The sequence below is a fragment of the Zalophus californianus genome, chromosome X, assembly GCF_009762305.2.
Source record: "Zalophus californianus isolate mZalCal1 chromosome X, mZalCal1.pri.v2, whole genome shotgun sequence".
Taxonomy (NCBI): domain Eukaryota; kingdom Metazoa; phylum Chordata; class Mammalia; order Carnivora; family Otariidae; genus Zalophus; species Zalophus californianus.
The window spans coordinates 63,796,444-63,935,020 of NC_045612.1; the positions used below are offsets into that span (position 1 = coordinate 63,796,444).

The 138,577-nt window shown below is 37.1% G+C and overlaps 1 protein-coding gene and 1 pseudogene across 1 annotated transcript; both read right to left on the minus strand.

Moving 5' to 3' along the window:
• Window positions 1-7,913: 7,913 nt before the first annotated feature.
• Window positions 7,914-109,951, minus strand: TENT5D (terminal nucleotidyltransferase 5D). Its single transcript, XM_027608588.2, has 5 exons — window positions 109,837-109,951; window positions 104,528-104,607; window positions 100,923-100,992; window positions 15,341-15,462; window positions 7,914-10,632 (listed from the first exon to the last, which is right to left on the minus strand). The coding sequence occupies exon 5, from the start codon at window positions 10,611-10,613 to the stop codon at window positions 9,441-9,443; it is 1,173 nt and encodes a 390-aa protein (XP_027464389.1). The 5' UTR covers window positions 10,614-10,632; window positions 15,341-15,462; window positions 100,923-100,992; window positions 104,528-104,607; window positions 109,837-109,951; the 3' UTR covers window positions 7,914-9,440.
• Window positions 24,018-24,146, minus strand: LOC113931692 (annotated as a pseudogene).
• Window positions 109,952-138,577: the final 28,626 nt, after the last annotated feature.

Below are 138,577 nucleotides of genomic sequence, written 5' to 3' on the forward strand. Positions count from 1 at the left end.
GCTTGCATTTATTATTTACCACCATTTGTTACTAAATTTAAAATTGACTCTTTTTATATAAGTGGACAGTATCTATGCTTTCTGGTCAAGTTGGCAGACACACAAAGTACCACTTATCCTTGCATATTAAAGGATTAAAAAACTGTTTTGTAGGGGTGCCTGTGTGGCTCAGTTGGTTGAGCATCTTGACTATTGATTCCAGCTCAGGTCATGATCTCAGGGTCGTGAGATAAAACCTCACATTGGACCCCATGATGGATGTGGAACCTGCTTAAGATTCTCTCCCTGTCCCCTGCCCCTCCCTCTCTAAAAACAAAAACAACAAAACTGTCTTGATTGTGTCAGTGGGTCAGTTTGTTTTTTCATTCATCTATTTTGGTTTAAGCTTTAGTAACCTGATAATTTACATTATGTAGAGAAAATATGCCATCTTTAGCATAACTGTATTTACTGATATACTGCTCTATATTTCACTTGAAATAATTAATTCTCCAGCCTAGAGTTGCTAGGCTATTGCTAAAACTGTAGAAACCTCAAGCAAACCATATGAAGTGGTGTTTTATTTCTCCAATCCCCTTTATCATAGTTCTTAATTCTTCCAATTAACACCATATCTTAATCTATTTTCCATCCACTCCCTAGAATGATCACTAAAGCCATTGCTTGAAAGTGTGGTCACCATACCTTAGTACATACACTATCTGGCTCTGCTAAATATATAGTAGTGTGTGTGTGTGTGTGTGTGTGTGTGTGTGTGTGCGCACATGGGCACATGCTGGGAGGGATTCAATACAATGTGAAACTATTTTGATTTATTTCCTAAATGATATTGCAATTTTATTTATTTCACCAATTATTTTTTATTTTTTTAAAATTTTATTGTGTTATGTTAGTCACCATACATTACATCATTAGTTTTTTGGTGTGGTGATCCACGACCAATTATGTTCTTATCTGATGTATTATAGGTACTGCTTATTTGAGAGGGAGGAAAATATAAATAAATTTTACCAATGTAAAATCAAATGAAGTTTGGGAAATGAATGAATGTTATCTTTTGGTTAATATATTATAAATGGCAAAAGTCAGTTATATAGAGCCATAGTATACTGTAGATCAGTACTTTCCCATTATCAATTGGGATTCTGTACAAATTCCAAAGTAAAGTTCCTTTCTTAAATGCATTTTTTTAAAACACACTGCCAACAATTTGGTTTGAAATAATGGAATTTACTTATTTTACAGTTGGCACATCACTGCACATTTCAGTGATTTTATTTCAAAACTCATTTACTCTAATAAAAGAATCTATACAGTGCTCTTTCCACAGACTGCACAAAAGCATGAGACAAAGCAAATGAAACAGGTATAAGAGCTATTAAATGAATGACGAAAGTACACTTATCATGGTATAATCCATTTAAAAAAAAAGTTTCCCCCAGAAAAACCCTGCACTGTTCATGTAACGTTAATTATTTGTTAACAGTAAAATACATTTTCCAACATAGTACATATATATCTCAGAACTATATAATGAGCAATAACTGATAAAAAAACTAATCTGATTTAACATATAGTCAACATTAAAGCAAAGATATGTGTTTCACTCAACTCTGGGTGTTTCATTCATCTCTTAACTACTCCATTAATACTCTTGAAATTTTCAATTACAGAGACACAATAAGTTCTTAAGAATGCTTTAAAATTTTTGTAGTAAAGGATCACAATTTGTGATGTAAACTATAAGGCTACAAAAGGCACCTAAAACATTTATAAAGCTGTATTTATATTCACTGCTTTCCCAAAACACTGAACTGTTTAATGATAAAATGTAGTTTTTAAAGTAGTGTAGAAAATCATACTAGCAATTTTACTGGGTACTGGGCAACTACATTTAGATGTTTTGACTTCATTTCCCATTCACTAACTATAATTCTTTTTACCGGCATTTTCTTTAATGCCAAACAATTTGATTTGAATTAACTGACATTTGAACGTATTGTGATAAGCACTGGGTGTTATATGCAACTAATGAATCATTGAACAGTACATCAAAAACTAATGATGTACTATATTGTGGCTAATTGACCATGATAAAAAAATAAATAAAAGTGAAAAAATGAAACATATTTGAGATAAATTCTTAAGAATTCCATTTGTTCTCTAAGCTTTGAAATTAGATCTTCTTCTAACTTTAAATTTATTCTTTATTGGATGAATGGTTTTACATCTAGTGTAATGGTATTGTGGGGATTTTCTTATATCCAATAATTATTTTCAGTCTGGTCTATATTGGGAAAATGCAGTTATTCAATGACTGGACCGTAAATAATTTAGAACCACTTTTCCTTATTCATTACTTAGTGACATGTTTCTAGCCTGAATTATCAGTATAAGTGCTTTGTTTTGCAGGTTGAAACATTCATTTAACATCCAAAATTTTGAGGAAATAACTTTCTATTTGCTCACGTTTTCAAACTAGGGAAAAGTTACTAACTGGTTTCACTCAATCTAAACAAGGAGTATGTGAGAAAAAACAATTAGCCACAAACTGTCAAAGAAAACTTTACTTTTCAACTAAATCTAGTAGCAGTATTTGGATATAAAGTAGGTATGTTTTCCAGATATATAAAGGATTTGTTTTAAAATGGCAGACTATTTTTTATTTTAAAAAGAGCAAGAAAGTTTGGTATTTCACCTACATTTTAACATTAGTCATTTATAAATTGAAAACTTAAAGAACTTAAAGACAAATTGGAAAAGATAACCATAAGATAATATGGATTGAGATCTGGAAAATTCAGATAATCCAATAGGTTGTTTCCAATATTTACTGAAAGACACTTAAGCTTTTTTTTTTTTTTTTAAAGATTTTATTTATCTATTCATGAGAGACAGACAGAGAGAGAGAGAGAGAGAGAGAGGCAGAGGGAGAAGCAGGCTCCCAAGGAGCAGGGAGCCCGATGTGGGACTCGATCCCAGGACCCTGGGATCATGACCTGAGCCGAAGGCAGATGCTTAACCATCTGAGCCACCCAGGTGCCCAAGACACTTAAGCTTTTTGAGTCAAAAGATAAATACTAAAACATTTCAATAATACAATACAGAACTATAATTAATAAAGGTGAATCATCTATTAATAGTTTATTTTAATATGACGTTAATTCTATAGGAATTTAAAAATTTTGTAAGTGTGTATAGTCCGACATATAATTTTATGTATTAAATCTAAGTTAGTGGGGGGCTTTTGTCTTTCTAAAATAAAGTTCAATTGGTTTGGCTTATAATTTTCATATATACTAATTGAAATTGAAATTGAACTTATCTAACTTTTAAAAAGTTCCAAGAATTATACAAGAGCACATAGCACTGCTTAAAATTATTTTGACTATTTCTTACTAAAAGAAAATTTAGTTTACAACTTACACCAGTATTAACTCTGAATGATACAGTAAGTCATGGAAGGGATTTCTTCACAATTAGTGGCCTAGAATTCTTAAGGAACTGAAAATGAATATTCAAAATCACAGCCTTTTAATTCAAGTATTATGTTTCCTAACTAAAAGAAATCTTGAAAAGTTGGAGATCCTAGAATTGGGTTCTCCACAATGCACACAGGAAAGCTTTATTCTCTAGAATGGGACCATCTATGATTACAATCCTGAGTCAATAATTTTGACATTTCCAGACTCTTCTCTCACTTGGAGCAGTTGGAGCAGTGTCATTTTGTCTTTTGGTAATATAAGCAGTAATAAATCACCCTTAGAATTCATTTTCCTGCATCTTATCACTGTGAGCACAAAGAGGCATCATTTTAGTAAGTGAGGAAAAAGTTGAAGAAAAACAGAAGGAATTAAAAACTTGTTCTTTCAGGAAAAAATGGATTATGTGACCCTTTTTAAATTGTCAGGATTTCAATTTATGTATCACTTCTACAGAGGCATTCTCCTGACTTAAGTAAATAGACACTGAATTTAATATAAATCTACTTAGAAAATATTACATTTCTAAAGCATATAACCTCCCTGGCATGGTTTCCATTTCAGGACATTAGGTATCTAGAAGAAGATGATGACTTTCACTTTAAAGATGTACTTAGGGGCGCCTGGGTGGCTCAGTCGTTAAGCGTCTGCCTTCGGCTCAGGTCATGATCCCAGGGTCCTGGGATCGAGCCCTGCATCAGGCCCCCTGCTCTGTGGGAAGTCTGCTTCTCCCTCTCCCACCCCCCCTGCTTGTGTTCCCTCTCTTGCTGTGTCTTTCTGTGTCAAAAAAATACAATCTTTAAAAAAAATGTACTTAGGTACTTTTAAAAGAAGTAGATTTTTTAACCTTAAAAACTCTTTTAATTTATATTTTTTACCTACTGACACTATCTGAAAGCATTTCACCTGATAATAAATCTGGAGGAGTTACAGTAAGACAATAGTTATTTGGAATTCACTGCCTGAGCAACAATTGCTTTTTGAAGGCATTTAATGCTAAGTGTCCCAAAGCTACCTTACAAAAGTCCCAAAAACCATAAAGAAAATAATTCTGTTCAAGGAGGCCACATGTATGCTTAAAGAAAATTGTTTCCAATCATCTTTATTCAAATATCAATTAATATATGTTTGGGTTGAATAATTTTATTGGGGGAGGTGAACATTTGTAAAAACTTTTAAAACAGACATTTTAAATGTAAATGATGATCAAATACCAGTTTTTATTAAAAAAACATTTTATAAGTGCCTACCAAAAATATACTGGAATTCCTTTTTTAACTGATTTTACAAGTTAAAGATATTACAATATCTTTATTATTTTTCCGTTTGGGATTTAAGCCACAGTTTAGATATAAAAGTTTTTATGTTATCTTTCTATAATAAAAATGAAATTTCTGAATATGTTTAAGCTCATATCACTCTTTACTGTCATTTTCATGGCGACCAATCTCCCCCACTGATTATCTCCAGGGCTTTACCAATGCTAAAACAAGAATTCAATCTGAGGATTCCGGGTTTCCTAGTTGAGCCAAAGGACCAAGTGTGACTCGGTCACACTTTACTTATACTGTAAAGTAGACTATTCACTAGAATTTTGGAGAACAGTTCAAATTCGACCACCTGTCTAGAATGTATAACAAGTACATTTTTATAAATCATCATGAAACCACTTGAATTGGATTTAATAGTGTTATTCAATCCACCACTTTTAATTTGGAATCATAAGAGAAGATTTTGCAAAGAAGGCCCTCTCAAGGCACTTCTCTCTTAGGACACTTATGCATTTACAGGGTTAATTTCTTGGCCCTGAAGCACTGAAAGATATAGGTATATGGTGCTCTTTTTCTAGGATAGGGATTTTGTTTTTCTGAAGGATCAAAAAAGTACATATACAAAAAACTTTTCAATAAATTATCTGTTACTCTTTCAAAGACTACATCTAAACAAAAAGGGGTTTCTGTTGTTTCAAACACTAATGTAAGTCATGTAGCACTACCTTTGACACAACAATTTTGTGAAAAATAACTTCACATTCCCCCATATTAAAGAAAAACAAAACAGAAAGTATAATGTGTTGAGCTTAAAGATCACCTGTTACAAGTTAAATTTGCTTACAGACACCATATACTCTAAATGGTATGTTTTCACTCAGACAAAATTCAAGGAAAACTTTCCTTAAGGAAGCACCTAAGAGAAATCCACCAACATCTTAAACAATTTGCTCCTTCTAATTATACATGCTGAAAAAATGTTCATAAAGGGGAGCAGTGGATCAGCAATACAATTTCCAATACTTATTACATAAATTTTACATTGTAACATATAGAATATGACCACAAAAAGAACAGAAGTGAAAACAAAACATCATTAACTGTATTTTCTTTTACAGTGGTAAAGCAAATTAATCCTAAAGCACTTTAAAATATTGGGTTTTAGGCTTTTTCAAGATGGTCCTCATAAGAATGCTTATCAAATTTCAAACTGTAGTCCCACAAACTTTCCAATCTTGTGTTGTTAATTTACAGAGTCAATACTTTTTTAAAAAACCTGTAAAAATGGAACTGCCATATGCATAGATCAATATAATTTTCATAAACATTACAAACTTTAAAACTTCAAATTTTTTCTCAGTTATAAATTTAACTCCCTATATTTTCAAAGTTGGATGAATACTTCCAGATAACAGATCCGCTGAATGAAAAGAGTTATAATCATATCTCAGGTATTTTGCATATTGATATCTGTATCAATGCCTAAAATTAAAATATGGCTAATTTAAAAATTTTAAAACTTTAATTTTAAAAACTTAAAAACTTTTAAAAACTTTTAATTTGCATGCATTTTAATAGAACATTTCTGAAATGATATTTAAAAAATGGAATTTGGGCATAGGATGTTTTCCCAATATTCTAGAGCTATTTCCCCAATATCACAACTGTTCTAGCTCTGATATTTTGTCTTTAATTTAGCTCCACCATCTCTCATTTAGAACAACTAGTTAGGGGCACCTAGGTGGCTCAGCTGGTTAAGTGTTTGCCTTTGGCTCAGGTCATGATCCCAGGATCCTGAGATTGAGCCCTGCACCAGGCTCTCTGCTTGGTGGAGAGCCTGATTCTCCCTCTCCCTCTGCCCCTCCCCCCTCTCCTGCACCTCTCTCTCACACTCGCTCACTCTCTCTCAAGTAAATAAAATCCTTAAAAAATTAAACAACTGGTTAAACTGTCTTCAACTTTCTTTGACAAATGACATCAGTCACTATCAGAAGAATATCTCTGAATTTATAAGTTACAAATACTCTAGAACTTTGATAATAATGTGAAGACATTTGTGAAATGTAAGAATATTTTGGTTTGACAAATATGTACCTATAACTGACACCAACTGTGTCACACTGATATGAATTCTAGAACTGTATAAAAAGATTCTTATTTGGTTTTGGTTAGGTTTCTGAGAAGACAATAAAACAATTCCCAAACTAAGACCCACTCTTGAATTTGTATAAACTAAAATAGGAAAAGACAACATCACTTCTCTCTTGTAATGAGATGACATATGCTCTAGAGTTGAATTTAACTAACATCTATTAACACATTTAGGCCAAGAAGCTAGCACTCATCTTTTATAGGAAAGCTTTTCCATTTATTACCCCTAATGAACAGAATGAGATAATACTGTCTTAAGACAACTAGCCTAATCCTGGAGAGATACTCAAATGCTAAAGATAAGTATTTTTCTGTTCGGTTGGAAGCAAAGGACAGCCTAGCTTAGTGGTGGTATCTACAGAAAGAAAACCATAAGAGATTAAGCTAAAGCTATAGCTATAGCTTTATCTTTAGTGATACCATTTCCATTCAACAGGTTTGGATTCTAGGCAATTCTGAGTTTTTCTACTATAATGAAAACACATACTTGAAATGTTAGGAGGAAGCTGGTAGCTTTCAGGCCATTCTTCCAGCAGGACTTAAAGCTTTATGAGAACACAACAGAGAATTTGCTTTTTAGGTAAAAAGGTGTTCAAATTCTCAATAGGACCAAAGGAACCTAAGGGAGCACATGAGGGATGTTTCCAAGCAGCTTCAGAATTCGGCCATTCAGCATAAAATGTTATGGAAATACTGAACTTTTACCCTTTACTCATAATTACTATAGTCCTTTTATTCCTAAATACTTCTCTTATATCTTTTGTAATTGTTTTTTGTACTGTTAATATAGCATATACTCCTTCAGTTTTATATGCAAGCACTCCCACTAACTGAAAACTAAAGATTGTATTTTACTAGAGAAAGATCAAGCATTTTTTAGCCAATATGTTCATTATGTTAATAGATTACTGAATTTTCTCTTTAATATGGTATTTATAAATTCTTTATTTGTCTCAAGCAAGGAGGTGGATCCGTATAATGTTTAAAAGCTTCAGAGTCATATGCTTGATAAATATGTGCATGTGTATATATACACATAAAATATTTTAAGTATAATTCTTTAAAAATACACTGATGGCCAGCGGTGTGGTGGTATAAAACATCTCAGAAATATTGGTTATTTGAAAATGTTATATTTTATGTACTTCTTGTGTTCAGTACTATAATATAGAGAAGAGAGATTAAGCACAGTTTATAAGTGACAAATTCTCAGAATATGCCTTTTGGGTCATGCTGTGATGAAAAAAGTCGTGATGGTCAATGAAAACTGAGATGGAAACAAAAAATCAGAAACAAGTTAAAATGATGACGTTTTCTGATGGTCTTATCTATATCCATTCAGGACAGTTCCCCTTCTGTCATCTCAGTTAATATTGGTCATGAATTATTTTCTTCATTATGGGAAGAAAATACTGTTTTAATTCCACTGGTAGATTTGCTAGTAGCATATCTGATGTAGTGAGTAAATATTCAGATACCTGATGAACATAAGCAATTGTCGGATAAGTCATAGTATTATGCAAAAACTCACATAGGGAGGCACTTGAGTGTCATGTTAGAAATTGATGTTTGGTAAGAGCAAAATGAAAAAAAAAAATGCTCCATTTAGCAATAATGAAAATATTTTCACTTACTAACACTGAATGTCTCCAGAAATAATTAAGATGTTAGACAGAATAGGTCATGAAAATGGTAAATACCATGTTTTTTTTGTTTGTTTGTTTTTGTTTTGCTATTTGCCATTTAAAGTCTCTAACAGATGATAGAAAATTTTCACATTCAGAGTTGGTCATTTTCATTCTTTTCAACTTATTTAGTGGGAAAAGTGAAGACACCTATAAAAGTGATTGCAGTATTGGTTTTACAGCTGAATGGTATTCTTCTTCAGATCAACAAATTAATTTATTTGATAGTTGACAAATTACTAATGTCCACTGTTTTTCAGAACCAAGTTTTTCAGTGTTCCTTCAAACCATAGTAGGATTTTTTTGTCTAATCCAATTTAACTGGAAAACAAAATAAGTGCTTGTAAAATCCAGAGTTTTAGTCTCTTCTGAATCTGTTGTCTTTGAAATTAGGTATTTTTGTTAAGTATTGAAAATTCATTGATGGCAACATTCACTAGAAAAAAATGAAGTGAATGAAACAAAGGAATTGATCAAATAAAAAATGGTGGCATTTGTCTTTACTGTACCTTTGGATCTTAATACATGAGTCTGTTCTTTTATATTTTAATCAAAGGTACAGGCATCTGTAATGTATTTTTCAGAACAAATTTGAAAGTCTTACTTAAGATTTGGTAAGATTTGAAAATCATTTTAAGTGGTCCACAACATTTGAAAGTTATTATAGCTAATCAATAACACTTGAAAATAACTTAAAGTGGCCAGTTCATAGATGAAATTGTATATAATTGATGGAAAATAGTTGGTAACTACAGAAAAATAAAAATAGATCTTAAATTTTATGGATTTTGGAAACTTGCTTTATGAGGTGTTTAATTAAAGCAAAGTTTCTGTTGTATGTGTGTTTGTTTTTAAACCATACCATTTGGTACATGAAAGTGCAGTGGGTGGTATGGCTGAAAGAAAATAGGTGGTGGTCCAGATGTTACATAGTAAGTAAGGTACCCTCCCTCAGGAGCAAAGTATGGAACAGGCTGATAAAAGCAAGTTACATTATCTGTATTGGGTAGTATATTCTGTTCTCCAAGTACTTTTAAAGCCATAAGGGTGATCATATTGAGTGTCTGCTTCCTTTCATGACCCATGAGGCAAACAGTGCTTTCATTCACAACTCCATGCAAGGTCATAAGGTAGTCATATTTGCTCTTTTCTTCACCTATGAAATGGTTATGGAGGTACGATTCAATCTTCCTTTGCTGTTCTGCTACATCAGGAAAATCAATGAAGAATCTAGAACACATATAACGTTCCAGTGTCTTGATTTCTGCTTCACAAGCTGGCTTAAAGTCACGAACCAGCAAGTTGCTGTACTTCAGAAGGCCACCACCTCTAATCTCTTCGGGTTTTCTAGTAGATATAAGCTTGTATTGCAAATGTGTCATTGCTTCTTGGAAGTCTCCATACATGCTTTCAGCTACCACAATAGGATAGGATTCTTTAGTTAGTTTAGCATTTTTGTCACTGTAGAATTCTAACATGGGATCCAAAACAATTTGAAAGGAATCAACACTAAATTCAAACTGTCGTCTGAGTGAATTCACAAATTTTAGCTCTACATTCTTTCCAGTATTGTTTGAAAGAGAAATGAGACTCCAACGATCATGCTTATTGCAAACTTTGACCATCTTTTGCACATAAGCCTCTTTCATGGTCTTTGGGGTGATCTTTTCCTTTTTTACACCTTTTGGCAAAAAGTCAAGTAGACAACCAAGAACTGCATCCTTAACAACCTGAAATTCCTGATCACTTGGTAGTTCAATGCCAAAAATAACATCTAGATCCTTATAGCTGATTCCACTGTGGCTTGCAAGTATATAACTTGCTGTGGAACCATTCAATCGGGTATCTTTAACAATAATTCCTTGCTCTATCAATTGATCTTTCACAACTTGAATGATATCTTTTGGTTTTACCTCCATTGTGGGGAAATTCCCCCTTCCGTGAACTGGAATTACTTCACCTAACACTTGATCCAGTGTTATAACTTGATCCCAACTGAGATTGCTAAATCTGATTTCTGACATTGTAAAGTCAGTAGATCAACTAGAAAGCAAGCAAAAGATTGAGAAGAAATGTTAGCATTGCAAAATCAGTGTTATACCTAAAGCATATGAAAAAGTTAAAAACAGACAACATAAACAAAATTAATGCTAGAAAGAAAATTGTCACTGTACCTAATTGTCTTTAAATTTATTTTTTAAGGCTTTTATTTAAATTCCAGTTAGCATACAATGTAATATTAGTTTCAGGTGTACAATATAGTGATTCAACACTTTCATACAACAGCCAGTGCTCATCACAGCAAGTGCACTCCTTAATCCCCATCACCTATTTTACCCATTCTCCCACCCACCTCCCGTCTGGTAACCATCAGTTTGTTCTCTATAGTTAAGTAAGTGAAATAAAAGCCACTATGTGTAAGTCAGAATTGTTAGATCCACTGGTGCATGGAAACAAACATTCTCAGGGAATTGTTAGAGCTGTAATTATTTTTTATATAAAATGGTGACCTTCTCAATCTTTCTTCATGTAAATACTATAATGATTATATTTGGTATATTTTTTTCATGAAATTACCATAGTATATCATTGACATCAATTGTCATGAATTTAAAGTGAGATCAAAGAGCATGTTTACGTATGTTAGACCCAGCTGACTGAAGGCATAATGTTTAGAAGCAATTATAGCATCTTTAATCCAAAAGCTTTAGGGCATATATATATAATTTATTTATTATTTATATTTTTTATTTGATCAATTCCTTTGTTTCATTCACTTTTTTTCTAGTGAATATTACCATCAATGAATTTTCAGTGAAACCATATGGTTTCATATATATTACTGCTCAAATTTTAAAGAATATTATTAATGTAGGGTATGAACTCCTTGAATTTGAGGATAAGGATGGCACTTAATTCATCACCTCTTCTATGTGCCCAGTAATCTTTTAAGAAATGTTGGTTGAAGAAAATAATAATTGGGAGAAAAACCATGAGAGACTCTTAACTATAGGAAATAAAATGAGGATGGCTGGAGGGGAGGTAGGTGGGGGGATGGAGTAATTGGGTGATGGTCATTAAGGTGGGAAAGTGATGTGATGAACACTGGGTGTTATACGAAACTGATAAATTATTGAACACTAAATCTGAAATTAATGATGTACTATAAGTTGGCTAATTGAATTTTTTAAAAAAAGAAATAAAATTTGGTTGAAGGAAATAATAATTGTCACTTTAAAGTGAAAAATAAATGAGACTACTCCATTTGTCTCCAAAATGAGAGCAAAGATATACAAAACCATAATAAGATTCCTGAGCTTTAAAGAATGTTTTCTGCAAATGTGCAATATGATATGCTCAGAAAATTTTACAGTTTGGGGGTGTTAAGAAATTAAAGTTATAAATGCTATAAATGCAATTGTTAAATATAATTCTATTATTATGTAATTAGGTACAATTACAGTTACTACATGGATCTTCAAATACTCTATTAAGCTGTCTAAGCAAATAAAACTAGGAAAATAAACGCTAGTTATGCATGTAGCTTTGGGTTTAGGCTTTCTTTCTTGAATTCCAGAAATAAAAAAATAAATGAAGTTTAATGCATATTTGTATAGACAGTATTCATATTTTGACTATGTAAGGAGCTATTAGAATAGAATCTCAATATTTAGAATTTTGTCTTATATTATTTCCCTAGAACTAGAGCAAATATCATCATCTTATTTGACATCTATAGAATCAACTTTTCTTTTCTCAATTTATTTGTTTGCTTGTTTATTCAATTTCAGTATAATTAACATACAGTGTTTTATTAGTTTCAGGTGTACAATAAGTGATTCAACTATTCTATACATTACTCAGTGCTCATCATAAGTGTACCCTTAATCCCCTTCACCTATTTCATCCATCCCCCCACCCACTTCCTCAGGTAACCACCAGTTTGTTCTCTATATTTTAGAGTCTGCTTTTTGTTTGTCTCGTTTTTTCTTTGTTTCTTAAATTTCACTGATGAATGAAATCATATGGTATTTGTCTTTCTTGGACTGACTTATTTTGAATTGACTTTGACAGTTCAAGCATTTTGCAAAAGGCCAATTAAGCAATGGCAAATCTATGTTAGTGGGAAATAAGACTAAACCTATTCTGTTTCTGTATATGAAATCTCCATATATATTAATAAAAGAGTACTTATTTTTATTATGGGATGAAATGGGCCACATAAGGCATTCTTTGTTGCATTTTAAGCCACATTAATTACTAATGTTCAGAGAGTTTTATTAGCAATGTCAATATCCAAATCAATCCTTAAAGATGAATGGACTGAATTGACTACACACCAGGCTATTGGATTTTGGTTATTCATCCATCAAGTGAAATGGTCTGTATATTGACTTTAGGACATTTGAAAAAATAAAATGTTATATGAAGAACAAAGTATGCAGTAAGAACTGGCATGCCTATTTCCTAATTTCTCTTCCTGGAATTATCACCGAATTGTTTTAAGCTAACAAAGTTTGTTATCCTCAAATTCTCAATCTGGAAAAATAATCTATAACACTCGCTAGTTTCATGTAAAGGCCTAAGCAAGATCAATCATTTACCTAATATTTTAGAAATATCAAATGTAAACTATACAACTTTAATTGATGTAGAAAACATTCCCAAATTCCTTTTTAATATGTAAATTTCTTTTGCAAGTGACAATTTTTCCTTTCCTTATGGCAGATTTCCATTGTCAGTATTAGTCAAAAGTCTAAAGTTCAATGGTCCAACCCCATTCCTACAATCCCCCTGCAAACCTGTACCTCTACCAATGATCTGAAAATAAAGATCGTTTACATTGGTATACTGACACCATACAGAAGTTTCTAGGATATTTATGTGCAAATAAAACCCTCCAAAGACATAAGTAAGTTAACTGTCAAAACGTAAGAATCCTTGATCAAAAAGGTGTCCTTTAAATCAAGAAATAGGAAGTCTTACTTTAGATCTTAAATCTGCTCATAGATATAAGAGGAGGAAGGGAAGGGTCAGAATTTTGTTTCCCAGACAGAATCATACTATCATCTTGCAAAGACAAGAGATTATCCAAATTTTAATTTCATTTTACACTAGAGAAGTGGTATAGGGAAATTGATCATCATTGAACAACTATTTAGTTGCTGCTTGATCCACCTATGTTAATGATACCCCAAATTTCTGGTTTTCAGAATTATCTAGAGAGCTTAAAAATACACATATATGATATTTTAGGCCTGGTATTTCTTGTTAAAAAAGAAACAGTGACACCAACTTGCTAAAGTGTGGGAAAACTGTGTCTTTGGTTGAGCAATATATTACTTAAATATCAAAATCAGTTTTAATAACTAGTTAATTTTTTACCCTTCTGTATCCACAGCTATATAAACTTATTTTTTTAAATCAAGACTATTTTGGGGGCACCTGGCTGGCTTAATCAGTAGAGCATCTCTGATCTCAGAGTTGTGAGTTCAAGCCCCATATTGGGCTTTGAGCCTACTTAAAAAAATAAATTAAAAAATAAATCAAGCCTATTTTTCTATTGAATTAACATTATTACCAAGTGAGGAATTTCAAGCTACATCTCACCAACCACCTCTACTGCTATATGTACATGAAATGCAAATTAGAATTTTTAAAAATAGCCTTAGAAAAAAGCATAATTATGAAAATAAATTTGTGATACACATAAACACATATAGACATACATGAGCATGCAAAATATTATGAAATATATGTCACAATGGAATAAATATAAATGATTTCTATTCATCTGGAATCTATCTACACCTCTACCAATGCTCACCTCTATTAACATGGATAATTAAGATCTGAGAGCAATGTTATGTTTCTCTGGCACATCCTCTATTTTCACATAATGCACAATATCAATATAATGTTGTAATTACAGATTTCACATATGACATTAAAATAATAAGACTTATCTTCATGTGTGCGTTATGGTTCAGCAGTTAGCTGTCATACTTCATATAGCAGAGTCAAATACTTATATATCAATAACAAAAACATTACAAAACTTGGAAAATTTAATTTGAATTGCTGAACCAAAGAGCATGGCTAAATATCAACTTTGGATGACTATCATATAAAAGGTGGGAAAACACCCAACAAAACCATTCACATTGTTTATGTTTGTCTTGGGTACAGTACAGTTCTTAGTTACTCAAAGTGTGTTTATTGAACATGGAATATAAAGCTATATTTTCACAGACTAAAAGCTCAAATTCAAGGCAGAAATCCTTCAATATTGTGTCACATAAACCCAAACGGAAGTACAAAATCTGAAATTCCTAATTATTCTTCTCCAAAAGTGGAAATCAACAGTAGTTCATTATTTTGCAGCATATAAAACTTATTCTGACTCTGACTTCTTCCAATTTACTCATCCTTAAAGCTATCACTTTTTCCATCTAGCTTAACCAATACTAGTATGCCCATAACGTATCCAACTACAGTAAACCCAAAAAGTGGTTTCCATTATTCAACTGGTTAAATTCACTGGAATACAAGGCAAGATGAGAGAGTTGGCAAGACTTCACAAAGAACTGCAAATAGATACTTGTATAGTAAAGTATAATTGTTCTCCCTATTACCACCCTATGGTCCTTCTGACTATAAGAAGAAAAGGAAAACTTAGTCACTGTTTTCATATTTGTATTAATACTAGAATAATATTTTCAACAAGAATGAAAAAAGGTTTAAGACTTACGATGGGAAGATTACTTTGAGAATGCAATACAGTTAAATTAATATGATGATTCAGTGGTTCCTTTAATGAAAGTAGTAATTTTCATTTTATCACTGAATAAAATAATGAATCAGTCAGGAAAACTGCAGGGAGAAAAATGCAACAATGAGTTCTTTTATAAATGTTATGCAGGTAATGTGGTGATCCCTGATGAGTGGTCCTAAAAATTATATACACACAGATATATATACACAAAGAGATAAAGAGACCTAAAGACTGACAGAAGAAATTATTTTAGCATACATTAGAATTACACGGAGGGCCTGTAAACACACAAATTCCTGGGTCCTGCCTTCAGAGTTTCTTATCCAGGTCAGAGGTGAGGCCTGAATATTTGCATTTCTACCAACTTTGCAGGTGATGTTGATGCTGTTGCTCAGGGAACCACACTTTAAGAATCACTAATCTATAGAAAACTGAGAAAGAAGAGTAAAGGAACAGTAGTCCCAACAGCAGTACTTAGTCCCTCATAATTTGGCTATTTCTATTTAAAGTAAAGCATTACTTTGAATAATCTAGATAATTCTAATCGAAGTAAATGTTCTTTTAGACTACAGGCTTTTTTTTTTTTTAACAGTTCAACATTATTTTCTCAAGTAAATATTTAAACTAATAGAAAGTGTTTATAAACTTTGTATTAGGATTCTAAAAACAAGTCTAATAGTACCACTATCATAAGTGATTGTACACAGAAGTAGATTCTTATGCTTTAGAAACTATCACTACATATATACATATATACTTACATATAGGTAAACAGATTTTGATTACAATGTATTTTACTAGTTCAATGAACTATTATGTATTATCTGTATATGTATATTACTGGAAAGAGGTATTGGATATTTTATCTGGTAAAATTTGGTTTCTAAAAGGGAATGCTAATGTCTGTGAGAAATGGTAAGAAATGACAATGCAGGGAGAAAAGATGGCGGAGGAGTAGGGGACCCTATTCCAACTGGTCCCCGGAATTGAGCTGGATATCTACCAGACTACTCTGAACACACATGAAATGAGCCTGAGAGGTAAGAAGATCTGGATTTCTACAAATAGAATATCAAAGAGGGTTGGTTTTGAGGTACAAAGCTGGGAGCTGTGATTCTGTGGGCAGATATCAGAGGATAAATGGCAGCGGGAGGGAGCCTGGCCGTGGGGATCCTACACCACCGGTGAGCGACAGCCTCATGCATTGGGGACAGGCACAGACTCGAAGACCAGTAGCGGCTGGGAAAGGACTTTAGGGCAGACCCCAGGATGGAAACCTGGAGCAGCAGGGCTGTGTGTGCGAACTAGAGGTGGCTGGCAGTTCTAGAAGCACAAAGGGCAGAGACGTGCCCCGACCTGGAGACGGGCTTGGGGGCGCTGCAGAGGGGCGCACAACCCAGGATGCTGCAGTTTATAGCAGCACAGACAGAAACGGAGACAGTGTGGCCTGGAGAGCTCAATGAAGAACAGACTGTGATCTCTCTGCTCTGAGGCAGAGGGTCAGAAACAGTCTCTTCGGGCGCCTGGGTGGCTCAGTTGGTTAAGCGACTGCCTTCGGCTCAGGTCATGATCCTGGAGTCCCTGGATCGAGTCCCGCAACGGGCTCCCTGCTCAGCAGGGAGTCTGCTTCTCCCTCTGACCCTCCCCCCATCTCATGTGCTTTCTCTCTCATTCTCTCTGTCTCTCAAATAAATAAATAAAATCTTAAAAAAAAAAAAAAAGAAACAGTCTCTTCTGCTCTGACTTATGGAAGAGATACGGAAAGCCGCCAGAGAACAAAAGCGCCAAAAACTAGTTCCCGCTCAGCCCATTCCCTGCCACAGGGGGGCAGGGCAACTCTGCCCAAACAGGGTTGCCTGAGTAACAGTGCGGCAGGCCCCTTCCCCAGAAGACAGGCTGGGAGAACAAGGGACCAGCAACCTTAAGGTCCCTAGAAAACAGGTGCGTGTTGCTTGAGTTCTGCTCAATAATTTGGACTCTGCACATTCCCTCAACCACCCATCAACAGAATGACTAGGCGGAGGAACCCCCAAAATAGGAAAGACTCAGAGATTATGGTTTATGCCACAGATTTACAAATGGATGCAGATGTTGGAGATAGAATTCAGGCTAGCAATTGTGAAGACAATAGCTAGAATAGAGAAACCAATTAATGGCAACATAGAATCTCTAGCTGAACTGGCAGAAATTAAAAATGCTATCAGTGAGATCCAATCTAATCTAGATAATCTGACAGCTAGGGTAAGTGAGGCAGAAGAATGAATCAGTGACCTGGAAGACAATTTAATAGATAAAAAGGGAAAAGAGGAGGCCAGGGAAAAACAACTCAGAATCCATGAAAATAGAATCAGAGAAATAAGTGACACCATGAAGTGTTCCAATGTCAGAATTACTGGAATCCCAGAGGGAGTGGAAAAAGAGAGAGAGGACTAGAAGATATATTTGAGCAAATTGTAGCTGAGAACTTCCCTAATCTGGGGAATGAAACATTCGTGTCCTAGAGGCAGAGAGCACCCCTCCCAAGAGCAAGTAAAACAGACCAACACACCAGCATGTAATAGTAAAACTCGCAAATCTTAGAACCAAGGAAACCATCTTAAGGGCAGTTAGGGGGAAGAGATTCCTTACATACAGAGGGAGGAACATCAGAATAATGTCAGACCTATCCACAGAGACCTGGCAAGCCAGAAAGACCTGGCAAGACATATTCAGGGTACTAAACGAGAGGAACATGCAGCCAAGAATACTTTATCTGGCAAGGCTGTCATTTAGAATGGAAGGAGAGATGCAGAGCTGCCAAGACTGGCAGAAACTGAAAGAATATATGACCACTACGCCGGCCCTGCAACAAATATTAAGTGGGGTTCTATAAAAGGAGAAAGACCCCAAGAGTGATACACAACATAAATTTACAGGGACAATCTAGAAAAACAAGGTTTTCCCAGGCAACATGATGACAATTAATTAATATATTTCAATAATCACTCTCAACATGAACAGCCTAGATGCTCCCATAAAGTGGCACAGGGTTGCAGATTGGATAAAAAGACAGGACCCATCAATATGCTGTCTACAATAGACTCATTTTGAACCTAAAGATACATCCAGACTGAATGTGAAGGGATGGAGATCCATCTTCCATGCCAGCGAACCTCAAAAGAAACCTGGGGTAGCAATTCTTATATCAGACAAATTAGATTTTAAACTAAAGACTGTAGTTAGAGACACAGAAGGACACTATATCATTCTTAAAGGGTCTATCCAACAAGAAGATCTAACAGTTGTAAATATCTATGTGCCCAACATGGGAGCAGCCATCTATATAAGCCAACTGTTAAGCAAAATAGTCATATTGATAACAACATGTTAGTGGTAGGAGACCTCAATACTCCACTCTCAGCAATGGACAGATCATCTAAGCAGAAAATCAACAAGGAAACAAGAGCTTTGAATGATACACTGGACCAGAGGGACCTCATAGATATTTACAGAACATTCCACCCTAAAACAACAGAATACTCATTCTTCTCGAGTTCACATGGAACTCTCTCCAGAATAGAGCACATACTGGGTCACAAATCAGGTCTCAACCGATACCAAAAGATTGAGATTATTCCCTGCATATTCTCAGACCATAATGTCTAAAAACTGGAGCTCAAGCACAAGGAAAAAACTGGCAGAAATTCAAACACTTCGAAGCTAAAGACCACTCTGCTCAAGAATGTTTGGGTCAACCAGGAAATCAAAGAAGAACTTAAACAATTCATGGAAATCAATGAGAACGAAAACACATCGGTCCAAAACCTATGGGATACTGCAAAGGCAGCCCTAAGGGGGAACTACATAGCCATCCAAGCCTCACTCAAAAAAAAAAAAATAGAAAAATCCCAAATTCACCAACTAACTCTACACCTTAAAGAACTATAGAAAAAGCAACAAATGATGCCTAAGCCATGCATTAGAAGAGAAATAATTAAGATTAGAGCAGAGATCAATGAATTAGAAACCAGAAACACAGTAGATCAGATCAACGAAACTAGAAGCTGGTTCTTTGAGAAAATTAATAAGATCGATAAACCACTGGCCAGACTTATCCAAAAGAAAAGAGAAAGGACCCAAATTAATAAAATTATGAATGAAAGGGGAGAGATCATGACTAACACCAAGGAAATAGAAACAATTATTAGAAATTATTAGCAACAACTATATGCCAATAATTTATGCAATCTGGAAGAAATGGAGGCCTTCTTGGAAACCTATAAACTGCCAAGATTGAAACAGGAAGAAATTGACAACCTGAATAGGCCAATAACCAGGAACGAGATTGAAGTGGTGATCAAAAACCGCCCAAAAAACAAGAATCCAGGGCCTGATGGATTCTCTGGGGAATTCTACCAAACATTCAAAGAAGAAATAATACCTATTTTCCTGAAGTTGTTTCAAAAAATAGAAACAGAAGAAAAACTTCCAAACTCATTCTATGAGGCCAGCATTACCTTAATCCCCAAACCACGCAAAGACCCCATCAAAAAGGAGAATTTCAGACCGATATCCCTGATGAATATGGATTCCAAAATCCTCAACAAAAATCCTAGCTAATAGGATCCAACAATACATTAAAAGGATCATCCACCATGACCAAGTAGGATTTATCCCTGGGATGCAAGGGTGGTTCAACATTCACAAATCAATCAACGTGATAAAACACATTAATAAGAGGAGAGAGAAGAACCATATGGTCCTCTCAATTGATGAAGAAAAAGCATTTGACAAATACAGCATTCTTTCCTGATTAAAACTCTTCAGAGTATAGGGATAGAGGGAACATTCCTTAAGTTCATAAAATCCATCTGTGAAAAACCCACAGCGAATATTATCTGCAATGGGGAAAAGCTGAGAGCCTTTCCCTTAAGATCAGGAACACATCAAGGATTCCCACTCTTGCCACTATTGTTCAACATAGTACTAGAAGTCCTAGCAACAGCAATAAGACAACAAAAAGAAAAAAAATGATATTCAAATTGGCAAAGAAGAAGTCAAAGTCTCTCTTTTCACAGATGATATGATAATTTATGTGGAAAACCCAAAAGATTCTACCTCCAAATTACTAGAACTCATACAGCAATTCAGTAATGTGGCAGGATAAAAAATCAATGCACAGCAATCAGTTGCTTTCTTATACACTAACAATGCCAACTGTAGAAAGAGAAATTAGAGAAACGATTCCATTTATAATAGCACCAAAAACCGTAAGATACTTGGGAATAAACCTAACCAAACGGGTAAAGGATCTACACTCTAGGAACTACAGAACGCTCATGAAAGAAATTGAAGACACAAAAAGATGGAAAAATATTCCATGCTCATGGATTGGAAGAATAAACATTGTTAAAATGTCTATGCCACCCAGAGCAATCTATACCTTCAATGGCATCCCAATCAAAATTCCAATGACATTTTTCAAAGTGCTGGAACAAACAATCCTAAAATTTGTATGGAATCAGAAAAGACCTCCGAATTGCCAAGGAAATGTTGAAAAAGAAAAACAAAGCTGGGGGCATCACGTTACCCAATTTCAAGCTATATTACAGAGCAGTGATCACCAACACAGCATGGTACTGGCAGAAAAACAGACATACAGACCAATGGAACAGAATGGAGAACCCAGATATGGACCCTCAACTCTTTAGTGAAATAATCTTCGACAAAGCAGGAAAAAACATGCAATGGAAAAAAGACAGTCTCTTCTATAAATGGTACTGGGAAAATTGGACAGCCACATGCAGAAGAATGAAATTGACCATTCTCTAACACCATACACAAAGATAAACTCAAAATGGATGAAAGACCTCAATGTGAGACAGGAATCCATCAACATCCTAGAGAAGAACATAGGCAATAACCTTTTTGACATTGGCCACAGCACCTTCTTTCAAGATACATCTCCAAAAGCTAGTGAAACAAAAGCAAAAATGAACTTTTGGGACTTCATCAAGATAAAAAGCTTCTGCACAGCAAAGGAAACAGTCAACAAAACAAAGAGGCAACCCACAGAATGGGAGAAGATCTTTGCAAGTGACACTACAGATAAAGGGCTGGTATCCAGATCTATAAAGAACTTCTCAAACTCAACACCCAAAAAACAAATAATCAAGTCAAAAAACGGGCAGAAGATATGAAGACACTTCTCTGAATAAGACATACAAATGGCTAATAGACACATGAAAAAATGTTTAGCATCATTAGCCATTAGGGAAATTGAAATCAAAACCACATTGAGATACCACCTTACACCAGTTAGAATGGCAAAAATGGACAGGGCAAGAAACAACAAATGTTGGGAGAAGTTGTGGAGAAAGGGGAACCCTCTTACACTGTTGGTGGGAATGCAAGTTGGTACAGTCACTTTGGAAAACAGTGTGGGGGTTCCTCAAAAATGTAAAAATAGAGTTACCCTATGACCCAGCAATTTCACTCCTGGGTATTTACCCCAAAAACACAGATGTTTTGAAAAGAAGGGCCATATGCATCCCAATGTTCATAGCAGCAATATCCGCAATAGCGAAACTGTGGAAAGAGCTGAGATGCCCTTCAACAGATGAATGGATAAAGAAGGTGTGGTCCATACATACAATGGAATATGACTCAGCCATCAGAAAGGATGAATATCCAACTTTTACATCAACATGGTTGGGACTGGAGGAGATTATGCTAAGGGAAATAAGTCAAGCAGAGAAAGTCAAGTATCATATGGTTTCACTTATTTGTGGAACATAAGGAATAGCATGGAGGACATTAGGAGAAGGAAGGGAAAACTGTAGGGAGGGAAATCAGAGGGAGAGATGAATCATGGGAGACCATGGACTCTGAGATACAAACAGGGTTTTAGAGGGGAGGGGAGAGGGGTATTGGTTAGCCCAGTGTTGTGTATTAAGGAGGGCACATACTGCATGGAGCACTGGGTGTTATACAAAAATAATGAACCGTGGATCACCACATCAAAAACTAATTATGTATTGTATGGTGACTAACATAACATAATAATATTGAAAAAATTAAAAAAAAGAAATGACAATGCAGTAATTTACTGAAGCTATGGTTTATTCACAACCAACTATTATCTCCTTACCAATACAAATACCCATTTCAGAAAAAAATAGTATTTTGGTATATCAAGAAGAAAATATTATGTTTGCCAAATAATATTACTTTGATATTTTCATGCTATATTCACTAACACAGTAGAATATACCCTGGATGACATTAATAGTATAATACACTAAACAGAAAATAAAAAGAAACAATATCTATGAAATGAAAGTGTTAATCATATCGTAGAAAAGTCTCACACTGTTTTCACCCTGTCAAAAGTAAAGAGTGAAGTAATACATTAGACTAAGAGAAAACTCCTACTGATATTCGACTCATCAAATCTAAAAGTACAGTTAAGAAAATATTTATTGGGATACCCATGGACCCATAAGCCAGACCAGGATTAGAAAAAAACAAAACAAAACAAAACAAAACAAAACAAAACCCTCACCCCATCATGGTTACTGCTTTGTGTCTGGCTAAGTGATGAAAAATGTAAGACATGTACTGTTTTTTCATTTTGCATTTCAAAAATAAAGCTGTAATGTCAATCAAATAGTTGGTTAATCAAACCATATTTTTTAAATTTAATATTTGCAGGGGAGTAGAGCAGTACCTGTAAAGGGAATGAAAGTATTGCAATAGCTATGTAGGGATCAATAAAATAAACTTTTTTAAACAAATTATCTTAATAGATTTAATTTTGTTCTTATATTCTCAATACTGGAGAAAAACTTTTTTCTTGCTTCTTTATTGTGCTAACCCTAAGCACAGGGATATCATCAGAGATAACAAAGCAGTGGAAGGCAAAGCAAGTGAAGTTTTAAAAATGTATATAAAGTAAAATGCAAGTTAAAAAACGCTAAAGAACCAGTTTTCTTTTCAATTCAATTCATTAGTTCTTTGTTCCACTAAAATCAGAATAGGTTTTGCTTAAAATGAAATGGAGAAATAAGCCTGTGTTGGGGCGCTTGGGTGGCTCAGATGATTAAATGTCTGCCTTTGGCTCGGGTCATGATCTCGGGGTCCTGGGAGCAATCTCAGGGGCTGGGAGCCTGCTTCTCCCTCTCCCTCTTCTGATTCCCCTGCTCATGCTCTGTCTCGAATAAATAAAATCTTTAAAAAAATAAGCCTGTGTTTAGAGTCTAATTGTAGATGTAAAATATTTTAAAGTAATTTTTTCTCTTTTTATTTTTAATTCCAGTATAATTAACATAAAGTGTTATATTAGTTTCAGGTGTACAATACAGTGATTCAGCAATTCCATTCATCACCCAGTGTTCATCACAACAAGTACACTCAAACCCCATCAGCTATTTCACCGATCCCCCTACCCACCTCCTCTCTGGTAACCATCAGTTTGTTCTCAATATTTAAGAGTCTGTTTCTTGGCTTGTCTCTCTTTATTCCCTCTATTCATTTGTTTTGTTTCTTAAATTCCACATATGAGTGAAATCATATGGTATTTGTCTTCCTATAACTGACCCATTTCATTAGCATTATACTCTCTAGCTCCATCTATGTCATTGCAAATAGCAAGATTCCATTCTTTTTTATGGCTGAATGGTGTTCCATTGTACTCTTAATAACTAGTACTAACATTAAGCTGTGTGGATAAGCCATAAAATTATTTTTAAACTGATAAGAACAGATACTACACTTGATCTTAGCCAAAAGGCTGAGAAGTGATATAAAATTCTTTTTATAAACACCATAATCACAATACATTTATCAATCTAAATAAGCAGCTATTTTACAATCTGTTAAAAATAAATATCTTGACTAAAAGTCATTGATTATAATAAAGTATTTGCCTGTTCATCCTTGTGGACTTTTCTATTAGCCCACATGTGGAGTTTAAGATACAAAACAGATGAACATAGGGGAAAGGGGGAAAAAAAGAGAGGGAAGCAGACCATGAGAGACTCTTAACTATACAAAACAAACAGGGTTGATGGAGGGGAGGTGGGTGGGGGATGGGCTAAATGGGTGATGGGTATTAAGGAAGGTACTTGTGTGGAGCACTGGGTGTTATATGTAAGTGATGAATCACTAAATTCTAATCCTGAAACCAATATTACACTATATGTTAACTAACTAGAATTTAAATACAAATTTGAAAAAAAAAAGATTTAATTACAAAGAAATCTTAAAACATATTTCAGATTAAAATCTGGCAAAGGATGAATGTTTTATTTTTTATTTTTATTTTTTAGATATTTTATTTATTTATTTGACAGAGAGAGTACCAGTGGGGTGGGGGGAGCGGCATGGAGAGGGAGAAGCAGGCTCCCGCTGAGCAGAGAGCCCAACACAGGGCTTGATCCCAGGATGCTGGGATCATGACCCGAGCCAAAGGCAGATGTTTAACTGACTGAGCCATCCAGGCAACCCAGAATGAATGTTTTAAAAGAAAAAGTGTAAACATTTAAAATAAAATCTGCGCATTTCCAAAATTTTTAATATAGATAAAAATTCTAATATGTTTATAATTGAATTTAGAATGCTTATATGAGGTTTTTATTATTATGTGTATGCAATTTTATATGCTTGACCACTGTGCTTAAGTCCTGGAATAATACTTATATCACAAAACGGTGTATTAGTTATGCCATAGTGCACTGTTGATATTATAAGTCTATAGCATTTAAAGATTTGGGAGGGACTTCTCAATACCAGTTCACTTTAGCATTAGTCACTTTCAAATTTGGTTCTAAAGAATAAATCTTATGATACTGATGTTAAAACAGTTCCAATTTATGTTAATTCACAAAACTATTTCACTTGTCTGGGATTCTACTAATGATATGAATGGGTTCATTTTCCAAATTTCTAGCCTTTTACCAATGCATCTCAGATAATGATGAAACTTGAGAAAAAAAGTGTTTATTTTTAAATTTTCTTAATTTTAAAAATGTTTTTAATTATGTTAAAAACATGTGTGATAATTTCATTTTCAACTCCTAGAAGTAGCAAAGTGCTCAGAGATGTTATTGGACTTACTATAATTAGGCTTGTCCATGGAAGGAAGGGTAGGAAAACATCAATTTCTCTTATACCAAAAGATGGTAGAAATGTTTAAGATTTCTAGTTTCTATTCATACCCACAAAAAGGCAGGCAGATAGATTCTACTTTGTGTTACTTGTATCCTGTTTTGTCATTCTCTTTACTTTATGACCATCTTTTTTCAAACACTATGTTTAGCTCCAAGTTTTGTTCTAATAGTGTTTTTCTTGAGAATTAACATGAATTCCTGGTTTCCTGTCATTGAGAATAGGGAAATAATTTATTGAAATTCTTATATGTGGATGGAACCATGCTAAAAGAGGGTTTTGGAGTTAAAAAGCTCAGGTGAAAGTGCATTGGAACAATTAAGATCAACATGCCAGGCACCTAGAGAAAACAACACAAAAGCCTCAATGAGAAACAGCTCTGGATTTAAAAGCATGATGCTCAGAAGCTTAAAAAGGAGCTACCTTCCTCCAGGTTAAACCTCTGCTTCTAATCCCAGAGAAATCTTTCATTTCTTTCATTTCATTTCATTCTTCTTCCCACACTGCCCCAACCCATATATATACACTTTCTTGTGTTTGTTTATATTTTTTATGTTGCTGTGGATATTTGTTGCTTTAAAGTATTAAAGTGTGCACAGTTCTAAGAAAATCATCTCCCGAATCCTTTCAGGTTTAGCACCAATCTCTTACAGTGGGAAGTGTGAGAGCTCTCAGTAGCACCACTTTCTTCCTCTCCCTCCGCTCCTTTTAGTGGCTGGTAGAGGCTGATAGCTATGCAAATTCAACAGTCACCAAGTCAGACTTCTTTTGCTTTTAATGCACCTGATGCAAAGAGTTGCTGCCTCTCCAAACTGCCACTAACGTAAAAGAGGGGAGCTGGCCAGAGAGAACTCCAGTTCCCTTTGGAGGGAATGACAGGGTAGGGAAATCACTGAGAAGACTGAAGTACAATAGGATTCTCCGGCAAGTTGTGAACTAAAGCTTCCTAGTGAGATCAAATCTCCATCCCCTCTGCACTGGACCCTGTTCAGGTCACCATGATTCTCACAATATACCCAGTAACCAGGTAAGCATTCTCCAAGTCATTCCAGATCTGTTACCTCTTTGTGGATAACCCTGTCAACACATAGGGATCAAGGAAAGATTCTCTGGAGACTGAAGGGGACCCCAGAATTACAGCCAGCAACATATATAGCTTCTATATGACTCAGGAACACTATCTGAAGAGGCAGGAAAGTAGGAATCCACCAGAATGCTCCATGAAAAAGCCTTAGCATTAAAAAAATCTATTAGCCTGTTTCCCCTTCTCCCTTTACAGCACCTTCTGGACCATAATAACTCACTTTACCAACTGCTACTCTCTTCAAATCCTTCCAAACAACTGGAGTGGGGCAGGGATGTGGTGCTAGAATGAGGTTCTGGAGGGGGCCTGCTGTTAAGCACAGAGGAGAAGGGGAAGGGTGGCCAGAGAAAAAGAAAGAGAAATGCAGAAATTAAAGTAAAAGGAAAAGAATAAGGGGAGAAAGAAGGAAAGAAAGATATTGAGGAAGAAGGAAAAGAGAGCACAGAAACAAGCACTTATAACAGCTGCCAGGGTCCCTAAACCACTGCTGTCCAAGGGCAAGTGGGTACTGACAGTACTTCCCCCAAAAGACCTCTCTAGTCCAACTCACCCACTCTACAGACTTCCCTTTCTCCCAGGCTTATCCCCCTTGTAGTGTAGAACTATTTCCATGGCAACAATATGGGCACACAATTTAAGGTGGTTCATAGTATTGAGTCATATGGGTTCCACCTACTCCAGGCGGGTGATCTCTCCATTACTTTCCTTTCTCCTTTATTGTTGAACTTTGTCCAGTGGAATAATATTACCTTTTCTCTCCCCCCACACAGAAACCCAATTTCTTCTTCTTTCCCAAAGTGCTGTCTGACAAATGTCTTTCCCCAACATACACCCACACACACCCTCCTCCTTCCTCCTTCTTCAATCATTGCTAACATAAATACAAACTTACATTCATGCTCAGAGGGCAGTTTTTCTGAAACAAGTGGCTTTTTTTCACTAGTGCCTTTTTTGTTTATTTGTTTTCCTTAACAATTTGCATCATGAGGACTTCCTTCTCCCACTTAATACATTCTGCTCTTGGTTTGGCTAGAAATATTTAGGTCCTTATGTTTTCTCTCATATCTATAGCCACTTCTAACAAGAGAAAACAGCTGGATGGCATTTTTTAAAGGAACAATTTCAAAATGCAGTCTTTGAGAGTTTAAAGTAGAATTGTCTTAATGCAATCCACTAAGTTTATAATTAGTAATATTAAATGTATTAATTGGATTATTGTTTCTAAACTTTGCTTCCATTAAATTTTTCTACTAGCATAAAATAAACTTCACTTTTAAGGTACCTAAAGACTATACAAAAGAGATAACTAATGGGTGCTTTACAGAAGAAAAAATAAATCTTGAAAGGAAGTTTAGGATTATAGAAAAAAATATGTAAATATACTTATTACCTGCCTATAACATTCTTGCACTGATATGTAGTAAACACACTTGATATCTAAAAAAAAAGTGAGGCATAGACTTTAATACTTCACTTTATAAATGTGTGAAGTTAAAGTTTTCAAAATCATTCACTATTTATTGACATGTAAATATGTTAGTCAATTAATCTGGAGGGGTTGTAATTCCCTTACCCTGGAGCTGTGAATAAACATAATTCTTGATACTACATTAACATATCAATTATATTTTGTTTATCATCTATAACCGTTGACCTAAGCACAGAAAGTAAAATTCAAATATAATTACTGAAGCCTTTTTCATCACATTAACTGAGTTCAATCTTACCACAGCCATAATTATAGACACAATTATTAATAAGAGATAATTTTCTAATAAATTCAGTATAAATTTTAGTTGAGTAAAATGTTTTTGAAGGAAATGTAATTCCAATGTCAATTTCAATGTCTACTCATAGTTGAAACTAAAAGGAAAAGTAATGAAACTTCCTTTCTATGAGATTTCTCACCGTGTCTTTTGTTAGCACACTTTTTTGAATTTAATGGCACTACTACTCTGAAGATTAACTTCCTTCTTCAGAGTTCCCCATCAACTGATCTCCCCACATTCTCTGCACCTCCCTTGCCACAACACCATGGATACTGTTGCCAGGAGACAAAGAATATTATTGTTGCATCATTAATGATCTTATAGTTAAAAATATTTTCAAGTGAGAAATTTATATAAGGCAATTCTAAGCATGAAATCTCAAAAAAATCCAATGCTACACAGGACATATTAAAGATTAAAATTGTATTCCTTATGTTACTTTGACTTTAATAAAAAATAGTAAAGATGAATAGATAACCCATACAGATGTACATACATAGCTAAATATTTTTTTGTTTTATTGTAACTGTCTATATGCAAAATCAAAATTAAGTTGTAATTTCTGAAATACAAACTTTGGGGACATATTGTCTACTTAATTTTCATCTCCCAAATGAACATTGTTTTAAAAATCCTTGAACAGTTACAAAGTATTGTAGTTGATTAACATTTGGTCATTGTTCTGAATGTCAAAAATTAATATAAAACCATTTTAAAAGATAGAGTTCTTTCCAACATAAGGTCTTAATATAGTATGACCAGTTTATAGAAATCATCCCATAACTGTTTTTAATAAAAATACCAAAATTGAGAAGAGATGCAAGCAAATAGATTACAGGAAGGAAATTATTTGACAAAGTCAATGATCCAAGGGATATGTTTTTGATAGCCCATGTAGTTATTCTGCAGTGAAATGTAGAAGGTAATTAGTACACTTTGGAAGGGCCAAAGATGAAACAAAATAGTTGCTCAATATTTTCCTGGCACTATAAATCAAAGGAAGGAGAAAAAAATTTTAAGAATGTCTAAGAGTATAAAGCATGCACATGAAAGAGATAATGTTAAATCAGAGTTTAATTTGAATAGGAAAATATATCTGTACAGTTTCTAAAGGAAACATACAGAAATTATACATTTCATGATATGTAATACTGAATATAGATTTTAAATTTTTAACTTTTTGAGTTCAGAATTTTTAAACATGTAATTAAATGGTAAAAATAACAAAAAATTATATAATATGTCAGGTACTAAGTGCTTTAATTAACTCATTTAATTCTCACTCAGAAAAAAATGTAAAGGCAATCAAAACACCCAAGATTCATGTGAAAGAAACAGAGAACAAGCTGTACAAGTAAATTAATGAGTAGAATAATAGATAAAATAGCCCAGGGTTAACTAAGAGACCAATAGGCACAAGTTGGGGGGGGTAAGTAAAATTTTAAAAAGTTAAAACAATGTAGTAATAAAACAAGACAGTACATGTAACAGTGAAGAAGATGGAAAGAGTCTTGGGAAAATAAAAAGGCAAAATAGAAGACAAAAGACAACTATCACTAAGTAGCTGTTTAGTGATCCAAATGTATGATTTAAGTCCCATTTATTCCAAAGGTTAAAATTCCCAATTTGATTAATTGTGCCATATCTCTTTTGACTCAGTTTGATACATTTTAAAAAATCATTAAAGATCCTTTTTTTTCCAAATAGGTGTGATTTTAAAACTTACTGAGTGGATTGTCATATTTTAGGGCAAAACACTCAATTCCTTCCATGAGTTCCTAAGAAAAGTGGTACAGGAATCATGCTCTGAAGAGCCAGAAGGGTAGAAATCAGGATAATGGACATTGGATATGGTATAGACAGTGAAAAAGCATTCTTAAATGGGTTTCTGAAAGTGAACTGCTAGTAACCAAAAAAACTTAATATCTGAAGTATATAGGTGGATATACATCCTTGACCAGTGATATTTATCCTGAATGAAAACCATCTCTCCTCAGCTATGAGCTAGTCAAATAAAAAGCACTAACATCTCCTTGGTGGGTTTATCAGGATGAAGAACAGTTTGCTGAGGGTTTTTCACTTCACCTTCTTTTACTAGTAAAATATTGCTATATTTTAAAACTATACTGTGTTTTTTAAAATCTATGCTATGTTTTAGAGTGGCAAATTCAGCCTGACTTTTTTAAAGATTTTATTTATTTATTTGACAGAGAGAGATACAGCGAGAGAGGGAACACAAGCAGGGGGAGTGGGAGAGGGAGAAGCAGGCTTCCCGCTGAGCGGGGAGCCCGATGCCGGGCTCGATCCCAGGACCCTGGGATCATGACCTGAACCAAAGGCAGATGCTCAACGACTGAGCCACCCAGGCGCCCCTTCAGCCTGATTTCAATACATATTTTTGCCTTTTTGTTTCACTGATTCAGATTGACTGGTCCCTAGATACTCACTGGAGTAAACTCAAAGATCACATTTGGTCAAAATTTTTAATATAAAAAATCCAGATGCCAATATCCATCTAATATTACTTGGGCAAAGGAGATGAGTAAGAACAAACTGAAGGTATCAAAAGATTTTGGGTAAGAAATTAGACATTTTAAACAACAGGAAGTTGTTGTGATGCAGTACAAGGCTCTGCTCTTAGTTTCTAATATTTCTTTGTATACCAAGTAGTCTCTACTGATTTTTAAAACAACTAGATATGCACTGGGAATGCAGATAAAGCTGGGACTATGTAAATCCTACTACAGTCCCTCCTCTGAAATGCCTGGGTGGTGGCAGGGCATCTTTTAAATTTCAGAATTTGTCAGATATTAGAAAGGCAATATGGGAGTACAAATACATTTAATATTTTTGTAGGAAATATGACTATTCACACTAAAGGGAATAAATGAGTATAATTAGCATCTCACATTTCTAGTTTTTGCTACCAAACCACTTCATGCTAGGTCAAGGTTTGCCACCAAAATTAATTATGAAAACATTTTAGATTTTCAGATTTTTTAAAGAAATTTCTCAATTGTGGATAAGGGGCTGTGGATCTGTATAGTCTGATTTTGCATTAGGAATTTCTCTAGCCAAGAAAAAGAGTTAAGAATGTCAATAATACCAATTCCTATTTATATATCCATTATCCAAAGCCAGAGTTTTGTTTACAATCTCTGTGATAAATATTTGTTTGAATTTTATAATTATATTTGAATTTCACTGATGGAACCAATGCACATAGTCAACACTTTTAAATTGAAATTTTACCTGAGACTACAATCACTCAAACTAATTTATCTTAATTATAATTCCTCATATTTTAACAACTCTCTAGTGTTTATAAACTATGTTTATATACATTATATCATAAGCGTGAAAGGTAGTAGGGAAGTTGTTACAATGCCATTTTATGGATGAGGAAATAGACTCATAAGGATAAATGATTGCTATTTATCCACTGTCCAGTGCTGTTTTATCAGGGTCTTTTTGTAGGGCAAGACCAATATAAACAATCAGTGCTGAACACATTGTACAGGAAAAAAAATATTGTGGGTAGGTCAAAGAGTTAGAAAGCTGTGAGGGAATGGCTAAGGAATGCTCACCCATGTGCCTAGTGCCTTAAGGCCCGATGCAAGGCCTCTCAGAGATGCCTTCTTTTACTTAAAGATACAGCTTTGTACCCAGCTTTTGAGATATACTTCATTACCCTCACAGCAAAAAAAAAAAAAAAAAAAAAAAAAGTAACCAGAACCCTGATTGATTAATTTGTTAATCAGTCTTTCCAGTATAGACATATGCAAGCAATACTATTTGGTACACCTACTTCTCATTATCAAAGAATACAGTGCTCTTCATCATGCTTTACTTTTTTTTCCAGTTGATTTTTTTTATTATGTTATGTTAATCACCATACATTACATCATTAGTTTTTGATGTAGTGTTCCACGATTCATTGTTTGAGTATAACACCCAGTGCTCCATTCAGTATGTGCCCTCTTTAATACCCATCATCAGGCTAACCCATCTCCCCACCCTCCCCTCTAGAACCCTCAGTTTGTTTCTCAGAGTCCATAGTCTCTCATGGTTCATCTCCGCCTCCGATTCCCCCCCTTCATTTATCCCTTCTTGCTATCGTCTTTTTTTTTTTTAACATATAATGTATTATTTGTTTCAGAGGTGCAGGTCTGTGATTCAACAGTCTTACAGAATTCACAGTGCTCACCATGGCACATACCCTCTCCAATGTCTATCACCCAGCCACCCCATTCTTCCCACCCCCCACCACTCCAGCAACCCTCAGTTTGTTTCCTGAGATTAAGAATTCCTCATATCAGTGAGGTCATATGATACATGTCTTTCTCTGATTGACTTATTTCACTCAGCATAACACCCTCCAATTCCAACCACATCGTTGCAAATGGCAAGATTTCATTCCTTTTGATGGCTGCATAATATTCCATTGTATATATATATATCACATCATCTTAATCCATTCATCTGTCATCCTGCTTTACTTTTGCACAAGTAATGTCTCATAGTTGAATTCCATCCCATGAAACAAATTACACTCACAAATAAAAATGAAAGGTTATTAATCATAAGGTCTAAGAGTTATAAAAGACCTAAAAGGCCATCTAGTCCAATCATCCACCAATTCTTAAATTCTCCATGCAACAGGCCTGCCTAACATGCATACAAATCCAACTCTAAATATCCCCACTGACAAGTAATGAACTCTAAAACAACCCATTCCAGCTTTGGATAGCTCTGTCAGAAAGTTCTTATACTGAAATAAAATCTATCATTCTGTTACTTTTACCCACTAGTTCTAGATCTACTGCTTAGGTAGATAGACAAGAAGTTATCCATCATTACCATGAACACTCTTCAAATATTTGAAGACTGTGTTCAGGTCTCCCATGAGGTATCTTTTCTCTAGGCAAATAAATAATCTAATTCCTCCAACAATGCTTTATACTGAATGGCTTTTAATCTCCTTAACATACTGATCACAATATTCTGAACATGCTCCAGTTTTCTTGTTTTTCTGTTTATGTAGTCAACAGATTTTACTAAGTAACTCTCATATGTCCAGAGACCTCTTAAAAGTACAACATACATTACAGAGATTTCTATTTTAAATTATGTATTTTACTATACATAGAGACCTTGTTGGTAACCACTGTCTTCTATTTTTAAGAGAGGAAGTGCTCAATTGGTAAAAAAAAAAATTAAAAAAATAAAAAAATAAAGTATTTAAGAAAAACTGCTGGTAGAAAACGTAAACAAGAAGGGAGGCAAGATGGTGGAGGAATAGGGGACCTCGTTTCATCTGGTCTCTCAAATTTAGCTGGATATTTATCAAACCATTCTGGATACCCATGAATTCAGCTTGAGATGTAAGAAAATATATCTGGAAATCTACGATTGCTTTTTGCAAGGTAGGATATATGGAGTCATGAATCTGTGGGAAAATATCAGAAGATAAATGGAGGGGGGGAAGGGAACCTCCATGAGCTGGCTACCAGAAAGTGATATAACACCAGAATGCAAAATTAGAACCCTTAGAAATCTGCTCCAGTGAGAGACATCCCTTTCTGAAAGGGGTTCAGGGGATGAAAAAGGCAGAATTCCAGGTGGGTCACTGTGATCTCAGGATCCCAGGGGACACAGAAAGAACGGGGGTGCCTGAACTAATAGAGTGCCTAAGAAGCAGAGCTAGGAAACTAGTTATGGTCAGCGAGCCCAGGAAAGACTCTCAGCTTCAGTCACCATAAACTGTAAGCTGGGCTGGTAGGGAAACTGCTTCTGCCCGAGCACCCCAAAAAGGACTGGAACATGAGAGCCATTAAACATCCCCTGGGAGGGACAAAACAGCTGCGCCACAACTGAGCAACAGCTCTCAGGATGGTGGTGGCCCCAAGAAGGACAGTAGGGTGGCACCCAGCCATGACCTGCGAGCAGTGGAGCAGGGTGCACATGCGAGCCCACAAGTGCTTGCAGTCCCAAAGACATAAAGCACAGAAACACTCATGGGTCCCAGGGATTCCAAGAGAATTGTGGGCATGAACTGAGGGAGTCTGCAAAGGTTGATGCACACAGAAGTGGAGATGGTTTGACCCAGAGAGTTTTATTGAAGAGGGGGGACTGCGAACTTGTGGCTCTGGGATGGAGATCCAGTCATGGCCATTTTTGCTCTGACCCTCTGAAGAATTGCAGAAAGCCACCAGGGAACAAAAGCCACACAAATGACCAACTCACACTGAGGCCATCCCCCTGACAAGGGGTGGAGCAACTCCGCCCAAAGACACCTGAGAAGCAAAAGAGCAGGCCACTTCCCCAGAAGACAGACTGGAAGAACAGGTGAATGACAAGCGATGGATCTTGTCAGACCGTAAAACTCCAGTGCCAGGGGAAAATAGTATATTCCGCTCCAAGTGATTCCTTATGACTTGTTTATCCTTCAGTCTAAAATTTTCCACTTCTCTCTTCTTCTTTCTTTCTTTTTTACCTTTTACCCATTTTAACTAGATTCTTATTTTATCAACTTATGTTTTTGAGTTGCTTTTAAACTTTTTTTCACATTTACATTTTAAAGATTTATGCCTCATTCTAGTCCTTTTCACTCTATTCAATATTTATATATATTGAATATATATATTCATATTATATACATATTGCTTTCTTGGCAATTTTCAGATGTAGTGTCTTCTAACACACAGACCAAAATTCAGTCAGGAAAAAGTGGATCACCCTGCTCTCTCCACCCTGTGAGATTATAGTCTCTCAGCCTCCGTCCCCCTTCTTACGGTTTTGTTCCATATTGGTTTTGTGTGCTTTTCAGTGGTGGCTTCTGACCACTTCAGATATTTTCTAGGGTGCATTTTGCTTGGGTCATGGTTGATATTTTGGACTTGGTTCATTCGCTCACACATCCTCCCCTGGGCAGAATGACTAAAAGGAACTCAAAACAAAGGAAAGAACCAGAGACAATGTTCTCTGCCACAGAGCTAATTGATATGGATATAGGTAAGATGTCAGATGGAATTCAGGATAGCAATTATAAAGTTAAACAGCTAAGCTTGAAAAAGGCATAAGTGACAGTACAGAAGCTCTAAGGGTGGAAATGAGATCTAATCAGAGAGAATTTAAAAATGCTATGAATGAGATGCAGTCTAAATTGGATGCTCAAACAGCTAGGGTCAATGAGGCAGAAGAGAGAATAAGTGATACAGAGGACAGGCTTACAGAAAGGAAGGAAGTTGAGGAAAGGAGAGAAAGACAACTAATAGCCCATTTAGAAAGGCTTTGAGAATTTAATGATGCCTTGAAATGGACCAATATCCGAATTCTTGGGATCCCAGAGGTGGTGGAAAGAGAGAGAGAAGATAGAAGATATATTTGAGCAAATCATGTCTGAGAACTTCCCTAATCTGGGGAAAGAAGCAAGCATCCACATTCAAGAGGCAGGGAGGATCCCTCCCAAAATCAATAAAAATAGATCAACCTGACATATAACATTGAAGCTTGCAAATCTTAGAGCCAAAAAAAGCTATCCTGAGAGCAGCTAAGGAGAGGAGGTTCCTTATGTATGGAGGGAGGAATATCAGAAACCTGGCAAGCCAGAAATGGCTGGCATGATATATTTGGTATTAATGACAAAAACATACAGCCAAGAATACTTTATCCAGCAAGGTTATCATTCAGAATGGAAGGAGAGATAAAGAGCTTCCAGGACAGACAGACAGAAACTGAAAGAATATGTGACCACCAAGCCAGCCCTGCAGGAATATTAACGGGGATTCATAAATGAAGAGAGACCCCAAGAGTAACATAGAATAGAAAATAATAGAGACAATCTACAGAAACAGGGACTTTACAGGCAATAATAAAATGGCACTAAATTCATGTCTTCCAATAGTGACCCTGAATGTAAATAGGCTGAATGCTCCAACCAAAAGACACAGGGTATCAGATTGGATAAAAAAAAGAGCCATCCATATACTGTCCACAAGAGACTCATTTTAGAACTGAAGACACCTGTAGACTGAAAGTGAGGGGGTGGAGAAATATTTACCACGCTAATGGACCTCAAAAGAAAGCTAGGGTAACAATCTTCATATCAGTCCCTCATGTAGAGGGACACTATATCATACTTAAAGGGTCTACCCAACAAGAACTAACAATTGTAAATATCTATGTCCTCAATGTGGGAAGAGCCAATTATATAAACCAATTAATAACCAAAGTAAAGAAACACATTGTTAAGAAAACATTAATAGGAGACATCAACACCCCACTCAGAGCAATGGACAGATCATCTAAGCAGAAGATCAACAAAGAAATGAGCTTTGAATGATACACTAGATCAGATAGACATCACAGATATATACAGAACATCCCATCCTAAATCAACAGAATACTCATTCTTCTCAAGTGCACATGGAACTTTCTCCAGAATAGATCACATACTGGGTCAAAAATCGGGTCTCAACTGATACCAAAATACTGAGAATATTCCCTGCATATTTTCAGACCACAGTGCTTTGAAACTAGAACTCAATCACAAGAAGAAATTGTGAAGGAACTCAAACAATTGGAGGTGAAAGAGCATCCCGCTAAAGAATGAATGGGTCAGCCAAGAAATTAAAGAAGAACTTAAACAATTCATGCAAACTAATGAGAATGAAAACACACTGGTGCAAAGCCTATGGGATACTGCAAAGGCAGTCCTAAGAGGGAAGTACATAGCCATCCAAGCCTCTCTCAAAAAACTGGATCACACACAAACTAAACTTACACCTAAAGGAACTGGAGAAAGAACAGCAAATAAAGCCTAAACCAAACAGGAGAAGAGAAATAATAAAGATTAGAGCAGAAATCAATGAAATAGAAACCAGAAAAATAGTAGAATGGATAAACAAAAATAGAAGCTGGTTCTTTGAAAAAATTAATAAGATCAATAAACCTCAGGCCAGATTTATCCAAAAGAAAAGAGAATGAACCCAAATTAATAAAATCATGAATGAAAGGGGAGAGATCACGACCAGTACCAAGGAAATAGACAATTGTAAAAACATATTATGAGCAACTATATGCCAAAAAATTAGGCAATCTGGAAGAAATGGATGCATTCCTTGATAATTATAAACTACCAGGAAGAGGTAGAAAATCTGAACAGACAAATAACCAGCAAGGAAATTGAAACAGAAACCTAAAACCTCCCAAAAAAAAAAAACAAGAGTACAGGGCCAGATGGCTACCCAGGGGAATTCTACCAAACATTTAAATAAGAAATAATACCAATTCTACTGAAGCTGCTTCAAAAAATAGAAATGGAGGGAAAACTTCCGAACTCATTCTATGAGGCCAGCATTACTTTGGTCCCAAAACCAGACAAAGACCCCATCAAAAAGGAGAATTATAGACCAATATCCCTGATGAACATGTATGCAAAAATAATCAAAAAGATATTAGCCAATAGGATCCAAAAGTACATTAGAAGGATTATTCACCACAACCAAGTTGGGATTTATTCCTGGGTTGCAAGGGTGGTTCAACATTCACAAATCAATCAATGTGATAGAGCACATTAATAAAAGAAAAGGACAAGAACCATATGATCCTTTCAATCGATGCAGAAAAAGCATCTGACAAAATGCAGCATCTTTTCTTCATTAAAAGTCTCCATGGTGTAGGAATAGAGGGAACATAATTCAATATCATAAAAGCCATCTAGAAAAAGCCCACAGCAAATATCATTCTCAATGGGGAAAAACTGAGAGCTTTTCCCCTAAGGTCAGGAACATGACAGGGATGCCCACTCTTACCATTATTTTTTAACATAGTATTAGAAGTCGTAGCCTCAGCAATCAGACAACAAAAAGAAATAAAGGGCATTAAAATTGGCAAAGAAGTAGTCAAACTCTCTCTTTGCAGATGACATGATACTTTATGTGGGAAACCAAACCCAAAAGACTCCAATCCAAAATTGCTAGAACTCATACAGGAATTCAGCTACGTAGCAATGCACAGAAATCAGTTGCATTTTTATACACTAACCATGTGACTGAAGAAATAGAAATTAAGGTATCGATCTCATTTAGAATTGTGCCAAAAACCATAAGATACATAGGAATAAACCTAAACAAAGAGGTAAAGGATTTGTATTCTAGAAACGACAGAACACTTATGAAAGAAATTGAGGAAGACACAAAGAGATGGAAAAACATTCCATGCTCATCGATTGGAAGAATAAGCATTCTTAAAATGTCTATGTTGCTCAGAGCAATCTACACATTCAATGCAATCCATATCAAAATAACATCGACATTTTTCACAGAGTTGCAGCAAACAATCTTGAAATTTGTATAGAACCAGAAAAAACACCAAATCACCAGGGAATGTTGAAAAAAGGAAACCAAAGCTGGGGGGGCATCACAATGCCTGACTTCAAGCTATATTGCAAAGCTGTGATCATCAAGATAGGATGGTACTGGCAAAAAAAAAAACAGACACATAGAACAATGGAACAGAATAGAGAGCCCAGAAATGGACCTTCAACTCTATAGTTAACTAATCTTCGACAATGGAGGTAAGAATATCCAATGCAAAAAAGACAGTCTTTTCAATAAATGGTGCTGGGAAAATTGGACAGCCACAACCTCTTCAACCTTGGCCATAGCAACTTCTTCCAAGACACGTCTCTAAAGGCAAGGGAAACAAAAGCAAAAATGAACTATTGGGACCTCATCAAGATAAAAAGCTTCTGCACAGCAAAGGAAACAGCCAACAAAACTAAGAAGAAACCCACAGAATAGAAGACGATATTTGCAAATGACATTACAGATAAAGGGCTGGTATCCAAGATCTACAAAGAATTTCTCAATCTCAACACCCAAAAAACAAAAAATCCAATCAAGAAATGGGCAGAGGACATGAAGAGACACTTCTCCAAAGAATATACACAAATGGCCAACAGACACATGAAGAAATGCTCCACATCTCTTGCCATCACGGAAATACAAATCAAAATCACAATGAGATACCACTTATATGAGTTAGAATGGCTAAAATTAACAAGACAGGGAAAAACAAATGTTGGCAAAGATGTGAGGAAAGGGGAACTCTCTGACACTGTTGGTGGGAATGAAGCTGGTATAGCCACTATAGAAAACAGTATGGAGGTTCCTCAGGGCGTTAAAAATAGAGGTACCCTATAACCCAGCAATTACACTACTGGATATTTACCCCAAAGATATAGATGTAGTGAAAAGAAGGAGAATGTTCACCCCAATATTCATAGCAGTGTTGTCCACAATAGCCAAACTGTAGAAGGAGCCAAGATATCTTTCAATGTATGAATGGATAAAGAAGATGTGGTTCATATACACAGTGGAATATTACTCAGCCATCAGAAAGGATGAATATCCACCTTTTACATCAATATGGATGGAACTGGAGGGTAATACGCTAAGTGAAATAAGTCAAGCAGAGAAAACCAATTATCATATGGTTTCTGTCATATGTGGAACATAAGGAATAGTGCAGGGGACAATATGCATATTGGGGGAAACTGAACAGGAAAGAATCAGAGCGGGAACCAAACCATATGAGACTCTTGACTTTGGGAAACAAAGTGAGGGCTGCAGAAAGGGAGGTGGGTAGGGGGATGGGGTAACTGTGTGATGGGCATTAATGAGGGCATGTGATATGATGAACACTGGGTGTTACACTGAACTAATGAATCATTGAACATTATATCAAAAACTAATGATGTACTATACCTTGGCTAATTGAGTTTAAATTAAAAAATTTAAAAAAGAAACTTTTAGATATTTTAATAAGATGTAAAATCAAACAGTTATTGTATTCTCTACCTAGTGATATACATATGCTGTCAGAGTTTCAAGAATAACTCTCAAATATCTGTCCAAAATTATTTCTATTAATTTGAATATAAGCTAAGGTATCCATTTTTCTTTGACTTACCTAGTGTTTGATAACCTAGGGCTCCTAACTATGTAGAATCCTACTCTATTTCAGGGAGGAAGCCCCTCACACCCATTTTAAAACAATCTTTTCCTTCTTACAATGACTGTCTTGTCAGCAGCTTAATCTACTTTTATAAGGATAATGCTACCATAGCTCTAGATAGATCTTGACACTTCACATTCTGGGTTAACTACTAATGGTTTGAATATGTCCTTTTGTTGTTTACTTTATCTCCCAAGTTAGTGTATATATTGCAGTTGTGTACTACTTAAAGCACGATCTTTGATCATGTCAGTTCTTAACAATCTACTTCTTCTGTCTTATGGCAATATCTGGATTACCTCACCTGACAGACTAAAAGCCCTATGTAAATGGAGACCATGCATGTTTTCTCACCATTATATTCCCATAAAAGCTAACAAATGCTTATTATATAATAGGTGCTCAGAACTTTTGATGAATAAATAAATGAATGAATCTTAGGAAACTGAGAGATTTGGGAGATGGTCCTGGAATAGGAGTACCCTAGGTCCACCTTCTTCCACAATTACAACTAGATAACTATCAAATCATCCTAAATACCCCAGAAATTGACATGAAGACTGGCAGAACAAACTCCACAACAAAAGGTAGAGAAGAGGTCACATTGAAGAAGAAGGTAGGAACTGTGGAGATGCAGTATGGGAGAGGAAGGTATCCTGGCCACTACGGTGGGGAGGAAGCTGCAGTCATGGAAAAGGATAAGAGACAGACCAACACACAGTGGAACACAGGGGAAAAGAATCCCCATAACAACTGCCTTGGAAAGCAAGAGAGGCCAAATTTCATGACTTCTGGCAACCAGTGAGGCTTAAAGCCTAGAGATTTAAAGGTCAGCAGGCTTAGCTGATATAGATCTCTGAGGGCATTGTACTCTTCTTGGAAAAAAGGCAGGCAAACACGCGTGGACATACAGAATGGAAACAGCCATTAGAAGAGCACCTGGGGCAAACACTAGGGAGGTAATTTTCTCATTTCAGAGCATGTTCCAGAGAGGCAGCATTCATGGGGAGACCACTCCTGGCAAAAAGGAACTGGCAGGCACTACATCTCTCCACTGCCCCTCAGCATAAGCACAGGGCCACCTATGGGAACCAGCGCAGCTCCAACACTTGCTACTTAATTGCTAACACCAACCCCCACCTCCCTACACCCCTTTGGAACCACCCTGCCTCAGTCCCAAGGTCTTTTCCAGAAGACCACCCCAAAACCTTATTCACATTATGTCTCCCAACTTGGGAGACTTAAAACATGCCACATTCAGGCCAGAGAAGAAAAACTTCCCACAATAGGAAAAGAAAGCCACTGCAGATAACTATCCTGAAGGATAAAGCTGTTAGGACAAAACAGTAGAGTACACCCGACACACAATGAAGACACTCCCAGAAGCACCAGGACCTGGAGAACAGTGGACACTACATGGTAGACCACTACAGGACCTCTTTTTCATAAGGCCATTCCCCTCAAAAACAGGAGACATAGCTCTTTCTTACACAGAGACTAATACAAAATGAGAAGACACAGAAATTTATCCCAAATGAAAGAATAGGACAAGACCATGGCCAGAGATCTAAGCAAAAACAAATATAAGTAACATGCCTGACAGAGTATTTAAAGCAATGATCATAAGGATACTCAGTCAGGACTTGAAAAAAGTATAGAAAATATGAATGAGACCCTTAACACTGAGATAAGGAATAACGCAGCAGAAATAAAAGCCCCCAAAACTGAAATGAGAAACACGCTTGATAGAATGAACAACAGGTTGGAAGAAACAGAGGAATGAATTAATGACCTAGAAGACAGATTAATGGAAATTAATCAAACTGAACAAAGAAGAGAAAAAAATATGCAAAATGAGAAGAGACTTACAGAACTCAGTGACTCCATCAAATGTAATATCATTCATATTATAGGAGTCCCAGATGAAGTAGTGAGAAAGGGCGACAGCACATTTATTTGAAAAAAATAGCTGAAAACTTCCCCAATCTGAGGAAGGAAAGGAATATTCAGATCCAGAAGGTACAGAGAACCCCCAACAAAATAAAAAAAAAGCACATCTACACCAAGACATATTGTAATTAAATTTGCAAAATACAGTGATAAAATAAAAATAAGGTAGCAAGTTAAAAGAAAAGAATAACATACAAGGGAAATACCATAAGGCTATTACGGGATTTTCCAGTAGAAACTTCACAAGCCATGATGGAGGGGCATGATATATTCAAAGTGTTGAATGGGAAAAATCTGCAGCCAAGTATACTCTATCCACCAAGGCTTTCCTTCAGAATAGCAGGAGAGATAAAGAACTTCCCTGACAAACAAAAACTAAAGGAATTGTCACCACTAAACCAGCCCTCCAAAAAATATTAAAGGGGACTCTTTCAGTGGAAGGGGGAGACCAAAATGACATTATGAAGGTAGGAAACAGAAAAGCAGCAAAAATGAATATTTCTGTAAAAAATCAGTTACGGAGCTCACAAAATGAAAGGATGTAAAATAAGACAACATACCTAAACTGTGAGGAGAAAAGAATGGGGTCAAACACAAACAACCATTAACTTAATGTGGACTGCTATATGCAGAAGGGGTTATATACAAACCTAATGGTAAACATATATCAAAACCACTAATAAATGTATATATATATATATATATATATATATATATATATATATATATATAAAGAGAAATAATCCAAATGTACCACAAAAGAAAATCAGTAAACCATCAAAGAGAGAAAGATTAGAAAGAATCAGAGACAATCTTAAGAAACAACTACAAAACAAGTACTAAAATTACAATAAACACATATCCATCAAAAAATTCTTTGAATGTTAATGAATGTTAATGGTCTTAATGCCCCAATCAAAAGACAAAGTATGACAGAATGTATAAAAAGAAAACACCCATGCTGTCTACAGAATACTCTGTTTAGACCTAAAGACAGCTGCAGATTGAATGTGAGGGGATGAGAAGAAAAATCTACCATGCAACAGATGTCAGAAGAAAGAGTAGCAATGCTTATACTGGACAAAATAGACTTTAAAACAAAGATTATAACAAGAGACAAGGAAGGACACTGTATAATAATAATAAAGGGGGCAATCCAACAAGAAGATATAATAATTGTAAATTTATATGCAGCCAACATGGGAGCACCCAAATACATAAAACAGTTAATAGCAAATATAAAGGAACTAATCAGTAGAAATAAAATAAGAGTAGAGGACTTTACACTCAACTTACATTAATGGACAGATCACCTAAACAGAAAATCAAGAAAACAATGGCTTGACTGACACATTGGAACAGATAGATTTAACAGATATATGGAAAGCATTCCATCCCAAAACAGCAGAATACACAATTTTTTAAGTGCACATGGAACATTCTCCAGAATAGATCACGTATTAGGCCACAAACAAGTCTCAATAAATTTGAAAAGATCATAGTCTTTTCTTTTTCTTTTTTTAAAAAAAAAATTAATGATGTTCAGTTAGCCAACATATAATACATCATTAGTTTTTGATGTAGTGTGCAACGATTCATTAGTTGTATATAACACCCAGTGCTTGTATGCAACTAATGGATCATTGAACACTGTATCAAAAACTAATGATGTAGGGCGCCTGGGTGGCTCAGTTGGTTAAGTGACTGCCTTCGGCTCAGGTCATGATCCTGGAGTCCCGGGATCGAGTCCCGCATTGGGCTCCCTGCTCAGCAGGGAGTCTGCTTCTCCCTCTGACCCTCTTCCCTCTCATGTTCTCTATCTCTTATTCTCTCTCTCTCAAATAAATAAATACAAATCTTTAAAAAAAAACTAATGATGTACTATACCGTGGTTAACTGAACATAATAAAAAAAAAACAGTGCTCATCACAACACATGCCTTCCTCTTCTGAATACAACTCTATGAAATTAGAAGTCAACTAGAAGAAAAAATCTGGAAAGACCACAAATACAAGGGATTAAATGACACTGCTACTAAACAATGAAAGTATAATCAAGGAAATTTTAAAAAAAGAAATAAAATAGTACATGGAGAGAAATGAAAATGAAAACACAATGGTAAAAATAGTACATGGAGAGAAATGAAAATGAAAACACAATGGTAAAAAATGTTTGGGATGCAGCATTAAAGTGGTTCAAAGAGGGATAATTAGGGTGCCTGGGAGGCTCAGTTGGTTAAGCGACGGCCTTCGTCTCAGGTCGTGATCCTGGAGTCCCGGGATCGAGTCCCACATCGGGCTCCCTGCTCAGCGGGGAGTCTGCTTCTCCCTCTGACCCTCTTCCCTCTCGTGCTCTCTGTCTCTCATTCTCAAATAAATAAATAAAATCTTTAAAAAATAAAAAAATAAATAAATAAAGAGGGAAGCTTATAGGAATACAGGACTACCTCAAGAATCAAGAAACTCTCATAAAAACAACCTAACCTTACACCTAAAGGAGCTAGGTAAAGGAAAACAAACAAAACCTCAAAGCAATAGAAGGAATTAATAAAGATTGGAGCAGAAGTAAATGATACAGAACTAAAAGACCAATAGAACAGATCAATGGAAGTAGGAGCTGGTTTTGATAAAATAAAATTGATAAACCTGTAGGCAGACTTATGAAGAAAAAAAAAGAGAAAACACTCAAATAAAATCACAACTGGGAGAGGAACAATAACAAACCACACCACAGAAATAAGAACAACTATAAGAGAATATTATGAAAAAATATATGCCAACAAATTAGACAACCAGGAAGATATACATAGATTCCTAGAAACATAAATTACCAAAACTGAAGCAAAAAAAGAAAAAGAAAATTGAAACAGACCCATAACCAGCAAGGAAATTGAATCAGGAATAATAAAACTCCCAACAAAGTCCAGGACCAGATAGCTTCACAGGTGAATTCAACCGAACATTTAAAAAAAGAGTCAGTATCTATTTTTCTGAAACGACTCCAAAATAAATAAATAAATAAATAAATAAATAAATAAATAAATAAATAAATAAATAAATAAATAGGAAGCAAAACTTCCAAATTCATTCTATGAGGCCAGCATTACCCTGACACCAAAATCAGGTAAAGATACCACTAAATAAGAGCACTACCAGCTAATATCCCTTATGAACATGGATGTAAAAAAATACTCAGGGGCGCCTGGGTGGCTCAGTTGGTTAAGCCACTGCCTTCGCCTCAGGTCATGATCCTGGAGTCCCGGGATCGAGTCCCGCATTGGGCTCCCTGCTCAGCGGGGAGTCTGCTTCTCCCTCTGACCCTCTTCCCTCTCGTGCTCTCTGTCTTTCATTCTCTCTCAAATAAATAAAAATCTTAAAAAAAAAATACTCAACAAAATTCTAGCAAACCGAATCCAACAATTCATTAAACAAAATCACTCACCACAATCAAGTGGGATTTGTTCCTGGATTGCAAGGGTGGTTCAATATTCACAGATCAATCAAGGAGGTACATCACATCAATAAGAGAAAGGATAAGAACCATATTATCATTTTAATAAATGCAGAAAAAGCATGTGACAAAGTATAACAACCATTCATGATAAAATCCCTCAACAAAGATTTTGAAGGAACATACCTCAATAAAATAAAGGCCATATATGTAAAACCCACAGCTAATATCATCCTTAATGGGGAAAAACTGACAGCCTTTCCCCTAAGGTAAAAAAAAAAAAAAAAAACTGCTAAAAATGATAAATGAATTCAGTAAGGTTGCCAGATATAAAATCAATTTCCAGAATTCTGTTGCATTTCTATACATTAATGGTGAAGAAGCAGAAGGAGAATTTAAGAAAACAATCCCATTTATAATAGCACCATTAATAATAAGCTACCTAGCAATAAACCTAACAAAAGAGATGGAAGACCTATACTATGAAAACTATAAAACACTAAGGTAGATAAACTGAAGAGGACACAAAGAATGGAAAGACATTCCATGTTCATGGATTAGAAGAACAAATATTGTTAAAATGTCTATACTACCCAAAGCAATCTACATATTTAATACAATTCCTACCTAAGTTCCAAAAGCATTTTTAATAGAGCTAGAACAAACAATCCTAAATTTTTACGGAACCACAAAAGACCCTGAAGAACCAAAGCAACCTTGAAAAAGAGAAACGAAGACAGAGGCATCACAATTCTGGACTTGAAGTTATATTACAAAACTGCAGTGATCTAAACAGTATAGTACTGGTACAAAAATAGACACATAGATCAATGGAACAAAATAGACAACCCAGAAATGAACCCACAACTATATGGTCAATTAATCTTTGACAAAGCAGGAAAGAATATACAGTGGGAAAAAGACAGTCTCTTCAACAAATGCTGTTGGGAAAACTGGACAGCAACATGCAAAAGAAAGAAACTGGTTCACATTCGTACACCATACACAGAAATAAATTCCAAATGGATTAAAGTCCTAAATGTGAGACCTGAAGCCATAAAAATCATAGAGGAGAACAAAGGCAGTAACCTCTTTTGACATGGGTCATAGCAACTCCTTTCTGGATATGTCTCCAGAGGCAAGGGAAACAAAAGCAAAAATAAACTATCGGTACTTCACAAAAATAAAATCTTCTGCACAACTAAGGAAACAATCAACAAAACTAAAAGGCAACCTACGGATTGGGAGAAGATATTTGCAAATGACATATATGATAAAGGGTTAGTATCCAAAATACATTAAAAAAATTTATAAAGCTCAACACCCAAAAGACAAATAACATAATTAACAAATGAGCAGAAGACATGAATAGACATTTTCTTTCCAAAGACATATAGATGGTCAACAGACACATGAAAAAATGCTCAACATCACTGGTCAACAAAGAAATGCAAATCAAAACTACAATGAGATATGTTCTCTCTCACTTGTCAGAATGGCTAAAATCAACAAGAAGATTACAAGAAACAACAGGTGTTGGGGAGGATGTGGAGAAAGCAGAACCCTCTTAAACTGTTGGTGGGAATGCAAACTGTGCAACCATTGTGGACAACAGTATGGAGTTTCCTCAAAAAGTTAAAATTAGAACTACCTTTATGATTCAGCAATGGCATTACTGCATGTTTACCCCCAAAATACAAAAACCCTAATTCAAAGGGATACATGCACTCCTATGTTTATACCATCATTATTTACAATAAGCAAGATATGGAAGCAGTCCAAGTGTTCCTCAACTGATGAATGGATAAATAAGATGTGATACACACACACACACACACACACACACACACACACTGGAATATTATTTAGCCATAAAAAGAATAAAATCTTGCCATTTACAATGACATGGATGGAGCTAGAAGAGTATAATGCTAAGCAAAATAAGTCAGTTAAAGAAAGACAAATACCATATGATTTTACTCTTATGTGGAATTTAAGAAAGAAACAAAGGAAGAAAGTGAAAAGAGAGAAAAAGATAAAAATCAAGAAACAGACTCAATTATATAGAACAAACTGATGGTTACCAGAGGGCAGGGTGTGAGGGGATGGTTTAAATAGATGATGGGAATTAAGAAGTGCACTTGTCTAGTATCCAAAATCTATAAAGAACTTATCAAACTCAACACCCAAAGAACAAATAATCCAGTCAAGAAATGGGCAGAAGACATGAATAGACATTTTTCCAAAGAAGACATCCAAATGGCCAATAGACACATGAAAAAGTGTTCAACATTGCTCGACATCAGGGAAATCCACATCAAAACCTCAATGAGATACCACCTCACACCAGTCAGAATGGCTAGAATTAACAAGTCAGGAAAAGATAGATGTTGGTGAGGATGTGGAGAAAGGGGAACCCTCCTACACTGTTGGTGGGAATGCAAGCTGGTGCAGCCACTCTGGAAAGCAGTATGGAGGTTCCTCAAAAAGTTGAAAATAGAGCTACCCTACAACCCAGCAATTGCACTACTGGGTATTTACCCCAAAGATACAAATGTAGGGATCTGAAGGGGTACATGTACCCCAATGTTTATAGTAGCAATGTCCACAATAGCCAAACTATGGAAAGAGCCAAGATGTCCATCGACAGATGAATGGATAAAGAAGGTGTGGTATATATATACAATGGAATATTATGCAGCCATCAAAAACAAAACAAAACAAAACAAAATCTTGCCATTTGCAACAACATGGATAGAACTAGAGAGTATTATGCTGAGCAAAATAAGTCAATGAGAGAAAGACAAGTATCATATGATCTCACTGATATGAGGAATTCTTAATCTCAGGAAACAAACTGAGGGTTGCTGGAGAGATGGGAGGGATGGGGTGGATGGGTGATGGACATTGGGGAGGGTGTGGGCTATGGTGAGTGCTGTGAATTGTGTAGGACTGTTGAATCACAGACCTGTACCTCTGAAACAAATAATACATTATATGTTAAAAAAATAAAAGAAGAAGCTAGTAGGAAGGGGAAAATGAAGGGGGGGGAATCGGAGGGGCAGACGAACCATGAGAGACTATAGACTCTGAGAAACAAAATGAGGGTTCTACGGGGGGTGGCGGAATGGTTTAGCCTGGTGTTGGGTATTAAAAAGGGCATGTATTGAATGGAGCACTGGGTGTTATACGCAAACAATGAATCATGGAACACTACATCAAAAACTAATGATGTAATGTATGGTGATTAACAATAACATAAAAAAAAGTGCACTTGTCGTGATGAGTACTGGGTGATTATATTGTACACATGAAGCTAATACTCTGTTGTTAACTAACTGAAATTACAAGCTTTAAAAAACAATTAATAAATCAAATAAAATGAGAAGAAGTTAATTTTAGGAAACTAAAATTGAGAAGGGCTATAACTTTCCCAAGACCTTAGGGCTTAGTAGAAAATGATAGAGTCAAGCTAGAACTCAATTCTTCTGTATCATAGCTGCTCTTTTTCTCTAAGAGATAAATCTGATAATAAAATCATTTTGGTAAGTGTAGTTGTTCTTATATTGATTATCAGTATACATACATGCATGCTCAAGTACAACACACATATAGAAACATACACACACAAGTTCATCATTATCGATGTTTTCAAAATCTACTCTAATTATCCTTCTACCAATATTCTTTCTTCTCAGTATCTGGCACTCTTCACAAATGATCTTTACTCTCCAGTGAAGGACATTTATTTTCACAGTCATCCTCTAGATATAACTGCAACCCTCTATTATCTCAGTGACAAAAATTCTATTCTCTGATCATCTTGTCCTTCTGGCTCATACTTTTTAGTACCTTAACTCCAACAGTCCTATGTCCCCACTAGACCTACAAACAATTGATCCTCCCAGATTTTCACTGTCTTTCCCTTGCTCATATCCTCTTTTTTCATTTAATGGTCAGTCATAATCAGTGCTTTATATATACCCCCAGTTACCATACCTCTCTCTCACTGCATCATACGTACTTGGTTAAACAAAAACACTATTTAAAGCCAACTCTCCACCTATTCCTTGCCTGAACCCATGCATGTGAACACATATGGAAAAAAAAACCCACAAAACTATTCTGACAAGTGTCACTTTAAAATTAATAACCAGGGCGCCTGGGTGGCTCAGTTGGTTAAGCGACTGCCTTCAGCTCAGGTCATGATACTGGAGTCCCGGGATTGAGTCCCACATCAGGCTCCCTACTCAGCAGGGAGTCTGCTTCTCCCTCTGACCCTCCCCCCTCTCATGCTGTCTCTCTCTCTCATTCTCTCTCTCAAATAAATAAATAAATCTTTAAAAAATAAAATAAAATTAATAACCACAAATTTTGAGGAAAATTTTCATGTTGCCAGGCAATCATACTGAACTTCCTTAGTTTATTGTCTCTTCCACTTTCCTAGACAACTATATATATTTTCAACTCTCTTCTCATATCTTTAACACCTTCTCCCCAATCCTCATGCTTGTTTCCCACCACAATGAGAAAACAGAAACAGAAGGTAATTTATATAATCATCTACAACTTACTTCTACTCATTTATCTGTATCTGTGCCTATGTATGTATGCCTATGTGCCTTCCCTCCTGTTAACAGTATCAATGATTTGCACACACTTCTGGCCAAAACAAATCCCACCAGCTCAGTGTCATATGCCAGACTTTCCAATACTCAAGGATACTGCCCTAGATATTCTCTCCTCTTTCCTGGAGCATCATTCTTTCCCACTCTACTAAGATCATTCCCATCAACACAGAATTTTCCTTAGTGTTAATATGCCAACTTTCATGAAATAAACCTATTACTATATTTATTTTTAAATTTTTATTAAGTTCAATTAGCCAACATATAGTACATCATTAGTTTTTGATGTAGTGTTCAATGATTCATTAGTTGCAAATAACACCCAGTGCTCATCACACCACATGCCCTCCTTAATGCCCATCACGAAGTTACCCTATCCTCCCCACTCCCTCACTTCTGCAACCCTCAAATTGTTTCCTGGAGTCCAGAGTCTCTCAGTTTTTCTCCCTCTCTGATTTCTTCCCATTCAGTTTTCCCTCCCTTGCCCTATGGTCCTCTGTGCTTTTCCTTATATTCCACATATTAGTGAAACCATATGATAATTGTCTTTCTCTGCTTGACTTATTTCACTTAGCATAATACCCTCCAGTTCCATCCATGTTGATGCAAATGGTAGGTATTCATCCTGATGACTGAGTAATATTCCATTGTATATATGAACCACATCTTCTTTATCCATTCATCTGTTGAAGGGTGTCTCAGCTCCTCCCACAGTTTGGCTAGTGTAGACATTGCTGCTATGAACATTGGGGTGCATGTGCCCCTTCTTTTCACTACATCTATATCTTTGGGGTAAATACCCAGTAGTGCAATTGCTGGGTCATAGGATAGCTCTATTTTGAACATCTTCAGGAACCTCATACTGTTTTCCAGAGTGGCTGTACCAACTTGCATTCCCACCAACAGTGTAAGAGGGTTCCCCTTTCTCCCTCTCTTCACCAAAATTTGTTGCTCTCTGTGTTGTTAATTTTGGCCTTCTAACTGGTGTAAGGTGGTATCTCATTGTGCTTTTGATTTGCACTTCCCTGATGGCAAATGATGTGGGGCATTTTTTCATGTGTCTGTTAGCCATTTGTATGTCTTCTTTGGAGAAGAGTCTGTTCATGTCTTCTGCCCATTTCTTGACTGGACTATTTGTTTTTTGGGTGCTGAGTTTGAGAAGTTCTTTATAGATCTTGGATACCAGCCCTTTATCTGTTATGTCATTTGCAAATATCTCTCCCACTCCATAGGTTGCCTTTTAGTTTTGCTGACTGTATCCTTTGTCATGCAGAAGCATTTTTTCTTGAAGTCCCAATAGTTCATTTTTGCTTTTGTTTCCCTTGCCTTTAGAGATGTGTCTTGGAAGAAGTAGCCATGGCCAAGGTCGAAGAGGTTACTGCCTGTGTTCTCCTCTAGGATTTTGATGGATTCCTGTCTCACATTGAGGTCTTTCATCCATTTTTAGTTTATCTTTGTGTATGGTGTAAGAGAATGGCCCAGTTTCATTCTTCTGCATGTGGCTGTCCAATTTTCCCACACCATTTATTGAAAAGACTGTCTTCTTTCCATTGGATATTCTTTCCTGCTTTGTCAAAGATTAGTTGACCATAGAATTGAGGGTCAATTTCTGGGTTCTCTATTCTGTTCCATTGATCTATGTGTCTGTTTTTGTGCCAATACCATGCTGTCTTGATGATCACAGCTTTGCAATATAGCTTGAAGTCAGGCATTGCGATGCCCCCAACTTTGGTTTTCTTTTTCAACATTCCCTGGTGATTTGGGGTCTTTTCTGGTTCTATTCAAATTTTAGGATTGTTTGTTACAGCTCTGTGAAAAAGTTTGATGGTATTTTGATAGGGATTGCATTGAATGTGTAGATTGCTCTGGGCAGCATAAACAAAAATATTACTATTTTTAAAACCCCCATAGAATCTTCCTGTTATTTCCTTAAGTATATATAAATAAAAATTCTGACTTTTCTCTATCATTCCATTTCTCTCCTTCCCTTTACAGAAATATTTCTAAAGTAAGCTGTATGTCTTATCTCCATTTTATCTCCTCTCACTACTTCACTCAAACACTCTCCAATGATGTCCAAGTTGTGAAATCTGATACTCATTTTGTAGGCCACATCTTACTGAACCTATCTATCAACAGCATTTGGTACACTTGATCCCTCTTTTTTAAACACTTTTTTTGCTTGGTTTTCATGATCCCACACTTACCTGGTTTTCCATTGCCTTGCTGGCCACTCCTTTTCATTATTTTGTTCTTTTTCATTTCTCTAACTTTGGAGGATTTTTAAAACTACATCAATTACTTGAGTGATCTCATCAGTTTCATGGCTTTATATATTATTTATATGATGAGGGCTCCTCAATATAAATCTCCAGGCTGAAACTCTACCCTGAATTTCAGACTTGTATACCTAACTGCTTACTTGGCATATTCAACTGATGTTGAATATACTTCTCAAATTTAATGTTTCCAAAATTGTGTTCATGATAGCATTCAACACCCCAAAACTTATCCCCATGCAGGTTTCATCTTTAACATCTGTTAACTGTATCATTATGGGCTCATTACTTCAGCACATCTAAATCTAAACTATCAACAAGTGCTGTGAGCTATACCTTCAAAATATAACCAGATGTCAAACCACCTCTCAACACCTCACTGTCCCCAATCTGGTCTAAGGAAATCACCATCTCTTGCCTGGATTATTGCAAGAACCTCCTAACTGGTCTCCCTCATTCTATCCTTACCTTCTTGCAACTTTTTTTTTTTAATATAGAACCTAGAATAATTCTTTAAAAATGGAGGTCTGATTATGTCACTTTTCTACTCAAAACCCTCTAGTGGTTTCCTGTTTCACTCAGCATAAAAATCAAACTGTTATATAAAAGAGCAAACTCTTAAATTTGAAACAATTTTAAATTGAAAGAATTCTTTCAAATGGTGAGAGAGTTGCTGGAACTCTTCCTGGGTTGGAAGTGCTGATATACATGGTCTATGCTCCTCCTCCACCCTGAAAGCATAGCTCAGTGTCCAGGCTCCCTAACCAGCAAGCCAACTCAGTGAGCCCTGGGCTCCTAGCCCACACCAGTCCCAGCTGTTCTACCATGGCACTCACAGGGTGGTGCACACCAGGACACCCCTGGTTAGTGCTCACTATAGCTCCAGCCTTTGTGCCAAAGTGACACAAGTGCAGAGCACCCTGGAACACTCCAGGCCCACATCATTTTGGCATCAGAGAGCTTACTAGGGCACCATGGGTACAGAGTGCTCCAGTACCTTCCAGCTGGCATCTGCTTCAGATCCGGCCAACCCCCCAGAGTGCTCCCTGTTTAAAACACCCAGGAACACCCCTGCCCATGCAAGCCTTGGCTCCAGCTGCCTAGCCATAACACCTCTTGCACTGAGCACCCCAGGACACTCTGGTTTATACTACGTTATCTTCAGCTGTCCTACCAGGGTGCCCTCGGTGTGGAGAGCCCCATGGCACTCCCGCTTGCAACCACTTCAGTCTCAGTTGTCCTGCAAGGGCACATTGCATGGAAAGCTCAGGGACCACAGTGGCCCATGTCCACTTTAGCTGTCCTTCCAGGGTGGCCCCTGCATAGAGCACCCCAGGAACCCCCAGCTTATATCCTGCTTCAGCTACAGTGCCACTCTAGGGTACACACTATACAGAGAGTCCTAGAATAACCAGGTTTACACCCATTTCAGCTTTAGCTTTCCTGCCAAGGTGCTCTCTGTGCACAGAGCCCTGTGAACACCCCCTGGCTTTCATCCACTTAAGCTTCACCTAACCTGCCAGGCTACCTTATGTGCAGAGTCCAGGGGCCTCCCAGCCACACACTGCATTAGCTCTAGCTGCCCCATCAGGACACCCCCAGTGTGGAGCACCACAGGATTCCTTGACTTACACCCACATCAGCTTCAGCTATCTTGCCAGGATACCTCCAACATGTAGAACCCCAAAACCCCTGGCCTGCACCCACTACAACTTTAGCTGTCCTGCCAATGTGTTCAGTGTGCTGAAAGCCCCAGACTGTTGGCCTACTGACCTCAGTTCCGGCTAACCTGCCAGATCACCCTCTGCACAGAGGGTCCCAGGATGCCCCCAGATAACCCCCACTTCAGCTCCAGCAATCCTGGTAAGGTGAATTCTATGTGTGGAGTCTCAGGACACACTGCCTTGCATCCACTTCAGCTTTAGCTATCTTGCCAGGAGGCCCACTGTTTGGAGAACCCTGGGAACCTCAACTCATGCCAGCCAAAGATCCAGCCAGCTAGAAAATGTTACCAAGCACACAGTCTATGTAGGGTATACAAAAGTCCATTCAAGTTTTGGAGAAGTAGCTGTTCTACCTAATCTGTAAAAATGAAAAGAATAGAAAGTCAAGCAAAATGGGGGAAAAAAACAGGATAGTGCTCCAAAAGAAAGAAGGACATGAACCTTGGAAAAAGAACAAATGAAATGGAAATATACAATATTCCTTATAAAGAAATTAAATTAAAGAAGAGTTAATAACTATTTTCCTCAAACTATTCAAAAAGTTAGAAGAGGAGGAAAGCTTCCAAATACATTCTCCAAGGCCAGCATTACCCTGATAGCAAAACCAGACAAAGACACTACCAAAAAAAAAGAGAGAGAGAGCGAGAGAGCGAGAGATAACTACAGGCCAGTATCACTGATGAACATAGATGCAAAAATTCTCAGGAAAATACTAGCAAACAACATACAATAATACACTTAAGAGATCATTCAACATGATGGGATTTAATCCTAGGATGCAAGAATGGTTCAATATTTGCAAATCAAACAACATGATACACCACATCAACAAAACAAAGGATAAAAATCATATAATCATCTCAATAGATACAGAAAAAGCATCTGATAAGATTCAACATCGATTAATGATAAAAACTCTCAACAAAATGGGTTTAGGTTGAATATACTTCAACATAATAAAGGCCATATATGAAAAAACATAGAGCAAACATCATACTCAATGGTGAAAAACAGAACTTTCAAGAACAAGACAAGGATGTCCACTGTCGCCACTTTTATTCAACACAGTACTAGAATCTTAGCTACAACAATCAGAAAAAGAAAAAAGAAATAAGAGGCATCTATATTGCTAAAGAATAAGTTAAATTATCACGATTGGCTATAAACATTGGGGTGCAGGTGCCCCTTTGGTTCATTATATTTGTATCTATGGGGTAAATACTTAGTAGTGTAATTGCTGGGTCATGGGGTAGCTCTATTTTTAATTTTTTGAGGAACCTCCATACTGTTTTCCAGAGTGGCTGTAGCAGCTTGCATTCCCACCAACAGTGTAAGAGGGTTCCCCTTTTGCCACATCCTTGCCAACATTTGCCGTTTCCTGCCTTGTTAATTTTACCCATTCTAACTGGAAACACAGTGTTCCAAAACTGAATCAGGAAGAAATAGAACATTTGAACAGACCAATCAAGAAATTGAATCAGTAATAGAAAAAATCTATTAAAAAATAAAAGTCCAGGACCACATGGATTCAGAGGTGAATTCTACCACTTAAAGAAGAGAAGGATTAATACTGATTTTTCTTAAATTATTTCAAAAATAGAAGAGGAAGGAAAGTTTTCAAATATATTTTGAGGCCAACATTATCCAGATAACAAAGCCAAAGACATCACAAAAAATAAAACCAAAGGCCAATATCCCTGATGAATATAGATGCAAAAATCCTGAATAACATATTAGGAAACTACACTTAATAATCCATGAAAATGATCATTCACCATGATGAAGTGGAATTTATTCTGGGAATGCAAGGATGGTTCAATATTTGCAAATCAAACATCATGATACACCATATCAACAAAACAAAGGATAAAAATCATACAATCATCTCATTAGATGTAGAAAAAGCATTTGACAAAACCCAATATTTGTTCATGATTAAAAACTCAACAAAGTAGGGTTAGAGAAAACATACCTCAACATAATAAAAGCCATATATGAAGAACCCACAGCTAACTCAATGGTAAAAAAACTAAGACTTGTCCTCTAAGATCAGGAACAGGACAAATATGTCAATTCTTGCCACTTTTATTCAACATAGTAGTAGAAGTCCTCGCTACAGATATCAGGCAAGAAGAAAAATGAGAGGTATCCACACTGGTAAAGAAGTTAAATTGACTATTTGCAGATGGACTACTATACATAGAAAACCCTAAATATTCCACCAAAAAACTGCTAGAAGTAATAAATGAATCTAGTGAACTAGCAGGATACAAAATTAACATACAGAAGTCTGTTGCATTTCTATACACAGATAATGAAGTAGCAGAAATAGAAATTAAGAAAACAATCCCATAATCCCATTTTCAACTTTATCAAAAAAGAATAAAATACATAGGAATAAACATAACCAAGAAGGTGAAAGACCTGTGCTCTGAAAAAATATAAGACCCTGATGAAAGACATTGAAGATGACACAAATAAAAATGTAGTTCATGCCCATTAACTGGAAGACTAGTATTATTAAAATGTGTATACTACCCAAAGCGGTCTACAGATTCAAAGCAATCCATATCAAAATATCAACAGCATTTTTCACAAAACTAGAACAAATAATCCTAAAACTTGTATAGAACTACAAAAGACACAGAAAAGCCAAAGCAATCTTGAGGAAGAAAAAAAATGCTGGAGGTAACCCAGTGTCAGATTTACAGATACACTACAAAGCTGTAGTAATCAAGACAGTATGGTACTGGAACAAAAGTAGACACATATATCAATGGAACTGAATAGAAACCTCAGAAATAAACCCACACTTATATGATCAATTAATCTATGACAGAGGAGGCAAGAATATACAATGTATAAAAATCCTTCTCTTCAATAAATGGTGCTGGGGAAAATGGACAGCTGTATGTAAAGGAAACTGCACTATATTCTAACACCATATATAAAAATAAACACAAAATGGATTAAAGTCCTAAATGTAAGACTTGAAACCATAAAAATCTTAGAAGAGAACACAGGTAGTAATTTCTATGACACTGGCTGTAGAAACATTTTTCTAGATATATCACCTAAGGCAAGAGAAACAAAGGGATAATAAACTTAGGACTACATCAAAATAAAAAAAAAGACATTCTGCACAACAAAAGAAACCATCAACAAAACAAAAGGCAATCCACTGAATGTGAGAGGATAGGTGCAAATGATATATCTGATAAAAGGTTAATCTCCAAAATATGTTAAGAAATTATACATCAAAAAGAAAAACAATTCAATTAAAAATGGGCAGATGACCTGAAGAGATATTTCTCTAAAGAAGACATACAGATGGCCAACAGACACATGAAAAGATGCTCAACATCACTAACCATTAGGGAAATGCAAATCAAAACCACAATAAGTTATCACCTTACACCTGTCAGAATGGCTAGAATCAGAAAGACAAGAAATAACAAGTGCTGGAGAGAATGTGGAGAAAAATGAAACTTGTGCACTGTTGGTGATAATGTAGATTGATACACCCACTCTGGAAAACAGTATAGAAATTCCTCAAAAAACTAAGAATAGAAATACCATATAATCTGGCATTTCAAGTACTGGGTATTTACCCAAAGAAATGAAAACACTAATTTGAAATGATATATGAATATGCATATCATCGACTGATGAATGGATAAAAAGTTGTGTACACACACACACACACACACACACACACACACACACACACACACACTGGAACATTATTCAACCATAAAAAAGAATGAGATCTTGCCATTTGCAATTACAAGGATGGAACTAGAGGGTATAATTCTAAGTGAAATAAGTCAGTCAGAGGAAAACAAATGCCATATGATTTCACTTACATATGGAATCTAAAAAACAAAACAAAGGAATAAACAAACAAAAAGCAGAATCAGACCTACATATACATAAGAATAAACCAATGGTTGCCAAGGGGAAGGGGAGTGGGGGAATGGGCAAATGAGTAAAGGGGAATGGAAGATACAGCTTTCCAGTTGTAGAATGAAATCATGGTAATAAAAGGCACACCATAGAGAATACAGTTGATATTGTAATAGTGTTAAATGATAATAGACAGTAGTTACACTTGTAGTGACCAAAGCCGAATCATTATGTTGCACACCTGAAACTAATGTAACAACTTGTGTCAACTATATTCAATTAAAAAAAATTTAGGGGCACCTGGGTGGCTCAGTCGTTAAACGTCTGCCTTCAGCTCGGGTCATGGTCCCAGAGTCCTGGGATCGAGTCCCGCATCAGGCTCCCTGCTCAGCAGAAGCCTGCTTCTCCCTCCCCCACTCTCCCTGCTTGTATTCCCTCTCTCGCTGTGTCTCTCTCTGTCAAATAAATAAATAAAATCTTTAAAAAAAATTTAGGGATGCCTGGGTGGCTCAGTCGGTTGGGTGTCTGCCTTCGGCTCAGGTCATGGTCCCTGGGTCCTGGGATCGAGCCCTGGGTCAGGCTTCCTGCTCAGTGGGGAGTCTAATTCTCCCTCTGCTGCTCCCCCCTGCTTGTGCTCTAAGAAATAAATAAAATCTTTAAAAAAAATTTTTTAAAGCAAAGTCTTAACTAACCCCTGCAAGGGCCTACATATTTTGGCTCCCCATCACATCACTTCTATGACCTCATCGACTATTCTCCCTTTTTATATCCAGTCCTGCTGTAATTGGCCTTCTTACTGTCCCTTGAACATGCCTGGCACACTAACATGTCAGAGTGTTCTCTGGTCTAAAATGTGTTTCAACCATATATCTACATGGCTGCTTTCCTACCTACTTCAGGTCTTAATTCAACAGCCACCTCCTCAATAAGACCTTTCCTAGACACCCTTTGTAAAATTTCATTTTCCCACCTCTACATACCTCTCACATCTTTCCCTTTCCCTTACTTTTCCTCCTTAGTATGCTGAACTTTCTAACATTATATATTTTCTCATTAATGTCTACCACCACTATTTTTAATTTATTATTATGTTCACTGAGTCAACATACAGTACATCATTAGTTTTTGATGTAGTGTTCAACGATTCATTAGTTGCATATAACACCAAGTGCTCATCACAACATGTGCCCTCCTTAATACCCATCACCTGGTTACCCCATCCCCCCAACCCCCTCCCTTCTGTAACCCTCAGTTTGTTCCCTGGAGTCCAGAGTCTCTCATGGTTTGTCACTCTCTCTGATTTCTTCCCATTCAGTTTTCCCTCCCTTCCCCTGTGGTCCTCCATGTTATTCCTTATGTTCCACATATGATGAAACCATATGATAATTGTCTTTATCTGCTTGACTTATTTCACTTAGCATAATCCCCTCCAGTTCCATCCATGTTGATTCACATGGTAGGTATTCATCCTTTTTGATGGCTGAGTAATATTCCATTGTATCTATGAACCTTACCACTACTATGCAAATGAAGGCAGGCTTTTTGTTCATTGCTATATCCCAAGCAAATAAAACAGTGACTTGCACATAGCAGATGCTCAACAAATAGTTGAATGAAAGCATGAATTTGCTATAAGCCAGGCACTGGAGATTAAAAAATGAATAAGGACCACTCCTTGACCTCAAGTATCTCATGGTCTTGTAGAGGAAAAACCCTCAAAGCAAGATCTCCAGTTACTTGCATTTTGTTTAATATGAATCATAGTATCACTTCATTGGAAAAGAGTGAAATATACTCAGTCTTCCCTAAAGGCAAGAGTCTTGGTTTATTCATTTTTGATAGTATGCATATAATAGTTATTTTAGTAAATATAATAAAATATATAATAGATGTTTGTTGAATAGATAAATTAGGGGATGGAAAAAGTAGAAGTGTGACTATAAGAGAGAACAATTTGGACTATATCAAATAGTCTTCTTCATTGGATCCTGTAAAGTGTTTTCTAGAAAATTTGTGTAAATGGTATTTTTTTAAGAGCTTAGATTAAATGCTTAAAATGGGGCTGGATATTTTGTACTTCACTGAACTATAGCAGAAAATGTTTGAAATTTCAAGTAGGATTCCAACATTCAAAACTACCATGTTGGTAAGTTAATAATAAAGCTGACAATTTTAATCTCTTTATATTTGTCTCTGCATACAAATAGCCAGTGAATCATAAATTTACAACATCTAAAACATTCGCCTTCAGATTCAGGACTGTCATGTTTTTACTTTCTTGATTTATAATTTCGTAGTTCCCAGTGAATTAGCCTATTTAACTGACACTGAATTAGCCTATTTAAGTGACACTTGTATATATGTATTTTTAAAATTAGCAACTGTAGGAGAAGACTCCAGCTCCCTCTTCCCATGTTAAATCTGCCTTGGGTCACTCCTCTATTCAGAATGTTCAGAATACAGGACCGAGGTTGTGCCAGGTTTTATTGGTGAAGGGCCAATAAATTAGAAAATAATCAGTTTTGCGGATGCCTACATAGGCTAAATATTGATTAATTCTAAGCAATACTTTTCACATAAACTAGGATGTGAATGTCACCCTCTAAGTATAAGCCCTGAGTGTGGGACCTCTATCTCACATTCTTCCTGCCTCAAATCTGGATCTGGTTGGCTTCCTTAAGATACGTTGAGCAGATCTTTTTCTCTCTTCCTTTCTATTTCTCCTATACTAAATCAGTTTTGTTAAAACAGGACAGTCTATTATCTATTACATTTTTCTCATTTTTGTTTCTGCCCAGGCCTAGCCATGGGGTACTGGTCCAAATTTTTCTATTTCAAGGGTAAAGAGGAACTACCACCTCCCGTTGCCCTAAAATATTAATGCTATACCACACGCTATAGCATAGAATGCAGCATAGTCTTATATCTGGGTATAAGATGCTAGGCCAGCCAGCTAATAACAAAGTGAAATGTTGATTTCCCATTCTGCTTTGTTGTTTGGTTGCAGAGAAACCCTGTAGGGAGAAGGGGCAATTAGCAGGTAGTATACAGGAATATCTGGGTTCTTATCTATTATACCATTCAATAGAAATATAAAACTTTAGCAGAAACTATCATTTAGCTTCTCTACAAAGATTCAAGATTCACTGTTTCTCTAAAAAGATTAGGACTCTAAAAAAGAATTAAACTCTGGTATTTTTGCATTATTGGATTGCAATTAAAAATTGAATGAATTTCCTCATATTTTTCATTAAAGCACACAACAACAAAAAACACTCTACTCGAAGCAGTAAGGATAATGACTGCCACTTGAATCCTTCCTCATACCTAACTTTGTACTTAATGAGTACAGTTAATCTCTGACTACCCTCATCATCCAAAAATTTCATTTTTTAAAAGGGTGACCCAAAATAGAAATAAAGAAGTAGACATTTAGAGAATAAAATGAGAAAAAAAAATCCCAGAAAGGGTAATATAGGTAAAATAAGATGAGTAATAGAATGTATTTAGGAAGACAAAAGACAATAAATTCTTGTAGCCCTGTTCAGTGAGAATATTTAAAAGCAACTAAAATTATTATGTTTTGTACATTCTTTTCCACAGAGGCTAATAAAAAAAGGGAACTTGATATGAGGGACTTATTAAGAAAAGTAACCATCTGTCACAGGGTTAGTATAGCTTCAGCTAAATATTCTATACCTTATACATCCAAAGCATCACATATAGTAATTAAGATTTTTAATGATGATTCAGAAATTCTATGAAATCTTCAAGTATCTTCTGAATTGCACAAGATTAAGTTTAAAACAGTAATGCTGCTAAATATATTTTATTAAAACTGATTTCTCTGAGAAATGATAAGCCATAAATGGTATCTGTGGCAACTTAAAGCTAATCACAGTATTTCATTAAAACATCTCACTGCCCAATATTCTAACTGTATATGGGATTTACTGCATACAAATTAAATATGGCCAGTCTTCAGGTTTCAAATTTCAACTTATAATACTTTTGGTCATGATCAAAATATGAATTTTTCTCCTTCACTTATGGGATCTGTGGCCACTGCCATGTCACTATCAGAGAAGGAAAGGAAACCAGAATTCAGACCCAATTGTTAGAAAATATCTCTCACTGAATAGAAAAGTTGCAGCTCTAGCTGATGTTATTGGAGAACAGAGATCAATATATCAGACAGGTGTGTCACTGTGTTGCTTACTCTGATTTTGTACCTCACAAGCTGGTCCTTGCTCATAAGCAGCTTATGAGTCACTGTAGATGCCACTCTAATAAACAGAATAAGTACAGGATAGTTAAAAAGCCTGAAGGGTTCTCCTTCCAAGCAGCCTGTTTTTTTTTTTTTTTTAAGATTTTACCTATTTATTTGACAGAGAGGTAGCGAGAGAAAGAGAGAGAGAGAGAGCACATGCAGGGGGAGTGGCAGGCAGAGGGAGAGGGAGAGGGAGAAGCAGGTTCCCTGCTGAACAAGGAGCCCAATGCAGGGCTCGATCCCAGGACCCCAGGATCATGACCTGAGCTGAAGGCAGATGCTTAACAGGCTGAGCCACCCAGGTGCCCCCAAACAGCTTAGTTTTTTAAAAAATAAATGTTTGCAGTTATCTCAATATCTTTGGAGAAAAATAAATTGTCACAAAACAATTATTTTGTGTGGATTTTTCCAGGTTTTTTGTTTGTTTGTTTTGCAGGGTTCTATGGATTCTATAGCCTAAAATAAAGACACTGACATAATAAGATATAGCCCTACAAAATACTAAAAACACATAAACATCAAGACCTACTTTTATAAAATATTGAAAAGAATTGCCTTGGATTTAATAAAATATTTTCTATTTTTTTAAAACAGTAATGAATTTAGCCCATGTGTAAATATTATATATTGGCAAATATTTAAAATAAAATTCTTTATCAACCAAATAGTTACAACATGGTAATTCAATGATAGTCAGCAAGGTCTGATTTAACCATGACTAAAGGAGAATCCTGTCTTTAGATTACTCCCAGCTTATATTTTGTAACATCAAAATGATGACATTGATGGCTGCATTTTGACAGCACCAACCTCATTTTTAACATGAAATAAACATGTATGCATTAAGAGGAACCTAGAATTGAGCAACTATTATTCACAGGCACCATTCTAAGTGTTTTACATATATTGCATCATTTATCTCACAGCAACCCCATGAGATAGATATTACTACATCCATTTTACAATGTACAAATGAAGACTCAGAAAGACAAACTGACTAAAATAACAGTTAATGAGAGATCAGGGATTTAACCTAGGTGAATGGGAATACATGTACCAATTCTCTTCATTATGATCATCTATTCTTTTCACCCAAATTATCTTTGTTAGAAGCTTTCACTGAGCACCAGCTGCAACAAACACCTGAGGAACTTTAAAATATACTGAAGTTTGAGTCCCTTAGAAAAGATTCTAATGGAATTGGCCTGGTCACTAAAAAATTCTAAAGGTCCCCAGCTGATTCTAATGTGCAGAGGCGAGTGTGAACCACTGCTCTATGTGCTTATCCCATTTTCTAGACCCAGTATTTTATGAGAAAAATAGGCCATTCTTTTCACCCAAAAAATATATGATACAAGAAATCCAACTAAAAGCACAACCTGTTATGGAAAAAAGTCCATAGATTAAAGCCAAGTACTATTTATAAATCTGCACAAAATATGGTACAAATGAATATGCAGTTTGGTTTTTCATTAAGCAAACAAAATACTTAGAAAATAGATAAGCAAACAAAATACTTAGAAAATAGATGAAATACTGGTTTCACTATATTACAAAATGTTCCCCCACTGTGTTTCTTTGTGAGTTTCACCATGAACATAAGTTATAATTTACTTAAATGCTTTTTTTCACATTTCTGAAAACAAAGAACATGAATTGCAAAACAAAAATACATCTAACAATGATATAAATCCAACTTATAAGCAACCAAAAAATGAAGTAAGAAAGTACTAAAACAGCATAAAAGTACTCAAAAATCATTGTTTATAATAAGGTGCTGTTTAACAGCGAGTACACCCTAGAAAATGGGAATTGTGAATTATTTCTGTATGGAGTGTGAAACCCAAATCAAAGGAGAGGAAAGGGAATGACATTACTGATACAAGATAAAAGAAAAATCATGGCCTGTGGAGGAGAAGGGAGTGGAGAGAAAAAGAACAGTGGAAAGGGAAACGCAGAAGGGAGGGAAAGGGAAGGAAAGATACATGGCAAATGGAGTGTTAAAAATGTGGTGTTCACAAATTTGAAGAGATAGTATAACATAGTGGTAAAAGTGATGTAAGGCAAGGAGAGGGAAGATGGTGGCAGAGTAGGAGGACCCCAGGTTCTCCTAGTCGTAAGAACACAACTAGCTAACTATCAAATCATCCTAAATACCCCCGAATTTGACCTGAAGACCAAAAAAACAAACTCCACAACTAAAGGGAGAGAAGAGACCATATCAAGGAAGATGGGAAGTGTAGAAATGCGGTTTAGGAGAGAAACGTGCTACAGAGGGAAGGGAGCTGTGATTGTGGAGAAGGGCAAGAGAGAGGAATACACAGTGGAAAGCACAAGTAGAACATTTCCCCAAATCCACTGGCTTGGAAAATGAAAAGGGCTAAATTTTCTGAGTTCTGCAACCAGCAGGGCTTTAAGCCTGAAGTTTAAAGGTCAGCAAGTTTGGCTGGGATAAAGCTCTGGGACACCACCCTGCACCTGGACAGAAAGTAGGCAAACAACCCAAAGGCAGAGTATGGAAACAGCAATCTGAAGAATCCCAGGAGCACAAGGAGGGGATATTATTTGCTCTTCTCCGAGCATGTCCCTGAAAGGCAGCCTTCATGGAGACACCTCTCCAGGAACAAAGGAGCTGAGCTGACTGGCATCATTTCCCTCCCCAATCCCTCAGCATAAACACAGAACCACCTGCAGAAAGCAGCACAACACCAACACTGGCTGCTTAATTTGCTTACACCAAGCCCTACACCCCAGCCCTCTGACAGGCCTGCCCTTCATAGTCAAACTTACCTCAGTCCCTACACACCTGGACCCTCCCCAGAAGACCAGCACAAACCCCTGCCCACACTCCATGTCTCCCAACCAGAGAGTTCTGCAGATCCTCAGTTCTTATGGACGTGATGTCAGGTCTCATTTCACAAGCAGACCAGAGCACACCTAGCTAAAACTCACCACATTCAGCCCAGGGAACAAACACTGCCCACAGCAGGCAAACAGAGCTTCTGCCTACAAATGGCCTGAAGGATAGAGTAGCCAAAACAAAACAGCAGAGTGCAGGAAGCACACACCACAGACACTTCCTGAAGTGCCAGACCCTGTACACTATTATCACTTCTTCTTCCTAAAGCCATTACTTTCCAGAGTAGGAAACATAACTGGCTATTCTAACATACAAAAGAAGGCAGAGAGTTAGACAACATGCCAAGATGGAGGAATTCATTCCAAATGAAAAAGCAAGGCCACAGCCAGACATCTAAGTGAAACAGATATAAGTAAAATTCCCAATGGAGAATTTAAAGCAACAATCATAAAGATACACTATGGTCTTGAGAAAAGCAAGGAAGACATGAATGAGACCCTTACCACAGAGAAAAAAAGATTCAGAGATGAAGTGTGCAATTAAAAAGGTTGGAAACAAGCTAAACAGCAGGCTGGCAGAAAAGAGAAAGAAAAATTGAGGAACACAAGATTAGACTTAGGAAACCCAGTGACTCCATTAAAGTTAATGATATTCATATTATAGGAATCACAGGAGAAAAAAAGAAAAGGTGGCTGAAAATTTATTTGAGGAAATAATAGCTGAAAACTTCCCTAATTTGCAGAATCAAATAGACATCCAAATCCAAGAGACTCAGAGAACTCCCAAAAAATGAACAAAATTAGGCCAACAATAAGATATATTGTAATTAAACTTGAAAAATATAGTGATAGAGAAAAAAATCTTAAAAGCATCAAGACAAAAGAAGTACTTCACTGACAATGGAAACCAACACAGCTAGCTGGAAATTTCTCAACAGACACTGGATAAGGCAGAAGGGTGTGGCATGACATACTCAAAGTGCTGAATGGTAAAACTCTGCAGCCAAAAATACTGTACTCAGCAAGGCTATCATTCAGAATAGGAGAGATAAAGAGCTTCCCAGACAAACAAAAACTAAAGGAGATTGTGACCTCTAAACCATTTCCTCAGGAAATAGTAAAGGAGGATTCTTTGAGTGGAAAGGAGAGACCAAAGATGACAAAGATTAGAAAGGAACAGAGAAAATCTCCAGAAACAATGACAAGTAATAAAATGGCAACAAATACATATCTATCAATAATTACTTTGTTTGTAAATGGACTATAAGATCCAGTCAAAAGACATAGGGTATCAAAATGGATAAAAAAATAAGACCCATTTATATGCTGCCTATAAGAGACTCATTTTAGACCTAAAGACACCTCCAGATTGAAAGTGGGGGCATGGTGAAACATTTAACAGGCAAATGGATGTCAAAATAAAGCTGGAGTAGCAATACTTATATCTGACAAACTAGACTTTAAACCAAACACTACACCAAGAGATGAAGAAAGGCACTATGTTATAATAAAAGGGACAGTCCACCAAAAAGACCTAACAATTATACATATTTATGCATCCAACATGGGAACACCCAAATATATAAAACAATAACAAACATAAAGGAACTCATTGATAATACTAAATAATAGAAGGGACTTTAATATCCCACTTCCACCAATGGACAGATAATCTAAGCAGAAAATCAACAAGGAAACATGGCTTTGATTGACACACTGGACCAGATGGACTTAACAGCTGTATTCAGAGCATTCAATCCTAAAACAGCAGAATACACATTCTTTTCAAGTGCACATGGCACATTCTTTTTAGAATAGGTCACATATTAGGTCACAAAACAGGGCTTCACAAGTACAAAATGGCTGAGATCATACCATGCATATTTTCTGACTACAATGCTATGAAATTTGAAGTCAACCACAAGAAAAAAATTTGGAAAGACCACAAATACATGGAGGTTAAACAACATGATACTAAAAAATGAGTGGGTCAACCAGGAAATCAAAGAAGAAATGAAGAAATACATGAAAACAAATGAAAATGAAAATATTGGAATGCAGAAGAGGTACTAAGGGGGAAATATATAGCAATACAAATCTAGAAGAAATAAGGCAATCAAAGAGAGACAATTATCATAGGACTTCACTCATATGTGGAATATAAGAAACAGTGCAGAGGATCATAAGGGAAGAGAGGGAAACTGAATGGGAAGTCATCAGAGAGGGAGAAAAACCATGAGAGACTCTTAACTATAGGAAATAAACTGAGCATTGCTGGAGGGGAGGTGGGTGGGGGGATGGGATAATTGGGTGATGGGCATTAAGGAGGGCATGTGATGTGATAAGCACTGGGTGTTATATGCAACTGATGAGTTATTGAACCCTATGTCTGAAACTATGATGTACTATATGTTGGCTAGTTAAATTTAAATTAAAAAAAATAAAAGAAGAAAAATCTCAAATAAACAACCTAACCTGACACCTAAAGAAGCTAGAAACAGAACAAAAAGTGAAGCCTAAGCTGGCAGAAGACAGGAAAGAGTAAAGATTAGAGGAGAAATAAATGATATAGAAACTAAAAAAATAGAACAGATCAATGAAACCAGAAGCTGGTTCTTTCAAAAAATTAATAAAATTGATAAACCCTAGCCAGATATATCAAGAAGAAAAGAGGGGGCGCCTGGGTGGCTCAGTCGGTTAAGCAGCTGCCTTTGGCTCAGGTCATGATCCTGGGGTCCTGGGATCAAGCCCCACGTCAGGCTCCCTGCTCAGCAGAGAGCCTGCTTCTCCCTCTCTGCCTGCCTCTCTGCTTACTTGTGCTCTCTATCTCTCTGTCAAATAAATAAAATAAAATCTTTAAAAAAATAAAAAAAAGAAGAAAAGAGAAAGGAACCAAATAAATAAAATCACAAACAAGAGGGGAGACATAACAGCACATCACAGAAATAAAATTATAAGAGAATATGATGGAAAACTACATGACAAAAAAATTGGAAAAACTGCAAGAAATAGATAAATTCCAAGAAACATATAAACCACCAAAAGTGAAAAAGGAAGAAATAGAGAACTTGAACAGACTGATAACCAGCAAAGAAATTGAATCAGTAATCAAAAATCTCCCAACAAAGTAAAGTCCAGGTCTAGAGGGCTTCACAGGAAAATTTTACTAAACATTTAAAGAAGAGTTAATACCTATTCTTCTCAAACTATTCTAGAAAAGTAGAAGATGAATGAAAACTTCCTTTTTTTCCCTTTTGTTTTAATTATGTTATGTTGGTCACCATACAGTACTTCATTAGTTTTTGATGTAGTGTTCCATGATTCAGTGTTTGTGTATAACACCCAGTGCTCATTGCAGTATGTGCCCTCCTTAATACCCACCACCAGGTTAACCCATCCAACCACCCCCCTCCCTTCTGAAACCCTCAGTTTGTTTCCCAGAGTCCATAGTCTCTCATGGTTCATCTCTCCATCTTATTTTCCTCCCTTCAGTTTTCCCTTCCTTCTCCTAATGTCCTCCATGCTATTCCTTATGTTACACATATGAGTGAAACCATATGATAAGTGTATTTCTCTGCTTGACTTATTTCCCTTAGCATAATCTCCTCCAGTTCCATCCATGTCGATAAAATGGTGGGTATTCAACCTTTCTGATGGCTGAGTAATATTCCTTTGTATATATGAACCACATCTTCTTTATCTATTCATCTGTTCAAGGGCATCTCGGCTCCTTCCACAGTTTGACTATTGCGGACATTGCTGCTATGAACATTGGGGTGCATGTGCCCCTTTTTTCACTACATCTGTATCTTTGGGGTAAAAACCCAATAGTGCAATTGCTGGGTCATAGGGTAGTTCTATTTTTAACTTTTTGAGGAACCGCCATACTGTTTTCCAAAGTGGCTGTACCAACTTGCATTCCCACCAACAGTGTAAGAGGGTTCCTCTTTCTCCACATCCTCTCCAGCATTTGTTGTTTCTTGCCTTGTTAATTCTGGCCATTCTAACTGATGTAAGGTGGTATCTCAATGTGGTTTTGATTTGTACTTCCCTGATGGCAAGTGATGTGGAGCATTTTTTTCATGTGTGTTAGCCATTTTTATGTCTTCTTTTGAGAAGTATCTGTTCATGTCTTCTGCCCATTTTTTTGACTTATTTGTTTTTTGGGTGTTGAGTTTGAGAAGTTCTTTATAGATCTTGGATGCCAGCCCATTTTTTGTAGTGTCATTTGCAAATATCTTCTCCCATTCCATGGGTTGCCTCTTTGTTTTGTTGACTGTTTCCTTTGCTGTGTAGAAGCTTTTTATGACATGATACTTTATGTGGAAAACCCAGAAGACTCCATCCCCAAATTACTAGAACTCATACAGCAATTCAGTAATGTGGCAGGATACAAAATCAATGCACAGAAGTCAGTTGCTTTTCTATACACTAACAATGTAACTGTAGAAAGAGAAATTAGGGAATCAATTTCATATACGGTAGCACCAAAAACTGTAAGATACCTTGGAATAAACCTAACCAAAGAAGGAAAACTTCCAAACTCATTCTAGGAGGCCAGCATTACACTGATACCAAAATCAGACAAAGACTCCACTCAAAAAGAGATCTATAGGCTAATATCCCTGATAAACACGGATGTAAAAATTCTCAATAAAATACTAGTAAACGCAATCCAACAATATATTAAATAAATAATTCACCACGACGAAGTGGGATTTATTTCTGGGTTGCAAAGGTGGTTCAATATTTGCAAATCAATCAACATGATACACCACATTAATAAAAGAAAGGATAAGAACCATAGGATCATTTTAATAAATGCAGAAAAAGCATTTGACAATGTACAACATCCATTCATGATAAAAACCCCTGACCAATGTTAGGTTTAGAGGGAACATATCTCAACATAATAAATGCCATCTTTGAAAAACCCACAGTTAATATCATCTCAGTGGGGGAAAACAGAACTTCTCCCCTAAGGGCAGGAACAAGACAGGAATGTCCACTCTCACCAGTGTTATTTAACATAGTACTGGAAGTCCTAGTCACAGCAATTAGACAACACAAAGCAATAAAAGGAATCCAAATAGGCAAAGAAGAAGTAAAACTTTCACCATTTGCAGATGACATGATATTCTATATAGAAAACCCAAAAGACTCCACCAAAAAAAAAAAAAATGCTAGCACTAATACACGAATTCAGTAAAATTTGCAGGATACAAAGTCAACATACAGAAATCTGTTGTATTTCTACACACCAATAACGAAGCAGCAGAGAGAGAAATCAAGAAATCCATCCCATTTAAAATTGTACCCAATATAATAAGATAACTAGGAATAAACCTAACCAAAGAGATGAAAGACCTGTACTTGGAAAACCAGAAAACAGTGATGAAAAAATTGAAGATGATACAAAGAAATGGAAAGACATTCCGTGCTCATGAATTGGAAGAACAAGTACTGTTAAAATGTCTATAATACCCAGAGCAACCTACACATTTAATACAATCCCTAGTACACTTCCAACAGCATTTTTCAGAGAGCTAGAACAAACAATCCAAGATTTCATATGGAACCACTAAAGTCCCTGAATAGTCAAAACAACCTTGAAAAAGAGAAACAAAGATGGAGGCATCACAATTGTGGACTTCAAGTTATATTACAAAGCTCTAGTGATCAAAACAGTATGGTGCTGGCACAAAATAGACACACAGATCAATGAGACAGAATAGACAACCCAGAAATGAACCCACAACTATATGGTCATTTAATCTGGAACAAAGAAGGAATGAATATCAAAGGGGAAAAAAGACAGTCTCTTCAACAAATGCTGTTGGGATAAGTCGACAGCAACATGCCAAAGAATGAAACTGGACCACCTTCTTACACCATACACAAAAATTAATTCAAAAGGGATTAAAGGCCTAAATGTAAGACCTGAAACCATGAAAATCCTAGAGGAGAACACAGGTAGTAATCTCTTTGACGTGAACTATAGCAACTTCTTTCTAGATATGTCTCTAGAGGCAAGGGATACAAAAGCAAAAATAAACTACTGGGACTACATCAAAATAAAACATTTCTGCAGAGCGAACAAGAAAATCACCAGAACTAAAAGGCAACCTAGGGATACGGAGAAGATATTTGCAAATGACATATCCGATAAAAGGTTAGTATCCTAAATATATAAAGAACTTATAAAACTCAACACCCCAAAAATTAATAATCCATTTAAAAAATGGGCAGAAGACACGAATAGACATTTTCCAAAGAAAACGTACAGATGGCCAACAGATACATGAAAAGATGCTCAATATCACTGATTATCAGGGAAATACAAATCAAAGCTACAATGAGATATGTTCTCTCTCATCTGTCAGAAGGGCTAAAATCAACAACACAGGAAACAACAGGTGTTGGTGAGAATGTGGAGAAAGGGGAACACCCTTGCACTGTTGGTGGGAATGCAAACTGGTGCAGCCACTATGAAAAATAATACGGAGTTATCTCAAAAAGTTAGTAATACAATTGTCCTACAATCCAGCAGTTGCACTATTAGTATTTACCCAAGAAATACAAAAATACTAATTCTAAGGGATATGTGCACCCTGATGTTTAATACAGCATTATCTACAATATCCAAATTATGGAAACAGCCCAAGTTTCCATCAGCTGATGAATGGATAAAGAAATGGTATATATACATAATGAAATATTACTCAGCCATAAATAACAATGAATCTTGCCATTTGCAAAGACATGGATGGAGCTAGAGTATTATGCTAAGCGAAATAAGTCAGTCAGAGCAAGACAAGTATCATATGATTTCACTCATATGTGGAATTTAAGGAACAAAACAAACGAGCAAAGGGAAAAAAAAGAGAATGAGAGGCAAACCAAGAAACATACTTTTAACTATAGAAATCAAACTGATGGTTACCAGAGGGGAGGTGCATGGGGGAATGGATTAAATATGTGATGGGGATTAAGGAATGCACTTGCTGTGATGATCAGCAGGTGTTGTATGGAGTTGTTTAATCACAATAGTGTACACCTGAAACTGATATTACATTGTATGTTAACTGGAATTTAAATAAAAAAAATAAAGATTTTATTTATTTGACAGAGAGAGAGAGCACAAGTAGTCAGAGAGGCAGGCAGGGGGATAGGGAGAAGCAGGCTCCCTGCTGAGCAGGGGGCCCAATATGGGATTTGATGCCAGGACCCCAGGATCATGACCTGAGCTGAAGGCAGACACTTAACCAACTGAGCCACCCAGGTGCCCCTTAAATAATTTTTTTTTAATGTGAGGCTTTGGAATTGCACTAACTGCGTTTATTTCCTGGTTCTAGCATTTACTAGCTGCCTGGCCTTAAGATAGTTATTTTGCACCCCTATGAATAGGTTTCAATGTCTCTAAAGTAGAATAATATCTGAACGTCATGGAGTATTTTGAGGATTATATGAGTTATATATAAATTCCTTTTTTAAGATTTTATTTATTTGAGAGAGAGGGGGAGTGCACATGAGGGGAGGAGCAGAAGGGGAGCGAGGAAGGGGGAAAGGATCTCAGGCAGACTCTGCACTGAGCGTGGAGCTGATGCAGGGCAAAATGTCAGGACCATGAGATTATGATCTAAGCTGAAACCAAGAGTCTGACACTTAAAGGACTGAACCACTCAGGTGTTCCTATATAAATTCTTTAGGACAGTACCTAGAACATCATGTTAGCTCTTTGTGTGTTTGTATGTGAGTGTACACGCATGTATGTGAGTGTACATGCATGCATGTGAGTTTTTGAGTGTCAGCAGGCATATATATGTGTACAAAAATAGGCAATCCTTTCAACTTACATCAGAAAAAACGGAGTCCAGAAATGTTAAATAACAAGGTAAAACAGCTGGGATGGATTATGCAATAAGCTTTATAATGAAGGTATAGCAACTAATTTTAAGAATTTATTTGACATAAATGTAAATATTTGTTTTTGGAGAAGGAGCTGAAGAGTAAAATGTTTTAGGTGTTTAGAGTCATGAGTGAAGACTGCAGAGAAAGTTAGGTTATCTACTAAATTAGATATTGGAACAATCAGAATTATTGGTAAATAATTTCCTGGTTATGATACACAAGAAAGGGTTAATTTATTATCTTTAGAGATCTAAGATTTTTAAAAAAATTTTTTGCTAATGCCTATTTTTGACCCTCAAAAACACAGGGGAAATAGACAGAGTGGCCCTAGAAGCCCTTATGAAGGTCTTCAGCACTACTGATGGTACCTTCTTATTGGCTCCATTGCTTATTATATTCTTAACATGTCTTGACTTTCCCATTATAATTATGTATAATCTAGGAACTTAACTAGTTACTTTTGATTATTAGTGGTAGAATGGGATTGAAAAGAAAGATAATTAAAAACAATGGATAACCCCAATAACTACTATGTTTAACTTTAAAATGTATTACAGATTTCTGATAGCAAATTTACCTTTTTTAAGGAAGTTTCTGATTATGGATAATAATATTAAATTATATTCCTTGAATAATCATACACGGGCTACCCAGCAAGGAAAGTCTACATGATAAAATGATGAAAGATGAAGAAAGCTAAGATCTGGAAAGACGTTTATCCACAAAATAACAAACACATGAAAAATTGAGACCTGAGTACAATGATAATAGCCAATTTCAGAAGTTTTTTATTTTGATTTTTTTAATTAAAATTCAATTAGCCAACATATAGTACATTACTAGTTTTTGATGTAATGCTCAATGATTCATTAGTTGCATATAACACCCAGTGCTCATCACATCACATGCCCTCCTTAATGCCCATCACCCAGTTACCCCATCTCCCCCCCACCTCCCTATCCTCAACCCTGTTTGTTTCCTGAAGTCCAGAGTCTCTCATGATTTTTCACCCTCTCTGATTTCTTCCCACTCAGTTTTCCCTCCCTTCTCCTATGATCCTCTGTACTATTCCTTATATTCTACATATGAGTGAAACCATATGATAATTGTCTTTCTCTGATTGACTTATTTTACTTAGCATAATACCCTCCAGTTTGATCCATGAAAGGTTTTCATCCTTTCTGATGGCTGAGTAATATTCCATTGTATATATGAACCATATCTTCTTTATCCACTCATCTGTTGAAGGACATCTCGTTTTTAAATATTTATTATTTATTTATTTATTTATTTATTTATTTATTTATTTATTTATTTATTTAGAGAGTGCACACGTGAACACCACTGGGGGAAGGGTCAGAAGGAGAGGGAGAGAATCTAAAGCAGACTTCCTGCTGAGCAGAGCCTGACCCCGAGCTCAATCTCAGGACCCCAAGATCATGACCAAAGCTATAGTCAAGAGCCAGACACTTAACTGAATCACCCAGGCACTCTTCAAAATAGGTTTTTTTTTATATTTTATGTATTTATTTGACAGAGAGAGCAAGAGAGCACAAACTGGGTGAAGGGCAGAGGGAGAGGGAGAAGCAGGCTCTCCACTGAGCAAGGAGTCCAATGTGGGGCTCGATTGCAGGACCCTGGGATCATGACCTGAGCTGAAGGCAGATGCTGACTGAGCCACCCAGGCACCCCTCAAAATAGGTTTTTAAAGACACATAGCTAATGTATATTCTGTTATGTCTGAGAAGAACGTTTGGTTCAGAGATGAATGAGACAGGAATAATTTCAGGGAGAGAATGAGAAGTTAATAAAATACACAACAAAGAGTTATACCTATTGAACAAAAGATAACTTTCAACCATTAATGTTTAAATGCAAGAAATAACTCTCTGTACCCATTCCCAGCAGATATATTTTGTTGTATAATCTATTTTCTAATTATGATAGAAAACTGCAACACTATAAAGATACAAGAAACTTTTCAGCACTTTATTGACTTTGTGAATGAAGATTAACAAAAAAGAAAAAAATACAATTTGTAATATGGTGAGATTATTTACCTCTCGTCCTTCCAAAAGAGAAAAATTAAAATCCAGTGGAATAAGCAATTAGGCCATAAACTTTAATAATTATAAGTAGCAAGACAGTAAACTGTTTTAGAGATCTATCATATACCACCCCTAAAAATCAGCATTGAAATTCCTTATCTACACTGTGCATGTTTCAGACAACTGTTGTTATTCAATTTAACATCTAAAAAACATAAAAATATATTTCTATCAAATAAGAAATATACAACATATGGCACATATTTATTGCCTTCTTTACTACAATCAGGTATTCCATTTCACCAGAAATATCAGTAAACAAAAAGCTAAATTCTTAAGAGAATAAAAATAATACAAGTATTCTACAAACAGGGCTATGTTTTTTTCAGAATTTTGTAGGCTAGAAATACGAGGTTTTTTTGGTGTTTCCCCCCCACCCTGGCTATTGGCCACTCCCCCTTCTCGCTGTTTTTTTTTGTTTGTTTGTTTATGTTATGTTAGTCACCATACATCATTAGTTTTTGATGTGATCCACAATCCATTGTTTTTGTATAACAGCCAGTGCTCTATGCAGTATGTGCCCTCCTTAATAGCCATCACCTGGCTAACCCATTCCCCTATCCCCCTCCCCTCAAAAACCCTGTTTGTTTCTCAGAGTCCATAGTCCCTCATGGTTCGTCTCTCCCTCTGATTCCCCCCCTTCATTTTTCCCTTCCTTCTCCTAATGTCCTCCATGCTACTCCTTATGTTCCACAAATAAGTGAAACCATATGATTAATGACTTTCTCTGCTTGACTTATTTCACTTAGTATAATCTCCTCCAGTCCCATCCATGTTGGTGTAAAAGTTGGGTATTCATCCTTTTTGATGGCTGAGTCATATTCCATTGTGTATATGGACCACATCTTCTTTATCCATTCATCTGTTGAAGGGCATCTCGGCTCTTTCCACAGTTTGGCTATTGCGGACATTGCTGCTATGAACATTGGGGTGTATATGGCCCTTCTTTTCACTACATCTGTGTCTTTGGGGTAAATACCCAGGAGTGCAATCGCTGGGTCATAGGGTAGTTCTATTTTTAAATTTTTGAGGAACCTCCCCACTGCTTTCCAAAGTGGCTGTACCAACTTGCATTCCCACCAACAGTGTAAGAGGGTTCCCCTTTCTCCACAACCTCTCCAACATTTGTTGTTTTTTGCCCTGTCCATTTTTGCCATTGTAACTGGTGTAACGTGGTATCTCAATGGGGTTTTGATGTGAATTTCCCTGATTTCTAATGATGATGAACAAATTTTCATGTGTCTGTTAGCCATTTGTATGTCTTCTTCAGAGAAGTGTCTTTTCACGTCTTCTGCCCATTTTTTGACTTGATTATTTGTTTTTTGGGTGTTGAGTTTGAGAAGTTCTTTATAGATCTTGGATACCAGTCCTTTATCTGTAGTGTCATTTGCAAATATCTTCTCCCATTCTGTGGGTTGCCTCTGTTCTGTTGACTGTTTCCTTTGCTGTGCAGAAGCTTTTTTCTTGATGAAGTCCCAAAACTTCATTTTTGTTTTTATTTCACTAACTTTTGGAGATGTATCTTGAAAGAAGTTGCTGTGGCTGATGTCAAAGTGGTTACTGCCTATGTTCTCCTCTAGGATTCTGATGGATTCCTGTTTCACATTGAAGGCTTTCATCCATTTTGAGTTTATCTCTGTGTATGGTGTAAGAGAATGGTCGATTTTCATTCTTCTGCATGTGGCTGTCCAATTTTCCCAGCACCATTTATTGAAGAGACTGTCTTTTTTCCATTGTATACTTTTTCCTCCTTTGTCGAAGATTATTTGACCACAGAGTTGAGGGTCCATATCTGGGCTCTCTATTCTGTTCCATTGGTCTATGTGTCTGTTTTGTGCCAGTACCATGCTGTCTTGGTGATCACAGCTTTGTAATATAGCTTGAAATCGGGCAAAGTGATGCCCCCATCTTTGTTTTTTCTTTTTCAACATTTCCTTGGCGATTTGGGGTCTTTTCTGATTCCATACAAATTTTAGAATTGTTTGTTCCAGCACTTTGAAAAATGTCATTGGAATTTTGATCGGGATGGCATTGAAGGTATAGATTGCTCTGGGCAGCATAGACATTTTAACAATGTTTATTCTTCCAATCCATGAGCATGGAATGTTTTTCCATCTTTTTGGGTCTTCTTCAATTTCTTTCATGAGTGTTCTGTACTTCCTAGAGTATAGATCCTTTACCTCTTTGGTTAGGTTTATTCCGAGGTATCTTATGGTTTTTGGTGCTATTGTAAATGGAATCATTTCTCTAATTTCTCTTTCTACAGTTGCATTGTTAGTGTGTAAGAAAGTAACTGATTTATGTGCATTGATTTTGTATCCTGTCACATTACTGAATTGCTGTATGAGTTCTAGTAATTTGGAGGTTAACATTATTTGTTATTAAATGTTTCTATACTTTTTTTCCCAGAAATTCTATGCTTGAATTACCACATAAGGTTTCACCAAAAATTAGCAAGAGTTGTACTGACATCACTAGAAACACTATTCTTCATGGAGAGTTTCCTTGTCTTCCTGAAATGAGCACATAAAGGAGATAGAAAACAAAGAGAAAGGAGGTAGAAAAAAATACAATCATAAAATGAATGGGTGGAAAGTTTACTTGAATTAAACTGAATGAAAATATACAAATTGTACAAAACATAGTTATAAACCAGAGCACAATCAGAAATGTTTCATTTCAGCAAAACTTACAAAGTTATCAAGTTATTTTTGCAATATTACAGATCACCAGCTTATTGATTATCTATTACATTAAGGCACTTTAGGGAACACAGGAAAACATAAGGTACTCTCCCCTTGCCTACAGAAAATTTACAACTTAGCTAGGAAAATAAAAAAAATACATATCAGATAGATAGATAGATAGAGGAAAAGTCAACTAGCAATGCAAGTATTATATATAACTAAGTACTCAATGAACTGCATATAAAATGAGAATAAAAGTTCAGAGAAGGGAGAGACTGGATGTGATGACAAAAAGCTGTTAGGTATGGACCTTAAGTTTTATTTTGAAACATAGGTAGAATTCTGACAAAAAGGTAAAAGGTACAGTGTAAATATTCTAGGATGGGAAATTAAAAAAAGAAAAGTTGAATTAGAATGTGAAAGACAATAGTAACAAAGAAAATGAAATGGCTGACACAAGCATGCACAAGGGGGTCAATGAGTAAACCAGAGTAGCTTATATAAATTAGAAAACACTTTTTAATTTTAAAATACAGTTGTTAGGCCATAGGGAGACACTAAAGTTTCTGAGTATGAAAGTGAAATGTCAAAAATTATGGGTTTTTTTGAATATTAATCTAGAAAGAGTACCTACAGTGAATTAGACTAAAAGGCAAAAGTCAGGGAGCATGATGACAGAAATGGGAAAACAGAAGACAATAGAAACATTATACTTTTAGAATCAATCACAGTTGGTGATAAATATGTAGGAAAAATCAGGAGAGAAGGATTAACCAAGAGGACTAGATACATGGCTTTGTTCAAATTATTTAAACTTCTGTGTCTCAGTTTCCTTATCTATTATAAGGAGAAGATTCTCTAGAGTTCATTCCAAAGGTAAATTAATTCCATGATTCAATAGCTTCAAGATTTCAAACTTGGGTGACTGACTAGGAGAATGATGTACTGACTGCAGAAAGTGCTTTATTTTTAGAATGGTAGTTCTCAAACTTTAGTCTGCATTAAAATCACCTGGGATGTTTCTTAAACACAGTTTGCCGACCCCAACACCAGAATATCTGATCGGGAAGGTTGTACTAGTGCCAGAGAATGTGCATTTCTAACTTCCCAGGTGATTCTGATACTGCTGGTTCAGGAACCCTACCTTGAGAATCCCTGGCTTAGGAAATGAGGAAAATAAATCCATCAAAATGGAATCTGTATACACTACAATTTGGAATGGCTTTCATGAAAGCACCCCCAAATATTCAAGAAATTATTCTCCTTATCACTGGTATATACGCTTAATAAAAATGTTTTGCAAAATTTTACATCAGAAAATGAAATCATAGAAGTATGCAGTTCCATATAGAATTATAGGTGCTGCTTCTTCTGGTTTCCATAGCACTTTCTACATATATGTATTATTTCATATTATTAACATCTCATATTGTATTATCACATCATCTGCATTCACATCTGTCTCTTTCATTGGATCCTCAAGTCCTAGGGGTAGAGAAACATCTTATTTACCTTTATTCCCAACATCCAATAAGTCCTGAAATATATCAAGAAAAAAAATAATGAGATGAGGGAGGAGTTCCAAGATGGCATATTAGGGGGACCTTGAACTTGCCCCATCCTTTGAATACAACTAGATCAACCTTCAACTATTTTGAACAACTGGGAAGAGGATAAGAGGACTACAGAAACAATCTGCACAGTTGGAGCAAGAGAATGTGGCAGAGGTGAGGAGCATCTTTACAAGGGCAAGTCAGCTTCTGAGCCAGCACAGCAGGCCTCTCCCTCAGAACAACACAAACCCCTGCATATACCAAGTCTACTGATTAAAGAAAGCTCCAAAACATCAGCTTCTGGCTTAACTTCACAAACAAATCAAAGCATACCTACTTAAAGGACCAAACATGCCCCACTACAAGCAAGGAGGAACTCTATAGAGGAAGGACCAGTGGGAAAGAGTAGCCAAAACAAAACAGCAGAGTGTAAACAGCATACAACAGAATCTCTTCCTGAAGTTATTGTTGTTGATATTATTAATGCTGTTTTTACTCTTTTTTTTCTTTTTCTATCTTTTTCTTTTCTAGACAAAATGACTAGAAGGAGAAACTTGCAGCAAAAGAAAGAAAGAGAAGTAGTACTCTCTGCCGTAGATTAAATCAATATGGATATAAGTAAGATGTTGTAAGTAGAATTCAAAACAACGATTATAAAGATACTAGCTGGGATTGAAAAAAGCATAAAAGACACTAGGGAATCCCTTATTGCATAAATAAAAGAACTAAAATCTAATCAGGCTGAAGTTAAAAATGCTATTACTGAGATGCAGTAAAAAATGGAGGCTCTAACAAAGCAGAAGAGTCAGTGATACAGAAGAGAAAATGATGGAAAGTAAGGAGGCTAAGAAAGGGAGAAAAACAACTGCTGGATAATGAAGGGGGCTTTGAGAAATCAGTGATAACATAAAGCTCAATAATATTTGATTAATAGGGGTCCCAGAAGATAAGGAAAGAGAAAGAGTGAGGGGCAGAGGTTTATTTGAACAAATTAGAGATGAGAACGTCTTTAATCCAGGGAAGGAAACAAATGTTCAAGTCCGGGAGGCACAGAGAACCCCCGTCAAAATTGTTAAAAATAGCTCAACACCTGGACATATAATAGTAAAGCTTGCAAATTATAGAGATGAAGAGAAAGTCCTGAAAGCTGCCTGGGACAAGAGGTCCTTAACCTACAAGGTAGAAACATAAGGCTGGCAGTAGGCTTGTCCACAGAGGCCTGGCAGGCCAGAAAGGGCTGGCATGATATATTCACAGGGCTAAATGAGAAAAATACACAGTCAGGAATACTTTATCCAGCAAGGCTTTCATTCAGAATGGAAGGAAATATAAAGAGATTCTGGGGCAAACGGAAACTAAAAAAAAAAAAAAAAATTGTGATCACTAAAACAGCCCTGCAAGAAATATTTAAGGGGATCCTTTGCATGAAGAGAGAACCCAATGTAACAAAGACCAGAAAGGAAAGCTCTACAGAAACAGCAACTTTACGGGTAATAAAATGTCATTAAATTCATCTCTTTCAATTATTACTGTGAATGTAAAAGGACTAATGCTCTAGTCAAAAGACACAGAGTATCAGATTGGATAAAAAAACAAAACAAAACAAAACCCACAAGACCCATTGATATGTTGTCTACAAGAGGCTCATTTTAGACACAAAGACACCTCCAGATTGAAAGTGAGAGGGTGGAGAACTATTTATCATGATAATGGACATCAAAAGAAAACTGGGGTAGCAATCCTTATATCAGACAAATTATATTATAACCCAAAGACTGTAGTAAGGGATAAAGAAGGACACTATATCATAACTAAAGAGTCTATCCAATAAGAATATCTAACAATTGTAAATTTGCCCCTAACTGGGGAGCAGCCAATTATATAAACCAATTAATAACAAAAGTAAAGAAACACATTGAAAATAATACAATAGTATTAGGGGACTTTAACACCTCACTCATAGCGACGGACAGCTCATCTAAAGCAGAAGATCAACAAGGAAACAAGGACTTTGAATGACACACCGGACCAGATGGACTTCACAGATATATTCAGAGCATTTCATCCTAAAGCGATAGAATATACATTCTTCTTGAGTATATACAAAACATTCTCCAGAATAGATCACATACTGGGTCACAAATAGATCTCAACCAGTACCAAAAGAATGAGATTATTCCCTGCATATTCTCAGATCACAATGCTTTAGACATTTTCTAAAGATTTTATTTATTTATTTGAGAGAGAGAGAGTGAAAGGGTGAGGGTGAGAGGGTGAGAGAGAGAGAGAGAGAGAGAGAGAGAGAGAGCACGAGAGGGGTGAATGGCAGAGGGAGAAGCAGACTCCCTGCCAAGCAGGGAGCTCGATGCAGGGCTTGATCCCAGGACTCCGGGATCATGACCTGAGCTGAAAGGCAGATGCCTAACCGACTGAGCCCCCCAGGCACCCCAGACCACAAGGCTTTAAAATTTGAACTCAATCAGAAGAGAAACCATGGAAGGAACACAAATACATGGAGGAGAAAGAGCATCCTACTAAAGAATGAATGGGTGAAACGGGAAATTAAAGAAGGATTAAAAAAAATACATGGATTCAAATGAAAATGAAAACACAACAGTTCAGAACCTTTGGGATGTAACAATGGCAGTCCTAAGAGTAAAGTATATAGCCATACAGGCCATTCTCAAGAAACAAGAAAAGTCTCAAATACACAAATTAACTTATACAAATTAACTTATCTAGAACAGCAAATAAAGACTAAATCCAGTAGGAGAGAGAAATAATAAAGATTAGAGCAGAAATCAATGAAATATACACAAAAGAACAGTAGAACAGATCAATGAAACTAGGAGATGGCTCTTTGAAAGAATTAATAAGATACATAAAGCCCTAGACAGACTTATCAAAAAGAGAACCAAATAAATAAGAGAAAGGAACTAAATAAATAAAATCACAAATGAAAGAGGAGAGATCACAACCAACACTGAAGAAATGCAAACAATTATAAGAACATATTATGAGCAACTATATGCCAACAAATTAGGCAATCTGGAAGAAATGGATGCATTCCTAGAAACATATGAACTACCAAAACTGAACAAGGAGGAAATACAAAACCTGAGCAGACCTATAACCAGCAAAGAAATTGAAGCAGTAATCAAAACTCTCCCAACAAAAACAGTCTGGGATGAGATGGCTTTCCAGGGGAATTCTACCAAATATTTAAATAAGAGTTACTACCTATTATTCTGAAGGTGTTTCAAAAAACAAAAATGGAAGGAATAAATTCCAAACCCATTCTATGAGGCCTTGATCTCAAAACCAAATATATACCTCAACAAAAAGGAGAATTATAGACCAACATCCCTGATGAGCATGGATGCAAAAATTCTCAACAAGACACTAGCCAATATGATCCAATAGTACATTAAAAGAATCATTTACCATGACCAAGTGAGATTTATTCCTGGGATGCAAGGCTGTTTCAGCATCCACAAATTAATCACTGTGATACATCACATTAATAAAAGAAAGGACAAGAACCATACAATTCTCTCAATTGATTCAGAAAAAGCATTTGACAAAATACAGTATCTTTTCTTCATTAAAACTCTCCACATTGTAGGGATAGAGAGAGCATACCTCAATATCATAAAAACCATATATGAAAAGACCAAAGAGATTATCATTCTCAACAGGGAAAAACTGAGAGCTTTTCCCCTAAGGTCAGGAACACTGCAGGGATGCCCACTCTCACCACTGTTTTGTTTTTTTTTTTAATTTTATTTATTTGAGAGAGAGAGAGAGAGCGAGAGCAGGAACATAAGCAGGGGGAGTGGGAGAGGGAGAAGCAGGCTTCCCGCGGAGCAGGGAGCCCGATGTGGGACTCGATCCCAGGAACCTGGGATCACGACCTGAGCCGAAGGCAGACGCTTAATGACTGAGCCACCCAGGTGCCCACCACTGTTTTTAACATAGCACTAGAAGTCCTCACCTTAGGAGTCAGACAACAAAAAGAAATAAAAGGCACTCAAATTGGCAAAGAAGAAGACAAGCTCTCATTCTTCACAGATGACATAATACTTTAAGTGGAAACTCCAAAAGATTCAACCCCAAAATTATCAGATCTCATACAGGAATTCAGCAAAGTGGCAGAATATAAAATCATTGCACAGAAATCACTTGCATTTCTCTACACTAACAATGGGACAGAAGAAAGAGAAATTAAGGAATTGATACCATTTTCAATTGCACTAAATAGGGATAAATCAATGAGGCAAAGTATCTGTACTCTAAAAGCTATAGAACACTTATGAAATAAATTGAGGAAGACACAAAGAAATGGAAAAACATTCCACACTCATGGACTGGAAGAAAAAATACTGTGAGAATATCTCTGCTACCCAGAACAATCTACACATCTAATGCAATCCCTATCAAAATACCATCAACATTTTTCACAGAGCTGGAACAAATAATCCTAAAATTTGTATGGAACTAGAAAAGACTCTGAATACCCAGAGGGATGTTGAAAAAGAAAACCAAAGCTGGTGGCATCACAGTGCCAGATTCCAACCTATATTACAAAGCTGTAATCATCAAGACAATATGGTACCGGCCTGAAAACTGACACATGGATCGATGGAACAGAGTACAGAACCCAGAAATGGACCCTCAACTCTATGGTCAAATAATCTTTGACAAAGCAGGAAAGACTATCCAATGGAAAAAGGCCAGTCTCTTCCACAAATGGTGTTGGGAAAAGTAGACAGCCACATATAGAAGAATGAACCTGGACCATTTTCTTATACCATAGACAAAGATAAAGTCAAAGTGTATGAAAGATCTCAATGTGAGACAGAAATCCATCAAAATCCTAGATGAGAACACAGGCAGTAACCTCTTCAACCTTGGCTGTGGCAACTTCTTGCTAGACATGTCTCCAAAGGCAAGGGAATCAAAAGCAATAATGGGACTTCATCAAGATAAAAAGCTTCTGTACAGCAAACGAAACAGTCAACAAAACAAAGAGGCAACCCACAGAATGGGAGAAGATATTTGCAAGTGACATTACAGATAAAGGTCTAGTACCCTAGATCTATAGAGAACATATCGATCTCAACACTCTAAAAACAAATAACCATGTCAAGCAATGGGAAGAAGACATGAACAAACATTTATCCAAAGAAAAGATACAAATGGCCAACACACACATGAAAAAATACCCAATATCACTCTGGATCAGGGAAATACAAATCAAAACCACAATGAGATATCATCTCACACCAGTCAGAATGGCTAAATTAACAAGTCAGGAAACAACAAATGGTGAGGATGCAGAGAAAGGGAAACCCTCTTGCACTGTTGGTGGGAATGCAAACTGGTAACAGCCACTCTAGAAAACAGTATGGAGGTTCCTCAAGGAGTTAAAAATAGAGGTACCCTATGACCAGCAATTGCACTACTAGGTATTTACCCAAAAGATACAAACATAATGATCTGATGGGGCACATGCCTCCCAATGTTTAAAACAGCAATGTCCACAATAGTCAAAATATGGAAAGAGCCCAGATGTCCATCAACAGATGAATGGATCAAGATGTGGTATTTATATACAATGGACTATTACTCAGCCATCAGAAAGCATGGATACTTACCATTTACATCAACCTGGATGAAACTGGAGCTTATTATGCTGAGCAAAATAAGTCAATCAGAGAAAGACAATTTCCATTTGGTTTCATCATATGTGGAATATAAGAAATAGTGCAGAGGATCATAGGAGAAGGGAGGTAAAACTGAATGGGAAGTAGTCAGTGAGGGAGACAAACCATGAGAGACTCGTAACTACAGGAAACAAACTGAGGGCTCCTGGAGGGGAGGTGGGTGGAGGGATGGAGTAATTGAGTCATGGGCATTAAGGAGGGCATGTGATGTGTCAGCACTGGGTGTTATATCCAACTGATGAACTACTGAACTGTACATCTGAAACTAATGATGTACTGTATATTGGCTAATTGAATTTAAATTAAAAAAAAAGAAAGCTGTAATCTTCAAGACAGGATGGTACTGGCACAAAAACAAACACATAGATCAATGGAACACAATAGAGAACCCAGAAATGGACCCTCAATTCTATGGTTGACTAATCTTTGACAAAGCAGGAAAGAATATCCAGTGGAAAAAAGACAGTCTCTTCAACAAATGGTGTTGGGAAAATTGGACAGCCACATGCAGCAGAATGAAACTGGACTTTTTATTACACCATACACAAAAATAAACTCAAAATGGATGAAAGATCAAATGTGAGACAGGAATCCCACTGGTGGGAATGCAAGGTGATACAGTCACTCTAGAAAACAGTATGGAGATTCCTCAAGAAGTTAAAAATAGAGTTACCCTACGACCCAGCAATTGCACTACTAGGTATTTACCTAAGGGATACAAACGTACTGTTCCAAGGGGGCACCTGCACTCCAATGTTTATAGCAGCAATGTCCACAATAGCCAAACTATGGAAAGAGCTGAGACATACATCGAGAGATGAATGGATAAAGAAGATGTGGTATATATATACAATGGAATAATACTCAGCCATCAAAAGAAACATAATCTTCCCATTTGCAATGATGTGGATGGAACTAGAGGGTCTTTGCTAATAAAATAAATCAGAGACAGACAAAAAAAGGAAAGGTTAGATACATTATAGAAAATAGACCATTAAGCAGACATTTAAAATCATTTCAACATAGTGATTTGAAGGGGCACATGTCCCCAGTGTTTATAGCAGCAATGTTGACAATAGCCAAAATATGGGAAGAGCCCAAATGTCCATCGACAGATGAAGAAAATATAGTATATATATAATGGAGTATTACTCAGTCATCAAAAAGAGTGAACTCTTGCCATTTGCAACCATGTGAATGGAACTAGAGGGTATTATGCTAAGTGAAATAAGTCAGAGAATTAAAAATATATGATTTCACTTATATGTGGAATTTAAGAAACAAAACAGATAAACATAGGAGAAGGGAAGGAAAAGTAAAATAAGATGAAAACAGAGAGGGAGACATACCATAATAGACTCTTAAGTATAGGAAACAAACTGAGGGTTGCTGGAGGGGAGTTTGGTGGGGGAATGGGATAACTGGGTGATGGACATTAAAGAGGGCACTTGAAGTGATGAGCACTGGGTGTTTTATGCAACTGATGGATCACTAAATTCTACCTCTGAAACTTACAGTATATGTTAATTTTTAAAAAGTCAAAAAAATAACAAAATAAAATCATTTTAAAATAATACTTAATAGTAGTTAAAAATGTTCAAGATATTAATATTGGATACAAAATGTTATATACTATGATCCAAATTATGAAAAATATGATATACATATTATACATATAGGCACATAACAGGTTATCTTTTGGTGACATTTCAGTTTTTAAACCTTTTGGGATTTCTGAAATTTTCTACATAAACATTCCTTTTATAATTTGAAAAGTGGAATTTAAGAAACAAAACAATTGAACATAGGGGAAGGGAAGGAAAAATAAAATAAGATAAAAACAGAGAAGGAGGTAAGCCATAACAGACTCTTAAGTATAGGAAACAAACTGAGGGTTGCTGGAGAAGTGGGGGCAAGGGGATGGCGTAATTGGGTGATGGCCATTAAATAGAGTATTTGATGTAATGAGCACTGGGTGTTACATGCAACTGATGAGTGACTAAATTCTACCCCTGAAACTAACAATACACTATAAGTTAACTAAATTGAATTTAAATAAAAAAAATTTTAAGTATATAATAATTTCATTATCAACTTGAGGTTTAGTTGTGGTATATCACATCAGAGTTGAATGCAAAAATTTTTGTAGTTTTTATTTGCTTCTTATGATCAATAACTATTTATGGAGAAACTAGGTAACCATAATGCTAGGTAATAGGATGAAGAGTATCCCAAAACCATTTTCTTTAGAATTTATCAAGTGGCATATAAGCTTTCTTTTTAAATGCTAGGTAACATTATTTCAAATGTTAAGGGTCTATCATATTTCTGTCTTGAATTTTTGCTGATGTATTTTCAAAATCCCTTTCATTTTGACATTCAGAGTGAAATGTTTCTTTAGGACAGAGATAAATTTTAAGTGCAATTCTTAGTATGATTCTTACATTTGGATTTTTCCTTTTTCACTTCTACTTGAGAACATTTGTACTTGCTATGAAACATCTCTTTCCTTTTAATCAGAATAAAGAGTAAACAGTACTCATGACATAAAAAATTTCCCTTTTAATCTTGATTAAAATGTGTTTAACAGAAAGAGAAACAGCATTCAAACAAAATAGGATACTATTTGAGTAATCCAAGCCCCCCAAATCACTTGTACCTGATCTTTTCAGATAACTGAAGCAAAAATCATCAGTATGTATACATAGAAGTGCAAATTCATATAGTTTTTATATCTCTGAGTTCCCTTAATAGCACTTAGTGAAAGAAAGGTCTGGCAAAAATAAGAGCTTTATTAACACTGAGTGAAATAGCATAACTATCATACTTAATTATTACTATTCACTAGTGCCAGTAACTGGTGTTTTGAGGACAAAGAGGTCAATAGAAGAAATAAATTCCTGATTTCCATAACTTATAGTACAAGGTAATAGTCCTCAAGCTTTTTGAATAGAAAGACCGTTTTTTAATACCAAAGAGATGCCAAGAAACACACATGACAGTAGTTGTCAAGTTCAGTGCCACTGACTGAGCAACTACATAAAAAGAAAAAATAACTTTGATAAATTTGGGTACCACTTCCAAGTAGTTGTTTGGGGGATTTTATTAAACTACAGTCAATTCTTGTTGCAAATAAAAACATGGATCACCTGCAATGACTTAAAGCTCTTGATCCTTAAGGGAATTGCCACTCAAAAGTGTACAGCTTTGGCAAAGATATACATACAATGTAAATTAATTAACGATAATAAATATTTCTGAAGTACCTCCTAGGTGCCAGGCACTATGACAGGCCTCATAAAAGATAAAAGATAGAGTCTCTACCCTCAAAAAATTAATATAATGGAACATTAACCAAAAATTATAAATGCAATCTGTTAGTACAAAGAATTGTGCAAGGAGGTAGTGAGGTGGCCAAGAAAAGTTTCCTATGTATGACAGCTGAGCCAAGTCTTAAAGGAAGAATTGGAATTACTGGGATTTAAGAGAAGATGGAATTCCAACTGGAATGAAAGCCCAAAGCAAACCCAGAGAAGTGACAGATAGTATCATGTGGACTTAGAGACAAAGCTCTGAATTGGTGCTATAAAATAATAAATAAAGCAATTGTAGAATATAAAGCTAAAAAGATAGGAAGAGGACTAATTATAAAGGTCTTTATGTGACTGTGTTAAGAAGCTTGAATCTCACGCAGCAAGTAATGAAGAACCATTAAAGAGCTTTAAGCCAAAATGTGGCATAATCAGACTTCTGCTTTAGACAGAACTTTTATTTTATTTTTTATTTTTTTATTATGTTATGTTAGTGACCATACAGTACATCATTAGATTTTGGTGCAGTGTTCCATGATTCATTGTTTGCATATAACACCCAGTGCTCCATGCAATACGTGCCCCCCTTAATACCCATCACCGGGCTAACCCATCCCCCCACCCAGCTCCCCTCTAAAACCCTCAGTTTGTTTCCCAGAGTCCATAGTCTCTCAAGGTTCGTCTCCCCCTCTGATTTCCCAGCCTTCATTTTCCCCTTCCTTCTCCTAATGTCCTCCATGCTATTCCTTATGTTCCACAAATAAGTGAAACCATATGCTGTGCAGTAGATGAACTTGAAAGGGATAAGAAGAGATGTAAGGAAAATATTTGTTGAATAAAATGATGGAAGGGACGGATAATGCTGTAAATGTCCTTACAAGAGAAGGTGAGAGTTTAAACTATGATTGTAGTAATAGGAATAGAAAATAAGGAACAGTTCAATGAATATTTATATCAAGTCAGCAGGACCTAGTAACTGATTAAATGTAAAATATAAAGGAGAAGAAGTAAAAGATAAACCTTGTTTTGAATAACTGGGTAGAAAATGATGTCTCCAAATGAGACTGAAAATACTAAGCAACAAGGTCTTTTTTTTAAGATTTTATTTATTTATTTAGAGGGAAAGAGTATAAGTGGGGGGAGAGACAGAGGGAGAGGGAGAGAGAGAATCCCAAGTGGACACTGTGTTAAGCATTAAGCCCACTGCAGAGCTGGATCCCACAACCCCAAGATCATGACCTGAGCCGAAATCAAGAGTCAAACACTAAACCAACTGAGCCACCCAGGCGCCCCATGAAGAGGTCTTTCAAGGGGAAAAACTGAGGAGGTCAATTTTAAATATACTGAAGTGCCTCTGAGACAGAAATATCTAGCAAGAGTTGGATGATGGAATATAAGCTCAAATGAGAAATGTGGGCTTGTCAGATGTGTGAGTCACAGTCATACGAGTAATTGAAGATAAAGTATAAATTAGTTCACACAAGGGAAGAGTGCAAAATTAGAAAAAAAAAATGCTGGGTGACAGAATCCTTGGAACACCTACATTTAGAGAGTGGAAAGAAGAGGAGTCCGTGAAATGCATAGAGAAAGTACAGTTAAATATATACAAGGAGAACCAAAAAAAGTTAAAGAGTGCTATGAAGTAGAAAGTTTCAAGGAGAAAAATGCAATCAGGATTGTGAGATGAAGTTGTGTATTTAGCAAAATAAGACATTTTATAAATGTTCATCAGACTTAGACATTAGATAAATAACAATGATAAATAACAATAAGTAGTTTCTGTGGAGTGTAAGAGAAAGTCAAATTGCAGTGGGCCACAAATTCCTCTCTTTATTCAACAGTGATTAATTGAGTGCCCTTTATTTGCCAAGCATGATACTATATATTGGGAATAGAGTGGTAGACAAAATAGACATGGTTCCTTTCTTTATGTAGCTTTTACCATGTGGGTAGGTGCCTATCTCACCAATGCTCTGGAGAGTGGAGAAGAATAACTTTAATGGGAAATATTAAAAAATTAAGGAAATAATTTTCAACCATTTTCCTGGTTAGAGAAGAAATAAATTCTCAATTATGAGGAAGACAGAAGATTATATATTCACGCACACATACACACAGAGACCATGCCATAATCCTGAATTAGCTGAGCTCCAGGAAAACCTACAAATAACCTAGATTTTTTTGACTCTTTTTTTCTCCCATTTTAACAAATGATAAGAAGAAAGGGAATAGATTTAAAATGAAACTGTATTGGACAGCCAGTCTAGAAGATGGTGGAGTAGGAGGACCCTAGGCTTGCTTCATCCCACAAATACAACTAGATAACTATCAAATCATCCTAAATACCCCAGAAATTGACCTGAATACTGGCAGAAAAAACTCCACAACTAAAGGTAGAGAAGCGGTCACATCAAAGAAGGTAGGAAGTATGAAACAGTGGTTTGGGTGAGAAATTCATCTTGGCCACTGTGGTGGGGATAGAGCTGCAGTTGTGGAGAAGGGCCAGAGACAGACTAACACAAAGGGTGGAGAATGAATGCACATAGCAATTGGCTTGGAAATGGAGAGGAGCCAAATTTTGTGGCTTTTGGCAACCACCTGGGCGTAAAGCCTGGAGTTCTAAAAGTGAGCAGGCTTGGCTGGGATGGGGCTGGAGGGGTTTGTGCTGCTCCTGAAGAGAAGGCAGGCACACTACTCACAGATATACAGTATGGAAACAACAATCTTAAGAGTGCCTGGGGCACACAGTGGAGAGGTTATTTGCTCATTTCAGAGCATGTCCCAGAGAGGCAGCATTCATAGAGAGGGCCCTCTGGGAACAAAGGAAATGGCAGGCACCATTTCCCTACCCAGCCCCTCAGCATAAGCACAGGGCCACCTGTGGGAACCAGTGCAGCTCCAACACTGTGCGCACCCCTGACCCACACAATGCACTCTAGTGTAACTACCCTTCCTAGCCTCCTTTGCCTCAGTCCCAGTGTGGTAGGCCCCATGCCCCAGAGAATTTGCCCAAACCTTGCTCACACTGCATCTCCTGACTTGGGAGTTTTGCAGAGTCTCAGTTACAGTGGTGGTAGCAAAATTTTATTTCAAAGCAGATCAAAGCACACCTAATTAAAACACAACACATTCAGGCCAGAGACCAAACACTGCCCACAACAGGCAAAGAGAGCCTCTGCATACAACTGCCTTGAAGGATAAAGCAAACAGCAGAGCACATGAAGCACACATCAGAGACACTCCCAGAAGCACCAGAACCTAGGAAACAGGGAACAGTATGTGGCAGGGCAATACAGGACCTTTTAAAAAAATATTTTATTTGCTTATTTGACAGAGAGAGAGAGCGAGCGCACACACAAGCAGGTGGAGTGGCAGGCAGAGGGAGAGGGAGAAGCAGACTCCCTGCTGAACAGAGAGCCCAATGTGGTGCTCAATCCCAGGACCCTGGGATCATGACCTAAGCTAAAGGCAGATGGCCAACTGACTGAGCCATCCAGGCACCCCAGGACCTTTTCTCCATAAGGCTATTACCCTCAAAAATAGGAGACATAGCTGACTTTCCCATTGCATAGAAACAGAGACAGAGATTTAGACAAAATGAGAGGACAGAGAAAATAATCTCAAATGAAAGAACAGGACAAGACCACCACCAGAGATCTAAATGAAACAGAATGAGAAACACCCTTGATGGAATGAATAGCAGCTTGGAAGAAGCAGAGGAATGGATTAATGACCTAGAAAACAAAGTAATGAAAAGTAATCAAGCTAAACAAAAGAGAAAAAAAATAATTATACACAAAAAGAATGGACTCCATCAGACAAAATAACATTCATATTATAGGAGTCCCAGAAGAAGAAGAGAGAGAAAAGGAGGCAGAGAATTTATTTGAGGAAATAATCCCTGAAAACTTCACTAATCTGGGAAAGGAAACAGATATCCAGATCTAAGAGGTACGGAGAACTGACAACAAAATCAACAAAAGCAGATCCACACAAAGGCATACTGTAATTAAATTGACAAAATAAAGTGATAAAGAAAAATTTTAAAAACAGCATTCCAGAAGAAGACAGTAACATACAAGGGAAAAGCTATAAGGCTAGCAGAGGATTTTTAAGCAGAAACTTTCAAAGCCAAGAGGGAGTGGCGTGATACATTCAAAGTGCTAAATGAGAAAAATCTGCAGCCAGGAATACTCTATCCAGCAAAGCTATCATTCAGAATAGAGGGAGAGAAAAAGAGTTTCCCAGACAAATAAAAACTAATGGAGTTCATGAACACTAAACAAGCCCTGCAAAAAATACTAAAGGGGATTCTGTCCATGGAGAGGAGAGACCAAAAGTGACAGTAAGAAGATAGGAAACACAAAAGCAGTAAAAATGAATATTTCTGTAAAAAATCAGTTAAGGATGGGGCACATGGGTGACTCAGTTGGTTAAGTATCTGACTCTTGATTTCAGCTCAGGTCATGATCTCAGGGTTGTAAGATCAAGCTTTGCATCATGCTCTGCACTGGGCATGGAGCCTACTTATAATTCTCTCTCTCCCTCCCCGTCTGCCCCTCCCCCTGACCTTCTCTCTCTCTCCCCCCCTCTAAAAAAGTCAGTTGAGGAACCCACAAAATAATAGGATGTAAAATATGACAACATACATGTAAAACATGAGGAGGAGATAAGTAAAGAATGGGCTCAAAATTAAACAATCATGAACTTTATATAGACTTCTACATACAGAAGAGGTTATATACAAATCTAATGGTAAACACATATCAAAAACCACTAATAAATATGCAATGAATAAAGAGAGAGTATACCAAATATATCACTAAAGAAAATCAGCATCCATGAGAGAAAAAAAAACAAGATTAGAGAAAATCTTCAGAAACAACCACAAAACAAGTAATAAAATTACAATAAATACATATCTATCAATAATTACTTTGAATATAATTAAAAGACACAGGATGAGGGAACATAAACAAGACCCATAGATATGATGCCTACAAGAGGCTCATTTTAGACCTAAAGACACCTGCAGTTTGAAAATGAGGAAATGGAGGAACATGTATCATGTACATGGATTTCAAAAGAAAAAATGAGGGAGGAGAAATAATCCACACCACAGAAATACAATTATAAGAGAACATTATGAAAAACTATAGACCAACAATTAGGACAACTTAGAGAAATGGATAAATTGCTAGAAATATATAAACTACCAAAAGTAAAACAGGAGAAAATAGAAAAATTGATCAAACCAACAACCAGCAAAGACAATGAATGAGTAATCAAAAATTCCCAACAAACAAATGTTCAGGACCAGAAGGCTTCATTGGCAAATTCCAGGAAACATTTAATGAAGAGTTAATACCTATACTTCTCAAACTATTCCAGAAAATAGAAAAGGAATGAAAACTTCCAAACTCATTCTAGGAGACCAGCACTACCCTGACACCAAAACCAGATAAAGACATAAGTAAAAAAGAGAACTGCAGGCCAATATCCCTGATGAACTTAGATACAAAAAGCTTCAACAAAATAGTAGCCAACCAAATCCAACAATACATTATAAAAATCATTAACCACAATCAACTGGGATTTATTCCTAGGTTGCAAGTTTGGTTCAATAGTCACAAGTCAATCAATATAATAAAACACAGAAATAAGAGAAAGGATAAGAACCATATGATCATTTAATACATGCAGAAAAATCATTCAACAAAGTATAACATCTATTCATGATAAAAATTCTCAACACAATAGGGTTAGAGGGAACATAGCCCAATATAATAAAGGCCATATATGAAAAACCCGCAGCTAATATCATACTTTTAACTTTTCTTAACATACCATGAAAAACTATTAAACAGCACAAGTGAGACTTATGAAATAATCAGTGAACTCAATGTCTGCTTGAAGAGATTTCACATTAGCTATGACACAACATATTGCTATTATGAAACTAAGTATGGTGACAAGAGCCACAATTACTATTACAGTTATTCTACTGCTGCTCTTTTTTTTTAAGATTTTATTTATTTATTTGAGAGAGAGAATGAGAGAGAGAGAGAGAGAGAGCATGAGAGGGGGGAGGGTCAGAGGGAGAAGCAGACTCCCTGCTGAGCAGGGAGCCCGATGTGGGACTCAATCCTGGGACTCCAGGATCATGACCTGAGCCGAAGGCAGTCGCTTAACCAACTAAGCCACCCAGGAGCCCTATTCTACTGCTGCTCTTAATAAAACAATGACTCCTATCTTTTATTTAGTATTAGTTATGTTTCTTGTGGTCTTCTAAATACTGTTAACTATTTTGTCTCATTTAATCCATATAACTTGTCTCATTTAATTCATATAACAACTGTATGAAGAAGTATAGCTACATTTGTTTTATAGATAAAGAAATTAACTTGCCAAAAAGCACAGGTGGCACAGTCAGGATATAAAAACCAGGTCTAACTCTAAATCCTGTTTTAATTTTTTATTTTTAAAATTTTTATTAAATTCAATTTAATTAACATATACTGTATTATTAGTTTCAGAGGTAGAATTTAGTGATTCATCAGTTGCTTACAATACCCAGTGCTCATTACTTCAAGTGCCCTTTCTAAAACTACATTTTACTGCTTCCTAATTACTCTGGAAGCCTTTGTCTTAGACTGCTACCAATAAATATATAAAATATTATAAATCTTATTTCTTTCACAAATTTTTAAATAAAAATCAAGCCATGGAAATTTATGCAGTGGATTATTCCGATGTTTCTTACATAAAGTGGAAAACTCACTCTGTATCAGCCATATTTCCTTAATATTAAGAATATTACTAATTATATCATTAAAAAACAAACAAAAAAGTACGTTGATGGGGCACCTGGGTGGCTCAGTTTGTTAAGTGTCTACCTTCAGCTCAGGTCATGATCCCGGGGTCCTGGGATCAAGCCCCATATTGGGCTCTCCACTCAGCGGGGAGCCTGCTTCTCCCTCTCCTCCCCGCTCATGTTCTCTGTCACTATTTCCATCTCTTTTTCTCTCAAATAAATAAATAAAATCTTTTTTAAAAAGTACTTTGAAAACCTGGAAATATAATTCCTGGTAATCTTTTTCTGATCCTAAAAGTTTTTGAGTCATAAAATATATGGTACAATGTCTTGGTAAGACCAAATTTAAGTACCAGTATCTAAGTTCCAAACTCCCAGGTTCTCATAAAAGTAGACAAAGGAATATGTAGAAAGGAAACAAACAAACTCTGTGTCATCACTAGAAACTGTGGAGTGATATCTACCTACCAGAAAGAAATTTTGAGGGATTTCTGTTTAATATAGGCTAAGTGAAGCCAGGATGATACAAGACACCAAAGACTTCCTGATAAAGAAAAGTGGCATCAAGAAGTGAGAACCTGGGGTGCCTGAGTAGCTCAGTCAGTGAAGCATTTGCCTTCAGTTCAGGTCATGATCTCAGGGTCCCTGCATTGGCTTCCTTCTCAGTGGGGAGTCTGCTTCTCCCTCTGCCCCTCCCCCAGCTTGTGCTCTCTCTCTCTCTCTCTCTCTCTCTCTCTCTCTCTCTCTCAAAAAAAAAAAAAAAAGAAAAGAAAAAAAGACGTGAGGACCTTGCCATGGACTTCACACAGAGAATTTCCCATCTTGGAAAAAAAAGAAAAAAAAGCAACTTCTCTTGGAGATAGAACATGACTATGTATTTATATTTGCAAACAGAATCTCTGGAATGATATTTAAAAGTAACAAAAGAAATAGGTTACCTATTTGTGGATGAGGAAACAGAGAAGGTCGTGCAGTAAGGGGCAGGGATGGGAGGAAAACCTCAGCATTTTATTTTTTTTATTTATTTTTTTAAAGATTTTATTTATTTGACAGAGAGAGACACAGCAAGAGAGGGAACACAAGCAGGGGGAGTGGCAGAGAGAGAAGCAGGCTTCCCATGGAGCAGGGAGCCCAACGCGGGGCTCAATCCCAGGACCCTGGGATCACGACCTGAGCCGAAGGCAGATGCTTAACAACTGAGCCACCCAGGCGCCCCAACCTCAGTGTTTTAGATAGATAGACAAACAGATATATGGTATGCATGTTTAGACTTTGAGCCTATCCAAACTAAATAAAACAAAAATAAATAAACAAAAGTCTTTCTGTACTGAAATTTACCTGTGATCCATCTCTTCTAGATTTTGAAGCTTTTAGCCTTTAATACACTAATTCATGCTAAAAAAGAAAAAGTTGTTGTCTATAATGTATTGTTCCCTTTGGGGGATATTATAACAAGATTACATAAGAATCACTAATATTAGGGATTTCTGGTATATGAGAGGATAAGATTTACCAGGGTTAGCATCTTTTTAACAACAATGTTCAAATCATACTTTGTCTCATACAGGCAATATGCTATAATAAAAGCAAAATGACTGGATTTGCAAAAGAGGATATCTAGATTTTAATATTGACTCTAATACTGTGTGTAGGACTTGGAAAGTCACCTCACCACTTTGAACTTCAGTCTTCTCTGTGAAATAAAAGGGTTGGACTGGGTTATTAAGAACCTTAGCATCGGGGGCACCTGGGTGGCTCAGTTGGTTGGGTGACTGCCTTTGGCTTAGGTCATGATCCTGGAGTCCCGGGATCGAGTCCCACATCGGGCTCCCTGCTTGGCAGGGAGTCTGCTTCTCCCTCTGACTCTCCCCACTCTTGTGTTCTCTTGCTCTCTCATTCTCTCTCTCAAATAAATAAATAAAATCTTAAAAAAAAAGAACCTTAGCATCTCTAACTTTATATGATTCTATTCTACAGGGTCAGAAGGTCAGCTACATTAAGGACACTGCACAAAACTACTTGATTTGAAATTGTCTTCATTTTATTTTTCAGTTTTGTTTCAAAATGTAGAGTTATTAGTGAAGAGTTCCCCTGGTTCTTCTAATACACGTGCCTTTATCACAAATATCCAAAGAAGCTGAACTACTGCTCTGTAACCTCCCTGAACACAAACTATCAAATATGACACATCATTTCTCCCATATCATGTGCAACCAACAATCTGCATTCTTCCTGTAACTTCCACAGACTAAAAACTTCAGTTGAAATTTATTTCTTACTTTAAGAAAAAGAGTCATAATTTAATGAAACATATTTTATAGTTTATACCAAATTCAAAATTCATTTTGTTTATATGAAAATTCAGCTTTAAATCACATAGAGTTAACCAGTCTGAACAGAAACCAACACTATCAATTTCTAAAATTAATGATACAAATTATCAAAGTATTCTCCAAATCTACTTGAATCAAAATAACATTTCTTTTGGTTCAAATGCCTAAATTGGGATCTTTTTCACAGTTCTATTAGAACTGTGTGGTTATTGATCTCCCATCCGATAAGATAATATTAGTTTAAAATTTATTTAAAGGAACAAATAATAAAGAACATATCTTTCAATACTAAAATCTTTAATTTTATTTACAACTTATGAATCATCTCATTATTCATCTTCCCACTGAGTTATTTAGCAATAATAAGATCTTACTGTAGCATCATTGCTATTGTGTTATATTAAGTACAAAGTAAAAAAAAAATAATGGTGTCACTATAGGTAGTACAGTAAAACAGTAAAACCTGTACTTTTGTTTTTGCTTATGTGTAAGATAGTGTAATGATGCCATAAATATCAACCAATAAGCAAAGGATAACAGATTTCTCAGTCTCACTCACCTGGTTCTGGAACTTGTAAAACTATTTTAGTATCACACAGCTCTAAACTATCTTTTTAAAGATTGACATCTTTAGCTCTACTACTTAGGACAGAGTTAACTAGGAAAATGTTACTAAGACATTATCCTTGATATGCTTATTTGATTTGTAGCATTTTCAGTCAGTGAATATATGCCACGGAATAAACAAGAAATATATTACTTAACTATATAAGCACTAGAGTTTCATAGTCTCCCGGTTAGGATTTAAAGTGGGGTTGCTGACTATACCAACACAGGCACAGTCCTGGAATGTAAATAGGTATTAATCCTCACCCATGTGTCTTTGATTATGTCATTCTACCTATCTGGAATTACATTCCTTTCCCCTGTGACCTATCCTAATCTTTTAAGTCTGATGTCTTTCATGAAACCTTGAGCAATCTGGTCAACACCGGTATCTTCTATGTCAGGCCAGTGATGCAAAGTTAACACTTAGTGTTCTCTGATTGTTTAATACATGCTGGCTTGATTTCTACAACTTCCTCCAGGACACATTTATGTCTTACATTACTTTTTTATCCATAGATGTGGGAAAATAGAAGGTATCCCAAAATGTTCATTAATTAATTAGTTTCAACAAAAAATATCCCATATTATGATATTAGCACAAAGACATTAGGAAAACCTTCCTCCAAGAACAAAATCCCAAAGAGTAATTAAAACCACAAGTCTGCTTCACAAAGAAGAGGAAACTATAGGTTTAATAAAATCAGTATATTCTCTGTGACGTTTGTGATCTCAACTTGTCCTATGATTACATGCTTGAAGATAGTTCTTTGTCTTTTCCATTTTAAAGAAGGCCAATATTTAAAAGTTCTTACTACATCTCTTTCTATCACTAAAATGATTCATATACAGTTAAAAAATAATAAACCAGGACTTTTTTTCCTATAACACTTAACTACATGGTATTTTGACATGGTGTTCATTTTTAGCTATTCACAATGAAAATAATCTTTTGTGGTGGAGGTGGATATATTTATCTTGAAATGTATTCTAACTAGAAGGACACTTCAATATATGATATTTCATAACTATAAAATTATAGGACTGTCAATCAACTAACTTATAATTATACCATTCATAAAGATATCAGAGTCATAAAATCAGGAACAACTCTTCTAGCACCAAAATTAGTTAATTTTTTCATTATCAGACCAAAGACACCTGAGGTACATTTTCCACTGCTAATTCTGTTGGAAGCTGATTCATGCTCAGTTACTGAGGTATTAAAAGAATCTAATATGTTTAAATATAAATAATCTGTATTGAACAGGCAATTCTCAAATTCAGATATATTCACTTAGGGAGAAATTATTTTACCAGACATTTTTGCCTGCTGAAAATTAACTAAGAGTTTCTCTTCTCTTTTCAGCTAATTAATCTGTTCCAAATCTCTTACTACTCAAATATTTGCATTTATCTCCCAATCATGGAAATGTAACTAGATATTAAAGAAGCTGTCTGAATAAAAGAAATAGCTCTAATTTAAAAAGTAATAATAAAACTTCATCAACAATAAAAATGTACTAAGTTTCAACTATATGCAAGGAAATCAGTTGGTTCCAGGGGTCAGAAGTCCTATAAGGAATAAAATGACCTGGTCCTAAAGATGCTTATAAACTAATTGAAGAAATAAGGCATACAGCTAAAAAGATAATAACAATTTATATAGTAATCAAAGTTGTTTACCACAGTGATTATTATATGGTACAGAGTGTGACACTCTGATTATTTGACACCAAATTTCTAAATGATACCTTTTTAGAAGTTGATAGGCTTCTAGCAAATATTAACACGAGGTATTGGAACATTTATACACTCATGCACCCAGCGTGGCCCCTATTTGTATAATATAACACTATTAACTAAATATTCACCTTAATTTCACTGTATCCTATGAATTCCAGTAAACCTTTCTGAGTCTAAATATAGAAATTTACGTTGAGCTTGAGATTCCTTGGTTAAGCATGACTTTAAAAGTATCCAAAAAGGCTGGTACTAAGGATGAATATGAGAATTAGTAAGAAAAAAAAATAGGGAAAGTCTAATAAGAAAGGAGAAAGGAACACTAACAAAGTACTACTGGTGTAAGTGAAAATGAAGAAATATAAAAAGAATAATATAATGGAGAATATGCCTATCAAATATATGTCCATAATTTTTCTTTCCCTCCCTCTATCTAAAGTTGAATAACTGCTTATTAAAACCATACTTTATTTATTAATGTAACTGTCAAAGAGAATTTTCAAGATGATCCTTTCTACCCTGTTCATAAATACATCTTAAATGATGGGTTATCTGTAGGGTGAAACAAGAAATGAAAGGCTTCATTCATGTTGTATGATGTATGGTCTTTAGCAAGTTCCATAACCTTTCTTTTCCCCTCCAATTCATACATTTGTGCCTCTCTAAACTTTGTATCTTACCTCCAGTTGGGGAAACTTCAGTTAGATAGATGAGAAATGTTGGAGGATTTCTTTTTACAAAGAATTAAATCTGAAAAATAAAAGAAATAGGTTATTAACTTTTGTGTATTCTGGATCATTGCCCAAGTCTCATTAAGCTTCAGCTTAGGGCCTGACTTAGAAATAGGTCAACTGAATTTAGTTACCATAAAAATTCACTGTTTTGATTTCAGGGAACTGAGATATACAAGGTCTGGCATAATTTGTGAAATGAAATTTTAAGCCTTTTTTGTCCAAATATGGAATTTGAGACTTGTTGTGGTGAAAGTGGTTATCTCAATGAAAAGTTCTATGAAAAAATCTAATAAATACCATTTGACTAAGTTCCTCTCAAGAGTGCCCACAGGATTCTTGTTGTTCTACATTTTTTTCATAAATTCTTTTTTCCTTTACATTCTTGTCAGAATTTGCCTTTTAATTGACTGCCTCTTTTATTCTAGCTTTATGATGGATCAATTGATATATACTTCCCCTCTATATCTTCACATGCCTTACCCAATATCTATTTTAGGAAAGAATAATATACATGAAAATGTTAACTTTCAGTATACTTCAGCTACAACTCATCAACAATGGTCATTAAAATTGTGAGGTTCAGAGAAGAGGAAAGCATATGACAAACTTTCTAGGCCAGGGCTATGCTAATTAATCAAACAGGCAATGAACCTGAATACTCAAACTGTATACTTTTGCCTGGTACATTGATTTGTCCTGTAGATAGTCTTACCTTTTGACTGAATAAGAGCATAAAAAAGGTATTCTGGATTAGTCCATTCACCTCAGTATTATGTTTCTGATATCAGTTGTGTAGTTCTGAGCATATAGTAGACAATCAATATTTCATTGAACTGTTCTTGCATATCTGACTTCTAAACTATCCCAAATAAAAGCCATAAATTCTTCCATTAAATGCATGCAAATTTAACTCTTTTTGAATCTTTATTTTCAGTATACAAACCTTTTTTAACATATAAAATACTTTTTCATTTATCTTAATACAGCTATTTCTACCTATGTCCCAGTAATTCTACTTCCAGTATATACCTTAGAGAACTCTTGCAAATGTGTACAGTGTTACATAGTCACTGCAGCATTTCTTGTAATTGGAAAAGAATATGAAAGCAACCTATAAATATCCATGAAAAGGAAATGGATAATAAAATAAGCCATATTTATATGATAAATTATTACATACACAAATGTATAAACATCAACATGGGTAGGTGTCAAAAGTAATGCTGAGTAAAAGGTATGGAACCTAGGCATATATTAAGTATAATATTGATGTAAATGTAAAAACATGTAAAATATTGTATATTTTCCATGAATGCATATTTATGCGTGGAAAAGGATACACACATTACATCACGAAAGTAGTTGCTTCCAGGAGGGAGAGCAGAGAATAAGACTAGTGAGTGTGGTCAAAGGAGACTTCAAATTCACTATATTGTTTCATTTATTTTATTTTAAAGAGAATGGGAAACAAATGTGACAAAATACTGACTGTTGTCAGGGCACTGGGTAGTGCAGTCAGTTAAGCATTCAACTCTTGGCTTTGGCTCAGGGCCTGATCTCAGGTCGTGATCTTAGGGTCCTGAGATCCATTTGGCTCCATGCTCAGTGGGGAGTCTGTTTGTCCCTCTCCCTCTGCTCCTCCTCCTCCCCCTTATCACTCAGAAATAAATAGGGGCACCTGGGTGGCTCAGTCGGTTAAGTGTCTGCCTTCGTCTTGGGTCATGATCCCAGGGTCCTAGGATCGAGCCCCACATCGGGCTCCTTGCTTAGTGGGAAGTCTGCTTCTCCCTTTCCCACTCCCCCTGCTTGTGTTCCCTCTCTCTCTCTTTCTGTCAAAAAATAAATAAAATCTTTAAAAAATAAAATAAATAAATAAATAAATCTTTAAAAATATTGACTTTTGTCAGTTCTTGGAGGTGGAAACATGGATGTTTAATACATTATTTTTATACCTTCTGTATTTTAAAAATTTCTCATAAAAATAAATTTTCTTATAAAACTACAAAGAGACTCATGTAATACTGAGAGCACATACTATAAACTTGTTAAAAACAAACAAACAAAAGGAATACCTCCCTCTATCATTCAGTAGGCTGAGTCAGGAAGATCACCTACTCTTAGTTGCTTAAGATCCTAGGAACAAATTCATATTTACTCCACCCATACACTTCATGATTTCATTCTGATTCAATCAACCCATTCTTTCTATACAGAAGAATAGTAAATATTCTATTAATATTAAATAGTTTAGTCTGATCAAAGCCCTTCTGGCACTTTTTGTAACTTCCTCTCTGGCCCCTCTCTTGACATTAATTCTTTCTCAAGAAGTGGTGAACAGAAATGTCACAATTTTTCCAAGGACTAAGGTACCATGCTTTTATATCAGTATGATTTTCTCTTTTGTTTCAAATACCTTTCTTGATGTTTACCTCTTTGTTAAGGGTTTTTTGGCTGCAGAAGACATTACTAAGCTATCATTTCTGAGAGCCTCTAAGTATTCTAACATTCAGGATAATCTCATTTAATCTTCACAATAAACCTAGGAAATAAATATTATTTCCTCTGTTTCTGTAAATGAGGAAATTGAAACACAAAGAGATTAAATAATTTGTCCTAGATAATGACATACTAAATATAGGAACCAGAAATTCAAACCTAGCTCTGAATAAGTCTAAATGTTCTGCTCTTTCCAATGCCTCCAAAGTGAAAATTTTTACAGTGACTTCAAAACCCCTTTCCTGGATCCAATTTTACCAATTTCAGTAAAACAGTTCAAAATCTAGACATGTTACTGCTGTATTACATTTGCTATGGTTATCCTTAAAAAAAGAATAAGCTGAAAGATGAAAGACGTTTTTTTTTTTTTTTTTTTTTTAATGTTTTGCTCTTAATGTTGTTGTGCATCTGTTGACTTAACATAAAGGCAGCAACAGATGACTGTAGAGCTAGAGTAGTGGTTCTAAACTGGAAGTGATTTTATCCTCCAGAGGATATTTGGCAATCTCTAGAGACATTTTTGGTTATCACAACTTTGGAGGAGGTAAGAAGCTACTGGTATCTAGAGGGTAGAGGCCAAGGATGGTGCTAAATGTCCTACAATGTACAGGAGAGCCCTCCAAAACAAATAATTGACCAGCCCAAAATGTCTATAGTGTTCGTTGAAAAACCCTGACACAGAGGGAAGAATTGTGGACCACACTATAGCTGATTTGGGGAAAAAATAATATTCGAAAATAATAGAATGTATGTTAACTATACTGCAATTAAAATAAAAAACTTTAAAAAATAGAACGTGTGTACTAAATTATAGAGAACTCAAAGAATTTACAAAGCATTCTAACTCTGTTCTAACCAATTACCAGATAAATTTCTAAAACCATGAGAATGACTTTGACAGAATTTTGACTTGAGATTCCATAATCATTCCATGGTAAGAAAGTAACAGTAAATAAAAGCAGTATCTAGAACTAAGTGTGTAGGTGCTGTGGTCAGGAAAATGGGATACAGGAGTACAGAGTAGTAGACTTTTAAGAGAGTGTTTTGTTTTTTACCTTGCCTTCACCTGTCCTTCTGATGAAAGTCTCTTATTTTTTTCTTTTTCTTCTCTTAAAGAGTTTTCTTCAAACAGCTCCTAGATGGTAAAATAATAGAGATAAGGAAAAGTTTTATTAAAAGTGAGTTTCTCTATGAGAACCTACACCTATATTAAAGAATTTCTGAATCACACAACTCTCAAAAGTAACTTGGAATCATCCCAAATTGGGAAATTATCTCTAATAATAGCAAATACTTTATTCTTTCTCACCATTTCACCCTTTAAGAATCAATCAACTCATCTAATGACAAGATATAATTGCACTGATTATTCAAGTTTTTAAAAGGTTTCCTGGCAAAGGCAAATTTTAAAGCCTTGAGTGCTCTGTTAAAAATCAAAGCTTCCTAGAGAAATTATCTTTCTGACAACTATGTATTACAATCACCAAATATCACCATTTATTATTAAAATAACAATGAAATCTTAGGAATGACCACTTATAAAAATGATAAATATGTGGATTTATTTTTCCTATCGCAGACCTTTCTTTTCTATTCAGTTGAACCTTAGACTCAGTTACTGCAGCCACTCAAACCCATTCTTCTTGTCTTCAAACTTCTGTTCCTACATCATCTTCTATTTGCCTCAGCTAATAGAGTTTTACCTCTTCTGTAGCTCTAGTCTTTCTCTTGTCACTTGAAGAGTGCTAGTCTAGGAAATTCTGCAAATCAAAACCAACAGAAAAATAAAACCAGCTAGGTGTTTGTTGCCTGCCTAGGGAAAAACTTTTCCCATTATGAACAAGAAAGACCCTACGAAAAAGCAAAACAGAGGATCATAGGGGAAGGGAGGGAAAAATAAAATAAGATGAAATCTGAGAAGGAGACAAACCATAAGAGACTCTTAACTATAGGAAACAAACTGAGGGTTGCTGGAAGGGAGGTGGGTTGGGGAATGGGGTAACTGGGTGATGGGCATTAAGTAGGGCACTTGATGTAATGAGCACTGGGTGTTATATGCAACAGATGAATAACTGAACTCTACATCTGAAACTAATGATACACTATATGTTAACTAATTGAATTTAAATAAAATAAGGTAAAAAAAAAGAAAAACCCTAAGACATGGATGGAGCTAGAGAGTATTATACCAAGTGAAATAAGTCAGGCAGAGAAAGACAAATACCATAAGATTTCATTCATATGTGGAATTTAAGAAACAAACAAAAAAAATGATCATGGGGAGAAAAAAGAGAGAGGCAAACCAAGAAATGTACTCTTAACTACAGAGAAAAAAACTGATGGTTATCAGAGGGGAGGTAGGGGGATGGGTTAAATAGGTGATGGGGATTAGGGAGTGCACTTGTGATGAGCACCAGGTATTGTATGTAAGTGTTGAATCACTAAATTGTACACCCAAAACTGATATTACACTGTATGTTAACAGGAACTTAAATAAAAAACTTAAAGAAAAGAAAGACCCTTAGTTTCTACCTCTCTATGATTTTTAGAAAACTGAATTTTCTTAAAGAAACCAGAGAGACTGCTGACCAGGTGGAATAACTGTTCATTTTACTCCTATACCAAATGGGCACCTAAACTATAGAAAGCTGGAAGCAGAAGTGATCTAATGAGTCCTCCTTGCCAATCTGCTACATGCATTCAAAAGTACTAGATTAGAAATCAAGGAGACCTGAATTGAATACAGACTCCATTTACTCAAAACTTGCTTGGGCAGGGGCTCCTGCCTGGCTCAGTTGGTGGAGCATTTCACTCATGATCTTTGAGTTCAAGCCCCACTTGGGTGTAGATCTGACTTAAAATAAAACTTGCTTGGGCAAATCATATGATCTCTCTGAGCTTCCCCCCCTTTTTTCTTTTAACTGGTAAAAAGAGGGTCATAATGCCTACTCAGCTTGCCTCAGACTACTTTAAGTATCAAATGAAATGATGTATAAGATTTTGTAAACTATGGGGCGCCTGGGTGGCTCCGTTGGTTAAGCAACTGCCTTTGGCTCAGGTCATGATCCTGGAGTCCCAGGATCAAGTCCCGCATGGGGCTCCCTGCTCGGCGAGGGGCCTGCTTTTCCCTCTAACCCTCCCCAGTCTCATGTACTCTCTCTCTCTCTCTCATTCTCACTCTCTCAAAACAAATAAATAAATAAATCTTTAAAAAAAAGGTTTTGTAAACTATGAGGTTCATCCAAATTGAGCTAATAGGCATTACAGAATATATATTACTCTATATTAAATGTTCATTTCAGTTACACAAACAGAGGCAAAATATAGACTTCTGGGACCCATTCCATTTTTATTCTATCAGAATCTAGAGAGATGAGTCCCAGCCATTGGTATTTTGAACAAGAAACCAAAATTTGAGAAATATTACATATACTATACCATTCTCATTTCTGGTCTACTTTCTTTTTACTTCAATGAATGTTTAACTGTATGTACTATTTAATTTTCTGATCATCTTGAAATCATTTGGTAACATATAACAAAAATGCTGTGTTATCACAAAACAATGAAATGAAATTTTTTAAAATATTAAATAATTTAGATTTTAACTGAAATGTTTTAATAAATATTTTTAACTTTAAAAAGCAAAGCTTATTCTTTTTAACACAGTAGATTGTAAAATATTTAGAGAACTAAGAATGATTAACCATGAAAATAACTCAATTTACTGAAGGAATTATAATTTACCACATTAGCTTTATTTGAATAATGTCAAATTTTAATATCTTCAATAGATGTTGACTTAAGATACTGTATTGGTTCTTTAAATCTCAATTACCCTGTTGCAAATTCACAGATATTTTAAAACACATCTTTCTAAGTATCCATAACTGAAATTTTCCATATCTGAGTTTATCAACTGATAAACTGATGCTGCTTCAGTTAAACCTTCATATTTAGAGTTAACTAAGTTCCAAAAGAACAATTTTGGAAGTCCTATACTTGTCATTTTTATCATTATAGCTCTGTTCAAAGGGTGAAAGGAGAAAAAGGTAGTTGCCTATTTAGGTGAGTCAGGGTTAAAGGTATTATTAAATCTAGAAGAGTGGAAGAAACAAAGCCAAGATCTAAGATAACCCAAAACAATAAGAAATATAAATACAATAAACAATAAATGAATAATAGTTCCTAGGGTGAGAGAGTAAAATTATGTTAAAGATTACATCTGGCTTTAAAAAGGTTAACTTTAATCATCACTTTAATAAAATAAACATTTCAAGATTTCATCCTAATATGTTTAGGAGACTTAAGTTATTGATCTTAAGTGTTTAGAATATGTGCTAATATAACACTAATATATCCTTAGAGGCTATATTAACCTGGAAACAACACAAATATCGATTAGGACAATGGATGAAAAATTACAAAATGTTCATACAGTGGAATACAGCAGTTAAAATGAATCAACTATGGTTACAAGCAATAATGCAGACAAGGAACATTATGAGTTACAAAAGCAAATCAATGAAGAAAAAGCACTATGATTTACACAGAGTTTAGAAATATGCAACAGTGAATAACATATTGTTTAGGGATGCAAATACTATGATAAAACTATAAAGAAAAACAGGGAAATTATACATAAATTTGAGACAGCAGTTGCCTCTAAAGAGGGAAGGAAAGAAATGTGATTAGGGAAGGGGTAAACAAGGGAATTTAAAAGGAATGGTAGTTTTCTTAAATTGGGTCACAGGTGTTTGTTCTATCGCTTTTTATTCTGTACTCACGTTTTACAAATATTTTATAGGTATTCAATATTTAATAAAAACAATTAAAATTTGACGTCTTCCCTTTCCATACTTTCTTTGTAATAAAAATTAATGATTTTAAGACATTTCAATTCCTTGCTTCAATAGCAATAACAATATACATATACTTTAAATATTTCTATTACTGGGCTTAAGATCAAAAATAAATTCTAAATCTAACTTTAAGACATAAGATGTCCAAGAAAAAAGATGAGGGCAATTTTTGGAGTCAAAATTAGTTCACAACTCATAAAAATAAAAACAATATCTGAATCTTCTAATTGGTTCGTCAAACATACAGGTTATGCATTTTTTTTTTTTACCTAACATGGACAATAACAAACTTCCTAACTGAACAAATATCTTTAGATCTTAATTCTACTAAAAACCCTATTCTATCCTAAAGATCCCCCTTTTAAGAAGTTCAACAACATGCAAAACACTTTAAAACCACTTTTTAAAAAAGGCTTACTTTATAGGTTACATACATATAACTAAAAATAACAAAAACATGGAAATTCATAAGCTTTAGTGGATTGTTCTAGTCTACATGTGGACTTATTGGAAGCACTGTGTTAATACATATTAAGCATCTAGGGAAGAACTTTTAAAAAATATTTTTCACTTTCATACCCAGAAAAAAAGTTCTCAAACAGTAAAATACAATTGTTTATCTAGCATAGAAACTGATGAAACAATGATGAAATCTGCCAAGATTTTTGTCTCTATAAAGGTAAATCTTGCATCTGAAACATATATAGACAGAGCAAGATCAAAAAATAAATACAATCTTTATAGTTTCATTTACGTAAGTGGTTTCCAGATCGTACGCTCCCTAAAACTTTAGGGAAAAAAAAAAAGGTTTTCCGATATCAAGGGTTTAAAATTAGTTAACAGTCTGAAGCCTACCAATCTTCATTAACACAAAAGTGTAAAACAGTACCTTTTGGAACCATTTTGGTGCAACGGGAAACAATCCTAAAGATAAAAAGGCCACTACATATTCATTATCCCCCCCACGTATCGAAATTTTAAAGATGAGAAAATATTTAAATCCAAACTTATAAAATTCCTCAGTAAGAGAATAATTATTCTAGCTAATTTTTCCCAAAGCATCTCTTGGAATTTCCAAGAATTTTGACTTAAAATGCAGTGATACCGTCAAAGATCCCCTTTCTTCCCACAAATCTAGAGATGGCGTCTAATAAATTACCTTGGATATTTTAATGTCACATATAAAATTCCAGCCACTAATGTTTCCATTAAGCCCCCGTCAATTATAATTTGGAGAGATTTCATAGTAATATTCGTATTTTACCCATCTGTGAAAAATAAGAATAATTTATTACGAGTTTATATTTTACAGCAACTTCACCTCTTAAACCTGAGCTTTTTTTTTTTTTGTCTTCCCCTTCTAACTTAAAATTTTAAGGATCATGACCTTTTTTAAAACTTTAACTGAACCTCGCAACTCAAAATTCCCAACCCCGCTTATCCCATAGGTCCTCATTTCATAGGGTTATACACATTTTTAAAATACTGTAGAAACCCTATACCTTTTCCTTCATCCGTAAGACTTAAACTCTTGAGAGCAGAAGTGAGGGGCCAAGGATACTGTGAAATCTGAGGAAAGAGTTGGGACGGAAAGTTAAGTAGAGTTCGGAGTTCGACAAAAGAAAGAACTAGACGGTTAGCTGGGTGACGAAAACCGTTAGGCGTTGGTTTAAGGACACGAGGGGTAGGGGCATAACCCCTTGCACCCGCCAACGCCCCCAAGCGACTGCTGCCCACCTTAACAGCCTCTCTGACCCGCAGCCATTTTGGCGTTACACCAGCCCCGCCCCCTTGGTCGTAGGCGGCTCCACCCCCGGCAGGCTGTGCGCGGAAACAGGAACTGGGATTGTAAACCTAGGAGCTAGGCTGGCGGCGGGTCGGAAATAGAGCGGTACTCTGAGCGCTCTCCTATCAAATTCGTGCCACTGCTCTGGGCTGTCGCCTCACCAAAATTGTTGTGGGACAGTGTCGAATATGGTGAGTATCCTTTCAGGTCTGAAAAGCTGCTGTTGGGGTTTAGGGAAGGGGAGAAGTGCTGGGGCCTTGGGAGGCTCCTGTTGGTCACCTTTTAGGTCTAGTTGTGGAAGGATGAGGGCACTGATACCGCTTGGTAGGCGCCTGTAACTTGTTTGTTGTTCCTGTGTTTCTTCGTAGCTGCCGCTGTCCGGGAAGCTGGACTGCTTTGGCGAGAGTCGGAGGAGTTGGGGGACTAGTTTGAGATGATTCTTGAGCGTGAACCCTTCCTCATTCAGGGCTCCTGTCATTTGTCCTTACAGTTAGTTTATCGCCTTCTTAGAAATTGAGGGGGAGTTGTATGGATAAAGGCAGCAGGAGTTGTGGAACTTAGTTTTTCTGGATGTAGGTGACTGGTAATGAGGTGAAGTCTTTAATACTTTATTACCCTGCAAACTAAATTGAGTGCTTGCTTGTTAATCTGATTTAGCACATGAGGAAACTCATAGTTCGCTGAAGCTGGCAAAACTCATCAGTTGCACCTGTGTTCCCACTTAAGCACTAAGGTCAGGGTTAGGAGCCAAGCTGTGTGACTCCCTGAATGGGAGAATGAAATCATTTTTCACTACTAAAATACCGTCACAAGATTTCCATTTCTCTGTAATTCCTCCTTCTTCCAGGAGTTGGCATTCTAGAAAATAGAGTAGCTTGGTATTTTGCCACTGAATGAAACTTGGCCAAATGACAAAATGTGGGTAACAGTTATTGTTTGATAGCTCGTGTTAAAGCTCTTTTGTCTTCATTAGTTTATAAATCTGAAAAATAGAAGGATTTCTTGTGGGAGGATTAAATTATATAAGCCATACTTAGACTATTTATATAGAATCATTTTCTATTCTGTGCTGAACTGACCAAGATAAACCAAGAATAAAATGAACCCTTGCGGAGGTGCAGAAATAGGTCATTTCATGAACAGAGTAAATGACTAAAAGGTCCAGTTATCACTGCAGTTCAAAGGATATAATTTATGGAAATGTAGTTGTGTTAGATGATGTTTTTTTTAAAAGCAATTGGACTATGAGTCAGAAGATGAATCTCTAATCCCAGTTCTTCCTCTTAAGAAATGAGTTAGGGCAAGTCATATAGCCTCTGTCAGGAAACCTTCATTCATTTATAAACATACTAACTGACGTGCCAACCTTATACAGATATTGTAAAGAGAAAATGAAATGGAAGGGCTTGTTAAATTGCAAAGTTTTGAACATACTGTTAAATATTATGAAATAGAGTACAAATTGCTATCTCTTTCCCTAGAACTTTTGGAAGGATTTGAGATAATAGCTCTAAAATTGCTTTTGTTTCCTACTAATAATATGTTATTTTTGCTCTACCTAAGCCTACCCTATGTGATTTACAATAACAAGATAGTTACTAATTTACTGAAAAGCATGTATGCCTGACTATAATTAAAATCAATAGTACTGTTATCAATAGTTTAACACTTAAAATGAAATATTAACTATCGTTCTATCAAAAGAAGTGTAGAATCCAGATTTTTTTCCTTGGAGTATAGAGAAAGAAAATGACCTGGACTCAGACCTTTCTTCCATAAATAAATAACATAAGTTGAAACTTGAGTAACACTTGTCCAAAATGCAAAAGTATCATTGTTACAGTATATAAGACGAAGTGTGCTAACAGTTGAATTAATATGGTAATTGTGACTTCTGTCTTCTGTTAAACACACTGAATTTATTGTGGTGGATTAGATTAAATTTTACTTTAAAAAACTCAATGGAATGGCCAAATTTATTTGTTGTAAGATGTTTTACAAGTTTAGAACTAAGCAATATGTGTGCAATATTAATACAGTGAATTTCAGTAGTGTTTGGTTAACTTGCAGGAATGAAACAATAGAAATTATTAAGGGACACTTCCCTACGCCAAGCTCCTTTTTTTGTCCTTCCTTTTCTATGTTCCTACCCCTCTTCTGGCATTTTTTTTTTTTTTTTTTGGATTTGGCTCAAGCATGCTTCATACCCAGGAAGCTTTTCATGTCATCTTAATCTCCTAACCCTCTATCCCCAACAAACCTAGAAATCTGAGAGTACCAATTCCTACGCTGTGCTCATTTCCCCATCTGTCCCCCCGCCCCCAGTTTAGCTTTTTAACTCTATTGTAATTATAGGTTTACTTATCTATTTCTTACATTAGACTGTGAGTTCCTTGAGGATCAGATCCTTATATTTCATCTTTGAATCTTCATTTCCTTTCAGAGCATTTGCCCCATAATGGACACAAAATGGGTAAATGACCTTCTGTTAGGAATTAATTATTAACATATATTGAGTCTCTACTGTGTGCTGAGGAATGCACCCATGCTTTTGATAAAGAAGGTTATAAGACCCATTCTGAACCTTGAGCACCTTTTGATCTGAGTCAGGATACATGGGTGGGGATAAATATCAATACAAGGTAGCACATACTAAATGAGGTGAATGCCTGAACTGATTCTTGATCACATGTGTGGATTTACTAAACTTGAAATCGTATGTAAGATTTTTATGTTAGTATGTGCCTTTACCTGGGGAAAATATATGCAGCTGATATCTGTTTTTCCAAGTGATTCTAACCTGAAAAAGGTTGATAAGTAATGAAGTAGATAATAGATAGTGTAGATATTCTGAGAGTAGAGGAAAGGATGTTGTAAACCGGACTGGTATCATTGTCTCCTTGCCCAGACAGATGAGACTGTGTTATAGGCAAAGATTGCCAGCTACCTTAAAAATGTCTTTGCCATTATGAATGGCTTTATATCCTAAAGCAGAACTAATTACATATCAGAGTCTCTAAAGTTTTTATACTATTGATGAATGTATTGTGATTTTTTTTGGACTAAATATTAATCTCAGATGTGCTTTTTAAATATTGTTATCTATCATTTGTCTTATAAATTATGGCCTGGCTAGCTAGTAGAATGTAGGGTCTTATAAGAAGTATTGAAGGGGGGGGGGATATCGGAGGGGGAGACAAACCATGAGAGACTATGGACTCTGAGAAACAAACTGAGGGTTCTAGTGGGGAGGGGGATGGGGGATGGGTTAGCCTGGTGATGGGTATTAAAGAGGGCACGTTCTGCGTGGAGCACTGGGTGTTAAACACAAACAATGAATCATGGAACACTACATCAAAAACTAATGATGTAATGTATGGTGATTAACATAACATAAAATAAAATTTAAAAAAAGAAGTATGGCATGTAAGGATTATTTATGGCTCATCATTTGAGGCTATTTAAGGACCAATTCTGAGTAATTCACTCTGAAAGCTAAAATACGAAGAGGGAAATATGAATTGTGCTGTATTTGAGCTCCTTCTTGTTTTATTCAACGATTACTGCTCAATTATCTATCTCTAGACTTCAGTCTTTGCATCTGTAAAATGAGGGAAGTTGACATGATTTCTAGGGTTCTTTTCCATTCTGATGCTCTCCCTGTATTTCTGTGATCCCAAACTCTACCTACCAGAAATACACAAAGGATGATCAAGATGCTGAGAGATGAAAAAAAAAGGAAGATTGGATCCATAATGCCACTTCTTCTCATCAAATGTATGAATAAAAAATCTATGACATTGGTATCACTGCTTTATTCCGGGACAGGCAGGTGCTAGTGGAACTTTTTTAAAAGATTTTATTTATTTGACAGAGAGCAAGAGAGCATGAGCAGGGGGAGTGGTAGAGGGAGAGGGAGAAGCAGGCTCCCCACTGAGCAGGGGGTTCAATCCCAGGATCCTGGGATCATGACCTGAGCCGAAAACAGACACTTAAAGGAACGTTTTCATTTTCTTCTTCTTACCTCCATTTTTTCCCCCATCCTCTACTTCTTTGTGCCCAAAGGACTGCATAACCCTGCTATTAGCACTTGGAATCAAATAGCTTTCTGCTCTACTGTGTTTGGAAAACTTTTTTTACTTGGTGTTGCTCCACTACTTCAGAGAGGCAGGCAAGACGTAAGGTTTCTACTATGAAATTCTTCTAGTAAACTGACTATAACAGTTTTTCTTGAGATAGCAGACTGAGATCTTAAAGCAAGACTTCATTATACATGTATAATAAATGTGTTGAACCTTAATGATTCTTATTTATTGAAATTTTAAAGCAATAATATATTAAGACAGCTGATTTTTGTCCCTTGCCTGTCAGGAGTGTAATTGCAAATAAGTTAACTCACATAGAATGTTTTAAAGAGACAATGGGACTTTTTATTCCCCAACTATATTGTCCAGTTAAGGTATATGACTTAGTCATGAAGTGGTAATGAAAATTTAGTGAACCCCTGTAGGTGCTAAACTTTGTGCTAAGGATTTTGTATATATTTTCACAGACTCAAAACAACATTGTAAGACAGGTGGTAGTATCATTTTATAGAAGAGGAAATTAAATGTAAGAAAGCCACATTGCTTATAAGCACAGAGTAAAGAATCTTGGCTGGCCTCCTGTGTCTCTGTTGTATTCACTTCAACATAGTACCTCCACAGACAGCACAATTCATTTATGTTTAATGGAATCCTAGGATTATACAGAGATACTTTTTCTATATGTTGACATTCCACTTCAGATTTTGCTTTAAAAAGAGTTTGAGAAACCATGAATCTACACAATCACTTTAGGGAAGCCTAGCCTACGTTCTCTTGAAGACATTTCCTAGTAAATGTACACCTAGGTGAGGTAATGTTTTGCATTTCAATTTTGTAGAATTGGAAGGTTGGGAATTACTACTTTTTGAAAATTTGAAACAGCTGAGATGTTGAAACGATTCGTTGATTTCCTTATTTATCAATCCCAAGGGCCATGTGAGTTTGATTTTTGCTTTTACATGGATTTCGGTAGAAGGAGGGTCACCTATTGCCATTAATGGAGCTCTTTGAGAACAGTTTCTCAGAGTCATTGTTATTGTTTATGTTAGCCAAAAAGCAAACATGGTGGTGTATCCTAAACCCCATAGGAGTTCAGAGGGAGGTGGTAGAATGGGGAGAAAGAAGGATAAACTAGGCAAGGGAATTGTATGTAAAGGCATAAAGTCAGGTAACTGGTAGAGGCCAACATCCTTGAAGCACAAGGTGCTGGACCCTGGGATTACCCAACATCTAGTTTAGGGCCTTCTGCATCATTCTATACATGTTAATAAAATTACTGTTCAGTTGTTTTAAACTTTCAGTCCATTAAAAGAGTATTTCAGGGCGCCTGGGTGGCTCGGTTGGGCGACTGCCTTCGGCTCAGGTCATTATCCTGGAGTCCTGGGATCGAGTCCCACATTGGGCTCCCTGCTCAGCAGGGAGTCTGCTTCTCCCTCTGACCCTCTTCCCTCTCGTGCTGTCTATCTCTCATTCTCTCTCTCTCAAATAAATAAATAAAATCTTTAAAAAAAAAAGAGTATTTCAGCCATTGTCTTTCCAGGGGCACAGAAACACAAATGCTATCTTAGTAGCAACACTTTGCAAAACTGAATTTATGATTAGTCAGTGAAGGAGATTATTCTGCCAATGTTATTTTTCCAAATAGAAAAATATTCTAGGATTTATAGTCAACTAAAATATCTAAAATTTTGTACTTGGGTCAACTCTGGTTCATAGCTCAATTTAGTAGTTGAATTGATGCCATTATTTTCCATCTTAGCAATCAATTTCCCCACTTCAATATAGAGGATATTCACTTATTGTAGTATACACAGAGGGTGATTATTTGAATAGCAGACACCTGAATTTAAGGATCTCATACCCTGGTTATAGAAAGTACCCAAGAGTTAGAGGCAAGGGATGACCCAGGGATGTTTTGATTTCTGATGTTGGGCATAAGATTCATCATCAGGAAAACACTGGTGTTACAAGTTGCCTGGGCTATGTAGACACATACAAATATATTTGGCTGTGGTGGTAGTCTAAGATATGCAGTCCTTCTCTGGATTCATGTACTTATGTATACTTAAACTGTACTAAAACTTTCAGTAATCTTGTCTGCCATATCCTAGTGTAAGATTGAGGTTATTCATCTCCTTATTTATTTCTGAACATATAGAATATTTGGAATAAGAAATGGTAAAAATTTACATGCCATTAATGTATATCTAACCTCATGTTAGTTAATGTTTTTTAAATTGAAAACATGACTGTAGAAGGTGTGTGTGGGTACATACATACATGCACTTTCTGCTTTTGTGGAAAAGAATTGTTACTCTGAATTTATTAAAATAAGTAATAAAATAGTAAGAGTAATTATTGATGTAATTAATAGTCTTTTGTTTTCTTTCACTAGTAACTGTTGATTTGTATGAAGTATTTCTCATAGTTAAAATATACCTCCTGGCAACTAAAATTAATTTGTAAATTATTTAGGTGACTTTAAAATTTAATTTATAACACTCAAGTGTATAGACTGTTTACTAAGCCCCATATCCTTTCAAAAATAAAATATTCCTGATACGAATTTAAAAATAATTTCATTATGCAGGAAAGTATTTTTTTAAATAGAGTGCCTTTGTAAAAAGAAACATTTTTTTCTGATCCTTTGGTCTTTTTTTTTATGTTATGATAGTCACCATACAGTACATCATTAGTTTTTGATGTAGTGTTCCATGATTCATTGTTTGCCTATAACACCCAGTGCTCCATGCAGTACATGCCCTCCTTAATACCCATCACTGAGATAACCCATCCTCCCACTCCCCTCCCCTCTAAAACCCTCAGTTTGTTTCCCAGATTCCATAGTCTCTCGTGGTTCATCTCCCTCTCTGATTTCCCCTGCTTCATTTTTCCCTTCCTTTTTCTAATGTCCTCCGTGCTATTCCTTATGTTCCACAAATAAATGAGACCATATGATAATTGTTTTCTCTGCTTGACTTATTTCACTTACATTAATCTCCTCCAGTTCCATCCATGTTGATGCAAATGGTGTATATTCATCCTTTCTGATGGCTGAGTAATTCCATTGCATATATGGACCACATCTTCTTTATCCATTCATCTCTTGAAGGGCATCTCAGCTCTTTCCACAGATTGGCTATTGTGGACATTGCTGCTATGAACATTGGGGTGCATATGGCCCTTCTTTTCACTACATCTGTGTCTGTGGGCTAAATATTCAGGAGTGCAATTGCTGGGTCATGGGGTAGCTCTATTTTTAACCTTCTGAGGAACCTCCATACTGTTTTCCCAAGTGGCTGTACCAACTTGCATACCCACCAACAGTGTAAGAGAGTTCCCCTTTCTCTACAACCTCTCCAACATTTGTTGTTTCTTGCCTTGTCAATTTTTTTCTTTTTTCTTTTTTTTTTAAAGATTTTATTTATTTATTTGACAGAGAGACAGAGAGAGACAGTTAGAGAGGGAACACAAGCAGGGGGAGTGGGAGAGGGAGGAGCAGGGTTCCCGCTGAGCAGGAAGCCCGATGCGGGGCTCAATCCCAGGACCCTGGGACCATGACCTAAGCTGAAGGCAGACGCTTAACGACTGAGCCACCCAGGCGCCCTTGCCTTGTCAATTTTTGCCATTCTTACTGGTGTAAAGTGGTATCTCAGTGTGGTTACAATTTGAATTTCCCTGATGGCTAATGATGTTGAACATTTTTTCATGTGTCTGTTAGCCATTTGTATGTCTTCTTTTGAGAAGTATCTGTTCATGTCTTCTGCCCATTTCTTGATTATATGTTCTTTGGGTGCTGAGTTTGAGAAATTCTTTATAGATCTTGGATACCAGCCCTTTATTTGTAATGTCATGTGCAAATATCTTCTCCCATTCCATGGGTTGCCTCTTTGTTTTGTTGACGGCTACCTTTGCTGTGCAGAAGCTTTTTATCTTGATGGAGTCCCAAAGTTCATTTTCGCTTTTGTTTCCCTCGCCTTTGGAGATGTGCCTTGAAAGAAGTTGCTGTGACTGATGTCAAAGAGGTTACTGCCTATGTTCTCCTCTAGGATTTTGATGGATTCCTGTCTCACATTGAGGTCTTTCACCCATTTTGAGTTTATCTTTGTATATGGTGTAAGAGAATGGTTGAGTTTCATTCTTCTGTATATAGCTGTCCAATTTTGTCAGCACCATTTATTGAAGATGATAAGGAAAATTGTGTCCTAAGATGGCCAGCCGAGCCAGTGAGAGACTCCCAGTCCTTGCCCCAGGGCTCTTCTGGCTTCTCCCTGCTCTGCTTCCTGCACACACCAATCCGGGTTCTTCTCCCTGCTCTGCTTTGTGCACATGCCAAAAGAGCCAAGTATGCGGAAGTAGAAGAGTATAAATTGCCCCCTTTGTTTGCTCTCGGGGCTCAGACCTTTGGAGACCACTCTCCTCTGAGCCCACCAGTGTTAAATAAACCTCCTATCCTCCAAGATCTCTGAGTGCAGCTTGGTTCTTCCATCAGGCGATCCAGTCAAGGTTCCGTAACATTTGGGTCCCTGACCGGGAAAACTAACCGCACTGGCCCATTGTTGCCACTGGTTTGGGGGCAACGGCGGGGCAGTGACTGAACGAGGGATCGTAATGGAGAAGATGTGCCCTGCCTAATTTCCAGCAGTCTTCCACCCTGGTCAACTCAAGCTGGCCCCACTCTGCTGTTCCTGCCAGACTCAAGGAGACTTGGCAGGTGAGGACCTGATCCCGGTCGTCGGATTCCAGTAAGGCCTGGGGCCCCAGGACCCAGACAGGCCCACCCCATTGGGGTGGAAGGGGAGCCTGATCACCTCCCAGATACCTCTTAGAGGTCTCACAGGTAGAGATTCCCAGGGAGGGAATGTAATAACTTCTGGAGTATGAATGTGAGAGTGAATGTGCAGTCCGACCTGCCATGCTCAAGCAGAGTGATTCTGTGACTCCACAGGTGGGCACCCTTAAGGTCCCCAGAAGCCTACAGAGTCTGAGTGGGCCCATCTGCAATTCCGTGGTGAACAGCATACAGTTTATGGTGGCACCGGAATAGTTTGCAATCGTCAGTCACAACGCTGAGACCGCTATGGCTAAGCCTCACCTAAGCTCCTTTGGGACAGGCCAGACGGGCATCTGATTGGTCTCCTCACCTCAGGAGGCACCCCAACCTTTGTCTCTCTCTGCGCCACTGCACATGGGGACATCACCATGGGCTCAAGGCAGAGTAAACCTATGGTTCTAGAGACCATGATCAAAAATTTCAAGAAGGGGTTTTTGGGAGACTGTGGAATCAGGATGAACCCCGGCAAGTTGAGAACCCTATGTGAATTGGAATGGCCCACCTTTGATGTCAGATGGCCTTCAGAAGGGACATTGGGTGTCCCAATGATTTGTCGAGTATGGCGAGTCGTAACAGGAGAACCAGGACACCCTGACCAGTTTCCATACATTGACTCCTGGCTAGGAATTGCTCAGACCCTTCCCGCCTGGGTGCGATTCACTTGCAGTAGGCAGGGACAGGCCAGGGTCTTAATCGCCTCATCTAAGCAACCTAAAGAAGATCAGCAAAAGCCCCAGTCTCCACAAATCCTAGCCAGAGATCCCGAGGATGAACCGACCCTGCCCCCACTGTACATACCCCCAAGACTGCCTACAACTGGCCCTTCAGATCCAGACGCTCCACCACCATCGGTTTCACAGATGCACCCGGGCCCAGAGGATCCACTTTCTCCAGGACCAGCAGCCAGGCTGCATCCCAGTCCAGGCGCAAGCACCCTCCAAATGCCAGTACGAGAGATGCAGAAACCCGAGAGGCACGATGAAGACGGGACGGTCCAACCTGGCCATTCCATGATGTATTATCAGCCCTTCTTCATCACCGACCTCCTCAACTGGAAACATAACACCCCATCCTACTCTGAGAAACTGCAGGCTATGGTAGACCTCATAGAATCCCTCTTCCAAACTCATCGGCCAACCTGGGAAGACTGCCAACAGTTACTCCACACCCTTTTTAACACAGAGGAAAGGAGGAGAATAATGAAAGATGCATGGCAGTACCTGGAAGAGCACGCACCAGCGGGAGTCATCGACCCTGCTGCCTGGGCTAATGCAGCCACACCCGAAGAGCGCCCAGCATGGGACTTCACCACAACCGAGGGACAGGCCACATCTGCTGGTACCAGGAGGTCCTCCTCTGGGGAATCTGGGCAGAAGCTAAGAAACCCATGAACATGACTAAGGTATCCTCGGTCACTCAACGACCAAGGGAGTCCCCTGGGGACTACTATGAAAGACTATGTGAAGCCTACAGCATATACACTCCATTTGACCCCAAGGCACAGGAAAGCCAACAGATAGTAAACCTCTCCTTCATGGTTCAGGCCACCCCAAACATCAGGAAAAATCTTCAGAAACTAGAGGGTTTTGCCAGGATGAACATCACCCAACTAATAGAGATTGCCAATAAGGTCTACATGAACAGGGAGATCGCAGCCAAACGGGAAGTTGACAAAAAGATGAAAAAGAAAGACTCCTCACCACTGCCCTGAAAGAAAAGGACAACGCAAAGGCAGAGAGACCCCAACCACTGAAAGGGGGAAACCCAGAACCTCCTTGACAAGGGATCAATGTGCCTACTATAAAGAGAAAGGGCATTGGAAAAACGAATGTCCCAACCTGGAAAAGGCTCAAAAGCCCAGCTGCTATAAGGAGGAACCCCGAGAGGAGGACCTCATAGGCCTTGCAGGAATGGACTCAGACTGAGGGGGACAGGGCTCTTTCCTCTTTGGCCCCCATGAGCCCACAGTCAAAATAAAGTTGGGGGGCCAACAAGTGAGGACCACAAGGTCCGACATGAATTCCTTTATCTGTCCAATTGCCCCATCTCTCTCCTGGGCCGAGACATACTCTCCAAGCTTAGGGCTCAAATAACCTTTGAGCCCACTGGACACACTAGCCTCTGACTGAACCCAAGGCAAGAGGAGACGGGGTCTCTAATACTAGCAATTACCACACCAAGGGAAGAAGAATGGAGGCTATTCTGTGCCCAGGCCCAACCGAGCAGCCTGCCAGAGTTCAGACTCACCTTCCCTTCAGTATGGGCTGAAAACAACCCACCTGGACTAGCCCAGAATTGGGCCCCTATCAATATTGAACTGATCCCAGGAACCCAACCTCAGAGGCAAAGGCAATACCCCCTTCCACAAGAAGCTAAGGTCGGCATCCAAGAACATCTGACCAAACTCAAAGAAGCAGGTATTCTAGTCGAGTGCCAGTCAGCCTGGAATACCCCACTCCTGCCAGTCAAGAAGCCAGGAGGGGGATACCGACCAGTTCAAGACCTGCAGGCCATCAACAAGGTGACCCATCTCTCTGCACCCAGTGATCCCGAATCCATACACCCTCCTCGGCCAAATCCCGCAGTTGGCCAGTGGTTCACTTGCCTAGATTTGAAGGATGCCTTCTTCTGCCTCTGCTTAGCTCCCCAGAGCCAGCAACTATTTGCCTTTGTATGGTCTGAACCCAATATAGGGCGCCAGATGCAACTGACTTGGATGCACCTCCCACAGGGGTTTAAAAACTCACCAACCTTCTTTGGGGAAGTGCTGGCCATGGACCTCGCCAGCTTCCCAAGAGGGGCCACACGATGCACCCTCCTCCAGTATGTGGATGACCTCCTCCTCACCAGTGACACACAAGAAGACTGCACAAAAGGCACAGAGGCCCTCCTACAGCCCCTGTCAGACTCGGGATACCGAGCCTCATGGAAGAAGGCACAAATCTGCCAACAACAGGTCCGATACCTTGGTTTCCTCCTCACCCAAGGGAAAAGAGAACTAGGGCCGGAGAGGAAGAGTCATCATCTCCCTGCCACAGCCCCAGACAAAAAGGGGCCTATGAGAATTCCTGGGGGCTACAGGATTCTGCCACATCTGGATCCCTGGGTTCTCAGCAATAGCAAGACCCTTTTATGATCTCTTAGGGGATCCAAATCGAGAACCCTCTACCTGGACTGAGGAAGCAGAAGCCGCTTTCACAGAGATGAAGACCACCCTGGGGCAGGCTCCAGCCCTGGGCCTACCAGATGTAGAAAAACCCTTCAATCTCTTTGTGCATGAAAAGGAAAAAATAGTGCTCGGGATACTCACCCAGACTGTTGGACCCTGGCAACGGCCAGTTGCTTACCTGTCAAAGAAGCTGGACCCTTTGGCAGCGGGATGGCTGCCGTGCCTCAGGGCATTGGCAGCCACAGTCCTACTCATCAAGGAGGCGGACAAACTTACCCTGGGGCAAGAACTTAACGTCAAGGTCCCTCATGCAGTGTGTCCCTCATGAATGCACAGAGACACCGCTTCCTTTCCAACTCTCAGCTAGCACGGTACCAAGGTCTCCTCTGTGAAAACCCATGGGTCACCCTTGAAACAGTAAGGACTTTAAATCCAGCAACCTTTCTCCCCACGGAAGAGGGGGACCCAGACCATGGCTGCTCCGAGGTGACTGATGAAGTCTACACAAGCCGTCCAGATCTGTAGGATCATAAAGAATCCAGAGCTCACGCTGTTCAGCGATGGCATCAGTTGCCTACAGGAGGGTGCCTGGAAAGTGGGTTATGCAGTAACTACAACCACTGAAGTCCTAGAAACTAAAGCATTACCAGCTGGATGGTCAGCCCAACAGGATGAATTATATGCCTTAGTCCAAGCCCTCAACCTTGGTGAAGGCAAGCGAGTCAACATTTATACTGACTCTTGGTACGCCTTTGCTACTATACATATACATGGAGCCATCTACAAGGAAAGGGGCCTCCTAACTGCAGCAGGAAAAGCTATCAAGAACAGAGAAGAGATAATGAGACTCCTTGAAGCCACCTGGCTTCCAAAGGAAGTAGCAATCCTGCACTGTAAGGGACACTAGAAAGGAGACAACCCCATAGTGTGGGGAAATAATCTGGCAGATGAGGCAGGCAAGACCTCAGCCAGTGAGGACACAGACAGAACCCCTTCCCTCACCATGGCCCTAACACCCCCAGAAGAGGTCCCTCCACCCAGTTACACTAAAAAGGAAAAGGAATGGGCCATGGCTGAGGGAGCCACCCTGACTGAAAAGGGATGATGGATGATGCCAGATGGGCACATCTTTGTTCCAACAGCAACTGGAGGGCATCTAGTCAAGGAATACCACCAACTCACTCATCTGGGAAAAAGTGCATTAGAGGCCCTTCTCAAGAAGCACTACTACATCAGTCAGCTGCCAGCACTATGCCAAGCAACAAGTGAACAATACATAACATGTCCTAAAAATAATGCTTGGTCTGCACCATGGCCCCTGGCAGGTGTCCAGAGGATGGGAGCAACCCCCTTCAAAGATCTAGAGGTAGAATTCACAGATGTGCAGCCAAGCAGAGGGTTCAGATATCTCCTAGTAATAGTATGCACATACTCTGGGTGGGTCAAAGCCTTCCCGACTAGGACATAGCAAAGCCGGAAGTAGCTAAAGTCTTCTTGCAGGAGATTGTGCCCCGGTTTGTCCTGCCATTAACAATCCATAGTGACAATGGACCTGCATTTGTGGCAGACATTGTACAGGTCTTGACCAAATCTCTCAACATCACCTGGAGACTCTACACCTCTTACCGGCTCCAAAGTTCAGGAAAAGTAGAGTGAATGAATCTCACCCTCAAAGGAACCTTAGCAAAGTTTTGTCAGGAGACTAACCTCCATGGCTGCATCTGCTATCCCTAGCACACCTGGGACATCAGGTTTCTCCCCATTCGAATTAATATATGGACGGCCTCCCCTGTGCTTGGGAAACCTTCCAGGAAACTTGCATCAGGTTGGAGATAAAGGGATACAGGAGCAACTTCAGGCCCTGTGGGCCACCCTAAATAAATTACAAAAGTACACCATCGAGAAGACTCCAATCTCCTTAGGGCCTCAGGTACACTCCTTCTGGACAGGGGACTCAGTTTGGGTCAAAGATTGGAAGAAAGACCTCCTCAAACCGCAGTGGACAGGGCTCCACACTGTTGTTCTAACTACCCCTACTGCCCTCAAGGTCTCAGGTGTCACCCCATGGGTCCACCACTCCAGAGTGAAGAAAGCTCATCATTTGGATGAGGAGCCGCACCAGTGGAGAGTCCAGCCAGATTTCATGAACCCACTCCAGCTTCACCTTCGACAAGACCCCACTGACTGATGGACACCTGCTCACCATGGTCCCTGGCTCTCATTGGCATGATTACCCTCATCTTGGGAATTGGACTCTACCCTGTTGCCCCTCCTGACTGGACTTTCCCCCAGAGGCTTACTATTGTCATTGCTTATTGGGTGTCCCTAAGGTGTATTACTGCACTTCCTTGTCCACGGGTTTCATCTGCTGATGGGTTAGCCGTGATGGCTCCCTCTACCTAAGGTCATAGATCCCACTTTTATTGGCCCTCTGCTGTCTACTCCTGAGCACATTTCACCTTGGTTTTCCTGGCCCCAGTCAGTCCTGGTTTTCTGCTACCTGGTGCTGTTCCTCCTTACTTCCTCTAGCTTGCCCAGCCAGGCAAGGGGGGCAAACTCTTGTATCACCGTTACTGGCAAATGGTCTTTCCAGCTTATCCCCCTCAATCCTGCACCAGCACCCCCACTGACTTCTTCCACCTGGGATGGAAACATACCAAAGGTTAACCTCGATTTTGATGGATGCCAGGTTCTTGATACCTCCTGGGAACCTCACAGACAGTGTTCCAACCGTGGCCCTCACTCTGGTTACTGCCTGGTAGATAGCTACATCTGTGGGGGCCCTATACCTCAACAGCCAAACACCTGCCCTCAGTTCTGCCCACGAGCCTGGGGATGTGAGTCATGGATGGTGACTTGGCCAGGAATGGAACAATGGTCCACCAGGTGGTGCCTCAAACAGCGCAGTGACATCTGGATTTCCTTGTCATGCAACGCCACCCCATCCTCTTGCTCTAACAATCACTGTATACCACTCACCCTCTCAGTCTTAGAACCCAATGCCACATCAAGGGCTACAGGAATCATTCTCCTGTTGGGCCAGTATCACCCTATGGAGACCGACCCCATGGCCAAATTTATGATTAAGTCCATGTTTACTCCAAGCCTTACAGTCAACCCCCAGAGTCAGACAGAAAATAACTTGCCCTGGCGCATCCCTGAGTCCCCCATCCACACGCAGCAAGCATTTATAGCGCAACTGTTAGGTATGATTAATGCCTCCCATCAAGCACTGAACCACTTGAATCCACCCTAGCTTCTGACTGCTGATCTTTATGAAGCCTGGTTCTGTCCAATACCTAGGTGTCATCCTCAACCAATCTACTGTGTCACCTCCCACCTTGGCACTGGGGACCTCAGATTATCCCTTTCTGGCTCCAGTACTGCTGTATGGCAACTCTTCCTCTCCCATCATGGGCCACAGTCAGGTCTGTGTGCCTAACAACACTTTTCTGGCTTGTGATCAAGGTGTATACATCTGCATCACCCCACATGATCTATCATGCACGCTTGTCAGTCTCTTACCCGATCTTTCAATCCTCCCTGGGAGCAATGCCCCACTCATATGGAGGCCTCCTAGCCACCCTTAATGCTCCCCCACAGCCATCCCTCTTATTGTAAGCCTGCTGGCCGCATCAGGTGTTGCCCTCGGTGCCACTGACATTGGGATGTCTCAGGTTCAGTACCAGGGGTTAACTCAACAACTCACAGCTGATTTTTCCACTCTCACTCAGTCAGCCCTGGCCCTGCAGCACCAACTCAATTCACTGGCCTCAGTGGTCCTCCAAAACAGGCGTGGGCTCGACTTGCTCATGGCCATGCAAGGGCGGCTCTGCCTCTTCCTACAGGAGGAATGTTGTTTCTATGGTAATGAGTTGGGGGTGGTCCAAGAAACTCTGACCCAATTACAGGAATGAATACATCACCAGTGGGAAACACTCCAGTGGACAACTTGGTGGGATACCCTCTCACAATAGTTCCCTTGGTTTGCCCCCCTTGTCAGCCCCCTCCTATTGCTTCTCCTCATAGTGGCATTTGGTCCTTGTTTTCTCAATGCCCTTACTAGGTTTATTACTACTCAGACTGCTAAAATCACACTCCAGTTACTCCTTACTCACTATCATCCCTTAGAAGATGAAAATGATGCCCTCTGAACTAGGTGTTTAAAGGGACATCAAAGGGGGGAATGATAAGGAAAATCTGTGTCCTAAGATGGCCGATCAAGCCAGCAAGAGAGTCCCAGTCCTTGCTCCTGGGCTCTTCCAGGTTCTTATCCCTGCCCTGCTTCATGCATGCACCAAAAGTGCCAAGTATGCGGAAGTAGAAGTGTATAAATTGCCCCATTTGTTTGTGCTCCAGGCTCAGACCTTTAGAGACCACTCTCCTCTGAGCCTGCCAGTGTTAAATAAACCTCCTATCCTCCAAGATCTCTAAGTGCTGCTTGGTTCTTCCATCGGGCGATGCAGTCCAGGTTCCGTAAGAAAGAGACTGTCTTTTTTCCATTGCATATTTTTTCCTGATTTGTCAAAGAATAGTTGACCATACAGTTAAGGGTCCATTTCTGGGGCCTCAGTTCTGTTCCATTATTCTGTGTGTCTGTTCTTGTGCCAATATCACGTTGTCTTGGTGATCACAGCTTTGCAATATAGCTTGAAATCAGGCAACGTGATGCCCCCAACTTTATTTTTTTTTTCAACATCTCCTTGGCAATTTGGGGTCTTTTCTGGTTCCATACAAATTTTAGGATTGTTTGTTCCAGCACTTTGAAAAATGCCATTGGTATTTTGATCAGGATGGCATTGAAAGTATAGATTGCTCTGGGCAGCATAGACATTTTAACAATGTTTATTCTTCCAATCCATGAGCATAGAATGTTTTTCCATCTTTTAGTGTCTTCTTCAATTTCTCTCATAAGTCTTCTGTAGTTTCTAGAGTATAGATCATTTACCTCTTTGGTTAGGTTTATTCCAAGGTATCTTATGGTTTTTGGTGCTAGGTAAATGGAATCGTTTCTCTAATTTCTCTTTCTACAGTTACACTGTTAGTGTATGAGAAAGCAACTGATTTCTGTGCATTGATTTTGTATCCTGCCACATTACTGAATTGCTGTATGAGTTCTAGTAATTTGAGGGTGGAGTCTTTTGGATTTTCCACATAAAGTATCATGTCGTCTGCAAAGAGAGAGTTTGAGTTCTTCTTTGCCAATCTGAATACCTTTTATTTCTTTTTGTTGTCTGATTGCTGTTGCTAGGACTTCTAGTACTGTGTTAAAAAATAGTGGTGAGAGTGGGCATCCTTGTCATGTTCCTGATCTTAAGGGAAAGGCTCTCAGCTTTTCCCCATTGAGAATGATACTCGCTGTGAGCTTTTCATAGATGGTTTTTATGAAATTGAGGAATGTTCCCTCTATCCCTACATTCTGAAGTTTTAATCAGGAGAGGATGCTGTATTTTGTCAAATGCTTTTTCTGCATCAATTGAGAGGATCATATGGTTCTTGTCTCTTTCCTTATTAAAGTGTTCTATCACATTGATGGAGTTGTGAATGTTGAACCACCCTTGCATCCCAGGGATAAATCCCACCTGGTCGTGATGGATAATCCTTTTAATGTACTGTTGGATCCTATTAGCTAGGACCAAGCCTTATTTAAAAAAAAAAATCCTGAATACATGACTTAACTTTACACCTAAAGAACTGGAGAAAGAACAACAAATAAAGCCTAAGGCACACATGAGATGAGAAATAATTAAGACTAGAGCAGAGATCAATGAATTGGAAACCAGAAATACAATAAAGCAGATCAACGAAACTAGAAGCTAGTTCTTTGAAGGAATTAATAAGATTGATAAACTACTGGCCAGACTTCTTCAAAAGAAAAGAGAACGGACCCAAATTAATAAAATTATGAATGAAAGGGGAGAGATCACGACTAACACCAAGGAAACAGAAACAATTATCAGAAATTATTATCACCAACTATATGCCAATAAATTAAGCAACCTGGAAGAAATTGATGGCTTCCGGAAATCTATAAACTACCAAGACTGAAATGGGAAGAGATTGACAACCTGAATAGACCAATAACCAGTAACGAGATTGAATCAGTGATCCAAAACCTCCCAAAAACCAAGAGTCCAGGGCCTGATGGATTCCCTGGGGAATTCTACCAAACATTCAAAGAAGAAATAATACCTATTTTCCTGAAGTTATTTCAAAAAAAATATAATCAGAAGGAAAACTTCCAAACTCATTCTATGAGACCAGCAATACCTTGATCCCCAAACCAGGCAAAGACCCCATCGAAAGGAGAATTACAGACCAATATCCCTGAGGAATATGGATGCCAAAATTCTCAACAAAAGAAACATTTAAAAATTGCCTTATTTCTCATTCTTAAGTATTCTATGCTTTTAAAGTGTGAACATTTTAAACAATAAGGATTCCACGTAATGAGTGATTGAAAATTTGCCATACACAGGGAAACAGGTTTGATTTGAGTTGCCATTTATTTTAATATTCAAATCAGAAAGACTTATTTAAATTTTAAAAGCAAATAAGGCAATATGTCATATATTGCAGTGTATCTTGGTAGTTTGAGGGAGCACCTCATAATAATGTACACTAATATTTCTGCACTGAAATATGTGAACATTAAGTGGAATAAGTTAAGAACTATACATAGCTTGTTAGTTGAGATCAGGTTTTGTCATCAAGTTTGTTCTTGTCAGGTCATGCTTTTTTGTTTGTTTTTTATTTGAGTATAGTTACCATACAATGTTACATTAGTTTGAGGAGTACAACATAGTGATTGGATAATTTTATACATTATGCTGTGTTCACACAAGTATAGTTACCATCTATTACCATCACTTTTACATGACTGTTACATTATCATTGACTATATTTTATATGCATCATCTTTTATTCCCAAGACTTATTCATTCTGTAACTGGAAGCCTGTATCTCCTACTCCCCTTCATCATTTTGCCCTTCACTTCCCTCTGGCAACTATGAGTTTGTTCTCTGTATTTATAGGTCTGATTCTGCTTTCTTTTATTAGTATTATGTTATGTTAATCACCATACATTACATCAATTTTTGATGTAGTGTTCTGTGATTCATTGTTTGCATATAACACCCAGTGATCCATTCAGTACATGTCCTCTTTAATACCCATCACCAGGCTAACCCATCCCCCCTCCACTCTAGAACCCTCAGTTTGTTTCTCAGAGTCCATAGTCTCTCATGCTTTGTCTCCTCCTCTGATTTCCCCCCATTCATTTTTCCCTTCTTGCTATCTTCTTCTTCTTCTTCTTTTTTTAACGTATAATGTATTCTTTTTTTTTTTTTAACATATAATGTATTCTTGTTTCAGAGGTACAGGTCTGTGATTCAACAGTCTTACACAATTCACAGTGCTCACCATAGCACATACCCTCCCAATGTCTATCACCCAGCCACCCCATCCCTCCCACCCCCGACCACTCCAGCAACCCTCAGTTTGTTTCCTGAGATTAAGAATTCCTCATATCAGTGAGATCATATGATACATGTTTTTCTCCGATTGACTTATTTCACTCAGCCTAATACCTTACAGTTCCATCCACGTCATTGCAAATGGCAAGATTTCATTCCTTTTGATGGCTGCATAATATTCCATTGTGTGTATATCTACCTATCTATCTATCTATCTATCTATCTATCTATCTATATACACCGCATCTTCTTTATCCATTCATCTGACAATTTCACACATATAGTCAAGTCATGTTTTGCCACCAAATGTTATGTATAACTTTCAGTTTTCAGAACTTCTTGGATTCTGGAATTGTTGATAAGAGGTCATGGAGCTATATATATATATCAGATGCATTCCAATATATATGTATATATCATGAGAATATGTATGTATATCATAAAAATCAAATAGGGATCCATGATCTCTTATGTTGCTTATGACAGCAACAGAACCATTCCAATATTTCAATTTTCCTGTGGAAGAGGATACTATATCAGTGTTTTCTGAACTTCGATGTGCATGTAAATCACCTGCTGAGTTTTTAAAAACTACAGATTTCTGAAAATCATGCCAAATATACCAAACTGAAAATTCCAGAGCTTGGGTCCCAGAAATCTATATTTATTTGGGTTTTATTGGTAATTTTGATACTGCTTGTGTGTGATGAGGTTTCAAGATCAAATCCAAATGGGAAAATAAAAAGGGACAATGTAAAAAGATTTTTTCACAGCTAAATGTATTCAGTTTCAAAAGCTGTCCCTTTTATTCCCTCCTTCCTACATTTTTAGTGTTGATATATTCTTTTAATTATAGCAGTCCATGAAATTAAAACAAAAAAAGTCTGGGATCCAGTATGACATTGGTTTTTTTAACTCTTTTCCCAGCAAAGCCCTTTTTAATGAATGAAATCTTATGTGGAATCCTAATGTAAAATACAGATGAACAGCACTGTGTTTGTATAAACTTGCTTAAATGAGTAATTAAGTCCTCTTGCCCAGCATCACTGGTGCTTTTTTCCCAATATATCATGTGCCACTGCAAAACACTTTTATACTATTCATTTACATAAAATATTTCTGTTAAACACTATACTAGGCTGATAATATAAGGATGATTAGGATTCACCCTTATTCTCAAGGTGTCCATAGTCTGGTTGAAGAATCAGACATGTAAATGAAGAATTACAAAGAGCTACAGAAAAATACATAGTATCATATATAAAGGAACATGGGAATATAGAGTAAATAGCTACTGATACTGCAAACTTCAAATTAGTATTTCTATAGGTATACTTAAAGTTTAGAAACAGAATGTATGAGAACAGTCTCATGAACCATGAGAGACTATGGACTCTGAGAAACAAACTGAGGGTTTTAGAGGGGAAGGGGGTGGGTGGATGGGTTAGCCTGGTGATGGGTATTAAGGTGGGCACGTACTGCATGGAGCACTGGGTATTATAGGAAAACAATGAATCGTGGATCACTACATCAAAAACTAATGATGTATGGTGACTAACATAATAAAATTAATTTAAATTAAAAAAAGAAAAAACAGTCTTGGAGAGAAGCTATTTTATACTAAATTTTTATCAAGCACAAACAGGTTCAGCTTATCCAAGTGACAGTATTACTACACTTTCCTAACAGGGTTGTCCATATACCAGTATTGTTTAATACATGCTAATTGTCTTTTTTTTTTTTTCATTTTCAAATAACCCTCTTTTTAAAAATTCAAAGATACCATCTTATGGATCAAGGACTATAAACAATTCATCAATCTAACCTTTATTTCAAATGATTTTTTTACAAAAATCATGTAGCTTTAGTCCTCACTCCACCCCAAAAAAGTACAAAAAAGAACAAAATATCAGTTACCTACCCCTTGGCTTAAGAAATAAAACATTACCAGTTTAGCTCCATTTTCCCACCAGAGGCAACCACTGTCTAAAAGTTCATATTTATCATTCCTATGTGTTTATATTTTAATACATACATGCACATTCTTATGATATAATTGTATCTTGCATATTTCCTAGTTTTATATGTGTGGTATCATATTGCCATTTTATTTTTCAAGATGATGTTTGGGATTCATTATGTTATTTTCATTTTCACTTCCATATTGTTTTTCATTGCATAATATCACACAATTTATCCATGTATGAGTGATAAACATTTAAGGTGTTTCCATTTATTTTCTGTCATTACAAATAATACTGCTGTAATCATTCTTGAACATATTTCCTATGTTGACTGGGGATAATATCTCTAGGATATATACCTCAGAGTGGGACTTCTGTGTTGAAGAATATGTGTACTTTCTATTATCTATGTAGACATTTGTATTATTTGAAAGTAATGATGCTGTAATGATTTTCAATATAATCTGTATGTAATTTTGTTAATTCTTATTATTATCACTATTATTATTTTGTGATTTGTTTCTTATCATGCTTGCTAGGACTCCAGAACAATGCTTGAAAAACAGCAACAACAAAAAAACTATAGGAGAATAATTTTCTTGTCACTGATTTTAAACGAAATTCTAATAATTCACTGTTAAGGATGATATTTGCTGTAGACTTTTGATAGATACACTTTTTTAGGTTAAAGAAGTTTGTTTCCTAGTTTACTAGGAGTTTGGTCATGAATGATTCATCTGAATGTTGGTTTGATGAATACATCAAATGTTGGATTTTAATGTTTTTTTCTTTATATATTGAGACTATCCTCTGTTCTCCAATTTAATCTCTTTATGTGGTTAAAATACATAGATCTTTTGTTATTTTAATTTATTATTTTTTGTTAAAAAAATTTATTATGTTAGCCACCATACGGTACTTCATTAGTTTTTTGATGTAGTGTTCCATGATTCATTGTTTGCACCCAATATTTGTTGCAATATGCACCTTCCTTAATACCCATCACTGAGCTAACCCATCCCCCCACCACCCTCCACTCTGAAACCTTCAGTTTGTTGCCCAGAGTCCATAGTCTCTCATGGTTTGTCTCCCCTCTGATTCCCCCCCTTCATTTTTCCCTTCCTTCTCCTAATGTCCTCTATGCTATTCCTTATCTTCCACAAATAAGTGAAACCATATAATGATTGTCTTTCTCTGCCTGACTTATTTCACTTAGCATAATCCCCTCCAATTCCATCCATGTCAATGAAAATGGTGGGTATTCATCCTTTCTGATGGCTGAGTAATATTCCATTGTATATATGGACTACATCAAGACACATCTCCAAAGGCAAGGGGAACAAAAGCAAAAGTGAACGTTGGGACTTCATCAAGATAAAAACTCCTGCACAGCAAAGGAAAGAGTCAACAAAGCAAAGAGGCATCCCATGGAAAGGGAGATGATATTTGGACATGACACTAGAGATAGAACGTTGGTATCCAAGATGTATAAAGAACTTCTAATTCTTGGGGCGCCTGGGTGGCTCAGTCGTTAAGCGTCTGCCTTCAGCTCGGGTCATGATCCCAGGGTCCTGGAATTGAGCCCCACATTGGGCTCCCTGCTCAGCGGGAAGCCTGCTTCTCCCTCTCCCACTCCCCCTGCTTATGCTCTGTCTCTTACTGTGTCTCTCTGTCAAATAAATAAATAAAATCTTAAAAAAAAGAACTTCTCATTCTCAACACCCATAAAACAAATAATTCAGTCAAGAAATGGGCAAAAGATATGAACAGACACTTCTCCAAAGAAGACATACAAATGGCTAACAGACACATGAAAAAATGTTCAACATCATTAGCCTTCAGGGAAATTCAAATCAAAACCACATTGGAATACCACCTTACACCTGTTAGAATGGCCAAAATTAACAAGACAGGAAACAACAAATGTTGGAGAGGATGTGGAGAAAGGGGAACCCTCTTACAGTGTTGGTGGGAATGCAAGTTGGTACAGCCACTTTGGAAAACAGCATGGAGGTTCCTCAAAAAGTTAAAAACAGAGCTACACTATGACCCAGTGATTTCACTACTAGGTATTTACCCCAAAGATACAGATGTAGTGAAAAGAAGGGGCACATGCACCCCAATGTTCATAGCACCAAGGTCCACAATAGCCAAACTGTGGAAGGAGCCAAGATGCCCTTCAACAGATGAATGGATAAAGAATATGTGGTCCATATTAAATTTATTTTTAATTTTTTTAATTTAAATTCAATTTAGTTAACATATACTGTATTATTAGTTTCAGGGGTAGAATTTAGTGACTCATCAGTTGCATGTAACACCCAGTGCTCATTACATCATGTACATTTCTTAATGCCCATCACCCAGTTACCCCATTTGCCCACCCACCTCCCCTCCAGGAAGCCTTAGTTTGTTTCCTCTAATTAAGAGTCTCTTGTGGTTTGCCTCCCTTTCTGTTTTATCTTATTTTATTTTTCCTTCCCTTCCCCTATGCTCATCTGTTTTGTTTCTTAAATTCCACATATGAGTGAAATCATATGGCATGTCTTTCTCTGACTGACTGACTTCGCTTAGCATAATGCCCTGTAGTGCCATCCACATCATTGGAAATGGAAAGATTTCATTGTTTTGGATGGATGAATAATAAATATTCCATTGTCTATATGTATCACATCTTAGATTTCTGTAATATTAAACCATTCTTGTCTTTCTAAGATAAACCCATATGAGTATGAAGTACCTTTAATATGTTGCTTTATTTCTAATATTTTATTTAGTATTTTTCCATCTCTGTTCATAAGAAAGTTTGGTCTTTAATTGTCCATTCATACATACTATCCTTTTTTTGATTTGGTTATCAAAGGTGACAAACATTCCTTTTTCTATTTTTTGAAAGAGTTTGTGTAAGATAAGATTTGTTTTTTCCTCAAATGATTGGTATAATACACCAGTAAAAACATCAGACCCTGGGGAGGCGGAGCAAGATGGCGGAGGAGTAGGAGACCTAGATTTCGTCTGGTATCAGGAATTCAGCTGAATAGGGATCAAACCATTCTGAACACCTACGAACTCAACAGGAGATCGAACAGGAGAGTAGCAACAACTCTCTGAACAGAGAAGCGACCACTTACTTGAAGGTAGGGCGTGCGGAGAAGTGAATCCGAGGCGATATTTGGGAGGATAGACGGCGGGGGAGGGGCCTCCGCCGGCCGCTTCTGGCAAGTGATAGAGCCGCGGAGCACAAAATCGGACCTTTTAGAAGTTGGCTCGGCGGAGGGACGTCGCTGCAGTGGCTAAGCGGGGGGTGGAATCCTCCCGGGACAGTGTGGTCTCAGGACCCTTGGGGTCACAGAGAGACCGGGGGTGCCTGAGTGCGCCAGAGCTCCCAGGTATCAGAGCGGGGAAGCCGGCTGCAGAGACGGAGCAGAGTCGCGGGCTCTCAGCTCGGGGTTGCCATAAACTGTGATCTGCGGCCCAGTTGGGGCACAGCTCCCCCAGCAGGGACCCAACAAGCAGCAGATCCGGGGAGACTCCCCTTCCTTCCCGGGGAGGAGCGGTGCGGGAACGCACTGCAGGGATCTGCTGGGTTTGGAGACTCCGTGCGGGGTCGGGTGCCAGAGATAGCAACGCTCGATCACAGGCCGGGTGAGCACGGAGTGCGGCCGGAGACCGGGGACACGGAAGTCACTGCTTTTCTCTGGGGGCACACTGAGGAGCGGGGCCCCGAGTTCTCAGCTCCTCTGGGCGGAGATTGGGAGGCCACCATTTCTGCCCTGGTCCTCCAAAGCTGTACCGAGAGCTTGCAGGGAACAAAAGCTCCTGAGAGCAAACCGGAGGAGCTTCCTTAGCCCGGACCGACAAGGGCGGGGCAATTCCGCCTCCGGCAAAGACATTTGGAAACCACAGCAACAGGCCCCTCCCCCAAAAGATCAGCACAAACAGCCAGCAAGCCAAGACCAAGTTGATCGATCAAGGAGAATGGGAGAACTCCAGCGCTAGGGGAATACTGCACATAGATTCATGGCTTTTTTTTTTTTTTTTTACCATGATTCATTATTTCATCAAAGTTAATTTTTGTTGACTGTTTTTTTTTTATTTTTCTTTTTCCCTTTTTCAACCAACATCTTATCAATCCCTTTTTTTAAAAAAAAAATATTTTTCATTTTTAGAGTCATATTTTATCCCTTCATAGTAGTTACCCTTATTTTTGGCATATATATATAAGTTGTTCTCTCTTTAAAATTTTGAGGTACAGTTTCTTCTAACAGATCAGAATATACCCTAAATCACTAGTGTATGGCTTTGATCTAGTCTCCTGCCTGATCACATTCTCTCCCTTTTTCCTTTTTTTTCTTTTTTTCTTTTTTTTCTTAAACCTTCTTTCTTTTTTCAAACAACTTATCTTACCAAGTCCTTTTATAAAATCTTTTATAATTTTCATCTTTACAGTCATCTTCCATCCCTTCATTGTATCAACCCTTATTTTGTACATATATGTCTTTCTTCCTTTAAAATTTTAGGAGCCACTTTTTTCTAACAGACCAAAATACGCCCAAAATCTAGTGTGTGGCACTGATCTATGCACTAGCCTGATCATATTTGATCATATTCTGCTTTTTTTTGTATTGTTTTGTTTTTGTTTTTATCTTTTTTTTTTCTTTTTCTCTTTCTTTTTTCTTTCTTTCCCTTTCTTTTCCCCTGGTTTCAGGTCTTTTCTGATTGGTATACAGTATATTTGCTGGGGACGTTGTAAACCTGTTAGCATTTTGTTCTCTCATTCATCTATTCTCCTCTGGACAAAATGACAAGACGAAAGAAATCACCTCAGCAAAAAGAACAAGAGGTAGTACCGTCAGCCAGGGACCTACTCAATACGGACATTAGTACGATGTCGGACCTAGAGTTCAGAATCAGGACTTTAAAGATACTAGCTGGGCTTGAAAAAAGCGTGGAAGTTATTAGAGAAACCCTTTCTGGAGAAATAAAAGAACTAAAATCTAACCAAATCGAAATCAAAAAGGCTATTGATGAGGTGCAATAAAAAATGGGGGCACTAAATGCTAGGATAAATGAGGCAGAAGAGAGAATCAGCGATATAGAAGACCAAATGATGGAAAATAAAGAGGCTGAGAAAAAGAGATAGAAACAACTACAGGATCACGAGGGCAGAATTCGAGAGATAAGTGATACGATAAGATGAAACAATATTAGAATAATTGGGATCCCAGAAGAAGAAGAAAGAGAGAGAGGGGCAGAAGGTATATTGGAGCAAATTATAGCAGAGAACTTCCCCAATGTGAGGAAGGAAACAGGCATCAAAATCCAGGAGGCACAGAGAACCCCTCTCAAAATCAATAATAATAGGTCAACACCCCGACATCTAATAGTAAAACTTACGAGTCTCAGAGACAAAGAGAAAATCCTGAAAGCAGCTCGTGAGAAGAGATATGTAACCTACAATGGTAGAAACATTAGATTGGCAACAGACCTATCCACAGAGACCTGGCAGGCCAGAAAGGACTGGCAAGATATCTTCAGAGCACTAAACGAGAAAAATATGTAGCCAAGAATACTATATCCAGGTAGGCTATCACTGAAAATAGAAGGAGAGATAAAAAGCTTCCAGAACAAACAAAAACTAAAGGAATTTGCAAACATGAAACCAGCCCTCCAAGAAATATTGAGAGGGGTCCTCTAAGCAAAGAGAGAACCTAAAAGCAGCAAAGAGCAGAAACGAACACAGACAACAGACAGTTAACAGTCACCTTACAGGTAATACAATGGCGCTAAATTCATACCTTTCAATAGTTACCCTGAATGTAAATGGGCTAAATGCCCCAATCAAAAGACACAGGCTATCAGATTGGATTAAAAAACAAGACACATCCATTTGCTGTCTGCAAGAGACTCATTTTAGACCCAAAGACACCCGCAGATTGAAAGTGAGGGGGTGGAAAACCATTTACCATGCTAATGGACACCAAAAGAAAGCTGGGGTGGCAATCCTTATATCAGACAAACTAGATTTTAAAACAAAGACTGTAATAAGAGATGAGGAAGGACACTATATCCTACTTAAAGGGTCTATCCAACAAGAAGATCTAACAATTGTAAATATCTATGCCCCGAACATGGGAGCAGTCAATTATATAAGGCAATTAATAACAAAAGCAAAGAAACACATTGACAACAATACAATAATAGTGGGGGACTTTAACACCCCCCTGACTGAAATGGACAGATCATCTAAGCAAAAGATCAACAAGGAAATAAAGACTTTAAATGACACACTGGACCAAATGTACTTCACAGACATATTCAGAACATTCCATCCCAAAGCAACGGAATACACATTCTTCTCTAGTGCCCATGGAACATTATCCAGAATTGATCACATCCTAGGTCACAAATCAGGTCTCAATCGGTACCAAAAGATTGGGATCATTCCCTGCATATTTTCAGACCACAATGCTTTGAAACTAGAACTCAACCACAAGAGGAAAGTCGGAAAGAACTCAAATACATGGAGGCTAAAGAGCATCCTACTAAAGAATGAATGGGTCAACCAGGAAATTAAAGAAGAATTAAAAAAATTCATGGAAACCAATGAAAATGAAAACACAACTGTCCAAAATCTTTGGGATACAGCAAAGGCAGTCCTGAGAGGAAAGTATATAGCAATACAAGCCTTTCTCAAGAAACAAGAAAGGCCTCAAATACACAACCTAACCCTACACCTAAAGGAGCTGGAGAAAGAACAGCAAATAAAGCCTAAACCCAGCAGGAGAAGAGAAATCATAAAGATCAGAGCATAAAACAATGAACTAGAAACCAAAAGAACAGTAGAACAGATCAACGAAACTAGGAGCTGGTTCTTTGAAAGAATTAACAAGATTGATAAAGCCCTGGCCAGACTGATCAAAAAGAAA

Excerpts from the sequence above, each read along its gene's own strand:
- TENT5D (XM_027608588.2), bottom strand. The coding sequence starts at position 10,613 with ATGTCAGAAATCAGATTTAGCAATCTCAGTTGGGATCAAGTTATAACA.